The 144,179-nt window shown below is 43.4% G+C and overlaps 2 protein-coding genes across 12 annotated transcripts; one reads left to right on the plus strand and one right to left on the minus strand.

Annotated features, from left to right (window-relative positions):
• Window positions 1-30,287: 30,287 nt before the first annotated feature.
• On the plus strand, window positions 30,288-110,902 carry SHISAL1 (shisa like 1). Of its 11 annotated transcripts, none has more exons than XM_053387636.1 (9): window positions 30,288-30,468; window positions 34,221-34,389; window positions 37,117-37,197; window positions 61,125-61,216; window positions 68,779-68,881; window positions 74,431-74,644; window positions 84,122-84,421; window positions 92,635-92,664; window positions 96,047-96,615. In XM_053387636.1, the coding sequence occupies exons 5-9, from the start codon at window positions 68,815-68,817 to the stop codon at window positions 96,060-96,062; spliced, it is 627 nt and encodes a 208-aa protein (XP_053243611.1). In that variant the 5' UTR covers window positions 30,288-30,468; window positions 34,221-34,389; window positions 37,117-37,197; window positions 61,125-61,216; window positions 68,779-68,814; the 3' UTR covers window positions 96,063-96,615. The 11 variants fall into 11 exon arrangements, with proteins under 11 accessions (XP_053243611.1, XP_053243609.1, XP_053243610.1 ...); XM_053387634.1 differs by having other exon boundaries at window positions 68,782-68,881; window positions 96,047-96,612; XM_053387635.1 differs by lacking the exon at window positions 37,117-37,197.
• A 16,347-nt stretch (window positions 110,903-127,249) lies between these two features.
• Window positions 127,250-129,260, minus strand: LOC128413549 (calcium-regulated heat-stable protein 1-like). Its single transcript, XM_053387641.1, has one exon. It carries the CDS (start codon window positions 129,228-129,230, stop codon window positions 128,787-128,789), a length of 444 nt encoding a protein of 147 aa, XP_053243616.1. The 5' UTR covers window positions 129,231-129,260; the 3' UTR covers window positions 127,250-128,786.
• Between the last annotated feature and the right edge of the window lie 14,919 nt (window positions 129,261-144,179).

Consider the following 144,179-nt stretch of genomic DNA (forward strand, 5'->3'; position numbering starts at 1 on the left):
TTGTTGTCGTTAGACGGTTTTCTACAGCAATTGGAGATGTGAAAAGTACTCCTGTGGCACTTTCCTGATTTTGATGAGATCTCATTTACAGTCTCAGGCTTCATGATAGGCAACATCTGCAAAACATTTCAATTCTGTTGTTCCTCTCCTCTGGTTGAATCTGTGGATCTTGGTGGTCACTCGCTCCGTTCACAGAGAAAGACACCACAGGACAAGTGACATTTGCCTTGTGCCTCAGGCTCATGCCTCAGGCAGACATGGAGCTTCTGTTACCTGAGGGAGGCAAGGCATACACCGCCTTCAGGAACAGCCTCAATTAACCCTTCTCCACCCTCCCTCGTTCAGCTCTGTGCTGGCTATGCCTAAGCAGGACTCTACAATTTTGCCTTACAGTTCACTTGGTGTGGAATCAGGTTGTGCTATAGTCTGAGAACTTCCCTGGGTGAGGGTCTCTTCTGATATTACTTCCTCGTCTGAGAAGAGACACTGCAACATAGCAAGTGAGCCATAAGTAGTGTCTGCAGAAGTCCTTCATGTCAGTTTCACCCAACTATGCAGAAAATCTGGTGCCCTTTCATAGATCTGCCCAATGAGGTTGGATGGGCATCTGTCATGGATGCTTCAGCTAAGATTTGTACATTGCAGGAAGTTGGACTAGATGACTTTGGGGGTCCTTTTTAACTCTACAATTCTATTCTATAATGACACTGCTGTCAAGTTTTTACACCCAACACCACTTGGGTAGGGCCTTACTACACAGTTGTCTGTGTCAGGAGTGGTGCAGCAACTGGATAGCAGGCACTCATGTGATGAACCCATGAAAAAGCAAATTTGGTGCAGCTGCTGTTATGTCTACAACACAGCCTCAACTTGAAGCTAAAGCCAGGAAAAATCTGACTCTTTCCCCTCAAACAGAGAAACTCCTAAACTCCAATACCAAAAATACATTTATGGAGTGGCCCTGCATTCACTGTTTGTGAGCAGGAACTGAAACAGATGCAAGCAAAGTCGTCAGATGTAGTGATCTACGAGCTGTTACTTTGAAGGAAATTCACAATATGTGAAGTAAGGATCTGATGTAGTATCGTGGCTAGCAGACAAAGGTGTGTATTAGCAAGTCCTCCACTGGAATCTCCCTTTCTCCATGACCTTGCCATAACTACAGTATGGGGAATAATAAACATTGTCTGCATTAAAAGGCTGCTGAAAGGATCACATCATTCAGAGATACAGACATTCGCAAATGTCGTTATAAATACTACATATTAAGCAGTCCTCATCATACCAAAGGAAATGAAATTGTTCCAAATGAAATTCTGTCTTGTGACACAAAGCAGCGACTTAACAAAAAACGCATCAAGGCACACATAATAATCTACATGAAGGAAACCCTTCTATGCAGGAAATAAAACCCACAAAGATTTATCAGACCATTCTAGAATGTAAATACTGTTTGGAAACTGAAACTCTTTCCCTTCACCCTTTTGTTCATCTGCACTAGAAAGTAGAAATATGTATTCTGAGTGCATAATATGGAGTGTGATGCTGTCTGAGAGATTCCCACATCGTCCACCCACTCATTTTCTCACCAAGGGGCAGCGAAAGATGGAAATAACTCTCACGCCCACATACACAATATACGTGTGCTCCTGCTCAATTTATTTATGATTAATAATATTTTATATGTAAAAAAAACTTGTGGGAAATGGAACAGGCAAACCCAGTCCACACCCAGGTAAACTGAAGCCCATGTGGTTTATAGACCAATAATTCTACTGGAGCCCAATAAAAGTGAATCAACATACACAAAAAGACACTTCAACTTAAGGGAGCTGTGGAAAGATACAGGTACATTTGGGGAAGAAATATGAGATCAGAATTAGTTTCTGAGTTAGAGAGAGATTCTGTGTCCAGGCAATCCAAATTCTGTCCCAGGAAAAGCAGGATTTTGTTACCTGTATAAAAGGATGAAAATAGAGCAAATTTGCATAGTTTTCCCCAGCAATTTCTGTTCTGCTGCTGCTCATAGGTGGTACACTAAGGAACCCACAGCTTCTTTTTAACCAATGAAAATCTTACTTGGTCACCTATTTGGCTTCAGCAACTGCTCCCCCAAGCCTGGTGGGATACAAAGGGCACCACCTACCACAGCTGATGGCAGCTGCCCTTTAAAAAACAAATGTTTACATATCTTTTTTTATAGACTGAGACTGTGAAAAGAATTGCTGAGCCATGCAGCTGTAGCTTTCACAGTTTCCATTACCTGTGGGCCCTACCCCAAATGTGGATAATGAAGATGGTGGCAGCTGCCTCACCTGGTACTTCCTCAGTCCAGGCGGTAAAGAGAAGTGCCAGGTCATTGGAGCTGCACTGGTTTCTGTGTTTGCTCCTTTCCCTCTATTGCCCATTGCTGCCCATCACCTCTGCCCTCTGGGCTAACCAGGGAAGCACTAGGGGGTCCAATGACAGATTGCTGAGGGCCTACTCAAATCTGGTACTCAAATCTGGTAGGGTGGTCACTCACACATCACCCAAAAAGCGAAAATGGAGCACCAAAAAGAAGATAAGGGAGGTTGGCATAACATTTGCACATGCTGGTTTATATGTGCAAATGATAGGTGGAATTAAGTAGGTATACACACAGAGAACTAGGTGCACAACTGGACTTTTTCCTCCTTTCTGCTCCCCTAAACCTGTTCTGGGGGTTACTCCAACCTTACAAAGCAAGTTCAGAGCATGCAGTGGGAGGAGAGGGAAGCCCTGTCACATAAGTGGACCCTGCTCCATGCTTGCAACAACCTAGTTGAATCCTGCCCTTAGAAATCATTAAAAAGGTAAAGGTAAAGGACCCCTGACAGTTAAGTACAGTCACAGACAACTCTGGGGTTATGGCGCTCATCTCGCTTTACAGGCTGAGAGAGCTGGCATTTGTCCGCAGACTGTTTTTCTGGGTCATGTGGCCAGCATGATTAAGCCACTTCTGGTGCAACGGAACATCGAAACCAGAGCAGCACATGGAAACGCTGTCTACCTTTCCGCTGGAGTGGTACCTATTTATCTACTTGCACTGGTGTGCTTTTGAACTGCTAGGTTGGCAGGAGCTGGGACCAAGCAACAGGAGCTCACCCCGTCACGGAGATTTGAACCACCAACCTTCTGATCAGCAAGTCCAAGAGACTCAGTGGTTTAGACCACAGCGCCACCCGCATCCCATTAGAAATCATTACAATAATTTAAATAGAAATACAATACTGTGAATTTGGTGTCCTGTGCGCTCGGGTCTGATCTCCAGACGGTAACTGTTGGTGGACAGCTTCAGGTATGGTTTCCATATGTCCGGGGGAAACTGGAAATGTTCTCTTTTGGGGGGCCAACATGCCCATCCAGGAGGATTTTTACGTTTAAAAGGAAATGCCTGGGTTTGTCAAGCTTGTCAAGCTTGGGCTACACGCTGTGACTGCTGCCAGTCTGAGCTGGGGAAAGAGGCTTGTATGCCAGCTTCACCATTTCCTTCATTTGGTGCAGGTATTTTATATCCAGTATAAACAGGATACCATTTTTTGTACCTACCTACACACACACAAATCTTCGTACAAAGATTACCATAATAAAGGACAAAAGTGGTAAGGACCTAACAGAAGCAGAAGACATCAAGAAGAGGTGGCAAGAATACACAGAGGAATTATACCAGAAAGATATGGATGTCTCGTACACCCCAGGTAGTGTGGTTGCTGACCTTGAGCCAGACATCCTGGAGAGTGAAGTCAAATGGGCCTTAGAAAGCACTGCTAATAACAAGGCCAGTGGAAGTGATGGTATTCCAGCTGAACTATTTAAAATTTTAAAAGATGATGCTGTTAAGGTGCTACACTCAATATGCCAGCAAGTTTGGAAAACTCAGCAGTGGCCAGAGGGATTGGAAAAGATCAGTCTACATCCCAATCCCAAAGAAGGGCAGTGCCAAAGAATGCTCCAACTACTGCACAATTGCACTCATTTCACCCGCCAGCAAGGTTATGCTTAAAATTCTACAAGGCAGGCTCAAGCAGTATGTGGACTGAGAACTCCCAGAAGTGCAAGCTGGATTTCGAAGGGGCAGAGGAACCAGAGACCAAATTGCAAACATGCGCTGGATTATGGAGAAAGCTAGAGTTCCAGAAAGACATCTACTTCTGCTTCATTGACTATGCAAACGCCTTTGACTGTGTCGACCACTGGAAGGACAGATCGTGAAGCTGAGGCTTTGGCCACCTCATGAGAAGAGAAGACTCCCTGGAAAAGACCCTGATGTTGGGAAAGATGGAGGGCACAAGGAGAAGGGGACAACAGAGGACGAGATGGTTGGATGGTGTTGTCGAAGCTACCAGCATGAGTCTGACCAAACTGCGGGAGGCAGTGGAAGACAGGAGTGCCTGGCGTCCAGGGGGTCACGAAGAGGCGGACATGACTAAATGACTAAACGACTAAACAACAACAACAAAACACACACACACATAGCAAGGGCTCCTGTTTCCGAAAAGGACAGGGGGCATATGAACTCTCCACTACTTTTAATTGTTCTCCAAGACCTGAAGGAGAGGAAAAAGGGGGAAAAGGACATTCTGGAATCAGAAAGTGGGGTGGCATTAACACCCCTAACTTCTTCCATAGCCACAGCACCCTTGAACTTAACGAGACTCCAACCATTGATCTCAAACTTTGCTCTCTGAGCTTCTCTCCAGCCTGCTGTTTGCTATCTCCACTGCATAATGCTCACCATACTTTTCTGTGTATAAGACTATGTTTTTTTCTTTAAAAATCATGCTAAGAAGTGGGGGTCGTCTTAGACATGGGTAGTGCATAGGGTAGACATTTGATTGGTTGCTGCCAAGGCTGTCAGTGGCTATTGTGCGTGTTATTGGTTGCTGTGTCAATGGGTGGTGTTGATTGGCTGACACTCTGGCAGTTGGGTGGGTGATTGGCAGCTTCTGCCGGCAATGGGACAGACAGGAGGTGGATTTAGCGACGAAGCTCAACAAATCTGTGCCATCTCCCCCGTTTTCTTAAATTTGAGTCCCCCAAAATAGGGGTCATCTTATACATGGGGGCATCTTATGGACGGAAAAGTATGGTAACTTCACTCCTAAATTACCCTAAAATACTGGCATTGTCTTTTAAACTGTCAGTAGATGGAGGGAGACCACTCATTTGCAAACGAAAATTTCCCTTGATCCATTATGTTGTCTTAATGGTTCATCCCCAGGCCATCACCTCAAAAGGAAATTAGCTTTTAACGCTTCTTGATTACCTAGGATTAAAGGGTTGTCTGACACACAGCCTAATATACACGGATCTTGATTAAACTCATGGGAATCTGACACACCGTTTTAACACATGAGCCTTAACATGAAGCCTGATCCAGAATTTAAGGTGTCTTGTACCCACCAACTCATAACAATACATTGAAGGTGCCTGCTTGATTTCATTGGGTGGGGAGATGTGCTTTTTAATCTTTCAAGACAAAAGCTGAACATCTGAGAAAGGGACCTTGCATTTGAGGCTGAGTCAGAGCCTTGCCCCATCTTGCCCAGCCTTGCGCACAGTGGCTCAAATATCTGAAATCCTTTCCTGAGAAGAAGCGCAAAGGATCTGTGATGAAGGGCCCTTCTGTGACTGGGGCCTCACAAAACCTGGCTGACCTGCACCATATTTGTGGCCTTCATTCGGTGTTCAAAAATCAGAATGGGTTATGCTAAAAAGTTAATCTGAAATGTAAAGAATGAATCAAGGTTCTTTCTATGGCTTGTGAAAGCAAACAAGTGTGCGATTTAAGGGTTATTACCATTTTAATCTTGCAAGCCTTTGAAATAGTAAAGGACATTAGCATCTCTGAATCCAAGTTCTCCCATCGTGCTATATTACGCAAAGATTTAGGGCTCTTGCTTTCTTGCTTGCTTTTATGGTTGCTGTGTGGCAAAATGCTGTGAATAAAATGAGCATAGAAGCATTTTCTCCCCCTTCTTGTTAAAAACAAACAACCCTGCAGTCTTAGCAAAAGGGAGAGGAACTTCATGAATAATTCAGCTGCTCATGTTTACGCAAAACTTTAAGAAATGCGAATCAGAACTCAGAATGTAGCCCAACGTTTCCAAGATTGCTTCCACCTACACATTCTGCGCAGAAAGAAGCCTGTAGGTCAAAAACTGCAGGCAGCCCATAGGGAGACGAGCAATGCAAACCTGCGTTTTTCTTTCTGACTGCTAGCCTGGAAACTTAGAAGGTGAACTTAGAATGAGACTGGAACCAAATGTGGAATTCTGATTAAAGGTTTTCAGCAGGGCTGGCATTTGACCTATCAAAGAAGGGGGAATGCGTAATGCAAAACTCATGCTTGATCGGTTGTCCAGTGAATAATAGCTTGGTGTTTAAAGCTTAACCAGATTAATATAGTAACCAAGAAAACAGAGAATTATGTGTAACTTGTGAACCTGTTTTGGCTTCAGAAAAAAGATTCAGAATGTACTTCCCCTTGCAAATTAATTTGGCTCCCTCTGAAGCTGCACCATAATTCAAACAAGATTTGGAACTGTCAGAGGCAGGCCATTTAAATGTGATCAAGTTTGACCCAAAGGATAGCATTATTCGTATCTCTGTAAATCCTACCAGGTGGTTGGCAGAATAAATTTACTTTTTGGCAATGCATAATTATGGGGTTGGGTAGAGTTTGGATTGAAATGCTTGCCAATTGTCAGCTATTATCAACTGAACACCTTTTGTTTGAACACCATCCAATAAGGACAAATGCACCATATCTTCCAGAATTCCATGTATCTAGAGTGGCCTGCCTTGTTCCCCAGACCTGCTAGAGTCAAGGTTACTGGTGTGTTCATCACCTGCTTCGCAACTCATGTTCTGCCCTTTCCAAGTGCTGTAACAACAGACATTTCTCAACAGGAACAAGGGTATCGGGTTCAGGAGGAAGCAGTGCAGGCTCTAGCAGTTCTAGCGGCACAAGTCAATGGAGTCCCACCAAGCCCATTAAATGTGCAGCAGGGAGGAAGGGGCCTCTCAAGGGATGTGGCACAGGGCTGTGGAAAAGTTCTGGGAGGAACTCAAGCCTATTGCCAAAACTGAGGTGCCAACCCTTCGACCAGCTACCATAGCTATGCAATGAATTTTTTTTTTAAAGTGTGCATTTACTTGCTTAGAGTAGATACTAAGATGATAGAAAACTACAACAAAACACAGTACTGTTCAACTGAATTATAGCACAATTTTAACCACCTTAAACCAAACGCATGATATCCAAAAATTAGGATGATTAAATAACATTGTTGACAAATAATTGACTGATTGACTAATTAATCAATAGTATAGGTCTTTTGAGTGTTCAAAGGGTTCGTACATACTGTACATAATACTTAATCCTTGCCACAACCCTGTAAAGTAGGTTATTATTATTACCCCATAGGTAGGGTCAGGTAAAGGGTAAAGGGGACCCCTGACCATTAGGTCCAGTCGTGGCTGACTCTGGGGTTGCGGCGCTCATCTCGCTATATTGGCCGAGGGAGCCGGCGTACAGCTTCCGGGTCATGTGGCCAGCAGGACTATGCCGCTTCTGGTGAACCAGAGCAGCGCACGGAAACACCGTTTACCTTCCCGCTGGAGCGGTACCTATTTATCTACTTGCCCTTTGACGTGCTTTCGAACTGCTAGGTTGGCAGGAGAGGTAGGGTCAGACCAACCCTCAAACAAGGTGAGGCAACAGCGTCAAGTGGCAGGATCCACAGGGGCAGCAGATCTGGTCTCCAAATAATGCCTTGCCCGCTGCTGCTGCTGCCATGTCGTGCTTAGAGGCCAGTTCTGAAGAAGAAGAAGAGTTTGGATTTGATATCCCGCTTTATCACTCCCCTTCAGGAGTCTCCAAGCGGCTAACAATCTCCTTTCCCTTCCTCCCCCACAACAAACACTCTGTGAGGTGAGTGGGGCTGAGAGACTTCAGGGAAGTGTGACTGGCCCAAGGTCACCCAGCAGCTGCATGTGGAGGAGCGGAGACGCGAACCCGGTTCCCCAGATTACGAGATACCGCTCTTAACCACTACACCACACTGGCTCTCTGCTAGTTCTGCTACCTACTTGTCTGTTCCTCACCCTCTGGCATCTCTGCAATGATCTCTTGGCAAATAGGAGGCACTGCTGGCATGGGTGTAGGCAGGGGGCAGCTGCCCTCCCCCAAAATCAAGCAAATGAACAAAAATACCTAACTAAAAGTAGAAATTGTTGACAGATTTTGAGCACCTGAGGTCAAAAGTCAGTAATTAAAAACAACGGTTTTCGAGACATTTCATTCTGAATCTGCTAGCCAGAGCCAGATAGAGGATTATGACAGGTGGGTGTGCTGCCCCCTCCCAACATGAATCCTGGCTCTGGCCATGACTGCTGGTCTCTTCCTACCTCAAGGAATGAATCACATTGAGGGCCCCACCACCTTTGATTCCCACTTCAGCTGTTGGGTAATATTGATTTGATTCCCCTCCTTGTTTCCAATGTAGATCTTCATGACTCCCTTCTTCCTTGGTGGGGCGGAGCAACATTTTGTAGTTCACCTCCGTGCCAAAATGTCTGAGGCCAACGCTGTCCATAGGAGAAGGAGGGCTAAGCCAGACAGAGAAATAGTTTGCCTTAAGGCCACCTCATAGGTTCATGGCAAAAGGGAGTTTCAATTTGGGATCGTCTGTTTATAAAGACTTAAACAGTTACCTCTAAATAAAGACGGAGAGTACCAAAACCTCAGCTGCAGGTGCTTTCTTGAGAGAGTGAGAACTCTTAAGATATTTTACAATTTAATTAATTTAATTAATTTAATTAATCATTGTTTGATGGAAAGACCATATTTAATATAAAAAGGTAAAGGTACCCCTGACTGTTAGGTCCACTCTGGGGTTGCACGCTCATCTCGCTCTATAGGCCAAGGGAGCTGGCGTTTGTCTGCAGACAGCTTCCGGGTCATGTGGCCAGCATGACTAAGCTGCTTCTGGTGAACCAGAGCAGCAGACGGAAATGCCGTTTACCTTCCCACTGGAGCGGTACCTATTTATCTACTTGCACTTTTGGGCATGCTTTTGAACTGCTAGGTGGGCAGGAGCTGGGACGGAGCTCACCCCGTTGCGGGGATTCAAACCACCAACCTTCTGATCGGCAAGTCCAAGAGGCTCAGTGGTTTAGACCACAGTGCTACCCGCTTCCCATATTTTAATCAGTATATATTTAATATAGCCAGAACCAAAATAGACTAAAAACAAAAACAAAAAACAAAGACCAAAATAGTGCTAAGGTTACTAGACGTCCCTGTTTCCCAGGGAGAGTCCCCGGATTTACAAATCAGTCCCCATACAAAATCCATTGAAGTTGAAAAGTGTCCCCGGATTCACTGAAAAAAATCTAGTAACCTTAAAATAGTCTTAATTTGGGTGTGGGTGTGGTTGTGTCAATGGTTAAAGTTTGCGCTCACTGATTAAAATTGGTCCACACTGAAGAATTGCTTAAAGCTTTAATCTGGTGATTAAAGTTTGCAAATCCATTACTGTTTCTTTGTCTTGCTTGAGGGAGTAGGTTACATTCTGTGAGGACTATGGAAGGGTTAATACTAAAAATCAGCTCCCAGAGGTTGCTAAGCAACCGTGAACTGCCCTCTGGATCACTTACCAGCCAATGGCGATTTGTTCCGCTGATGTCATTTTGCTACCTTCATATCTATGCAGAAGAACTGTGTGGGTGGAGTTCTGTGAAAATCTACCTGAACTGCTTTTAATTAGTATCATCTAATAAAATTAATTCCTTTTCCTCCTCCAATTTAGCTCCAAAGCTTGATAACTTCGATGGAAGACTTAACAAAGCAAACTGTTGATAGTCATTCAAAATTATTTGTCCCTTCACAATATTTGGATCCTGCACTCAGATTGAACAGTTATTATATATATATATATGCACATAAGATTTATATCCAGACTGTCTTCTGGAACAAGAATCCTTTGGGAATAAATACCCATTTCAGCCTGGAAACATTAGAGTTATAATAGTGGCTGACAGCCTTATTCCCATGAAACTCTCACAGGGTTAAGGATCTTTACAAGTAAAGTTGATTCTGGTGAAACAGCATTAACTTGGAGCATAACGTCATTTATCTGAAAGCCTTGGGGAAAGGCGTAATGTTTTTGAAAAAGGTTCCTTTTCACACAGGGATACATGGAGCAGCTTGAATTACCGAGTGAAGGGCTGAATCTATTTTTTGTAGGGTTCAGGTTTTTCTGCAAACATTTGGGATTGAGAGAGGGGGGGCTCATGGAGGGGGGAAATCCCCCATTTTTTCATACCATTTTTGGTTCCTCTACACAGCAATTGTTCCCATCTGTAAATGTCCCCTTTGCCACACACCCCGCACCCCTGGTTGTTATTTAATTGAATGGACCTCTTCTCAGCCAGGCAGGGATCACGAAGTGAACATGAAGGTATCAATAAGCTATATAGTCAATCAAACCCACAGTTTATTTATTTATTTGGCTTTTATATGGATCTTACCAGAAGAGTTCAGAGGAATGCTCAACACTGGCATACAGAAAAACCACCTGGAACCAATAGTTGCTCTAGCCATGCAAAAATTAAACATCAAACACTCACACACGCACATATAAATGTCTATCATTTTAGAATGTAATAATTAATACATCAAAAGAATCAGAGGCTAGAAATGTTCTAAAGGTGCGCGTTCTCACTTTAATATTCTCTTTCTTAGCTTTTCAGGTGTAAAAGGAAATGAAGAATGGCAACTTTGCACCTGTCCATTGACCTGATGTGAATCACTGCTTAGATTTTCAGCAGACAATGGGACAATACGACAATCTTGAACGTAGCTTGATGATGCACATAAGAGACAGGTATTTGCCCTCTGCATAATATACCATTCCATTTGCATATACTGCTTTTTTTTTACATAGGTAGATAAATGCAATGTAATGTGGTATATAGTGTTTGGGAAACAACAAGTATCAATGTTGTCCTTCTGCAAGGTAAAAGGTAAAGGTACCCCTGCCCGTACGGGCCAGTCTTGACAGACTCTAGGGTTGTGCGCTCATCTCACTCTATAGGCCGGGAGCCAGCGCTGTCCGCAGACACTTCCGGGTCACGTAGCCAGCGTGACGAAGCTACCCTGGCGAGGCAGAGCCGCACACGGAAACGCCGTTTACCTTCCCGCTAGTAAGCGGTCCCTATTTATCTACTTGCACCCGGGGGTGCTTTCGAACTGCTAGGTTGGCAGGTGCTGGGACCGAGCAACGGGAGCGCACCCCGCAGCGGGGATTCGAACCACCGACCATGCGATCGGCAAGTCCTAGGAGCTGAGGTTTTACCCACAGCGCCACCCGCGTCCTTCTGCAAACCCCTGCCTAAAAAACCAAAGAATTGTAGAGTTGGAAGGCACACCAAAGGTCATCTATTCCAACCCCCTGCAATGCAGGAATCTCAACTATAGCATCCGTGACAGATGGCCATCCAACCTCTGCTTTAAAACCTCCAAGGAAGGAGAGTCCACCACCTTCCGAGGGAGACTGTTCCACTGTCAAACAGCTCTTACCACCGCCAGAAAGTTCTTCCTGATGTTTAGTTGGAATCCCTTTTATTGTAGCTTGAATCCATTGGTTTGGGTCTTATGCCCAGGAGCAGGAGAAAACAAGCTTGCTGCATGTGATAGCCCTTGAGATATTTGAAAACGGCTATCATATGTTCTCTTTTACAGGTTAAATATACCCAACACCCTCAACCTTTGCATACGTTCCAGCTTATCAACATCTTTCTTAAACTGTGGCGCTCAGAATTGGACACAGTATTCCAGGTGTGCTCTGACCAAGGCAGAACAGAGCGGGACTAGGACGTCCCTTCAACTGGACACTGTAAGCCCTCCCTCCCTCTCTCTCATAGAGAGGAGCAAAGGGCACTTGTATGACCAGTGCTTTTTTTCTTAAAAAATGTTTAGGGGTACTCTCATTTTCCTACTCATATTGAAATACTGCCCCTCAATGAGGCCAAACTTAGATTCACAAAATGTTTAGGGGTGTGCGTACCCCTGCGTACCCCCAGGAAAAAAGCACTGTGTATGATGCCGCTAAATGACAGTGGGGTAACAGATAATAATAATAATAATAATAATAATAATAATAATAATAATAATGCCCCGCCTATCTGCCTGGGTTTCCCAAGCCACTCTGGGCGGCTTCCAGTATATCTAAAAACATAATAAAATGTCAAACACTAAAAACTACCCGATACAGGGCTGCCTTCAGATGTCTTCTAAAAGCCTTACCTTGGTGTCTCATGCAAAGACACACTGTTCTGCTATCCCTGTTTTGGAAAGCTTTAAAAGACAGAAGGTTCATTCTTATACGAGCAAAAATAATAATAATCTATGATTATTCTGTATTATGTAATTATTGTCTCAAGGGTATCATTAGGTGACTAATGGAAGGTTTTGATCACTTGTTTTATACTGTATCAATAGAAATAGTGAAAATTGCTATTTCTCCTCAAAATATTGTAAAACTGGTTGTCAATCCAAGGGTGTGATAGTCCACAGACATTGTACTGTTTCCCCAGATGCTGGATTCCCCATTCTCTAAGATTTGACTACATGAATGGAACTTTGTTCTTTCCCAGTTTACACATCCTTGTTGTAGCTCAGGCATGTCCAACAGGTAGATCACGATCTACTGGTAGATCTTGGGGTGTTCCTGGGAGATTCTAGTAGATCTCTGGCCCCTCAGTGATCTTGTTTCATAGAAAGAAAAAGCTCAAAAACTTTAACTTCCTAAAAAAAGCTCAAAAACTTTGGCTATCCAAAAAAAAGGCTATCCAAAAACAATTGGTCCATCCAACGACAATGGATAGATCACTGCCAGTCTTTTTATACTGTGAGTAGAACGCAGTCTATAGGGAGTTGGTCGTCCCTGTTGTAGCTTATACAAATATCTAATCACAGTCTTGCCGGGAGCTTTCTGGTCCAAGGAAAGCCCTCCATACAGACACAGGATTCTCCTCGGCTCCATTGGGCCGGAATCTGTGAATGTCTCCTGAGCCAGATGGTTAAGTATAGACTTGTTCATTTCCTGTTTTCTAAAAGGGCATTTGGAGCTGATGGCTTGTGCTGAGACTCAAAGGAACAAGCCCTTGCTCTTTACAGGAGTTGTTTTACAACCCTCTCTTTTAAAACCAATGACCTGTTACTGGAGGAGATGGGGCTATTAGCCATGAGAAACTCACTATGACCTCCATATTCAGAGAAAGAATGTGCCCGAGTTTCAAATGCTGGAATTAAACCACAGATAACTTTCCTAGGACCATCCAATTGGATACTAGGGCTGGGCAATATATATATATCATCCAAATATATATCATCCAAAACTGGTTTGAAGCCCATATCATGGTCTTGGTTTCATAATTTTTGACCTGGCAATATAGCACAAATTATGATGTGTGTGAGGCCTGAGTGATGCCTGGCTTTTAACATTGTGATATATCACCAGGTAAACACTGTGATATACTGATATATCACGATGTCTGAAATAAGGATGTAACTATGTAGAGGTGAACAGGGCAATGTCCTGGTGTGACTTAGGGGGTCTAAAATGTATACATTTTTACTTACCTTCACATATTGCTACAACTGTTGTTTTATAGTTCAGAGCAACGGAGCAGAAGGAATCCTGAGAGAAACGATGACTGGCTTCACAGTTTTTCCCACATTGCGAGTTTTTACATAGAACACACACACACATCACGATTCACGATATATCACAGAAAATATAGCATTTGGGAGAGAGGGGTGCGCTGAATCCTTCCCTCTGAGATGCTAGTTTTCCATCCACATGGTGTGCGTTTTGATTTCAGGAGAATAATCCAAATGTCCAAGACAGGAGAAGCTGTACCACTTCATTCTTCTGCTTGTAGATGGTGTTTTTAGTTGTAAGCAAAATATCTTATTTTTTTGACTGAAACTCCAGTGCCGTTCTGTTGTTTTAATGCTTTCAGAGCAACAGCTATTACAGGATTCCTTCTACACTCTGCTGAGTCATTGTTTTAATACATATTCTGATATGAAATTTCAGACACCTATTGAATCACAAACACCAGTTTTTGCAACAGTTATGAAGCAACTTCGGCTGACTTTTGTTCAGTTGTAAGCAAATTTCTGTGTTGCGTTTTTGCTCTTGCTTCATGCCTAGATTTGAAAGAATTTATTAAAAAGGAAAAGGAATAAAAAAAGGATTAGACCAGTGGTAGCCAAACGTTTTTGCAATATTGTCTCAAGTGACTCATGCCAGGGTGTGGAACGATGCCACTATATTGTATACTATGTGGATATGGTGATGAAGAAGTTATTGCACGGTGAGGGGAGATTCAAATATTCTATTGTAAATATGAGGGGGTGGAATTGGTAAAGGATTAATTGTGTGAAGTTCATATTGACAAGCTGGAAGGTGTGCAGAGGAAGGCAACCAAGATGATCAAGGGTCTGGAAACCATGCCTTATGAGGAATGTCACGGATGCTTTAGCTGAGAGTCCTGAATTGCAGGGGTTGGACTAAATGACCCTTGGGGTCCCTTCCAACTCTACAATCCTATGATTCTGTGCTGAGAAGACAATGCTTAGCAGCAGATTAAGGGCTGTTGGCATCTCCTTTGCTCTATGCTCTATCATGCCACATTGCTTAAATATTTCCAGGCCAAATTAATTAGAATTTGTTGCATAGCATACCTAACATGGTTTGAATCTGTCACAAGCAACAAATTCCTTCCCTTTATTTCATCAGTAGCCCTGACTTTTTCTCCTTACTCATTGCTGTGAATTTTGTCCAAGATTTTCTAAGTGCAGTCCTTGTTTAGCACTCAGTGTTTTAAACTGCAGTAGTGTGCTCATTAACTAACGAAACATGTAAAAGTACCCCAGCCTTTCAGCTGTGCTCAGACATGAACTAAGCCAACAGCAAAATTAACAAATAATAGGGATGCACAAAGCCTGTCCCTTTATTTTTATACTGTTTCTGCTTTTCATTGTCTTGGATAGCATTGCTTTCAGAAACCACACAGCTGTAAATACAATGTACTTCAGCATGTGCATTTAATGTGTGTGCTGCCAATTGCTTTCATTATGAGACACATTCCTATGCACATTTCCACTTTACAGACTGTCTTCAAATTGTTATTTTTGCTTTTGGTGGGCATAAATTGGGTGCCTACCAGAATGCAGAGAAGTCAGGAAGTACCTGTGGATATAAATAACTTTACAGTAAGGCTGGATCTAGACGCATCAAAGAAGCGTTTTCAGTTTAAAGCGTTGTAAATTTAAACAAGGAAAACAGGTAGAGAAAAATGGGACTCCACATCTCTGTCTGGTGGCACAATGTTATATTGCACATACAACACATATAAATCACTTTTTCTTTACCAGTCTAGCTGAGTCCCAGGTCTGCAACTTACACAGGGGTTACATTCATTCCAGAAATCGTGCCTTTGTCCAAACTGCATATATTCAAAACACATTGAGTGCAATTGGGTGGCATTGCCCAAGTCGTTCCCTCTGGATGCCCGCCTCCCATATACAGTATTAGGACTGAGGCACCAAGTTAGGGAAATGGATAACGGCACATGAAATCCTAGATAGCACAAAAATTGTTGGCGTACCATCTCAGACAAAAGTCACTGGCGTAATTCCACAAATGAGCATTTGAAGCTGAAAGTGCCAACCAGTGCTGTCCTAATTTGACATCCTGTTAGAGCAAAGACTACATGATTTTTTAAACTCAAGTAAAGCTAAACACATATCTGTGTATGAAATGTTGGACAAGCTTTCCATTCTACTAATTCAGCCAAGACTGGAAAGACATTTCCTGTCTGTTATCCACACGGCAGATCTTGCCCATTGCTTGAACTTATGAGTCTTGAGAGCCTGCCGTAAATCACAATAGTTGCTGCCAAGAAAATCAATATGTGTTTTAGCAGCAGCTTTCTGAAATCTGTTTGTACTCTTGGCCATGGTGGAGCAACACAAGGAAGCAATGCTTTGCGAGGAGGACCCCCTACTGCTCTGCAGAAGATGAAGTTAGCAAATAAACACTACTCCCCAGAGCATCACTTTTGAGTATCTCTTAAGGTTTTTTCTTTTCTTAACTTGGCTTGCCAAGAAGGCAGGGAAGCACACAGAAGGAAGAACTATGAGTTTCAGCTGCAGCACTTAAAACCAGCCAACCACATTTCCAAATGTAGGCCTGCAGATAAGTATCACACACGCTCTTACATAAATAGAATCTCGTGGAAAGGATGCTAGCAAGCACCACTCTTCCTAGAGAATAATACTGCCCAAACAGCAACTAATTAAACAGTCTTTTCTTGCTTATTAATAGTAAATAAAATCAGAGAGCCCTTGTGGTGTAGTGGGGCAGAGTGGACTTGGAGAAGCTTGGCTAGCACCTACACTCGGCGGAGTCAGGTAACTGGTGAGGCCTGCAAAGAGAGTCCATTGTCGCTCTGTTCATGCGTTGTGTTGTCTGGGTAGAGTGTCCTCCTAAACAAGGGCAGCTGCTACCATAATGAAAGGAAGCAGTGGGGGGGGGAGGCAAAATTCTGTGTTTGTTTCATTTCAGGAAGGGGTGCCACCATTATTGAAATCAGGCAGCACAAAACTTCAGCTGCAGGAAACTCTTATTTCAAATTGCACCCACTTACACTGAGGGATTAAGACTTCCTTACGCAATAGATTTTCACAAAAACAGCAAGCCCTTTTCTGTTCCACTGAATTTTTAGATGCACCCAAAAAGTATATTTGGGGGCCAAAACAAACAAGATAGGTAAGGGGGAAATACTAGACAGAAATGTCTAATATTTTTCTTGATTTTTGTGCTCCATGCCTAATTTATACAATTGGGCCAAATGGTCTAGATTTTATTAGCACTTAGAAAAGCCACATTACCTGCCATCCATATCAGTTGGAAATCTGTTCACTGCAAATTGCTTAGGTAAAGAGAAATTCATATTCCACACACAAAATCCAACCTTCAAAACAAATTCTCCTTGAACTTCCTACACAAAGAATCCCCACCCACTTATCTATGCTGCTTCTGAGTATTTCACTGGGTTTGGGGTGTCGCCTGTGACACAACATGCCTCCAGATTGTCTTGTGGGGACTCTGATTGAGGGATTCATGCTCCTAGCAGTATTTTAAGTTTGTGCAATTCAAGCATGACAAATGCAATAAATACATGAATAAGAATTGTTGAGATTTGGAAAGTGAAGGGGAAATGCATTGAAAAGTGTGGGGTAAACGAATGATTAATGGAAAGATGTGTAAACACCCTGCAAGCAAATCAAAAGGAATGTTCATTGTTGTATAAGTGCCCCACAAAAAAAGGAACAAATGTTCAATAAATACTGGCCATAGGCTAACCACTGTTTCAGTTTTATGCAAGCAAATCAGAATGAATGCTCAATAAACAGGACATTTAGAGGAGCCCAGAGATAGTCTAAATTCTTGCTACTCTCATTAAAAAAATAAGTTTTATTGGAAGCCATGTCAAGCCTTGAAGAAACGGTGTATCCATTTTTTAAATGACTAACTAAAATAAATATTCTGCACACATACAGGATTGGTTATGGAACCAAAACATCCAAATAAATCACCCTGTACTCTTTGGATACAAAAGTGATAGGTAAGGCAGTATAAATCAAAACAGAAAATACTTTTTAATTTAAAATAATTTTTAATAAAAACAAGATTACTTGACTTCCTGAACACATGGCACACAGTAAGTATCTTTTTCACAAATGTGGTATGTTTTTATTATTCAGTTGGATATTTCCGTGACTTCATTGCCCACATAATCATGCTGAAAGGATGTAAATCTTTACTGTCCAACCCACAAATTACACTGGAATACTTGGGGTTCGATCCGGTTTGGTGGCTTCTGGATGAACATCTTCCACTCCATCTGCTGCATCCATAATGAGCAGGCAGGGGGAGAACAGAAGACCCTTCTCAGAGAAAGGAGTGGAGGTGCTCTTCTCTTCTGGCTCTTTTTAGAGCACCATTGAGCCACTGGCTCATCTTTACAGGCCAGTTGATCTTTAAAACAAGGAGGCAGCTGGACCAACTCTCTCGCCTTTGCTTTCTTAAGATATACATATCCACTGTTTGGCTATTCTTTAACTTTAAAGTTCTGCTTGATACCAGTGAGACCTATGTGCAACCACATGTGTTGCATCAAAGGGGATGAGAGCCCAGTGCACCAGCTCTGTAGGTACGCAAATTATGAGGCGAATCAGGGTGATTCTGAGAAGGTCCTCACCTTTCTGAGTTGGACCACACCATTAGAGAGGCATCTCAAGGCAGGACAGGGACTCCCTAAGCCACTAGCAGCCATTGAGATGGCCTTGGTGGAAGACCACTGCTCCAATCTGAAGCTCCCACCGCCATGCACTGCTCCAGGCCAAGCTCCTTGCACATCCTCTCTCCCTCTTGGTAACCACCAGGGACCCATTGTGTTGGAAAGCCAGGAGAGCAATGGTGGTCAAAGCCACACTACCTCAGAGCTTTTATTGACAACAAACCCCCAAATTTGGCATCCCCTCTAAACTGGTGCCAAAGTTTTTCACTCATTTTGTGCCATTTTGTACCTCAAACCCCACATTTTGGGGTTTTTTAAATGATTTCTTAAATGATTTTATTTTAATTTTGCATTTTCAATTTTACAATATAAAAACAGAATAAAAAATAAATAAATATAAAATCCCCTTTGACTTTCCTCCCCCACCCCCTTTGTGGATCTTCATCTAATGATTTCCCCCTCTGCATTTCTTCTGTAGCTTTTTTTTTCTATATAAATCCTTTATCACTCCATAGTTCAAATTTTTGCTACAAGTTCTATGTCAATGCTACCAATGTGTGTGTTTACAGTATTTTTTAAAATAAATTATAAACTTTCTCCATTCGTTAAAGTCGGTCTCTTCCTGGTTTCTAATTCTTCCTGTAAGTTTTGACATCCCTGCATAGTTCATCAGTTTTATCTGCCACTCTTCCTTGGTCAGAGTTGTGCCATCTTTCCATCTAAGCAACGGCTAAGGGAGCTGGGCATGTTTAGCTTGGAGAAGAGGAGGTTAAGGGGTGATATGATAGCCATGTTCAAATATATAAAAGGATGTCACATAGAGGAGGGAGAAAGGTTGTTTTCTGCTGCTCCAGAGAAGTGGACACGGAGCAATGGATCCAAACTACAAGAAAGAAGATTCCACCTAAACATTAGGAAGAACTTCCTGACAGTAAGAGCTGTTCGACAGTGGAATTTGCTGCCAAGGAGTGTGGTGGAGTCTCCTTCTTTGGAGGTCTTTAAGCAGAGGCTTGACAACCGTATGTCAGGAGTGCTCTGATGGTGTTTCCTGCTTGGCAGGGGGTTGGACTCGATGGCCCTTGTGGTCTCTTCCAACTCTATGATTCTATGATTCTATGATCTCTCAGCTAACAGCATCCGTGCAGCCGTGGTTGCGTATGTGAATAACTTTGTCTGATCCTTCGGGATCTCTGGACCTAAAATACTTAAAAGAAAAGCTTCTGGTTTCAGCATTTTTTAAAATTCATTATATTTCGTTGTACCTCAAACCCCATGTTTTATACCACTCCCCAAACTGAATAATTGATACATCAAACTGGTGTTTGTAGCTAACACCCAAATATCAAACATTGTCTTATTCACTCCAAACTGCTGCCAAACTTTTGGAATAGTTTTGCATGGTTTTGTACCACAAACCCTGTGTTTTGTACTGCCCCCCTCAAACTGAGTAACTGATACTCAAACCTGTAAGAAAAATACTTCATTAAGGAAATTCTCCCCCCTACCCAGGAGGCTTCCCCACTGGTGAATTAGGAAGCCACAGCATTGTATCCAAGTTTTAATTTCTCATGAATGCACAAGGGATTTTTATCAGTCACTGCCATAAGCAGTTAAAAGGATTTGGTTTACGTGAAGCCCCAACACAAGGATAAATCTGTCCGGCTGAAAAACATTGTGGGAAAGAGATCTGTTTACATCAGGGCTGTTGTTTTTTGTCATTTGTTTTTGGTCTACTTTGTGCTGATGGGATCCATGGAGACTAAATAAACATAAGCAACTGCAGAACTTGCTTCAAACTCTGGGTTCAAAAACCGCTTGACCCAGCTTCGCAAAGTTTATTGCTCTACAGTGGAGAAATCCCTTGGTGACACAAGATTTTCTTACTCAGCATGTTTCTTCTACAAAAAGCACTGTCCTCTTATTGTCATTTAGGAATCAAATGCAAGGAATCCTTTCAATTAATTTTTAAAGGGGAAAGAAACTCTAGTCTTTATTATCATGCAGTCACCTACAGAGGAAAACATCGTGGCATGGATTAGTATTTTGGCTTTGCTCAACCTCTCTCTCCCTGCCCTGCCTCTTTCTGCATACCCCCAACCCTCCTCCATAAAAGGGATTAATGTGAAGCCCCAACCAAGAGATTATTTGAATGAATTACACTTCAGATTAAGGGAAATCTTGTTTATTTATAGCAGCATCAAAATAAAACCTTCACTGATTACAGACGGAAAGTCCATTCCTCTTCCCTGAAAATAAAGAATCAAATTCTTGGTTTCGCATGAGCCAAGCTCCACACAGCTGCAACCAAAGGACTTCATGAGGCTTCATCATGCCATGTTTGCTCTCAACCCCCATCCTAAATCAGTGGACTGACATGTCTGTCAGTCTCCCTAGTAGAGAGACAAGAAGCATCACAGGCAGAAAGTGTGTGATTGTTCCCCTCCCCCGAGAAGTGGTGTGATCATTTTCTGTAGTATGCACACAAGCATTTTATGCTATTAAATTGCACCCTACATTTCACAGATGAAATGTGGACCCTTGTTCTTATTTGCGACACTCCCACTCAGAGAAAACCCATAAAGACAGAGAGAATGTTTTTATGTGGTTTGTAGCACGGTCCCCATCTTAAAGGATTTCAGGTAACAGAGCTGAGAAATCAGAGGAGAGAATATTAGGCTACATGAATCAGTGGCCTTTCCCTCCATAAGACAGCCTCTTATGTTCAGAATAGCCATATTTTCACATCAGGAATTACTGCCCAAGCAGACGCCCTGACTAATACTGTCACATATTACCGAAAAGAAGAGCCAGTGTGGTGTAGTGGTTAAGAGCGGTAGACTAGTAATCTGGTGAACAAGGTTTGCTCCTCCGCTCCTCCACATGCAGCTGCTGGGTGACCTTGGGCCAGTCACACTTCTCTGAAGTCTCTCAGCCCCACACACCTCACAGAGTGTTTGTTGTGAGAGAGGAAGGGAAAGGAGAATGTTAGCCACTTTGCGTAGTGATAAAGCGGGATATCAAATCCAAACTCCTCCTCCAAAACTCCTTGGTTCTTGAATGCCTTGGTACTTGTACATTTTGACTCCCGGATGCCGAAAACCCAGAAGTAAGTGTTCCAGTTTTTGAATGTTTTTTGGAAGCCGAATGTCCAATATGGCTTCCGCTTGAGTGGAGGAAGCTCCTGCAGCCAATCAGAAGCCACACCTTGGTTTCTGAAAGGTTTCGGGAGTCGAACGGACTTCCGGAACGGATTATGTTTAAGAACCAAGGTACAACTGTAGTGTAAATAAATTCAACTAACCCAGTATGCTTGGCAAACCACCACAAGGTCTCCCACTAGCACAATGAGGATTTCACCCTTCCTTGCACCCCCAATTCCAACCTGGCAGGTCAGAGGAAGCCCCAGAAAAGTGAGGGGAGAGGGGAGGCACCATGCCATCTATCAAGCAGAAATGTTTGTGCTGGTGGAACAATCAGGAGAGTGAGATGTTTAATTGCTCCCAATTTAATTTTTCTAAGAAATTAGGGATGTTTAACTTTTGCACGCCACCCCAATCTCTGAGTGATGTGAGATTCCATGGTTTCCAGGCACTTACTCAGGCTCCATGTTTCCTTTTGGAATGAGACACAGCGGAGACTGTGGTGTCTTTAGGATACGTGGTTTATCTACGAATATTTGCAGCCTGAGCCTGAGGTGGAGCCTCTTTCCTTTTCCCCTCTTAATCACCCAGGTTACGACTTTATTCCAAAAATTAGATCCAGAGATTAGAGGGGGCACACAGTTTCCCACCCCAGACTCACAATATTATGCTTTATCTCACAGTTGACTTGGTTGTCTTTATTATAGAATTGCTTCACTATTTCTATACCTATTCTAACAAAATTTTGGGTGAGCTATGATTTCCAAAACATACACCATCTGCTTTGCACTATTTCTGACAGTGGTATAAAGCCATGGTATATATCAACCTGGGAAGGCTGCCAATCTAGGAGATGGAAAACTCTGATCCCAAACCTCTGTTGCCTTGTGTGATATCTTCAGGAGAAAAAAAGGCTAAGGAGTAAACATTTCACAAATCTGGAGTGGAATCCCGAAGGTGGCTGGATGGCGTTCTATATGCCTGCAGCCAAGCTGGTGCCAAATGTCTTGCTCTGCTTTCCTTTGGACCACATCAACAAAGCGGAGAAAGGAGCCATACACCCTGCCCAAGCTTGTGCCCCAGGAGGTCACTTTGGTGCTGCTGGAGGTACACTCCATTGTCTCTTGAGACAGACAGATGCTAAGAACCAGTAGCTGGAAGTCAGCCAATGTGTTATGGATTCATTACCACCTGTGATTCTCAGAGCTACAGGGCCCTCGGCAGCATTCCTCCCCCTGTCAATAAATGACCTGTAGTTGGAGAAGGGAGTAAAGATACGCCCAGATTTCATGGAAGCTCCAGGTCTGACTGTATACTACCAGCTGTAAAATTCACACTGTGGTTGGCAAATGATGACATCCTTACTTTTTACCATGTGTGTTGCCTGCAAAGAGGCAGTTATAGAAATGAAGCTCGATTACAGGTTGTTGTTTTGCACATCCACAAAGCGCTACCTCTTTTCTCCACTTATTTTTCACCATGCCAAAAACATAAATTACTTCCGTCATCACCCTCTCCAGCAAAGACCCACCACTTGCCTTGGGCAGATAATCTCTTGCAGAAGTCGCAGCTGCCCTCAAAGGCTGCAGCCGTGAACTGAGCCAAATGTGCTGGGCTGTGGCCATCTTTTAGATGTCCGCCTAGAGAGAACTGCTGTTTCTCCTTGAAACTGATATGTGTAGTCTGGCTTTCAGCTACAAGGCTTGGCCTCCGAGTCATTTCCTTGACTTTTTTATTATTGGAATGCCTTTGTTGGCATTCCTTCAAGGCCCTGTGGTGGGCGCCCTGTCCAAACCACCTGAGTTTGGGCTTCTCTTCATTCACAGTCAGCAGTTTGGCCCTTAATTCACTGCAGACAGTGGTGCTTCTGAACTGGTTGCGTCTTTTATACACCTTGCCTGTGTGCAGTTTACATGGTGGAAACCCCCTCTCTCAAAGAATGGCTGGCACTGGTTAGCTGGGTTATTTACCTGTCACAAACATTCTGGAATTCAGGAGTTCCACTGACAGATCAGTTGTGACCCCTGATAAGGACAGGACAAGCAGAAGGAAAGCAGGAATGGAAGCAGGGGCTTCCAAAAAGGAACAGGCAAGAGTAGGCTTTGCAATTATAGAATATCTGCTATCACCTGGAACTATATTTTTTATATACATATAGTAATTCATGAGCCTGGGGTATGGATTAAAGTTCTTTTGAGTGACTCTTCAGATGGACTGTTTCTAAAGTTTGCTGTGCAAAGCTCTTGTACATGGATGGCAAGAGCAATGCATTTCAAACTCAATGGTTTTGTCCCCATTTGGGGACAAAATAAACTGAACACTCACTTCCTATTAGAATTGCAAGGAGATTCCTCCTGTTTTCCATTCTCAGTGTCCTGCTAATTGATGACGATGTGGAGCTCTTATCTCCAGGTCCCTTCCAGCTCTACAATGCTATGATTCTGTATGAGGATGACACCTTCAGCACATCAGAAGGAAAGAGGTCTTAATAGGATTTACTCTTTTTCTTTGACAATATGTAAAAGGTAAAGGGACCCCTGACCAGTCGTGGCCGACTCTGGGGTTGTGGCGCTCATCTCGCTTTATTGGCCGAGGGAGCCAGTGTACAGCTTCCGGGTCATGTGGCCAGCATGACTAAGCCGCTTCTGGCGAACCAGAGCAGCGCACAGAAACGCTCTATTAGCTCTATTTGCACCACAAAACAATGAAGTGCAGGCATGCTATCATAGTGTTTTAAACTCATAAAAATGAAAGATGGAGCTGCTTGTTCAAAGTTGATGGTACATATTCATTTTATACATCCAGTGTACAGAGTTGTTCATATTCTGCAAAAAAACCACAATTCTGTGTTTCTTAGCACTGAATTCTCTAATGTAGCACAATGTCTACAGTTCTGACAGTCATACCTTTTCAGTGCTTCTACACTTTCCAAGAGAGAGAGAAAAATCTAGTCGTCATAAAATACTACAAAATATGTCTCTTCAGGGCTGGCTAGCTGATATGAGGATAACTTGAGCATACAGTATTTTACATTATGGTAGCTAAGATTTGTTAATTTTGGAGGCTGCAATGCTAGACACATTTGTGAAAGCATAAAAGGAAAAGGTAAAGGTACCCTTGACTCTTAGGTCCAGTTGCAGACGACTCTGGGGCTGCACTCTCATCTCACTTTATTGGCCAAGGGAGCCAGCGTACAGCTTCCGGGTCATGTGGCCAGCATGACTAAGCCACTTCTGGCAAACCAGAGCAGCGCACGGAAACGCCATTTACCTTCCCGCCAGAGCGGTACCTATTTATCTACTTGCACTTGATGTGCTTTTGAACTGCTAGGTTGGCAGGAGTTGGGAACAATGGGAGCTCATCCCGTCACAGGGATTTGAACTGCCGACCTTCTGAATGGCAAGCCCTAGGCTCTGTGGTTTACACCACAGCGCCACCCTTGTGAAAGCATAAGTGTTATTAATTTCAGGGACACTTACTGCTGAGTGAACATGCTTAGGATCACAGCTGCACATGTGGTTTTTTGAATGAGAGAAAGAAAGAGATAACAATGTGTAAACGGCCTGCTAATAGCTTGAAAACCAGCAGGAGGCTGGTAAAAGCTTCTTAGAGGGATTTCTGTTAATTGACATTTGCTGTGAATTAGTAGTACTGAATAACAGTTCATTTGGAATTTATATTCCTTTATTGGTTCACAAGTGTTGAGCAGTAAAAGCCCATGGGGTGGGTCATCTATCTGTAAGCAGTGGGAATTAGTAGTTACACAGAACACTTTTCTGGATTCTCTGCTCTGAAATAAGCAGACTTACTATTGCTCTGCTTTCAGCAGCTGGCCATTGCAAAGCAGAGGGAGAACTAATGGTTTGCAGGGCTGGCTTTATGCTTTTGAATACAGCAGATTACATTATTAAGCAGAGCCAGCCTCATTTAGATGTAGCACCATTCCCCACCAGGGTAATAGAATGAATCATCATATGTTCACCCAAAGTGCCTACAGAGATTCCCCATGTTTGGAGAAGGATAAACAGAACATGCATTTCTCGATAAATGCTTATTGGTCACTTTCTGACCCAGCAAACACGTAACCCCAAGCCAAGGCTTCGCACAAAAAGAGCAAACTTGTGGGTTCCTAGAGAGAAAATCCTGGCTGTTCTTCCTCCTTTCTGGCTGCTGCCATGCAGTGGTGTTGTGCGAGCTGCTGACACCCAGGGTGGGGCAAGTGTTGCATCCCGTTCCCCCCCCCCGTGAACTGAGCAGTTGGAGTGGAGGCACATGCTGGGGGGGGGCATATCCCCCTCGGGGTGCTTTCCCACCGTCCTCTTCCTCTCTCCTCAGTGGGCGGTGATGGCACCCTCCCCCCCTCGGCCGGGCTGGGCTGTACATGGGTGGCAATGGTGAGCCACCAGGGTGGCAGGCACCCGCGCTGGGAGAGCTGGGGGCTGCCCTTGCACACCCCGCTGTTGCCTGCCGGCCATGGCCCCCTGCCGTTGGCAGAGCCAGTGCCAGGAGCGCCAAGTGGCGGCGCCACTGCTCCGCCCACAGCAATCCCAGCTCGGCTTCCTCCGCAGCCTCCTCCTCCCTGACCCGGGTCTCAGCCACCGCTCCCATGCTGAGTAAGAGATTCCTGCACTGCACAGATGATCCTTGTGGTCCCGTCCAACTCTACAGTTCTGTGATTCTGAAAGCCAAAACAAATACTGAAAATAAGTAACTAAAAATGAAAAAAGGTGGGCAAGTGTTTTTAGCCATGTATTGCAGATGATTACACCCTAAACGTAAAGGGTCATTTCTAGCCACCATGAAAAAGCAGTGGCACAGACACTCTCCTGGGGCAGAGCGCCCCAATCGCCTTTTTCTAAGGAAGGACCCCCTTTCACACAGCAAGGCAGAGAGGAGGGGGAGACAGTGTGTCCAAACGAAACTCTTGAAAGGAGAAGAGGAAGAGCAGTGGATCCGGTCACCTCAGGTAGCATCCTGTCTTGTGCCATCTGTGATGTAAGGGTAAAAAATTAGACACAGCTTCTCAGAGCATCCTAGCACCTACCTGGAGTGAGAGCAGTTGTGAGGAAGAAAGCAGGATCCATTCTGAGCTCATGCCTTTCTGCATTTTTGTCTTCATTCATGTTACATTGCAACAAGAAGGTATCCGGTAACAAGAATCTTGATTATACAAAAAAATCATTTCCCATTTTTCAGTGTCCTTTCTAATTGTCTATTTCCAGGTCTTGCATGAAATAGGCATTTAAACTGAGATCTTTAAATATTCCTAAGGTTGCCAACTTTTTTTACTGGGCCCTGCACCTGTGTAGATATTGGCAGGTGAAAACGTTTATCACCAGCGCTTTACCTCTTGACTTCCATAGTTCAAGCTGCTGTTAAGCACAGAGCAGTTCAGGTTCTTTTTTTCTGATTAACTGGCCACTTAAATGCCCTTGTGGCATTTACCTCTCACATGATGCTCTCCTGGATCTTTTATTAAACAGGACTGATATTTATTCCCATCTGCCCTAGTGTTTCTGTTTGCAGTAACAATGTTTGGGCTTAGGTGGATAAAACTACAAATTAACTGGTAACATTTATACCCCACCCTAGCCTATGGACTCAGAGTAGCTTGCTGCAATTTCGTTTCGTTTTATATTAACCTGCCCCTAAGCAAAGGCTGCTGGCTCCCAGCGTTGACACCAGAAACTGCTGCCTGCGTCATTCTGCTCCTAGGAGATGCTATTCAGAGGACGCGCCTTTGCCGTATCCTCAGAACAAATGCTTTTCACATTTGCTAGGTTCGCTTCAGGCACTAATTGAGGCCTGTTTGGTCATATGGTGCCACAGACAAAAATCCGGGCTCTCCTCCTCTACCATAGTAACGTAGCCTTGATTAGCAATTTGTTTTCTCTCAGCCAGGTTGATACAGGCAAGAACGTGGCTCGTCCTGCAACAGGTATTACTTCCCTTAGAAACATGGCTTTTATGTTTTAGGGGAAACCCTGAAGTTCCTCAGAAGCTTGCATAAGGGTTAAATGAGAAAACTAATAATGCTAGGAAAGCTTTTCAAAAAAACGGATTATTCAGCACACTTACACTCCCTGTCCTGCCTTATGGGGATACAGGGGTTTGGGGTTCCTTCCTGGGCACATTCTCAGTTTATACAGGACAATGGTGATACCCTGAGCCCCACGTGATCTGAATTTGATAGAGTCCCAGGGTAAGAACCTGGGGGTTCCACAGCAGATGACACGACTCGCGTTTTCTGAAGACTGCATGTTTGAAAAGCACTCCTAGAGTGTACCATCTTCTGCTCTGATCCCCCTTAAAGGTAAAGATACCCCTGCCTGTACGGGCCAGTCTTGCCAGACTCTAGGGTTGTGCGCTCATCTCACTCTATAGGCCGGGAGCCAGCGCTGTCCGCAGACACTTCCGGGTCACTTGGCCAGCGTGACAAGCTGCATCTGGCGAGTCAGCGCAGCACACGGAACGCCGTTTACCTTCCCGCTGGTAAGCGGTCCCTATTTATCTACTTGCACCCGAGGGTGCTTTCGAACTGCTAGGTTGGCAGGCGCTGGGACCGAACGACGGGATCCCCCTTACACCTTTTTAAATTTTGCCTTCACATCTGGCCTGAAGCAATTTTCTAACGAACGAAAAAGCTTACAGGCTACTTTGTGACATTTCATTGGTCCTAAAAAGAAAACAAAAGAAAAAGCTACCACTTTTTCTGCATTAACTTTTAATGGGGGATCAGAGTTTGTAAGGAGTTCTGTGCAAACTACAGTATTACTACAACTTATTTGATTGCCATCCCACTTTTCAACAAGAATCATCTAAGCAGCTGACAACATTTTTTTTAAAAAAAGAATCAAATAGATTCACCAAAACAAATGACACCAGCCACATGGAAGCGGAAGATAGTCCTGTAACCTGGTAAGGTAAGGTGGTAAAGGGAGAACAATTAAGCTCAGAGTAGGGGCAGCCTCAGATGCCTTCTTTGTCTGCCTCCCTGAATCTCCTGCTCCTTCTGACAGGGTGCTTGTGATTTGAGAAGGGCGTGGGCTTCTCCCTGTCCTTCCTTAATTTGAACACCTAGGCCATGACATACAAAGCCATATAAGGATGCCAATATAATACCATCCATATGCAAAATCAAAGCCAAACTTAGAGTGCAAGGACAGGGAGGTGCCAACTTCAGGTACCCACTCAGCCATGAAACTCAGTCACTCTTTGTCAGGCAAACCTTGTTCAGAAGACTGTTGCAAGAATATAATGGGAGATTGCACACTAAATGCCAGTGGTGGCCCTCCAGGTGTTGCTCAATTTCAACTCCCATCAGCGCCAGCCAGCCTGGCCAGGGGACAAAGAGGAAGATGAAGAGAGTTGTAGTTCAACCATCTTGAGGGTCACAGGTTCTCCCCCCCCCCACTATATATGCTGCCTTGAGCTCCTTGGAGGAAATGGGGGGGGGGGGATACAGCAAGGGAAACAGGTCTTGAAAACAAGAGTTCTATGCTGTAAATGTAAGGCTTCTAAAATGGGATTTATCCTGCTGATTTAGTAAAAATTTTAAAAACATTCTTTTAAAAGGAATGACTTCATCTGAAATATTTATCATTAACCTTTTTAAAACAACAACAACAGGGTAATATTAGGGGGAGGGGAAGAGAATGACATCCCATGTCAAGGCTTGCTATGACACTGTAAAGTGTCTGGAACCATTGCTGTTGTAATTAAGTGAACGAAGAGCTTATCATTTTTTCAAAACCCACATGGAAACTCACCTCCTGTCTTCCTGTTTCAGTTGGCCTCCATATTGTTTCTTTGGCAAGTACAATTATAATTAACTTTGCAAACCAGGCCATAAAACAGGCAGTATAATTTATGTATATCTGTCTGTCTATCCATCCATCCATCTGAAGTGTGACATCATGTCTTATGAGAACTGTTTTCAAGGAAGTAATCAGATGTAGTCTAATTCTAAGGGACACAAGGAAAGCAAATGCTACCCAATGGCCATTGGAATGCACTGGTTCCCTCAGAATTTTACTAAGTTCTTTAACACAAACCATCTGCTCTGGCTCCATTGCTTTCAAATTTTCAAGTGAAGATGCCCAGAACTTCAGCCAATGCAATGGAATCCCTCTGTGCTGCCCCGGGCAGAGGTAGCCCACGCTACGCCACTTGGTGCTTTGACTGTAGCCTTTCTCTCTCTCTCCAGTGCTCTTTTGCCTAGGAGAGGATTCTATGAAACAGCAAATTTCGACGCACACCTGCTTGGGAATAAGTCTGCGACTGCAGGGCTTTTGCAACAGCCCAGAAAACCAGAGGCCACCGGAAAGCCCAACATGAGTTCGGTGGGACTTACTACCTAGAAGAAGCAATGCTTGCTAGTAGACGGCGCGTCCCATTGGAGGCAGTGGGGCTTGCTTGCGAGTAAACAGGCTGGGAGCGCAGCGAGAGTCGCAGCCCGATCCTGCCGGCGCTTCCTCAGCAACGGATCCCGCGGAGTTCCGCCAGGCGGATCCCCCCCCCCCCCGCTGCTTGGCGCCCCGTGGAGTTCAGCTCCTTCCGACCTCGCCCCGCCGACCCCTGCCGGGGAGGAGCTGCTCCTGCCTCGCCAGCCCTGCGCGGCTGCGCCCCCTCCGCCGCTTCTTAAGCGCGCCGGCGGGGTCGACCTGCGAGCAGGCGCCAGCCCGCCCGCCCGCCCGCCTGCCTGCTCTTCACCGCCGCCCTCCTCCCTCTCGCCCTCCCCGGAGCCCGAGCCCAGCCCGGCGGAGAAGCGGGCAAGAAGCGCAGCCTTCGCCCGGCGAGGATGTGGGGCGCTCCCTGATCCCCAGGAAGGCGGCCAGCCAGGAAGGAGGGCGCCCGGCGCTGCCCCGGGCGATGGCGCTCTCGCCTCCAGCCCTTTCCCCGCGGGGACCCGCTCGCCTGGCAGGTGAGTGAGGCGCCCCGTCGCGCCCCCGGCTCCCTCTTCCCTTCCTCCCCGTCCCCGAGGCGCCGGGAAGCTGCTCTCCGGAGCTCGCTTCCGAGGGAAAGCAGCCGATCGAGTCGCTTCTGCAAAGGGGGCTCCGCTCTCCGGAGCCTCGGCGCTGCCCAGCCGCGCGGCCAACTTCGGGCGCTGCCGTCCCACCCTCGGGCGCGGAGGCGAGGGCGCAGAGGGTGCCGCGCGGTGACCGAGCTGCTCCGGGCGCCGGGGGTTCCGATACCCGCTCTTCCCAGGCAGCCCTCTTCCTCCGAAGCTAGCGATCGTGGACATACCTTTTACTTCTTGGTGCACCTGGGCGGGTTTACTCGGATGTAAAGTCTGGCTTGAGACCCGAATGGACTCGCTCCGGGGCAAGCGCGCAGAGCGGTGCCGACTCCTCCGAGGAAGCCCATTGACCTCGATGGGACTCGCTTCCAAGGAAGGATCAGGCTGGAAACAAGTCAGTTATCCCGGTAACGCCAGCAGCGCGCGCGCGGGGGGGTCCTTCTAAGCGTCACCTGTTCAGGTGCGCGGTAATCCAATGCAAACGTTCGCCAAACGGGCGCCCACGGCGCGATTCTCGTTTTGCGTGGCTCTGCGTCCCTTGACCACGCTCCGGTTCCCGGTGAGTTTGCTGCTTTGATTGGCAAACGGAAGCGACTGAATCCAACTTAGCTCCGCGCAAGGAAGGCTTGCCTCTTTCTGGCCTCCGGTTCTGGATCGCTCGCGCGTCTCTTTTTTAAAACAACAAGAACCCACCAAGCAAGCGCGCCCCGGGCGCAGGGAGATCCTCGGCGCAGCTCCCGTGCGCTCTTCTTATGCGTGCGCCAGCCCTGGCGGGGGAGACGGGGCTTCGGGATTCCGAGGGCGGGAAGCGAGCGCCCCAGGCTCCACCCGAGAGGAGAGCGGGATCCCCCTCGAGACCAGGCCGGCTCCGCTTCCCCCGTCCAGGATCGGGGAGGTTCCGTGGGCCGCTTAGCGCTTGCGCGGCTTCGCTTCGATGCTGTTCGACGCGAGGGCGAAGTTTCGCTGGCCAGAAGGCGGCCCACTCGGGGGGCACAAGTCGGAGGACGGAGAGGGCGCACAGCTGAACTAGCGGGCGAAAAGGGAGGCAGCCTCTTTGGAAACTGGGCTGCCCCTAAGGCAGGGCCGGCCTGCCCATTAGGTAAGGTGGAACAACTGCTTCAGGAGGCAGGATCCACAGGGCCAGAGGATCACCATGTAGATCTTGATTTTATGCTTGTTCCTGATGTAGATCTTCAGTCACCCCTTCTTCCCTGGCAGGGAGGGTGGTGCTGTTTTGGGTTCCACCTCGGGTACCAAAATATCTTGGGACACCCCTGTCCTTAGTCAGATATTTTGTTTGGGCAGGCAGTTTGTGGGGCAGGGTACAACAGCCTGAACCCAGACACAAGCAGCAGTCATCCTCCCCCGTGGCCTCCCAGATGGCTTGCCCTACAACTCCCATCAGCGCCAGCCAGCTGGGGCCACAGGGGGAGGAAAGCTGGGCATTGGGTGTTGAAGTTATTTGAATTGTGCGAAACATCTGTGCATCTTGAATGCGCTTCAAAGTAAAGATTGGAAATAAATGTCCCCAGTGCACTGAGGAAGGGAGGAGGATTTGGGGATCATGGCTGCAAATGGCAAGGTTTGCCTTTGTGCTCATTGGTTCACCTCTTAGCTGGGCAGTTGGATAACGCCCTGCCTGCCTGCCTGCCTGCCTTTCCTTTGAAGTAAAAAGGCTAGGAAGGACCCTGGGAGCTCGGGCACTGTGGCTTCTGCCAGGGTAATATCAGGTAAATCAGGCTTTGTCAGCCTGGTACCCTGCAGGTGTTTCAGACCTCACAAATGTGGGAGCTGAGACTGGTAGAAGCTGTAGTCCAAATTATGCCAGGGTTGGTGAAGGCTGGAGGAAATGATGTTTTTACAGTGAGGTGGTGCTGTGATGTTTTGGAAGCCAGATCAACCTCTTGGTTTTCCTGATCACTAGTTGACATCAATATAACTCTATTATATATACGCACTGGCTTCTCTCCATTTATAAAATAATACAACACTTCTGAGAGAGATGGCTGGGGTGTTTTCTTTGTTGTTTAATCCCAGTCAAACAATTTCCCCTGGTTTGTTGAGTAGAAAGATCCTGGAACATTTTATTTTAATCATTTCATGTACAGTATTTCTTTTCTCTAAGAGAGCACCTCTGGCTTCCGGGGGAAGTGGTGGTGGAGAGGTGGAAGAGAAACAGTATATAAGAGATGGGAAAAGGAGCTCAAAAAGTAGACGAGATGGGGGAGATCCAGATTCAGCACGCTTAAATCCCTTAAATATTCCCTTCCATGGCTAATAGGGTTTTTTGTGGGGGGGGGGACTTCGATGGGGGGACGACTTGGATCAGGGCAGTGTTGTATAGGGGAGGGTGTACCCCTTTCCTATGCACTGCAGCTCTGACACAAATGGTCCTGACCTCACAGGACTCCCCCCCCCCCAGCCAAGGAAAAAGATTCTTCTAAGGTGCCACATCACATCTAATTGGATTCACAGCTGTATAGGGAGGTGAGTCATATATGAGAACAGGAAGATGGGTAACTTTCACTCTCAGTGGAGAAGGTTAGGCTGAAATATCATGGCTACCCAGGCTGCCTTCCAAAATACGATGATCATGAAGTAAGCCACATTGAGCATAGTGAGACTTGAGTCAGATTAAACCTGCCTAGGATTGTACTTCTGTTCATGCTTCCGACTCAGCGGGTTTTTGAAGATTCCAAGTCCAGGACTCTCTCTACCTGATGCTTGCCATGCTGTGGTCCCCTAGCCAGCTTTCTTAACTGGGATATTGCTACCAGATACCAGTCTCTTCCTCCCTCCTGGAGGACTCTGTGGAATATACCTCACTTAACCTTGCAGACTGCAGTGCATTCAAAACTGAGACAGCAAATTTGCTGGCTCATTGTTGGAGGTAAAATTCCTTGGTGGCTTCACCTGATGGCCAGTTTCAAGAAGACTTGGATTTGAAAATGCTTTGATTTCAGTGTTTATGGAACCAGATCTGTCTTTGTTGTCGCCTCTGATTAGATTTGGTGCAGGTTTTTGTTTGTGAGTTGTGAGGGCTACACTATTTGATTAGAGTAGGGATACGGAGAGTTCAACCCTTGTTTCCATGCCTTGACCGCAATCTACCTTCAAGCTCCTGTTAACTCTGCTGCATAAAACAGCGTGTTTTATACTGTGAGGCTAATAGTAACTTCAGTGGGATGATTGAAAAGTGTGGCAGAAGAATTGAACATCTGATAAAATATAGTTTTTCTCCACCTGTTTTCTTCCTCCAGGCCATTGCTTCCAGATCTGCCTATTAAGCGTTTATTCTGATATGTTTGCAGCAAGGTTATACGGTGTTGTATCAAACAATTGCTATACCACACTTTCCAGAAGATTTCCCTTTGCTTTCCTTACTGCAAAAAATTCCTGTCCCTTTTTAGAAGTAGGTTTGTTGTGCAAGAGTGAACAAATCTACTTTAATTACACAACCTGAATATGATTGCATCCCACTTGCAAACTGGCAACAATCTGGAAGTGGCCTAAGTTTAAAACAGGGAAGAAAATGTCAAGGAGAACAGAGTATGTATTTCGCCACATTTTGCCTGTTTTGGTCCTAAAACAGATTTTGGCAGCGTTGCCACAATCAGAAATAGACAAGGAGTGTCTCTTTTCTCTTCTTCTGTTAGAAAGAACCACTGACTAGAAAACAAGGCACTAGAGAAGATTTGTTCTGTATTTCTGGACATCGGTTTTTCAGCGGTCCTAGGAAACTTCTGGTGTCAGCTTACCTGCCTCATTCTTGGGTGTGAGGAGAGCATGCAGCTGAAGAAACCAAAAAAGAAGGAAGTGAGCCAGGTATGTCGCTGTATTATTATTATTATTATTAATTATTATTATTATTCTAGGGGAAAGGTTAGCATGCTTGTTTGCAATGTTTAAAACATTTTTTTTGACTGCTCCTTGTACATTTGTGTTATGAGTCAATGTTTGCCGTTTTTAATCACTGGTTTCTTGGAGAGCTCATTAGTGGAAACTTGTTTCCATGACAATGTGACCCCTAAGATTGTTCTGGTTATCATTCTGGCTAGGCTCAGTATTCAGAGTTGCACAGAAGAATGGGTGACCATTATTATCCTGCTTAAAAGCAAATGTCCCTTCCTGTCCCTCTGAAACACCTCCTGTGTAGCTTTTTTCCTTCCATCTGTGTAGAGAGAAGAAAGGTGAGGGTGAACTTGCCAGCACTGTGCATACATTTCAATCTGTGTGGGTGATATGAAGATGTGTTTGGCTGTTTAGTGATCTGGCACAAAGTTGAGAAGAGAGATTAAAAAACTTCTTGTCTGTTTGCCATTTGCTCTGGTGTGCACCTTGGAGTAGGGATGGTGAAAGTGAAGGGGTAGACTAGGACACCTGTGAATTTGCACCTGTGTCTACCTGGAGGGCACTGTGGGGCACTATTTGGGCTAGGCAGGGTGGGGAAGGGTCTTCTCCAGCACTAGCAGAAAGGAGATAATTGGGCAAAACATCGCTTGTAGATTGTGGCAATGCAGGTTAACTGAATTGGGCGCGGGGAGACCCAAAACTCTATTAAAGCACTTAAATGGACACCTTTGATTTTTGCCCAACTTTGCAGTGTGTATCTGTGCAAGCACACGAAAGCTCATACCAATAACAAACTTAGTTGGTCTCTAAGGTGCTACTGGAAGGATTTTTTTTTATTTTGCAGTTGAATGACAGAGTGAATTTGTGAGTTGAGCAACAGAGTGGATGTGTGCAACCAAGGAAAAGAACGCATTTGCTTGTATCTCTCTATTCCTGGTGGGAATTCAGACAAGCATCTTCTCTCAGTGTCCATTCTGACATGGAAGGCCTAGTTAGAATAGGCTCTAGATTCTCAGCAGAAAAACTTATTTGTTTTGTTTCTATTTCCCTTTCCTCCAAAGCAGCCCAAGTGGCACACATGGTTTCTCTCCCACCCTGCTTCCCCATTTCACCCTCACACCAAGACTGTGAGGTAAGTTAGGCTGAGAGAAGGCGACTGACCCAAGATTACCCATTGAACTTTGTGGCTGAGTAGGTCCCATGGTCTTCCAGGTCCTAGTCTGACATCCTTCCACTACACCACACTGGCTTAAGAATAGCCTCCTGGATCAGCCAAGATTAATCTTTCCAGCAGAGGTCAGCCACTTGCCTCTGGAAGGCCACCAGCAGCTCATGAAGAGGGATGGCCATTGCCCGCAGTTGGCTTTTAGGCTTAAAATGAAATGGGGTTCTGTTTAGTTTTCATGACTGGCAGCTTATCTTCAGTGATCCTTCCTTCGGTGTTCTGTATAACACCTAGGGTATCACTGACAGCTAAATGTATAATGAGGTAGAAATTAGGGTTGCCTTTTCCTTTCCTGGTGTTGCTGCTGTGGCTTTATCATAGAAGCTTGACGCACATGCATTCTGTGGGTGTGTTTCCTCTACAAAACTCTCTGCCAGGAAAAGCTTTACACATTTGATTTTGATATCACGCTGATGTTAAACACAGAGGAGGAGGAGGAGGAGGAGGAGGAAAATGTAGTAACCCAATGTACTTAAGTGTAAAAACCATTTATGCCCAGTCCATTTCTACAAGAGGGTGGGACTAAGTCTGCTCCATCCCATTTCCATGTGGATCCAGTGTTTACATGGAGGCAGCTGTGTTTTTGCTGTACAGTTTCCTCTGACAGTTGCAGAACATCGCCAAGTCCCATTGCTTCTGGGGTGACTTGCTCCTCTGCTCTGTTCAAAACACATGGCTTCAAGAAACCACCTGGGTAGCTAGAAGACTTCCCTGGAGATTTTAAAAAGGAAATTTAGAAGCAAAAGTGCAGCCCTGAGACTCCATCATAAGGAAATCCACTTGACTGTGGATTCAGAATTCCTATCCGATCCTGGTCATGATCTGCCCAGATAGGATCAGTTGGGTCTACATTAAAGTTTGCGGTATTCCTTCCTCATCCCTATTAATAAATGAGAGCAGTGTGCCTTGGGTTTGAAAATTACTCTTCCAGTAAACTCAAGTTCATGCAAACATGCAGTGAAGGCAATACTTCAGTTCCTGGGGTGAACTGTGAGGCTTGAATTCTGCAACGTGGCTTACCAAACCACAGTGGAGAGTTCACAATGGGACTGAGTGGATACATAGTGAACTGAGATTGGTGTACTTGGCAACTCATTTCTAGCACTTTCACGTGCAATTCTCTTTTGGACAACTTGAGTCTGTGACTATAGTTGCAATAATTGGAGGACTGATGCAAGTTAAACCAAACATCCACCTAAGTTCAAGAAAGTTCCTTGCTGCTGAACAGATTTCATAGCTTGCCTGCCCACACACCTTTGTTGTTGATGGTGTATTGTGGCTCTGAAGACCCCCCCCCATCCCACCCATTTCTCTTCTGGTAAATGGCCTGATTCAGATATAACATTTTACCATGGTTTTCTTTTGTTTATTTAAAAAAATCTTCATTCATAAATGATTTAGAAGTATATGCAGACCTGGCCCAGCATCTTTCTTGGAAAAAACACCATGGTTTGTTGTTGTCTTTCTGATCTTAGCCATGCTGTAGTTTCATGTGTGAACCTGGACTCTGAAAGTTTCATTGCCTTATTGCGGGAAGGGATTATGGCATGACATAGGTGAGTCTCATGCAAACTCTACCTTGGCTTGTATTTAAAATCATTTTTAAAAAGTACTCCCTTCTGCTTTTGGTCATGCATGTTCATAGAACATTCATACATTTGCAAGTGATCTGTGAAAATGCTCTTAGACAACCACTTTGCATGAATATAAAATGTTTGTGGTTTGTCCGGCAGTCAACCTCTTTCCACTCCAAAACAGTCTAAGTCACGGGTGTCAAACACAAGGCCCGCAGGCCGAATCCGGCCCGCCAGACCTCGTCATGTGGCCCATGTAGCCCGTAGAGAGAGAGAGGAAAAACCCCGCACAGCGGCGCTACCCAATCAGTTCTCTACACAGAAGGTCGGTAGGTGGGGATTTAAGCATGACGGGGCTCGCAGGCGCACGGCGCTGTCTTGCCAGCGAGACCCAAAGCAAGATCGGTCCCTGCTGCCACCAGGGGCATTCTGGGAAGGTCCTCCAGCTCCCCAGCAGGGGAGGGCTGAAAGCGAGCAGGCGTGAGGCGCATGCGCAGATGCTATGACTATTTCTCTCAAAAAAAAGAGCAGGCGCAAATGGGAGCATTACGTAATCCCGAATTAGAGATTTTGTTGAATCGTTTGGGGAAGTGGGCGCTAGTCAGAGAGAGAGAGAGAGAGAGAGAGAGATTTATGGACTAGCAGCAGAGTTCTTGCTCCGTCATGCTGTTGCCTGCGCAGGTGACTTTATTTTTTAAAAGTTGCATTGTAGGCTGCTGATGCACGTGGAGGCCTCTTGAAGGATTTGACAGTCCTCCCCTCCCACCCTGCTCAACAACAACAACAACATATCTGGTTTGGGCTCTGTGGCAGTTGTGGCCGTTAACCGTGAGAAACGGGCTCACGCGAGACAGTTCACGTGACCGAGACACGTCACGGCATCACCTCACACGCGTCCATTCGGAAACAAGCCCCCCTGAGGGGGATGGCTCACCCCCAGATTGTTGTGGGATTCCAGCTGCCATCAGCCCCTAGCATAGGAGCAAACTCCTAGGAGCCGAGGTCCTACAGATAGTCCTACAGATACAACCAGCCCTTTGAGGGTGACCAAACGGCTGATGCGGCCCCCGATGAATTTGAGTTTGACACCCCTGGTCTAAGTTTATTGTCCTTGAGTGGCTTGAGAGTTGCAGGCTTTAGTGAAGCTTAAAGTAATGGCACTGAAGAAAATATATCTTTTGGATTTCTAAATGGAACAAATTTGCTAATGAAATCATTAGACAAGTGAGCATAAAGGCTTGTTGTTTGCACAGAATTACTTTTCAGAACATAATTGCATTCCGATATAAAAGCAATTAAAATGTTAATTTACATTACAAAAGATATTTGGCTTTCAGGTAGGAGCAAAAGAAAAATCTTCCTTCTTGCAAAGCCTGGAAGAAAAATGCTTTCAATCCTGCTAGTGTGGTGTGTCTGTGTGTGTTTAGCGGGGGAGGGGGTTGTTGGTTGGCCATGCCACCTCATTCATTTGCACACCTTTCTGTTATGTGATGTCCCCACCTTAAGCCCCAGGTGTGCTTTGGTCAGCGGGCAGGAAAGTTTCATTAGCTAATTAAGTAGTGAGTGAAGCCCTGGGCATGGCCAGGGGCCAGAGGGATGGGTAATAAATTAACACCTGGAGCCTGTGAACATCTCAGCTGGCTTTTCCTGGGAAACTGTATGCTAATTGAGGAAAGATTTGATGTGGAATTTAGGCATAGCATCTCTTTTTCTAGCTCTTTCTGTGTTTTCGCAGCAGCGTGCAAGAGAGAAGGCACGATGTACACAACTGACAAAAAGTGTTGTCCTCCAAAGTACTCTAGGAATCTGGAGTTAATTAGGACCCAAAGACTCTTCTTCATCAGGAGCACTACTCTTGTACAAATGTCCACTTGAATAATTTTAGGGATAAAAGAAACCCATGTTATGTAACAAATGTAATCTTAAAATGATTGACAAATGACACAAACACAGAGCAAGGCTGCAGTCCTAACCCCACTTACGCAAGAGTAAGTGCCATTGAATTCTGCCTTCTAAGTAGACATGTTTAGGATTGCCCTGTACATTCTAGTTTAGGTTGCAATAGTATGCACATTTACCTGGGAGTAAACACTACTGCAAATAGAAGGGCCAACTTCTGGATGTAAATGCTTTGAATGTTCTTGTTAATACTATTTTTTTTCTTCGAAGTTTGTTCCACTCTATAGGTTTCTTGCTGTTTAGAATCACAATGATTTGAGGTGTGTAGGTTGTTGTTGCTTTTTAAAGTTCTTTCACTGAAATTATTCAGATGCATATATAGAATTTCATTTTTCATAGTGCTCCATTCTTCCCTAAAAAGATGCTGGGCCAAATAAAACACACATTTCATGTGCACCTGGCTTAGAAGCTGCTTCTTTCAATATTTCCTTAATAGCACCCTTGGCATATAGACATTTTTAGGTGAATATTATAGGGACACGGGTAGCGCTGTGGTCTAAACCACTGAGCCTTGGGCTTGCCGATCAAAAGATCGGCAGTTTGAATCCCTGCGACTGGGTGAGCTCCCGTTGTTCAGTCCCAGCTCCTGCCAACCTAGCAGTTCGAAAGCAAGCAGTGCAAGTAGATAAATAGGTACCGCTCCAGCGGGAAGCTAAATGGCGTTTCCATGCGCTGCTCTGGTTTCGCCAGAAGCGGCTTAGTCCTGCTGGCCACATGACCTGGAAAAACTGTCTGTGGAGCAGACAAACGCCATCTCCCTTGGCCAGTAAAGCGAGATGAGCACCACAACCCCAGAGTCGTTTGCGACTGGACTTAACTGTCAGGGGTTCCTTTACCTTTCCCATTATGTGTCACATCAGGAGCTTTTGCTGGTTTTGTATAAGTCTTCTGCAAAGAATAGGAAGGGGCCAGTAAAACAGGAGCCACAATGCAAACACAGTCTCTAAGGCAGACTTTCCAAACTGTGTTCCATTCAGATTTTCTGCAGTGAGCCTCTCATTTATGGCAGGAGATAGCATATCTAAATATTTCTGTTTCCAGTGTGGTGTAAATCTTCTTTAAAAAACTTATGTTATAAACTAGCTTTGGAAAATGACCATATTCTGTGCAGCAAGTATTCGGCACTGGCACCTGCAGCACTCTTGAGAAGCAGAGTAGTGCCCGCCCCTCGCCTATCTCTCCCCACTAAATCTTTTTCATTTCCTTTCTTTTTTTGCTGGTGTTGCAAGAGGAAAGACCCATTTGTCCAACTGAACTAGAACTGTCAATACCACAAACATAATGTATTACTTCAAGAATGCCTTGGGGGCATTCTGTAATCTTCCCTCAAAGCTCATTCATCCTCTCAAATGAGATCCAAAACGCAATGAATCCGTACAGGATTATGCAAGTTTCTAATAAAGTGCTGATCTTTGCTAGCATCTTGCATTGGCCCATTTCAAATTAACAGGAAACTATGGCTTACCTCCGTATATATGAACCACAGGCTCAAACACTCTGACTCTGGCCACATCAAAGGAGGAGATTGAAAGCTTCCACTTTAAAAAACTCACCATGGTTCACCATGACATCTGAACTCTGGGCCCTATCACCCGTTTCAACTAAAGTTAGTGAGAACAAGCCAGAATCAAACCATGGCTTCAGATCCTGGCTTGTTCTCAAACCATAGTTTAAACATGCCAGAAGTCAACAGGATCAGAATTTGGTTTGAAATCTAAAACGATTGCCTTCAGCCTTCTCTGGCCCAGGAAAGAGAAGGAACATGCAAGTGGTACAAAACCTGCTTCTTATGGAGAAGGTCCCAAGTTTAGTCCCTGGCATCGCCAGATAGGGCAGGTAGGACCCTTGCCAGAAATCTGCCAGTTAAGATCTGCTGCCAGTTAATGTAGTCAGTGCCGGGCTAGATGGACTAATGGCTTGGCGCGATATAGAGCTAGATCTAGGATCCCTGACCTTTAGCATGAAGGTTGGGTCGGTTGAGAGGGAGCGCCCAACCATCTCTGGAGGGTGTCCAATTGGGTATCCCTGCCTTCCTGCATTTGCTTTCTTTCCACCCCCTTTTGGAGGAAGAATAAATGTCTCCCCCCAAAAAAATTTGCAGTAGGGGAGGGGAAGCCAAATGTTCAAGTGATGATTGGTGAGGTTTTTCTGCTCACAGAGATCATCCTTGGACACCCTCCTTCAGAAGGCACTCCAGGAAGGCTCACCACGTGAAGGAAGACCTGTTCTCAGGCCTTCTAACTCTTAATTTTATCTCTGCTATGTTACATTGCTTTTAGCTGTTAGGTGTCTTTATGTTAAAAAATAGTTACGCTTGCTGTGCATTTTATTCTATAATTTATTGATTTATTTGTAAAGCACCCAGAAATATTTTATTATTGAAGGGTGGCATATAAATAAACAATGCTTTCCAAACTTTTTTTTATATTAAAAAAAAATATTTAAAACAGGTTCAATACATTTCAATCAAGGTGGTGGGTGCATGAAATAAACTATAATTTAAAAGGGAGGGGGAAAATCCTGATTATTCATCAAATCCCCTGCCTTATCGCAAGCAAAGCCCACTCGAACAATTCTTTTTCATCAGCATTCTCCAATTTAACGGTTGATAAAAGAACTATGCAAAGAGTAAACAAAATATGTTTATTTATAAGAGCGCACACTCATAATTGTCCTAATGAATTCACTGGAAAGGGCTCTCAAGTTGGCCTGCAAAGATGGCCAACGCTGCTGGAAGTTCTGGTTCTGCCACTTCCTGGGTGTCATAGCTGTGCCAGTGTGGGGTGTGGTTAGAGTTTCAGGCTGGGATGCTCATATTGCTGCTCAGCTATTTTTAAAAATATTATTTATTAAATTTATATACAGCCCTTCATCCAAGAATCACAAAACAGTTGCAATATTGAATAGGAAAAATACACACCATAGTACAGTGGTACCTTGGCTTACAGACGCTTCAGGTTACAGACGCTTCAGGTTACAGACTCTGCTAACCTGGAAGTAGTACCTCAGGTTAAGAACTTTACCTCAGGATGAGAACAGAAATTGTGCGGCAGCGGGAGGCCCCATTAGCTAAAGTGGTGCTTCAGGTTAAGAACAGTTTCAGGTTAAGAACGGACCTCCGGAACGAATTAAGTTCTTAACCCGAGGTACCACTGTAAAGCACAAAGACAACCCCCCCCCCAGTTTAAATGGCCATAGATTGTTTAATTAGCCAAGGCCAGGAAGAAAAGGTGCCAGGTGAGCCTTCCACAAGTGGGGAGCCAGCACAGAAAAGGCCCGTTCTCATGCTGCCACACTCCAGACCTCTCATGGAGGGGGCACATGAAGATCAGATGATGATCACAGGGGCTGGTTAGGTTGATATGGCATGAGAGCTATGAAAGTCCTTGAGTGACCTTGGGCCTGTCCATCTCGCAGCCTAGCCTACCTCACAGGGCTGCTGTGAGGATGAAATGGGGAGGAAGAGAACCATGTTCCCCACCTTGAGCTCTTTGGAGAAAAGGTGGGATAGCAATGGAATAAATGAAGTACAAATCATCAGACCCAGGTGGAGTTGAGTTTCCTGGTATAGCTGAGGTTCTCCCAGGGCTCTTTCAGGTGGCCTTGCTCTTATCAACACAGCAAGACTGTAGGTCATGCTTCAAACTATTATATATCATTAAAACAGAGGTATAGGAGTCTGTTGAATTGCCATCTGCAGACTTTTCATAAAAAAAATAAAAACTCCAAATCTCTTTCTCTCTCGTGCACACCTCCATAGTTGTACAAACCTGTTACAGTACGAGACGGAGCAGTTGCTATTATTTAGTCTTTCTGCTTTTCTGATGAGTGATAAATAGGGTCGTCTTGACTGAACGTATCAGAGTCTGGCTCCACATTACTCTCCTCTCATCCAAAATAGCCGTGTGCAAGCCAGACTCCACTGAGAATTCTGAAAGCTTTTCCAGAGGCAGTCAGAGTTGTTTATTCCCACTTATCTTCCCTCTCCTTTAACACCTAATTTTCCCTACTCCTCCCCCTACAAGCCCCTGGAGAAAATTAGCTGCTAAAGGGGATGGAAGATGAGCAGAAATAAACAGCTCCACTTGTTCTAGGAGAACAGAATTCTTTATTAGTCCAAAGCTTGCTTGCCTGTGTGGCAAGGTTCTTAAATCACTTGCTTATTCGCTTTGGGCTGCTTCATAAGTTAGCTCCTTAAAATGTTGTTGTATGCCTAAAATGTGAAAACACCTGTTTGGAAATGTGCATGATATAAAATTTTGGGTCTCCAGATGTTGGACTACAACTCTCATCACCCCGACCACTGGTCCTGCTAGTTAGGGATGATGGGAATCTATGACATTGAATTTTTAATAATGGCTCATCTAATATTGCCAGCTGCTTTGTTGCCCCCCCCCCGCCAACAATATCAGGGGACCCAAGGTTGAGAAAGGACAGTTTAGAGGTTAGATTAGCAACTGCCCCCGGGCTGCTCTCCAGTGCAACATGTGAGATGGCTCTTTAAGGCAAATGTAACATCATTACTGACGCGGGTGGCGCTGTGGGTAAAAGCCTCAGCGCCTAGGGCTTGCCGATCGAAAGGTTGGCGGTTCGAATCCCTGCAGCGGGGTGCGCTCCCGTCGTTCGGTCCCAGCGCCTGCCAATCTAGCAGTTCGAAAGCACCCCCGGGTGCAAGTAGATAAATGGCGGGAAGGTAAACGGTGTTCCGTGTGCTGCGCTGGCTCGCCAGAGCAGTGATGTCACGCTGGCCACGTGACCCGGAAGTGTCTCCGGACAGCGCTGGCCCCCGGCCTATAGAATGAGATGGGCGCACAACCCTAGAGTCTGTCAAGACTGGCCCGTACGGGCAGGGGTACCTTTACCTTTTTAACATCATTACTGCAATGTAGAAATGTTTTTCTAGTCATTTTTCAGCAATTAGTCTCTTCATTTCCAATGCTTTCCAAAATATTCAGGAAGGTATTAAATCTGAACTTCCTACTGCCTCTCATCTTTCTTTGCTAACTTCCACTTCTAAAAAACCAAAAAAACAACCCTACCCTTTTGTCTTTCAAATTCCTCTGGCAATTTGCTGAAGCCTTAGGCAAAATCAAGAACAAATTCTAGTGCTGAATTGCAAATTGCATGCAGTTGCATGTAATTTCCCACAAACTTTTATTAAAATAAAGAACCGCTGTGGGAGGCTACCACTTCACTCTGTAATGTTGTGTAACAAATTTTCTGTGATCTTTACGTAGAAGATTACACACTTCTGATTAAATTTTAAAGATGAAAGTATTTCCAAATTGCCTTGCTGTGACTCTGTCCAACAAGTTCTATCTTGTGTTGGAAACACTGAGTCAGTGTTGGTTTTTAAATCTGTATGAAAGCCAGAGACAGGTTAGATGCTGCCTAAATTAAATTGCCTGGTTATTAGAAACAAAGCAAATGCAATCAAGAAAGCCATCTGTTGTATCTGATTTGCTATAATCCCTTTTTACAGTGTAAATGTTATTGATGTTTTTAATCTAAATGTGATATCGCTATTGGCAACAACAACAGGGACACCATACAGCCACAGAATTATGTGGCCCCTCGCTCCCTTCTGCACAGTGTGTTCAGCATTTGTGTTGGAAATACAAGGAACTACAGATGCTCACCCCCCAAAAAAAAACCCCTGTATTAGGATATCCAGTCCAATCCAGCTAAGGCCATACCTGTGTAAAAGCAGAATTCTGCATCCCTCTCCATACCTCAATCAGGCATTGGGTGTGCAAACAGGTGCTCTGTATGGTTGTTATCCGAGCTGGATCATCACCCTCAGTGCTTTTCGGCTCATTTTGCTGCCAGTCATATGAATGCATGTCTAGTTCAACAAAAGTGCCACTGGATAGGTGGTTTTTGTAGTGAACAAAAACCTCCTGAACCTTTCCTATGAAGCCAGCAGTGAGTATTTTTGTAGGGATGGGGTCTTCTGCTCAAACCCCAAACAATTCTACTGCATTCAAGAATCTGGGGTAAGGTGTTACCAAATACGCTGATGACACTCAACTCTATTTTTTGCTATCATCTAAGCCAGATGAGACTCCACTGATGCTGAAATCAGTGTCTAGACTCACTGATGGACTGCCTACAGTCAACAATGGACTGCCTAAGAGCTTATTAACTGAAGCTGAATACTTGAAGGTGGAAGTAGTCGGTTTCTGGGTCTATGAAATTGAAATTCCTCCTACTCTGTTCTCCCAAAAGAGCAGCTATACATTTTCAGGGTACTCCTATCATTACACAGTTTCCAACTTTCCATTAATGTGGGAAAAGACCATGGAGAGGATAACTTTGGTCAGAAAGCAGATTTGTCTGTGATGTCCCTGCCTTCTTTGGAGTTCCAGCAATAGATGCCCGTGCTTCTCCAGCCTGAAGAGTTCACATTGGCTTTCTCAGACTCCCTCTCAGAATTCACAGCTAAACGCTGGTCTCTCCCACATGGGCAAAGTCAGCTGCACCTAAAACAGGCGGGGTCTCTTTCAGGGTAGAGGATCCACTTGTTAGGGATGGAGCTAGTGGCTCAGAGGAATCGCACCTGGAGGTCTACATGCAGCTCAGTGCTTGTGGGTAATATTCTTCTGTCTTCTCTGACTGGCAGGTCACTTAGAGCTATCCAGGGCACTGTTTTGCCCAACTTTGCTTGTCTGGGTCTTTTGACCTTTTCTTTGCTTGGTTGACCTCAGTAGGATCTGATCTTGGCTTTGTCTGACCATACTCACTGGAGTTCAGCCTTGGCTTGTTTGACCTTACTCTGCTGAAACCTGATCTCAGCTTGATTGACTTTGCTACAAGATACTGAAGCAGGATTAGTGGTTTGTGACCCTTTCTGGATTCTGTGGTTGGCACATGTTGCCATTTTTGTTAGAACCAAGCCCTTGCATTCTGCCTAGGAGAGAACAATTCCTTGATCCAGCAATGTCATTTGAGACCCAAATAATCTTAGTGGCCTGGAGTGCCTTTAGCCAGGTGTGACTGTTCCTACACTGATGCATGCTCTGGTTAACCTCTCTCAGTTGGATTACTGTAATGTGTTTTTTGTGGGGCTGCTCCAGTGGTTGGAAAGTTCAGCTGCTATAATTTTGATGGGTATAGCTTGACTTGATAGTATACCTCTTTTGAAAGATCTGTTTTGTCTGCCTGTTTGATTCTGAGCACAGCTTTAGGTGCCGGTGCTTGACAATTAAAGCTCTAGATGGCTTGGGGCCCAAATACCCGAGGGAAGTGTGTCTTCTCATACCAGCCTGTCTTGTGTCTTAAGAGCTTCTGCAGAAGCCCTGCTCCAAGCACCCTCTTAATAGCAGGCCTTTTCTGTGTTGCTGCCCTGAACTTTCGAAACTTGCTCCTCCATGGAGGCACGTCTGGAGTTGACCAAGGCATTTTGGATTTTAGCTGCTTTTTGAAACTTTGTCCCGCCAGATCAGGCCAAAGGCTCAGGTAGTCCAGTATCCTGCTTTCACAGTGCTCAGCCGGATGCCTACCTGAGTATAGCAGCACTCTTACACTTCTAATTCCCAGCAAATGGTATTTTAAAGCAAACTTCCTCTCACTCTGCAGTTGGAACATAGTCCTTGTGGCTAGCAGCCATTGACAGCATTATCATCATCATCATCATCATCATCATCATATCATCATTATTAGCCAACATGAATGTGCCTAAACCTCTTCTAAAGCCATCCAAATTGGTGCCCATCAGTGCTTCCTGTAAGAGTAAATTTCATAGTTTAACATCTTGTCTTATCCCATGACTACTAAGTTTAAGATTTTTTAAAATACAGAATTATTTTATCAAAAGTTTTTTGGAAGTTGGAAGTTCATGTTGTCTGTCTTATATGCTTGTTGACATTCTCAAAGAACTCTAAAAGCTTTGTGAGAAGCCATGCCTATTCTGTCCCCCCCCCCCCCCGCGCGCAGTTTGGGGCTTTTTATTTGTATCTTGTGTGTTTGTTGGTTGGTTTTAAGTTCAATTTATATGTTAAGCGGATTAGTTTGTTTTGTACACCACCCTGAAATCTTTTGATGAACACCTGGAATGCCTTTGGTGCAAGAGATCTTTTTTTAAAAAATGTTTCTCCTCATTTCCACAAGGGTAGTGGATGTATTAGGATGGATTACCTCTGCAGGTTGATTGATCTACATGCTGGGCCTTCGAGGATTGTTTGGGGGGGGGAGTTTCGGGAGGGGGAATAAAAGTAGCAGTTTCTGAGGCAGTTTTTAGATAGGGATTAGGATAGGGTTTAGTTTGGGAGATAGGGCTTGATTTGAGATGAGAGATAGGGATTAGGATAGGGTTTGTCTGAGGGAGAATTGGTTCTGATTTGAGTTGAACATCTGCTCTGAGGAGACTATAGAAAGAGGAAAGAGCTTTGCAGCTTAGATAGGAAGACCAAGCTGAGTGTCTAGGGAAGGTGGACAGACCAGAGTTACCTGGAGGGCTGAGTCTGAGCCAGGAGAGGGAGACCCTGTGGGAAGACAGACTCCCTGGCTCTGTTATACTGATTCGAATACCTCAGGAGTGGGGTTGTTAAGAGAGTGGGCAACTGATGGAAAGCGCCCCTCACTCATGAACCAAAGTATTAAGCTGCGAAGGAAGCTGTGCTGTGTCCAAAGTATTTAACTGTCACACCTGACACAACTAAGTAAAGGAATGAGAGTGAAGTAACAGAAACCAAGTTAAGCATTTTACCACCTATTCTGGAAACCTGGACATCTACCTGAAGCATACTGGCTGATTTTTTAGCAAGTGAAGTTTAAGAAAAGCTTTGACATCTTTATATTTAGTTTACTTTATATTTAGTTTACTTTAGTTAACTTCTACTGAAAGAACACATCTCCTGACCCAACTTTGTTTCACCAACCTCTTTTTGTAAATAAAAGTTTTCTTGTTTGCTCAACTCCTGCCTGACACTCCCGAATTGGACTTCCGGGTTAGCACCATCGGCAATGGCGAAATTCCTCTGACTCAGAGGAACCCGCTCCGTGAAAATCGGGTCTTGCCGCTGCGGCGAAGGCGGAGACCCCTTAAAAAATCCCAGGTGGAGGAAGCCTGGGAACGTGGGATTCAGCTGACACCAGGAGCGCCTCCCCTACTCACAGGGAAACCCCTTTTTCGGGGATCCGAAGCGACGTGGGGTGAGCAGCGCGGTGTCTTGAATCGACCGCTATTTTTACGGAGTGAAGCCGCACAGCCGTTGCCGGAGAGCGCTGACTTTTTCCTGTGGACAATTGGACTCTAAACAAGTACCCGTGAGTAGAACGAAAAATTGGATTAAGAAACACTTTAATTTGGCATAAACAGGAAGTCCGCCTTCCGCTTTTTGTATATAGACTGAAGGAAAAATTGTGCAAGCCAAAGTCTGGAAAGTTGTATATAAAAACCTAAATTTCCTTCATTTTTAACCATCAAAACCCCTCTTGGAAGCAGGGGAAATGAGGGGGAATTTTGATTGTTTAAGCTTGCGGAGAGAGAGTAAAGAAAGATAAATTTCCACCGTCTCAAACCTGGGAACGGGGTGTCAGAGACAGAAACTTTTGGGGAAGCCCATCAACTGTGAATGGAATGTTCTTTGACAGATAGTTAAAGAAGAGAAACAAATTGATTCCAAAGTTACCTTTTGCATTTAAAAGAAACAAAAATTTGAAAAATGAAAGTAACTTTCTTTTGCTGGACTTGCCTTTAAAAGATGGATACAAATGGAAATTGTTCCCTCTAGAGGGAGCTTGTTAAATTGTTGCTGGAGTCGATCTGGGAATTTCACAGCTGTGGAAATTAGGATCGTGAGACCAGACTCTGACCTTGAACAAAAATGGATATAGAAGAAGCTTTGGCGCTTGCTTTTTGCAAGACAAATGCTTTGCTGGAGCAGATGCATGAGAAGATGAATTTGATGACTGTTGCAGTTCAAAATTTTGGACAAACAGTGAATACTTATATAGAAACCACTCAGGACCCAACCCAGGAACCTGTTTTGACACGGCAAGTGCAAATGCAGAAGACAATGGAGGAAGTTGCTGCTGAACCTCAAGCAACACAAATGGATAGAACCGAGGCCCTGCAGGAGCATAAGCCGCTGTTTTTGAAGATTGAACCTGGAGTGGGCCAGGGGGGGTCTGGAGTTGTGGGGGTCCTTAATTTTGGAGGGACTTTGAAACATGCATTTAAATATTTTCTGGACTACCCGGTTGACTGTGGGGAATGGGACTGTGGGGAATGGGCTGATCTGTTGAGGGGAGATGGAGATATTTTTGGGTTGGAGTTTCCCCGAGACCTACTCCTTAATGAGAAAGGAAAGAAATTAAGAAAGAGACCAACAAAAGACAAGGCAAAGTGCAGGTATAAACAAGAAGAAGAACCGCAGAAGGGACATGGAAAAGACTTAAGAGCCTCGGACATAAGACTACCAGGTTGATGGACTAGATGGAAAGGACAGTAAGGCCTGACATAACCTGAGACCAGGAAGAAGGGACGTTGGATGAAGATTGGAAGAAAGCTTCAAAATTTTATTTTGGGAATTAGGGTAAAATTTATTTTGGGAATTAGGAAAAATGGTGGAATGAAATCATTTGGCTTTAGTAGAAATGATATTAGGAGCTATGTATAAATAAGTATTAAGTTCTAGGATTTAAGGTATTTTATCGTAAGATAAGGTTAAAATAAATTAAGGTAAATTGAATGACAGAATATTGTGAAAGATGAAAAAGATTTGCTGAGTTAATTGATAGGTTAGACTGTTAAGATAAATTATCCAATAAAAATTGAGAAAGATGGAAAGAATTTGCTGAAACAAATAACTAAACTAGAATACAAAAAGGGAGGTGTGAGGAGGTCGATGAAACAAGTAAATGAAAGACAAAGAGATGGAATATTGGATGTGTGTTTTATTTTTTATTTTTTTCTTGTTATTGCTGTATTTTTCTTTCTATTTTTTTTTCTTTTTTCTATCTATTTTTTATATATTGTAATGTATATGTTGTTAATTTTTTGTTGTTTGCTTTCTTTTTCTCTTTTCTGTAATCTCTAAACTCTTAATAAATATCATTTAAAAAAAAAAAAGACACTCCCGAATTGAAGTTTCCCTCACACAAGACCCCCGCAAGATAGCTTGGGGTAAATTGTAGAAATTCATTTTATTGGCAGTGGGTCTGCTATATTCAATTGGGGGCGATTAGTGGGCTGAGTCTCTACAGAAGACAATTTGGGTGTAGACACAGAAGCTCCTGAGTACCTTTTGCGGCCGAGTGAAAATTCCTTCTCGGTATGTTAGGCTTGGCTGGTAAGGCAGGTCTGGGAACGAGGGCCAGAGGGCAAGTGGGGGAAGCCCTATAATGAATTTGACCAAACATGACACAGAGTGTGATTGAAGGCCTATGTCAGTGGTGGCAGAGATTATTCCTCTGCATCATCATCGTAGCCATGCAGGCTTTTCCTTCAGCAGAGCTCTCTGAGTGGTGAAATAACTGCTTTAGCCTTATCCTCATAGTTTTGGGTTTTTGACTCCCCTGCCCCCAAATTGGAAAAATACTGTGGCCATTTTAGGAAGTGCTTTGTAGGTAAAATTCCTTACAACCATACTGATTTGGGGTGCTAAATTGGGATACCAAATCCTCAGTGGTCCAGACCCTCTTAATCTTGCTAAATCCGATGAACTTCAGCTTATTGACACTAGAAGAGGCAGACAAATGTGCTTGGGATTGTTCATCCTCAATCTGCCCAATCGTTATTTATCATGACTGATGAAGCTTTGCCCGGGGAGTTTATTGAGTGGACTACTGCTAGTTATCTGTGAATTTGAGAAGGAGGGAGGGAGAGCAATACCAAAACTGGTATGAGACCACCTTTGAAAGAACCCCACGTTGATCCTTTGTGCTGTTATGTATAAGAGCAAGGAAAGGCCACTGCACAAAACAAGTTGAAATAGGTCTAAACTGCTTGGTTCGTTCTATGCTCTGACCCAGTGTATAAGGAAGGGTACATGTATTATGATATCATTTCTGTTCTTGCAACAAACTTCTGGTCATCTGAGAAATGATGACTTTCTTTCAGTCTGCCTTACATGTCATTACTAATGAGAGAGCGCTGAAGAATGACTGAAAGTAATCAGCTGTAACCTTTCTCCTGCAGCCTAAATTTGAAAAATAATCTTTCTTTATACTAATGCAGTCATTCAGCTTGAATTAAGCCTCGATGTGTGTGTTTTGCATTAAGGCTTTTATTGCACTTGATTTCATTATTTGTTCCCTTTTCATGGCTGAAACATATTAATCAACAGCTTGGCTGTTTCTGTTCCTTTTCTTGTTAACTTTCTACCTCTGTGTTTCAATCAATTGATGTTATTTACGCTACAAACCACCATGAGAACGTCAGATCAAGGGTGGTATGATTAATAAATAATAATGACATTCCCCCCTCATTTGTAGTTTGCCACAATATTTAACCTTCCTACAATTATAAAAATCACTTGACTAATCTAATATTAAGGCCAAATGGGCTACAGTTATGTCACATGTGTGTAAATGAGGAGTAGTTGATGCTGACGCTAATGTAGTATAGAAATATGATACTGTGTTAAGGCTGTTTGCAGCCTAAGTAGCACAGCAGGATCTTGTGCCTCAAGGACCTGCAGTATAGCAACCTCATCAAGGCTCAACATATATTTTATTATATAAAAATAATAATACATGTGACTCAGGATCTCAGTACCTGAAGGAGCACCGCTTCTGACATGAACCAGCCCTGTTCCTGCCGTCTTCATCAAAGGACCTTCTCTGTGTGCCAGGGGAGTGGTGGAGGTCTGCTGCATAAGAATGAGCTTTTCAGTGGTAGCTCCCTGTCTGTGAAACACACCTTGTGCCACCGTTGTCAGGTTTTAGGTGCCAGGCTGAGCCATTTTTATTTACCCAGGCTTTTGGTGTTGAAGCCAGTCTCCACTGTAGCGCGAACCTTTAAGAGGGTGGGGGATAACTTTTCCTCAGTGTTGAATAGCTGGGTGAACATTTTTAGGAATCTTCACATGATTACTTGGTGGTGACCATAACCAGGAAGGCTTCCATTCATGGTCTGAATGCAATTGCAGGGTCTTGTGCTACTTTGTGTGTGCCCTGAGTCTAAGAAATTGAAATGAGAGCTGCTGCTATAGAGATCTAATTGTTGCCTTCTAACACTCTTGTGGGTGGCAGGTGTGGCGCTGTGGGTAAAACCTCAGTGCCTAGGACTTGCTGATCGCATGGTCGGCGGTTCGAATCCCCGCGGCGGGGTGAGCTCCCATCGTTCGGTCCCAGCTCCTGCCCACCTAGCAGTTCGAAAGCACCCCCAAGTGCAAGTAGATAAATAGGTACGGCTTTATAGCGGGAAGGTAACAGCATTTCTGTGTGCGGCGCTGGTGCTGGCTCGCCAGAGCAGCTTCGTCACGCTGTCCACGTGACCCGGAAGTGTCTTCGGACGGCGCCGGCTCCGGCCTCTTAAGCGAGATGAGCACGCAACCCTAGAGTCGGACACGACTAGCCTGTATGGGCAGGGGTACCTTTACCTTTAACACTCTTGCACTGTGTTCCTTTGCTGTTCTTGGTGAAATGTAGTATCTCTTGCTCCACGCCCCCCTTTTTAAAGTCAGGTTGTGCTGCTACCATGTGGTGTTAACCAAACAATTTGGTGTCCTAGAATGAGATTTTGCAATCTAGCATAGCAATTAACCTTAGAGTGGTACCTCGGGTTACAGTCGCTTCAGGTTACAGACTCCGATAACCCAGAAATAATACCTCAGGTTAAGAACTTTGCTTCAGGATGAGAATAGAAATCACGTGCCGGTGGTGCGGCGGCAGCGGGAGGCCCCATTAGCTAAAGTGGTGCTTCAGGTTAAGAACAGTTTCAGGTTAAGAACAGACCTCCAGAACAAATTAAGTTCTTAACCCCAGGTACCACTGTATTAAGAACTGCTAGTAGACACTCTCAGCTCTTCAGGAGTTCCCTGGAAGTTCCACCCTTTTGTTCCCTGAGGCAGGAATTTCCCTCACCACCACAACAATTTATTACTTATAACCCACCCATCAGACTCTGGGTGGCTCCCAACAGAATATAAAAAACACAGTGAAACGTCAAACACTAAAAGTAGTAAACATATGCTGATTCATAGGAGCCCAGTTGAGATTGAGTCCGAATTACATTTTCAGACATCTAGCATATTGATCCACTTTTGAGAATATTCCCAAAGCAGAGGCACCAGGATTTGCTTGTCCCTCCTTTTAGACCTCCAAATCAGCAGTCTTGTGCTTGGTACATTTCTTGTCGTAGTGCTGCTGAGCTACGTGTGTGTGTGTGTGTGTGTTTTAAAAAAACACCAACCCAAGTTTTCATTAACGCTCTTATTCTCTTTTGTAAAGAAAGTCATTCTCTAGAGGTTAGAATTTATTGCGCTTTTCACATGTGTGCTGACATTTTTGCAATGGCTTTGCAGTATGTTTATATTGTGGTGTGGTTTATGAAAGAGAGAAAGCCAATATTGTGTTTGATATTGAAGAGCAGCATGGTAAATTCACATCACAAATTACGGTATATGTAGGGTTTTTGTTCAGAAGCACCACTATATGTAATGCTGCTGGCTGTAACCGTATCAAAATGTAAGCTATGCAGTATCAAGAAATACATTCCCCTTAATTTTGCACATTCTGTACCTGATGAGAAACTTATTTCACGTTGGGAGCAAAATGTTTAATTCAAATGGCCCAATAGGCATGTGTCTCCACTTCAGACAATGCCCAAATCCAGAATCTAAGTGGGCTGCTTCAGAATGATTTGGAGTCTGTCCAATGCAAAGCAGGGCTTCCCTGAAACCAGGCTGCTCCAAAAGTTTCTGCTCTTCAGAAGACTTAGAACATTCAGAGAGCTGGTTTCAGTCTGTTTAGAAATAGTTAACATTTCACCTCCAAGCTCTTCATTAAAAAACAAAAAAACAACAGTGGAAAAGGAAGACTATGGAGGTTGTCTTGTGACTGACAGCTCTAGCTTCCAGCCAGGAAATAACCAGGGCTGTATCTTTTTTTGCTTCCAAACAGTGCTTTTGGCAGACCCTTCTGAATACCTTGCTTGTATAACCGACTGTTGGGGAAAGTGGCCGGGGGTTGCAAGTTCTTCTTGATGTTCATTTAGTATTGAAATATTGAGAGAAAACATCCTGTTCTGCATAATTCAGCAAATGTAGCTGGGAAATGGGCTTAATGGTGAATGTCTACAAATGTGTCACCAACATGAAAAGCTTGGAAAGTTCTGCCCTATAGTAAGAAACTTGTCTTAGAGAATGGTTCAAGAGTTCATGACTTTTAAAGCTGAGCAGGTCAAGGCCCAGGTGGGTGATAGCTTGAGAGCTGCATGTAAGCTGCTATAATGATCTGGCTATAAGTGCAATGCATAAAATTGGCAAGATATAACATATTATTAAAACATTAAAAATGTTACACTTTCTCCTGAATATCCTATGGTGTTGGTAGTACCATAAATGTGTTTTGCTACAGGCACTGTCTTGATCACCTTGCATTAGAAATATTCACTGTCTTTCAGTCATATACCCTGAATTTTAGAAACTACATAATTTGGCAGTCAAGAAGAAAGGAAGGTTAAAATTATGTTTCACATATTGGTTGGCATGACCTTCCTGTCACTTGAGTTTCCACATTGATATTGACTATTTTTAGGAATAATAATATCCCATGTTGGCTAATTCACAGATGACTACATATTCAGAGCTTAGTCAGTCTGCTTGAGCTAGAGGCTCTGGCTGTTTTCATGAGCAATGAGCACTGCCTGGATTTCTGAATGACCCTGTTTCATTCATGCAGTGAGCAGCAAATATCCAGTAAGGGAAATCTTTTTTGTGCATCAGTAGTTCTTGCCTGTATGTTCTCAGCTGTTTTGTTCTTTGGGGAGCATGAATTGTTGTGTTCTATAATTGTCAAGAGGATGTGGCAAGGGGGAAAAAGAAAATTGCAGATGTTCCAGTTTGGATTACTTCTTGACTTCCTTGTAAAGGAGTTTATTACCTCTCCAAAAGTCATTCAGCCTGGTGTCTTTGTCGGAGCACAGTTCATAAGAGTTTTCATTTGAAGTGGTCCCTTGTAATAAGGTTTTAAGACAGAGAAGTTGATGCAGACATTCTGCCACTTTTCATAAAGGCAACAGCAATAGCAATATAAAAACCGTTAGCAGATAACAGCTTCTTTGTGACTATCCTGGGAGTCTTGGAGCTGGACCTCACTCATAACTGAAGATCTCTCCTAACGTATGATAGCTCTGTCAATTTATTTTCCTTCAAAGTCAGAACTTTAGTAGTTTACAAAAACCATTCCAAATCCTATTGTTTTTCCTCTTTCAAGCTGATACACCTTGTTCAAGTGAAACTCCTCTTTATTTATTTGCATTTATTTTATTTAAAATATTTTGGCTCCTCCATCCAAAATGGCTTAGATTCAAAACGGAAGACAAAAGAGCACAAAATTAAAAACGTTACAAAAACTTAACGTTACATTTTTTTCCTTTTTTGAAATATGATTTTGTTAAAGCTTTTTCATAATACAATAAGATAAAAGAGACTAATCTGAATAAAAACCAAAACAGAGAGAGAAAGGGAAAGGGAAAAGAGAACACAAAGGGTCTCAAAGAGTAATTCTTAACCCTTGTCCCACACAGAAAGTGGTGAGGCCTTCCATCTCTCACCTGGGAGCTTTCCTTTCTTCTACCAGCCTCTCACTCGAGATTCCAATTCTTTTCCAGAACCAGAGAGAACATGGGAGTTCCATAGCCATGGGTCCTAGAGGGTGGGCACATTAGAAGAACCTGTGGAGCACATCTTAAGGTGCAGGCAGGATGATATGTTTGACCCAAACTGTTTATAAACACTTCATTTATATTATGAGTGACATAATTCATTCATTGAATTATGAATTAATTCCAGTGAATTAATGATTCATTGGGAACTGGACAGGAACTGGGTAACATTGCTGCTTGGGCAGGCAAAAGAGTCTAAAGTCCAAAAAATGTCAGGGGGTTGTACAAGCTCATTCAACCTTCTGTCACCAGCATTCTCTTTATTCCCTCTCTGCATTTCCCCCTTTTGCCTGTCAACTTTGAGAGAGCCCATCCTCCTCACCAACTTTTCCCTTTGTATAGTTTTAGGTTCTGTTGGAAAGTTCTAATCTGTCATTACATGGAACTTCTGCCTTGTCTTGCTTGACAAAAGGATGCAGGTTTTAATTCGTAGTGTCTGCTCCCCTGGTGGCATGCAGTAATTAGTTTTTTGTTCTGGCATCGGAGGTGGGAAATTGAAGTCAAGCTAGGAGCTTATTAATTGAAGTCAAAACTAGGCCTGCCATGCATGTAAGTCAGGGTTGCCACACACAAAGCCTAGCAAGGAGGTTATCTGGCTGGTTGGGGTGTCCAACTGGAGTGCTCCTTGGCCCACATGGATTCTTGAACCATCTTCAAGGCTAGGAACAGCAAACCCTTAGGCAGAGCTGATTCGCCAGTAGCTGCTACTTCTTGCAACAGCAAAGACTGTTCCTTTTCCATTTTGAGGAGTCTTTAGGAATATGGAGCAAAGTGGGTTGCATTAGAATGGAGTGCACAGTTTGCCAGCATTTTCCTGGAAAGGGTTGGAAACGCCCTCTAGCTATCTGGTGATATTGGAGAGCAGAACTGTCCCTACATGTAAGATATTTGGAAGGTGAGCAGTGCCATTTGGGGAGAAGGTTCTCAAATATTCATAATCTCAAATTATGAATGTTTGGGGTTCTCAAATATTCATAATCTAAAGCCAAGTGCTGAAACTGGGTGGGGAGGGGCAGAGATTGGTGGTTCAGGGGAGCAGTGGAGGGATTTGGGGAGGCAAGGTAGCACCTTGGAATTTGACCTTAAGAGTATGCTAGATTTTTGCTAACTTGGTCCAACCACTTCATCTGAATCCAAGCTGGCACCTTGGACATTGGATGGCTTGGGTGACAGTTTGGCTTTCCAACGCATTTAATGTTAATGCCTAGATGTAAGCCATGCACAGTTTTCTAGATGTAGTTTTCCTTTTCTAGAAGCATTTTATAATTTTGCTATTTAATAATATTCATTTCTGTAATCATTAAGATATGTGAGACCTTTAGTGATTTTAATGTATTACCTAGCACAAAACTTTGACATCGGTTTGGAGGGGTTACCAAATTTGGAAGTTAATATTTAAACACAGCCTTGTATATAATGTGAGCTGTGGCAGGACCCCACAAAACAGTGGTACCTCTGGTCACTAACTTAATTCGTTCTGGAGGTCTGTTCTTAACCTGAAACTTAACCTGAGGTACCACTTCAGATAATGGGGCCTCCTGCTGCTGCCATACTGCCGCTGCATGATTTCTGTTCTCATCCTAAGGTAAAGTTCTTAACCCGAGGTACTATGTCTGGGTTAGCGGAGTCTGTGACCTGAGGTACCACTGTATTGGGAATGGACAGATGCATTGCATTGCTCCTGGTACAGTGGTACCTCGTGTTAAGTACTTAATTTGTTCTGGAGGTCCGTTCTTAACCTGAAACTGTTCTTAACCTGAAGCACCACTTTAGCTAATGGGGCCTCCTGCTGCGCCGACGGAGCACTATTTCTGTTCTCATCCTGAAGCAAAATTCTTAAGCTGAGGTACTATTTCTGGGTTAGCAGAGTCTGTAACCTGAAGCGTATGTAACTCGAGGTACCACTGTACTGTGGCCACATGCGTGTTTCACTACTGCTGTGATCTGTTTACATGGGCCAGTATTAATATCATGCCATTAATTCTAATCCAGTGGTGACAGTATTGAAAAACGATGACATAACAAAAGGCCAAGGGCTATAACAAACTCAGCTGCAAATGATCTGGCAAATGTGGCAGAGAATACAGCTGTGTCTGTTTTCATAGATGAAACATTTCAATTCAAGCTATGTCGTGATGAACATAACTCATACTTGATTTACAATCAAGGTTGTTGTTCATGTATGTCTTATTGTCTATTGACTGGATAAGCTGTAATATTCTCCAAAGTAGATTTTATTGGCATGTGTAGCAGATCCCACTGCTCTGGCTACCAATTGTGGCAGATTCCACCTACGTATGCTCTAAATATAGCCACCATGTGTGAGGGTAAACTTATATCCTTGAAGACTCAGGCAGGAGTTGAACCAATAAAGAAAGTTTTATTTTACAGAACGAAGTGTCAGGAGATAATGTTCTTTCAGGAAACTGTTAACTTATTAATAATTATACTTAATCTTGTGGATGATACTGGCTTCTAAACAAGGTAATAAATGCACAGCTTCTTTTAAATGTCAGCTGCTTAATTCAGTTATTACTCCTCAGTTAGATGTTACAGGTTTCTAGACTAGATGGTAAATGCTCAGTTTATTTCCACTTCTTTCACTTCAGTTCCTTAACTTAGTTGTTGTGCAGGTGTTACAGCTTAATACTTTGGTTCTTAAACACGGAGGTGGTACTTTCTGTCCATTTCCCAGCCTTTGATCAGTCATACTCCTGAGATACCTCTGGCAGTATAACAGACCCAGGAGATCCCCACGCACCCCTTTTTTCCTGGTTTGGGAGTCTTCTCTTTCTGGAAGATCTCTCCCCTCCTGACTGGAAGGAGACCCAATGAGACTGTATCCTCACAGCTTCTCCTTCTCTTGGCTCCAACTCAGCCCTCCAGTTAACTCCTGTCTGAATGCTCTCCCAAGACACTCAACACAGTCTTCCTTTCTAAGCTCAGAGAGTCCTTTCTCTAGCTGTAGATATTTGCCCAGGGTGGATGTTACACACACAGACCAGGACCAACCTTCTTTCTCTCTTAAACCATCTCCCCATCAGAATCCTCTCTCAGAAACAGCTCCTTTTATTCTCCTTCCCAAAGTGCTGGCTCCGCCCACCCATCTGTCTAGGTAGCCAATCAGAGAGAGGCTACATTCCAGCTGCGTAAAACTCAGACTTTTCTACACCCACATCTGTCTCTCCTCCACATAGTCAATCCAGAAGCCTTGTCACACTTGGAGGGTACATCCAGGCCCTACAAGAACATGGAGCAGGGCCAGGGAAGGGTGTGGCATAGGGAGAATTCTCAGGGTTGGAGGGCCACATTTGGCTCCCCATTCCTGGTTTCAGGAAATGAGCCAACTTCAGGTTGTGAAATAGAAACACTAACCAGAGTTTTCAGTTCAGACAAAACAAGTCACCAGTTAGCTGAAAAAGGAAGCGAAAAATATCCAGTCTACTCTTCACGCCTGTGGCAGCGGCAGACTGGGAGGGGGGGGCGGCAAGTTCAAGACTCACCCAGGCTCATTCCTTCAGCAATTTAGATTTATGCCTGAGCAAAGTCATTTATCTTCATTAAGGCTCAATTCTAACATTACAGGAATGGTGTGGTTTTCTCTTTTCCTCGTGGCTCCATTCTATGCTACTCCATGTAATTTAATACTATAGTATCTGGTTTTAGTTGTGCTGGTGGTTTTTTCCACTTGATCCCGCACCTCTCATGTTTTTGCTGTGTATTCTCCATCAGCTCATAAAGTGACTATGTCAGGGTGTGTGGAGAGGATTATTTTCAAACTAGACGGTACCTATTCTGAGGAATAGCCTCCTTCCTTCAGTTATTCTTCTGTAGAAGTACTGCCTAGTTTGAAAAGGATCCCTTCTACACTTTGACATATTTCGCTTCATGAGTCAATGGAGAATACACCGGGCCACCTGTCAGTCTGCATTCTGCCATCTGCCTAAGACCTTTTAGCTTACTAACTTTGAATGCAACTGCTTCTTCATCTTCTTTTGGAAACCAGTATCTGTTTTTGTTCCTGTTGTTTTTATAATGTCACCCACCTGGCAGATTGTGTGCCACTTGGACCAATTTTGTTTTAGAAAAGTGTGGCATGAATTGGCCTTAACACAGACACCATTAGGAACCAAGGCTTCCTAGCAGACCCCTATCAGGCACGTTGAGCAGTTCAAACAGTTCAGAACACTTGATACATGAATTTGCAAATAATATTCTGTTTGAGCATCACTTACATTCTATTTCCTACCTGCAAGTACATTAAAAAAAGAAAACACCAGGTGATTACCTCACAGTACACCTGGTTTGTCTCTGGTGGCGATGCCTGAAACACTTATATATACTGTACTAGTAAGCATTTCGTTAAACTAAGGAATGATATCACGGGCTATGAATATATAGACCTTATGATCATTCTGTGATCTGAAAGGAAAGATGAAGAGATATGATCTCAAGGTCACACACTCCATCTTGTGTGCATTTTCAGACTGAATCTTGCAGTCAGCAGTAAAGAGTGAATATTTTCATGTTTACCATTAAAAGTTGCCAGATAACTCACTAATTATAAAAGGTCACAGATGAATATCAATTGGATGGTAAATTTAAGAAAAAATTGCCCTAGTTTATTAATTTTGGGGAAAACAGTTTAATGAGAATCTTCAGCCATATTACTTGTTTTCTCTGCAGTAAACTTTGCTGCCAAAGCCAATAAACTCTCTTGTTGCTCTGATCATGGGGTGTCCCCCATTAAATCCATACATTAATAGATGTATCTATCTACAAAATAGCTACAAAAATTAAAATCAGAGACCAACAACTAACACAAAAATTGTCCAGTAGCACCTAAGAGACAAACTAAGTTTGGTCTTGGTATGAGCTTTTGTGTGCATGCACACTTCTTCAGATACACTGAAACAGAAGTCACCAGACCTTTAGATATAGTGAGAGGGTGCGGAGAGGTATTACTCAGAAGGGTGGTGGGAATGGGTGATTGGCTGATAGGTGTGGTAAACCTGTTGCCGACTGCATTTGGTCTTACAGGAAAAAGCAAGGGATGAGATGGCCATTAATCATTTGCTGTTGAGTTATTCGTTGTTTTCCTTTTATTTCATCTCAGGACATTTTTGGCCCAAAAATCTGCGATGTAATTTTTACTGAAGATGCCAAGATGGACTTTGAGTATATGAAGAATTCTGAGTCCTCAGTTTGGTACGTTAAAATTAAATCATCTATAAAAAGGCTGCATTTCTGTAGGAATTAACTTCTTTTCCTGCTAGACACACATTTACTCAGCTTAGATTTCAAACTATGCTCACAGAATAATATATCAGGAAGTTTTTAATGTTTGTTTTTTCATTGTGCTTTTATTAGGTTGGAAGCCACCCAGAGTGGCTGGGGCAACCCAGTCAGATGGGTGGCGTTGAAATAATATTTTTTTATTATTACTATTGTTATTATTATTACTATTATTTCACCAGTAAATTTTTTAATAGGTCTGACTGGTAAAAAATTTAAATAGGTCAACAAATGATTGTCTGTGTATACAAATTGTCTTCAGTTTGGCCTAATGTGCACTACATTCTGTAATTAATACAATTCACCAAGGGATAGATTTCTTCGTTCGTTTCAGAGTTTTCTAGAAGTCTAGTCAGAAGATTTTAAATTTAAATGGTTGCTGGCCAATTTGGAAAGTTTGTTATCTGAAGAGTAACTTGATATGAACATGGTATATGAACATGTTTATATGAATACGTTTGGGTCATATTCCAAAACTGTACATAATCAGAAATGTTTTCTTCAACAATGCTGCACATGATTTTTATATATGCTGTTGATTTTACAAGACAGATCCCTGTATCCTGGAACATGATATTGTAAATGCATGACATGACTGATGTTTTCAAAGAAAACAAAAATGGTTTTGAAAAGTAACAGTAAATACGAGAAATGGTGTCATAAGACTTTTTAAAAATAACATTTACAAACGAACCAATATAAATGATGACGAAATTCAATCATTTACCAAGAGCACGCAGGCCTTCAGGTTTACTAATAAATATCAGAATCTTCTGGCAGTTCCTTGTGCCCTCCTAAAAATTTTAAGATGCTTGGTAAACATCAAATTTGGGTGACTTTCTGCCCTATCATTTTCTGATGAATGACTTCTTTAAATTAATGTCTGAAATGTAGCAGATATGTGAAAAACCTATCCACTACTTGGAATATACCAATGAATCTTGACAATCAGGTTTAGAAAAAAAGATGGTGGTATCTTTAACACTTAACAAAGTTTAATGCAGAGAAGCTTTCATACCCCAAAACCCATTTAGCCAGATGCACCAAGTGTACACCTCAGTGCATAAATTTGTGTATATGTGTGCACATGAGCGCGCACACACCCTTTTATTTTTTATGCTCAGACTACCCTTACATGGACTTTTGTGATTCTTTCCTCAGGATGCGTCTAGGAAGGATACATTAATGCAGTGGCGAAGCTGCATGCTCCAGCACTGGGGGTGGAGAGCAGGAGGGGGTGTGGCTGGCGCACATCCCAGGGGCGTGGCACGTCACCCACGGTGGCATGGCGTGTGTCCTGGGGGCATGGCATGCCACCTGTGGGGGTGTGGCGTCCTTTCCTGGGGGCATGGTGCGCTGCCTGTGGGGGCGTGGTGCACGGTGTGGGGTGCGCTGCACGTGTCAGGGGGTGGTCGCGATGGTAGCCCCCCAATGGTGCCAGGGTGGTGCGCTCCCCCCTCCCCCTTTCCTCCGCCAGTGCATTGATGGGGGTTTCTTTTAACCCCTTTCCTTCCTGCTGTTTTCCTCCCAAAAAAATCAGTCCAGAGAAAATGGGCAAATCAGATTTTAGTGACAATAAATTCCTGGCCATGCAGTTTCTAGTTCCTGAGTAAACACAGAGTTCAATGCGTACCAAAGCACGTTGGAATATCTGCAGAGGGATGCAGGCAGAGCTAACTGTGCAAAGCACATGCCTCCCTCCCCTTCAATACAGGTGTTTAGTCGGAAAGCCAAGTATAGATTGTACATACCGTAGATCCTAATGCACCTATAATGAATGATGGAAGGAAAAAGGGGGTGAGCATTGACCCACACGCTAGTCATTTTCTCACCATAACATGAATAAATGGCCTTCCATTTTGTTCTTTAGGAACTGGACTAAAAGTTTGCCTCTTGTTCATTCCGTTCCCTGGTGTATTCATGCTGTCTTTTAATCATGGCTGCTTGTTCATAGATGTAGCTAACAAGGAGGCCAAACTTATGTAACTAGAATTGTACCAGTGCTTCCACAGACAGCTAACACAAACTAGCTAATAGGGATTTTTTATCCCAGTGTTCTTCAGCCTCAACAGCGGAAACCGATGACTGATTGACTGATTGAACTATTTGTTCTAATAGCCATCACATTCTGCGTGGCTTAAAGCCTAGTTCTATAATACTGAAACACAACAAAGTTGTGTAACACTGAAACTTCAAGTGGAAACCAACTGTGTGGTGCTATATACTTTCATACCCTTCCCACAAAAAATAATATGGATTTATATTGATCAAATCTTGTACTTTGTTGTTCCAATAAAGAACAAACAGAATCCATTTTTCAGAAACGTATTATTTTGCTGCCTACCTCTTCTTACCCTGGTAATAGTTACCAATTTCATCAAAGAAGCCATATCCCAACTGCTGATCAACTATAAATCAGTAGAAAGTGAAAGAGCATTTTCTCAGTTTTGGTATATTGCCATTTTAGCTTCAGCCTGTACATGAACTATCAGTTCAAAATCATCATTTAATGCTGTACCCTTAAGATGGCAAATCTACGTTGCAACAGGATCTCTGGGGAGATCTTGACCCATAATATTTTATTTCTGTCAGTGCAGTTTCTCAAAATGTCTTAATCTATAGACAAGCCCATATAATATGAAATGTATTTGTTCCAGGTGCCTTGCATCTCCAGCACTGACCACTAAGCCTTGGACAGAACTTGTTTAATCTGGCTGGTATCAAATACCACCTATCTAATATTGTAGAAATGTTTCTTTGAGATTCCCAAACCATGTGCATTTATCCAGTGATACATATCAAATTCCTGTTTTACTTAATAGTTTCCAGATGGTCCTAAATTTGCTATTATTTTATAAACCAGGCGTTATGCGCTATGCAGTTGGTTAGCAGTTGAAATTAATATTTCAAAACTTGTGTGATTCCTTAATGAAACGTGAAGCCTTAGTAATCTATTTGTAATATGCTCATTTGGAAATATTGAAGAAAGAGAAGCTGCTCTTGACCCAGGATCCCATTGCACCTGATAAAAGTTCTTTACCAATCCTTCCTTTATTATTATCCTAATTTCAGCATTCCATGTCTCTCCTTAAAGCTTCAAGTCACCCAATAAGACTTTCTTATCACATTCAGCATTGTAGTAAATTGTAGTAAGTGGTGATAAACCCAGGCTTTTGCCAGTAGCAGAAAAAAAATCTGCTGATAGATCATTTTGCTCTGTATTTGGTAAAAAGAGTTTTTAACCCATATTTTAGGTGCCCAAGCATGGCCGTGTTGTAATATTGTTTGATATTCAGGAATGCCAACCACCTATTTTTAATTGCTGATGAAGTATGTTAGATATAATTCTGGATTAATCAATTAATCATTCAGTCTAAGGAGACTTTTAAAAATAGAAACGAAATACTATGCTTATTTTAATAACTGTTTTTCTTCCTTTATGAGAAACTGTTGAATTTTCCAGACTGGACAGATCCTCTTTTACCCTTTGTCTCCTTTCATCAGGTTAGAGTCATTAAACTCCTGAGTTATCCAAATCCCAACGTATCTAGCTGAGATTTTCTTCCATGGAATTAGATGTCTTTGGCAATGTCATACTTAAGATTCTTCTGCATATGATACCCCAACCATTCTGATGTTTGGAAATGAATTTTGTACCCAGAGATCTGGCCAAATTCATCTGAGAGTTCCACGACCTTTGCAAATGATCCCTCTGGCAATATTATAAGTTACACAATCTGCATATTAACAGATTTTAAAGTGATTTACATCCTACCCACAACCCAGTTATATATATATATAGATATATATTAGTTCTTAATGGCTGTAATGAAATCTCCAGTAATAATGGCAATGACAGGCGTTCCTGCTAGGAGCCTAGAGTCATAGCTTCAAAGATTCATATTTTACTCATAAAGATTGTCGGATTGGTGTAAATCATTTTAATAGGCAAGAGAATGACTTGGGGTTATTGAAAGCACCTGAGAGAGCTGGAGCAATTAGAAGTGTGCAGCCCCACTACCTTGAATGAGTTCAGAAATAGGCTGAGCTGTTTCCCTCCAAGATGTGGTTATTTCTAACTCAGTTCAAATTTGGCCTGCCCCCTAATCTGCAACGCCTACTTTTTTCTTCACACCCAAATGTCCACAGAGGGAGCAGCATTTCCCTCCTGTCCCCACTTCCCCACCTGTCCTGGCATGCCACAATGCAGAGCTCTTTGCCACCACAAGCTTCCCACTATTCTCTGAAGGGTTTGGATGGTGTCGCCACATGTATACCCCATCTTTTCCTCCAAGGAGCTTTAAGGCATCAAACATGGCTTTCTCTTCCCTGCTTTACTCGTGCAGCAGCCCTGAAAGGCTGAGAGTCAATAAAAGGTAAAGTTACAATATATTAAGATAAAATATCAAGATAAAAGCAAAAATGGTAAGGACTTGCTGAAACAACTGTTGAACTAGAATACAAAAAAGGGAGGTGTGAGGAGGTCAGGGAAACAAGCAAATGAAAGACAAGACATGGAAAGATTGATTTGTTTTTAATTGCTTTTATTTTTTCTGTATTTTGTATTTTGTATTTCTTTTTTTCTTCTTTTCACTTTTGTAACTTCTTTGAAACTTTAATAAACATTACTTTTTTAAAAAAAAAAAGAGTCAGTGGCTGGTCCAAGGTTGGCCCATGAGTTTCGTGGATGGCTGTAAGTGTCCACTCCTAATCTGGCTCTTGATCACCTAGTCCAAGAATGCCCAAGTGGTCAATTGGGATCAACTGGTCGATCCCCAAGACGTTTTGGTAGATCACGGTTGATCGCTGGCTCCTTTTCCTTTGCAAATGAGCATCCAGCCCCAGCCCTTGCCCGGTCCCCCATTTGCGCATGAACGCTAGGACAGAAGACGGAGTTTTTGTTGTGATTCTGACTGTTTCCTTAAGCAATCTTTCTGTGAACGAGTTCTCCTCTGTAATAAAGTTCAACATTTTTGTATCCCCTCCCCCTCCCCCCAAAAAAGCTCAACAGTTTTTCATTCTATGAGTAGATCACAGTCTCTTGGGAGTTGGATGTCCCTGACCTAGTCCATTGGTATTCCTGGGGGTAATGTGGGGTTAGAACTGGGAGCAGCGCCAGAATTTGGGTGGTGTGGGTGGTTCCCCCCCCCACAGGGTGCTGAGTCAAGGGGGTGCATATTACAGTGGTGCCCCGCAAGACGAATGCCTCGCAAGACGAAAAACCCGCTAGACGAAAGGGTTTTCCGTTTTTCGATGCGCTTCGCAAGACGAAAACGTCTTGCGAGTCTTGCGATTTTTTTCGCTTTCCCCCCCCCTTTTTCTAAGCCGCTAAGCCGCTAATAGCCTTTTAGCCGCTAAGCCGCTAAGCCTTTAATAGCCGCTAAGCCGCTAAACCGCTAATAGCGCTAATCCGCTAAGCCGCTAATAGGGTTGCTTCGCAAGACGAAAAAACCGCTAGACGAAGAGACTCGCGGAACGGATTATTTTCGTCTTGCGAGGCACCACTGTATTATTATACAGGTACCTACTGAGAAGATTCCTAACAAAGCAGCTGCACCAAAAGGAATTATTGTGAAAATAAGAAACATTTAGGAGGGGGTGCCAAATTTTGTCCTTACTCAGGCTGCCATATTACCAAAGTCTGCTCCTGCTGGGAGGTCCAGGTTTCAAATCTGGCCTTGGCTGCAAACTGAGTAGGTAGCTAAGCCAGCTGCTATCTTCTCCATTATAACCACACCCACCCCACCCCCCAATATGTACTAACCTACATACCTTGCAAAACATTTGTGGGAATTACTGAACTAACAGCCATTTACTTGAAATGCATTATATAAATATTTAGTTTTATTATAATAATAAATTCAATATTGTTAATGCATAGGCTGCTGTACAGCAGGAGCAAAAAACAAAAGGTCCACTAAGGTTATAATCCAAAGTTTCAATATGTGCTGGGTTCAGGGAGATAGAAAGGATGTTTGGGATTTAATTTTTGTTATTAAGGGAGGAACAAGAGAACAAAGGCAGCTTCCCCCACCCCCTTCATTTTCAGAGTACTAAATGTCCAATTTTATGTTTTGGTGTATACATTTAATTTCATTATATGTCATGGTGAGGGATGGAAACAGTTTGAATCTCAAGGAGCCAGTCCAACGTCTTTTGGAGCCTGTGAGGAGCAAAATGTTTGGACTTGCTCTGGTGTGAAGAAAGAGACAGGGACAGAGAGGGAGGTGGAAGTTCTGTGAAAATTAAAAATCTGGAAAAGAGAAGGCTGGGAAGTACTAAGATAAGAGAATGGAATGGGAAAAGAAGAAGCTCAAATGAAACAGAGAAATGGGGAGAAGGTTGTAGCTCAGTTGTAAAGTATCTGCTCTAAAGGCAGAAAGTTCCCAGAATGTTGAGTCCCTAGAATCTTCAGGTACAGCTTAGAGCTGTTGCCAGTCAGGGTAAACAACACTGAATTAGCAGGACCCAATGGTCTGACTCTGCATAAGGAAGCTTCCTATATAGTGTTAACATAGCCCAGTTGTCCAAGTCTGGGCAGCCTTATTTGCATAGTATGCAAATCAAGATGATCTCTTTGCTGCGTTGCCCAGTTGATGTGTGCCTTCTTCCTGGCAACTAGCACCACCGATTGGCCAGGAATCAAAGGAAACACATTTTTACCTGACCACTTGTAGCCTGAAATGCCTAGGTTGGTTCCCAACACTATGAGATAACTGGGACCATGAAGTTGTCTGCACCAACAATTGGGAATTATCTGAACGCACTACTGCAGACCACAGTGCAGATAGAATATATTAGGTCAGACCATAGCCTCCTCGAACTGGGATCATTGCCAACAGCATGATGATGATAATGATAATAATAAATATTTATTATATTTATACCTTGCCAATCTGGTTGGGTTTCCCCAGCCACTCTGGGTGGCTCACAGCATATATCAAAACACACTAAAACATCAAACATTAATAACTTCCCAATACAGGGCTTTCTTCAGATGTCTTCTAAAAGTCAGATAGTTGTTTTTTCCCTTGACATCTGATGGGAGAATATTCCACAGGGCAGGTGCCACTACTGAGAAGGCCCTCTGCCTGGTTCCCTGTAGCCTCACTTCTCGCAGTGAGGGAACTGCCAGAAGACCCTCGGAGCTCAACCTCAGTGTCCAGGCTGAATGATGGGGGTGGAGATGCTCCTTTAGGTATACTGGGCCGTGGATATACTTCTGTTCCACCTTGCTGTTCCTGAATGTGCTCTTTAAAGATTCCCTATCAAATTTATATATAGCAGCTGAGCATGTTCAGTAGCATTTAAGTGTGCAAACCTTACATGTGTGAAAGTTGTTGCAGAATTGTGCCTTGGGGTCTCATCATGCATTACAGTTTGAAGAAAGCATTAAAAACATATATTTTTAGTTAAATGAATGCACGCATGCAAATCACTGATGCCACTTAACTCTGAAATATCATTTTGTTAAGCAGGTAATTCTCAAACGGATTGATGAAAACAAAACGATGACAAGTTGTGGTCTACAATCCTTAAATACGCTGATGGTTGTTTTCTCCTTGCTTTTGCCAGCAGGTAAGCCTTGTATTTTATTTGGCTTGGGTTTCTTTTTAAATTCTAGAAGAATGCTTCCATTTAGTTTTCTGCAGCAGAAACACCTTAATGAATCAGTCCAAGAGTTTTGCAGAGATAAGGATATCTGCTAAATATTGGGTAGTGTTCAGTGGTATTCAACTCAGAGTAGACCCACTGAAGTTAATGGATACGACTTACTTACATTCATTAATTTCAGTGGTTTATTGAGCAGGATTCAGAAGAACTAAAATTCAGTTAAATATAGCCTGCTATTTTTGTACACCAGTCAAGCTATACTATAGTCAGACTTATTTCACTTGGTCATGAATGCAAATGGAAAAGTGTCATTAAGTTTAGTCTCATCCAGATAAGCACCAGATGTGCTGGGGAATCTAATTTGTGTCCAGATGTGTATTGGCACAGAATATACCCGCAGATCTTCCTTCCTCAATCTAAAATGGAGTTTTGTTTTGCATGCATTTTACGTTTAGTATTTTGACATAGCCCAAAACTGAGAAGCCAAGTGGTCTGTGAAACTATGCAATTCTAGCAATGAACTCATTATAGCATTTCCAACATAGAAACCTAGGTAAGTCAGCCAGTTAATTTCATCAACTGCCTATCTCTTCTTCCTTAAGTTCTTCCCTTTCCCATTTGACATCATAGTTCTATATAACCTGATGGCACTTAATGCAAATATGGTCTCTATCCTGTTGGCTGTGGTGTCATTTGCAGAGTACGGTCCTTGAGTGGTCATGGGAAGAATAAAGATGACAGGTAGAACTTCTTTTCCAACCCCATCACTCCATGAGAAGTTGTAGCAGTGGTTCTGAGGAAATCTGGAGCAGGTTGAGATTGACAGGGGTCAAACCCAGGTCTACTAATATTCCTTTCTGGGAGAGTTTTAAAAAGACATATTTATAATGAAGACTTCTGATGTTAAATCCAACTTCTTAGAATATCTGAGCTGCAAATTAACCAAGTAACTAATTAATTTGGACCCAACTGACAACAGGCACCAACTGCACAAGCATGTAACCCTACCCTCTCGTGTATCAGTAGCACAACAAGCAAAGCCATCTCTGGAGCTCAGAAACTGCTGCCCACTTCTACTGCCCTGTCTTCCAGGGCTGCTGAGACTGTTCAGAGCAGTTACAGCCGTTCTCAGTGAAATAGTAGGACAACATAGGCCTACAGCTCCTCAGCTGGGGTGCTGACTACTCCACCATCTACAGCAGCAGTGCTGACCATTGTGTAGTCGTGTTCTCTCCCATCCACTTAATATTAATCCAGATACTGTATCTGTAGAATCACAGCAGTAGAAAATGATTGTTCTTTTGATAGAGATATAAAAGACTGGAATTACTTTTCCAAAAATGTTCTACTTCTTTCTTTTCAGAAGAAGACTAACTGCCAAATGAAATCTGCCTGAGCTAAGGGGGGCAGGGGGAATGCCATTGGATGTTCATATTTTTTTATTTTGCAAATCTTATATGAGATCTGGAAAATAGTGATACTTTGCATCTGTCCTTTTTCTAATAGTTTGGAAACTGTTTTATAGGAATCTAATGATGCCATCTGTTATATGAGCACAGCAAATATTTGGCCCTGGTTAGCCATTAGTCTTTACTTTTGCAATGAAATCTGCATTCTCCTCCCCTCGTGTTCTCTTCGTAGCAAAGTAAAATTGTATGTTGTGTTGCCCAAGGTTTTTACCAATTTAGGATGCAGTCCTAACACCTGGCCAGCACCAGCAGGACTTGATGGAGTGGCATAGCCAGTGCAGCATCTACAACCCCAGTGCTCACACCAACTAGGGCAGAAACTGGGGCAGTAGGGAGAGGAGAAATGCCCCTTCACTGCATCAACTCCCAGGCTGGTACAGTGGGGAGACCCAGATCGGACCTGTTGCTGTTAGATGATGGCAGCAGGGTCATCCCCATCTCTCTTCCTCCCTTCAAATGCCTTGTTGGAAAGTGAGAGTTTCCAAGGCATGCTCTGGTTCATGGAGAGCTGGACATGACTAAGACAACTAAACAACAACAACTGCAAGGGGGGTATAGTTTCACCCACAGTCTGGGCAGGCACATTGGGGCACTCCTCACTGTCAGAGCTCCCCTGTTGATGGCAGACCTTCCCTGCCGGTGGAAGCTGCTGTAGCCAGGCATGGCTAGAAAGAAGGGCAGGCTCCCTCCATTCAAATCCCCTCCAGCATGTCAGGTTGGGGGCTGAATTGCTTTGTGTGTTTTTAAAGCACCGCTAGCAGTATCCTGTTCTTATTTCATATATCTTTTTTCTTGTTGTATGCAGTAGTCTTATTTCCTGTTTCTTTCTTTGTTTTATTTTTAATTGTTACCACGTGTAAAGCTATTTAGAGCTTGCTTTGAGCTATATTTCAAACTAGAGTACAAGAAGTGCTGGAGTTTAATAGCAAAATATGTATAGAATCAGCCTCTCTGAAAAGCTCATTCCTGTTTCCATGGCTGGGCTTTGCCATACCATGCAGAGAGGTGCAGAGCCTGGTCCTTTCCAAATTTTCATTTTCTGAATATGTTGCGGAGAAACCCTCCCATCCAAGTGTGAGTGTTCCATTCTCAACTGATTGTATGGTGTGCATCTTTTGCCAGGATCGTTTGACTTTTGTACCCAAGGTCAAAAACTACATTGTGAATCAGCAGTAATTTCCATCTATAAATAGTTAGGTCTTGTGAGGTCAAAACATGTGCATTCTGTCTTTGATGTATACCTGAAATGAGGTGGCCAGGTGAAAAAAAGGACAGGTTCCCTGGACCTTCAATAGTGGAGTTTTATCTTAGACAAGTAACCTGCTTCACCCTAAAAAAATTGGCCTTTTTGTTAAATGGAAAGTGGTAGAGAAATACACTGGAAGGTGTGGGGTGACAATTCATAGAATCATAGAATCATAGAATCATAGAATCATAGAATCATAGAGTTGGAAGAGACCACAAGGGCCATCGAGTCCAACCCCCTGCCAAGCAGGAAACACCATCAGAGCACTCCTGACATATGGTTGTCAAGCCTTTGCTTAAAGACCTCCAAAGAAGGAGACTCCACCACACTCCTTGGCAGCAAATTCCACTGTCGAACAGCTCTTACTGTCAGGAAGTTCTTCCTAATGTTTAGGTGGAATCTTCTTTCTTGTAGTTTGGATCCATTGCTCCGTGTCCGCTTCTCTGGAGCAGCAGAAAACAACCTTTCTCCCACCTCTATGTGACATCCTTTTATATATTTGAACATGGCTATCATATCACCCCTTAACCTCCTCTTCTCCAGGCTAAACATGCCCAGCTCCCTTAGCCGTTCCTCATAAGGCATCGTTTCCAGGCCTTTGACCATTTTGGTTGCCCTCCTCTGGACACGTTCCAGTTTGTCAATGTCCTTCTTGAACTGTGGTGCCCAGAACTGGACACAGTACTCCAGGTGAGGTCTGACCAGAGCAGAATACAGTGGCACTATTACTTCCCTTGATCTAGATGCTATACTCCTATTGATGCAGCCCAGAATTGCATTGGCTTTTTTAGCTGCCGCGTCACACTGTTGGCTCATGTCAAGTTTGTGGTCAACCAAGACTCCTAGATCCTTTTCACATGTAGTGCTCTCAAGCCAGGTGTCACCCATCTTGTATTTGTGCCTCTCATTTTTTTTGCCCAAGTGCAATACTTTACATTTCTCCCTGTTAAAATTCATCTTATTTGTTTTGGCCCAGTTCTCTAATCTGTCAAGGTCGTTTTGAAGTGTGATCCTGTCCTCTGGGGTGTTAGCCACCCCTCCCAGTTTGGTGTCATCTGCAAATTTGATCAGGATGCCCTTGAGTCCATCATCCAAGTCGTTGATAAAGATGTTGAATAAGACCGGGCCCAAGACAGAACCCTGTGGCACCCCACTAGTCACTCTTCTCCAGGATGAAGAGGAACCATTGATGAGCACCCTTTGGGTTCGGTCAGTCAGCCAGTTACAAATCCACTGAGTGGTAGCATAGTCAAGACCGCATTTTACCAGCTTCTTTACAAGAATATCATGGGGCACCTTGTCAAATGCCTTGCTGAAATCAAGGTAGGCTACATCCACTGCGTTCCCTTCATCTACCAGGCTTGTAATTCTGTCAAAAAACGAGATCAGGTTAGTCTGACATGACTTATTTTTCAGAAATCCATGCTGACTATTGGTGATCACAGCATTCCTTTCCAGGTGCTCACAGACTGTTTGCTTAATGATCTGCTCCAGAATCTTCCCTGGTATTGATGTCAGACTGACTGGGCGGTAATTATTTGGGTCCTCTCTTTTCCCCTTTTTAAAAATAGGGACAACATTTGCCCTCCTCCAGTCTGCCGGGACTTCGCCTGTTCTCCAGGAATTCTCAAAGATGACTGCCAGTGGTTCTGAAATCACATCTGCCAGTTCTTTTAATACTCTTGGATGCAGTTCATCTGGCCCTGGAGACTTGAATACATCTAGACTAGCCAAGTATTCTTGTACTATCTCCTTAGTTATTCTGGGCTGTGTTTCCTCTGCTGAATCATTTGCTCCAAATTCTTCAGGTCGGGCATTGTTTTCTTTATCGGAGAAGACTGAGGCAAAGAAGGCATTGAGGAGTTCAGCCCTTTCTGTGTCCCCTGTTTGCATTTCACCATCTTCTCCTCTGAGTGACCCCACTGTTTCTTTGTTCTTCCTTTTGCTACGAACATACCCATAAAAGCCTTTTTTGTTGCTTTTAACCTCTCTAGCAAGCCTGAGTTCATTCTGTGCTTTAGCTTTTCTGACTTTGTGTCTACACGTGCTGGCTATTTGTTTGAATTCCTCTTTGGTGGTTTCCCCCCTTTTCCATTTTTTGTACACATCCTTTTTTAATCTTAGCTCAGTTAAAAGTTCTTTAGATAGCCACCCTGGCTTCTTTAGGCACCTTCCATGTTTCCGTCTCATTGGTATTGTTTGACACAACATCATACAACTTCCCCACAAACATGGTGCAAAGAAACCAGGATAAATGTTCCATAAACAGGTCATCTGGAAGCTACCTTGGTATGCTTTGATTTTAAAAAGCAATTTCTAACTGCAGGGACTAATCCTGGGGTTCCAAGTAAATTAAGGATTGTTTTGATTTCTGGAATATCACTGACGTACATTTTGCTTTTTACGTAAGACCATTAGCCGTAAACAATGTGGGGTATCCAACTAAATCATAAAGTAAACATATGGAAATCAATGGACTGGAGTTATTTAAGGGTATGATTCCACCAGAGTTAATCACTTTGTCCCATGGATTTCAAAGGGAAAATAAAGTATATGGCTATATCTCTCACATGAAAAATCAATGGCATGTCAAAGAGTTTAACCTTTGTTTGGATTCTATCCTAACTATGGAAGTTCAGCTTTCAACTTATTCATTCCTTAACATTTAACTAATTTGTGACTTTGTAAAAAGCATACATCAAGCTTCTGCTGAATTGGTGAATACTTTTTATATTGCAGAATCTATTGTTTTTCTTTTGCAATTTGAGTTAGAAAGAAACTTGCTATTTGCCTTACAGCTCTGTCCACACATTTTCGAGTCTGTGAGCCATATACAGACTACAAAGGCCGCTCCCATTTTGGATTCCACTGTCCACGTCTTTCTGACAATAAATCGTACATCTTTTGCTGTCACCATAACAACACCGTGTTTAAATACTGCTGTAATGAGACGGAGTTTCAGACTGTTATGCAGATGAACCTAACAGGGAATGCAGATGGATATATGCACAAGTAAGTAAATAAGCTGGGGTGCTTTCCCTCTTCCCCCTCTCCCCCAAATGTATCCTGGTGTAATCAAAATTGTACTGCATCTGCAGAAAACAGAAATGTGTTTCCATAGCTCAAAAAAAAGTTGACAAAGATGAGAAGAACGCTGGAGAGGGAAATGGCCTTTCTGCACAGCACAAATGTTTCACAGGACTAGTTGTTGTTTTAAATTTGTGCATGATTTGCATATTAATTACTTGCAGTCACTTGCAATTAAACAGCAAGGTGCATTTGATTGTGTGTCTGTGGAGTGTCATCTGCCTCAGAATCCCTTTTTATATCTTAATTGCAACTCTGTGGCCTGTTTTATTGCCTCAATCCCATAACTCTCTTTATTTTTGAAAAATGCCTTTCTAAGAATACTTTTTGAAGAAGTATCAAGATCAAAAAGAAATATTAGACAAATTTTGAAAGCAAGTTTGCATTTGAGCCAGAACTCCCCAGGACTTAGTTAGCCCCAAATCTTCTTTTTAGTGCCAAGGGCAGGATGAAGTAGTAATAGTGGCCTGGACTGGAAATCGCACTTTGCATACGAGGGCTGGCTCGCTCTGTCTCCCCTCTGCTTCTCCTGCACGGCAATGATGAGGAGCTTGGAAGTGTCTGCTTCTATTTTTAACTAACCACAGATTGTCATTTCATCCAAACTGTTTTGCCCCCTCCCCTTTCTTCCTCTGGCACAGCTGCAAGAAAAAAGATTGGGAGAATCCACTTCCATTTTCAACTTGGCTTCTTTCAACAAGCCATAGTTAAATTAAAGCAGAATTTGTCCCAGTTCAGGCAAATGATGATCTGTGTGGTCGGTTTAAAGTGGAAGTGAAGGCTGTGCCAGAGGAGGAAAAGGGAAGGAGGCACTGAGACCGAAGTCTTGTTCATATAACACATGTTGTATTCAAACTCAGGTCCTGGTGCCACTGAGCATGTACAAATTGTTTTCCCCTACCACTAAATAACTGGAAGCAGCCCGAATGCTCTCCACTTCACCTCACTTGAAAAGCAGGACCAGCATTAGAACTGTGTTAGGTTGTGGGCAAACATATCAGACGACACAGCGATTCTTCAAACAGCTCTTCTTTATTCTGAGGCCAGAACTGAACTGAGCCGAAGGGCTCAGCCAGCCTGCTTAGATAGAGCTCCAGTACCTTATTACTGTAACAACTTTCTAAAACTATCCAATCACTGAATGTCACTTTCGATCCTTCATTTGCATAACTGTCTACAGTATCCCCCTGCTAGCCCAGGGTGAGAACTTCAGTACATAACAAACTGGACCAGGAGCTGTCTGGCAAAACCAGTTGAAAAGTCCTCTTAACTGGCAAGTGATAGATGTCTGAAGGCTGTATGAATCAGCTGAAGGCTTCAATCTGCTTGACCTCTTGTGCTCGTGTGATCATTGTATTTCAAGTGCAGTGAGACACGGTGCTTACTTTGATGACAAGAGGTTCTCTGTTCAAATCCCAGAAAAGCATGTGTCACTGGAGGAAACATGGTGTGCCTTTTTTTAAAAAAAAGAAAGACGAGGCACAGCTCAGGTTTTCTTGGGTAGCAAGACTGGGAAAGGCCGCTACTACTCAGAGTTGCTGGTGTTGACAGTGTTTTTTAGTAGGAAAAGAGGTGGGCGTTTTCACCAGGAAGCTTTTGTTGACAATCGCCCTTTCAGCCTCAGCTGCGTCTCCAGTTTACAATACCAGCAGTGGGCTACACTGCAGGGTTGTCTTTAAGCCATTTGTATTTAGCTCCCTAATTTGCAGCTCAGTTGTGATAACTGAACTATGTATTGCATTAGGATGTCAATTTTTAATGCTTAAAAACTTGTTGCTTTAAAAAAAACAAAAAACATTTTCTATGAAGCAGGACCTGAGTTAGAAACAACATGAACTCCTCCTTTTTCTGGGGAGGGGAGGTCAGTGTGGAGACACTGTTTCCCAATCACAACCATGCTGAAATCCTGAATTCCTCTCCGTTGTTGTTTTCCTAATGGCAGCTGCTGCTTGGCCCCCCAGGAGAGGGGGGTGGGAGGGGGGAATGGCATCAAAAGCCCCGCCTCTAGATGATGGAATCATCACTCTGCTTTTAAAATATAATGTCTATATTGGTGAGAGCTTTCCTTGCCTGCCTGCCTGCCTGCCTGCCTGCCTGCCTGCCTGCCTGCCTGCCTAGAGAATGTGACTGTCACCAAGGGTGTGGTTATGCCCCTTTCCCTCCCCATTAAAAAAAACAACAACTTGAGTGCACTGCAAAGGGCAGCGCTGGTGAGATCTCAGTCACCCCCATCTTAATTTGAGAGGGAAAGAGGGGACCCTTTGTTTAATGGCTGAGGTTACCTTTGGACAGGAAGCAGGATCTAGATCTGGTGGGCAGGGCCACGTCCTTATCTACACCACCCTCTAGATACCAAATTTGACAGGTGGGAAAGTCAATCTGTCAATCACCTGACAACCCAATGTTTCATGCATGCAGTTTGAAATCTAAACCTGTGGACAAAGACATGGTCTTTCTGTTAGCCCTGCTGACCAGCTTGTTGGCTGTGCTTGCATTTTTTCCCTCTCCACACCTGGAATCATATAGGACATCCAGTGTGGGGAAGGTGGGTGTGGCTTGGCCATAATTAAGTCCACAGGCCAGAGATTCCCCAACTCTTCTCAAAAAACCTTTATGGCGCCAATGCACAAGTTTCCCTTGGCAGAACAATGGATGTGGGATAGCTTCTCTGGAAAGTCTTGCTCTTTAAGCATTCAACCTCTGTCTTGTTGTCCGTGTGACTGAGAGAATGTGAAGTGCTGAAGCAGAGGTAGCCAACATGTCGTTCAAAACATCTGGAGGGAGCCAACTCCCAACTTCATGGGCAAATGGGAGTTGTAGCTCACAACATCTGCAGGGCATCACATAGGCTGTCTCTGTGTGTTGTATATGCTAGGGCTGAGCTGAAATGAAATGAGGCTGCGTGTGTGTTAATTTTACATTGCATATTTGTATATTTTTGTTAGAAATAGTACTTTTGTGCAGAAGGAGGGCAGGGACAATTTGGTTTCAAGGTATTGTCTTGTGGCTAAATCTGATTGGCTGCATGCTGCCATGACATCACCCAACTGGGTTCATGACTCCTCATTGTTTGTATCACAGTCTTTTAATTCATTTTAAAATGCACTAAATCTGCAAGGAGGTGGGGTAGGAAAGCAGGAGCAAAATGGTGTGAAAATGCAAAGTTTTTGGAGAGAGTTTCGAAGAACATGTTATCAGCTGCACCAAAAAGTTTTGGCTCTGCAAATGCTGCTCAGTCTTACTCCAATAATACATTCTAACTTTTTTTAATTATTGCAGGCATGATGTGCATTATCACTGCTAGCTTATTTTCCAACTGTAATTAACTTCATTCTAAACTGAACTGAAGGAAGAGGTCCTTTTGCTGTTAGATCAAACTGTCTGTGCTTCATTAAGCATAATTTATACCTCAGGTGTTCCAGCTAAACATCCACAGTAATTGCTATGCCCTAGGCAACTAGGCTTGTCCTTCTTGTCATGCGGGAGGAGAAGGCTTTAAAGCAGGCAGTGGAGCTAGTGGTAATTTTAGACCCTGGACTTAACAGTCCTGGAGTGGCTTTGGATGAGAAGAACCCATTTGTGTCTTCCACTGCAATTCCATGCACTGCAACTGCTTCAACATCCCTGATACGTTAGAGCTAAGAACAAAGAAAAAACTAGTTACAGAAAGGTAGCCGTGTTGGTCTGCCATAGTCAAAACAAAAAAATTTTTTCCTTCCAGTAGCACCTTAAAGACCAATTAAGTTAGTTCTTGGTATGAGCTTTCGTGTGCATGCACACTTCTTCAGATAGTCAAAACAAAAATTTTTTTTCCTTCCAGTAGCACCTTAAAGACCAACTAAGTTAGTTCTTGGTATGAGCTTTCGTGTGCATGCACACTTCTTCAGATAGTCAAAACAAAAATTTTTTTTCCTTCCAGTAGCACCTTAAAGACCAACTAAGTTAGTTCTTGGTATGAGCTTTCGTGTGCATGCACACTTCTTCAGATAGTCAAAACAAAAAAATTTTTCCTTCCAGTAGCACCTTAAAGACCAACTAAGTTAGTTCTTGGTATGAGCTTTCGTGTGCATGCACACTTCTTCAGATAGTCAAAACAAAAAAATTTTTCCTTCCAGTAGCACCTTAAAGACCAACTAAGTTAGTTCTTGGTATGAGCTTTCGTGTGCATGCACACTTCTTCAGATAGTCAAAACAAAAAAAAAAAATTTCCTTCCAGTAGCACCTTAAAGTGTATCTGAAGAAGTGTGCATGCACACGAAAGCTCATACCAAGAACTAACTTAGTTGGTCTTTAAGGTGCTACTGGAAGGGAAAAAAAATTTTGTAAAGAAAAAACTGTTTTCCAACCTTGGCTTTGTTTTTTAAGGAACAGTTGCTCTGAGCACGTGCAGTTTAAGAACTTACTTAAATCATAGCACCATCCTGACTACAGTTATAAAGCAAGTTTTCTTCTGCTGTCCCGATGCTAAAGATATTTACTAGGGAATAAGCACCATTTTATTGTAGGAAAGGTTAAGGAAATGGTGATATCACCTGATTTCCTCATACATTGCTGGAAACACTGCTGGAAAAAGAAGGGAGGCATGTGCCTCGTAATCTCAGGGCTGTGGATACGAGCCCCTTGTTGGGCAAAAGATTCCTGAATTGCACGGGGTTGGACTAGATGACCCTCATGGTCCCAACTGTGCAATTCTATGATTCTATCAGTGGCACTTTCCAGAGAAGGCTTGATTAAGAGACACTTCAGTGCCATATACCCCAAAAGGATTTATTTTAGTGTGTGAAAGGATAAGCATTTATTTCCATTGGAGGAATCAAGACTGCGTTTCTGAGTTGCTGTTCTGAATTTGCCTCCTGAGTAGAAAGCAGCCAGCCCAAGTAGGTTGTGCTGGTAACATGGAGCAATTACCATAACTACTAGTATAAAGTCTCCTGCCATTTATTGGGTGCTGCAGGGCCTCCCTATCACAGACACAAATGCTTAATTCTCTTTTAAGTGTGGCTTAAAGGCACTTTAACTTTGACATGGACACACCCTGGTGGTTTGGTCACATGAATCTAGCCAGAGAAGTTATTGCAGGTGAATTCCCTTAGCTAATGGATGACATCCTGCTTTGATTGTATTGCACTAGATCTTTCCTACCTTTTAAATATGAGAATAAGCCTTTCCCTAGTTCATAAGTTTCATGCGGTGATAAATTCATTACTACATGCACATTCTTAGAATCTAATGTGAGTAGTGACCATCAAAGCACCTTAGCAGCAAATTGAATTCATTCCACTTCCTGCCTTTTTAAACATTTTATTTTGCTTTAAAGTTCTTTTAGGAATTAATGCTATAAAACTTTGATGAATTATTCATCTGAATTCCTTGCGAGCTTTGCACTTCAGCATATTGTGACTTTTTCTCTCTCGTTCAGCTGTGCCATTTAAAATATTAACCTGCCTGAGCCCTGTCTTACTCCCTCATTGGAAACAAGGCATCACTTTTTATTTTCTTGTTTTAATAAACAGCATCTTCAGTATTACTGGGACTGAGGTGTACCCCTATACATGGTGTGTAATGAATTTGCAACAGCACTGAGAGGGAGTATATTTCCCCTATCCGTGCATTTTGTGAAGCAGTTGAGGCAGAGGTCAAGTCCCTCCACAGCCACTGGGAACTTCAGGATAAGGTCAGGGATGGAAGCCTTTTTATTGCAGTCAGAAATCAGTGGGAGCTATGGAAGATGAAAACTAAGTGGCGTTAGCACAGGGGGCCCAATAAGTCCACAGAGACCCATTTCCTAACTCGCCAAACCCCTTTTCACCCTGGGCAGCCTTTACAGGCCCCAGTGCTCAGAAGAATTTCACTTTAGTGCTGTGATAGTACAATAAAGTGGTGTCTGATGATCACTCCATTACTTGACCTGCCAGATCGTACTAAAAGACAGTGCTTAATGGAATAAGGAACAAGTATATCCACTTTGCCTTAGGATTTAAACAAAACATTTTGCGGGGGGGGGGCACGGTTATGTCTGGCTTTTCATTTTTAACTTGTTGGAAGCAGATGTTATTTTAAAGGAACAGATGGAGATCCCACATACGGCCAATTTAATAAGCTGCCATTTTAAAACACTATTCATTTTTCACTAAATGATTTTTAATGAACAAAAATGAGTGCCTTAAAAAGTATGTGTATGGGTAAACAGATGATGCTGATCTAAAGAGGTGCTAATATTTGTGCCATTGAGTTCTTGTTAGGCTGTCAAGTGCCATGACTTTTAGCAAGGTAAGGAAGAAATAAAACCTCTTGTCTGAGAGGGGTCCTGCCTGTCCTTCTTCCTGAACACTTGGGACCACATTGGTTCCCTGTGTAGAAGTTTCGTGAGTGGCTTGCCCTTGATAGCACTCTTGTGTTTTCCCTTTTTTTTCTGAGTAGCAATGGCTCATGAGTCAAAAAAAAGAGCGATTTCATCAGCATCGCTATCAGTTCAGTCATTTTTCTTCCATCACTAATAGCTTTTTCTTAATTTCTTTTGCTCTTTTTAGCAGTGTAAGCATGTAACTGTTCCCAGTGAAAAGCAACATTATTTTGGTGGTTGCATTTAGCACAGTGTCTGTGAACTACTGGCCTAACCTTTTTAGAGGGGTAGCTATGTTTGTGCCGTTATAAGCCTGTTGGTCTTTGAAATCCCACCAGATATGTTCTCTCCACACACACCCCTTTTTTGAGAGCCATGTGGTGTAGTGGTTAAGAGCTCCTCCACCTGCAGCTGCTGGGTGACCTTGGGCCAGTCACACTTCTCTGAAGTCTCTCAGCCCCACTCACCTCACACAGTGTTTGTTGTGGGGGAGGAAGGGAAAGGAGAAAGTTAGTCACTTTGAGGCTCCTTCAGGTAGTGATAAAGCTGGATATCAAATCCAAACTACTCCTCCTCCTCCTCCTCTTCTTCTTGCTTTTTTCTTGTTCAAAATTTTATAATTTATAGCAAACTTATTCTATGGCTGACAAATCACATATTCCAATATTCACTAAAATTACGGTTTATATCATCATCCACTAAAATAGTAGCTTTAATGTAATGCAGTGCAAATATAAAATACAGTGCTAGAAACCTATATCATATATTTAGAAGTTCTATGTTGCAAATTAATTAGTCGGTTAAGACAGCAGTGAAAAAGCCTTAATTAGTTCTAATTAATGTTCTATTTTCATGTGCTTAATAAGAATGAACCATAAATTTCCAGGTTTTTTCATTTTTTTGTCCATCTGCCCCACCATCAATTTTGTCATGGTGCCAAAAACCCAAATTTGATTAAACCATACCTATTCTGTTGGACTTACAGAAGCATACCATTTAGGTTCTATCAATATTTTGGTAGCAGTTAACAAAACTCCAACTAAATTTGGATATTTTGGTTTCACATCTTCTTTAAGATATGAACTAGAGTTCATTTGAATGAAGTATCCAATTATTTCTTGTATATCTGCAAAATAACTATTGAAAACCTCACAATCTTTTCACACCTCCACCAAAACATAATTTGCGAATTTCTCCCCACGTTTTCAGCATGTTCCATTAACATCTGGATGTATCTTTGCTGAATGTTGTGGGATTTGATGCCAGCTCTGTGACATCTTATGGAAGTTTTCTATTACAAGAAGTGATAAAGTTACCATGGTGATAAATATTTATTTCCACAACTTGTCAAAGACATTTCCCCCCCCTAATCTTTGTCTTAACCTCTTCCTTGTTCTAATCCAGCTAAGTATTTCTCCAGCAGGCAGCTTAAAATGCTGTAACACTCATGTCCCACACCAGTGCCCAGAGCATTAACTGGTACTTCTGTCTCCTGACTCATCAGTTGTGAAGCTGGACATGCCCTGCTTAACCATCAGTTTCTGGCCCAACAGACCCTGGGGGTTTCTCCAATTCCTTTCTCTTTTCTATATAATCAAAGAGTAGACTTTGACAAGCAAGTATCAGCTGAAATGTATTATTTGCAGTGTAAAGCATGCATAATAAACCACTTCAGGCTAAAACCTACTTTATGTTGACATGGCCTCATTCTGTTCTGAAACAGCACCAGTGCTATGCAGCTTGCTAGGTGAGAATTGAACCATTGTATTTGAAAGAGATGAAATCATTTAAAGGTCTGGTTAAAGTAGAAAATTTGCTCAAAGAGGTTTTTCTTGTCCTTTAATTTCCCTACTTACCGGAGTAATAAAATTTACATATAAAATGCTTTCCTCTCCCTGTCGTTTAATTCCAATGGTAATTTGTGGCACCCAAATGTAATTTGTGTGACATCCTGAACAGCAAAGGATCTTGGGCAGCATAGAAATGAACCAGGCTGGGAGCAGAATGGCATAATGCAATGAGTTGGGTGGAGGTATTTGACCAACGCAGAACTATGGAATAAAAATACTCAGTTTCCAGAAAAGTATACTGGCTCCGGCCCCAACCAGACCCACAACACACTTTATATCCTTTTCATTAACACCCACTGAAGGACACTTTCAACATTGGGTTTTGGAAGCAATCCCTTAAGTTAGTGCTTCTGGAGGCCTCTGCAACCTGAAAGCAAGACCAGAAGGAGTAATTCAGTGCTATCTGTGTTATTCTTAGAACTGAACCACACAATCAGCAGAATCATGTGTTGTAGTTCTTACAGAACTGAGCAGTTGCATGCTTGAATGTCTCAAAAATAATAAAAACAACCAAAATTTAAAAAAACAAACCAGTGCAAATTAGGTGTCAAGGAAAAAGTTTTCCCTGCCACCCTTGTTTTCTGTAGTCTTCAATGGAAATGGCTGTTTTTAAGTGGCGGGCAGCATTTCAACACACAACTTCCCAACCTGCAGACTGAAGTTGGTTACAGTTCAGCAAAAACCTGTTGAGTTTATAATTTGACTTTTAGAAGCAACCGTGTATTGGATTTTGAGCCACAATCTGGTACAGTAATACCTTGGTTTGCAAACAGCCTGGTTTGCATATGTTTTGGATTACAAACATGTCAAACCCGGAAGTGCGTGTCCTGGTTTGCAAACTTTTTTGGGATTACAACCCATTTTTTATTTATTTTTTAGATTACGAACAATTTTTTTTGGGAGGCCCCTTGGCGAAAGCGCGCCTTGGGTTACAATCTGTTTTGGTTTACAAACGGACCTCCGGAACGGATTATGGTTGTAAACCAAGGTACCACTGTACTTAGACTATGTAAAGAAAATAGGTAGCACTGTGTGAACATTGGGAGTCCCCATGTAAGCAGCTTTGAGCTTTTTAAAGGGAGAGAGAGGTATAACCATACATTCTGGCAGACAGAAAATACCTGTATGCATTTTAAAATATTAAGTGGCTGACTGGAGTGGCCAATAGTCATGGCTCATTATTAACCTTTGCTTTGTCTCTTTTTGCAGTAATTACAGTGCATTGTTAGGCGTCTGGATCTATGGGTTTTTTGTTGTGGTTTTGCTGGTACTGGACCTTTTGTATTACTCCTCAATGAACTACGATATTTGCAAACTGTACCTGGCAAGATGGGGAATCGAGGGGAAATGGATGAAACCGGAAGCAAGCCGGTGGATTAAACCTGCTCAGGACCCAAGACAAGTACAGGCTCCGACTCAGCCTACGCCTCAAACACTGCAGGCAGCACATGCATTAAAAGCAGAAGCTTTAAATCCGCCACTGATGTCTTTTCCCAGTTCAACTGCCTGGTAAGTTTTGAAGGCTATGGTGCCTATTTTTTTAACCCTCTTTTTGTACTGTGATGTTTTCAGTCGGCAGCTATCAAGGAAAGTGTATCATTCATGACAAGGAGAGCAGGGTGATTTTGTTAATACTTTCGATGCCTGTATAATATAGAGAATATCTGCCCATCATCATCACCTGAACTAAGCCAGATCTGTGGACGCATCAGGAACAGGCAGTAGAGTCCTGGGATGGAGGTGACTGTACCATTTCAGATGAGAAATACTATTATTGAATGATTCCCCATTCTGTGCTGGCTTGTGAGCTGTAAGTGTCCACACGGATACATGAAGAATCTGTAAAAACTGGAGGGCAAAGCTGGGCACATAGCTTCCTATTCTGTTCCACATTATCTGTTTGCTGTGGAAACAGCCACATGCAGTCATGGAATACCCATCATTTATTTTGCATGCATAGGTCCCTTTTCATACACATGGCAGGAGACTGAGTTCAAGCTTGCACCTCACCTCACGGCTAAGGGAGCTGGGCATGTTTAGCCTGGAGAAAAGGAGGTTAAGGGGTGATATGATAGCCATGTTCAAATATATAAAAGGATGTCACATAGAGGAGGGAGAAAGGTTGTTTTCTGCTGCTCCAGAGAAGCGGACACGGAGCAATGGATCCAAACTACAAGAAAGAAGATTCCACCTAAACATTAGGAAGAACTTCCTGACAGTAAGAGCTGTTCGACAGTGGAATTTGCTGCCAAGGAGTGTGGTGGAGTCTCCTTCTTTGGAGGTCTTTAAGCAGAGGCTTGACAACCATATGTCAGGAGTGCTCTGATGGTGTTTCCTCCTTGGCAGGGGGTTGGACTCGATGGCCCTTGTGGTCTCTTCCAACTCTATGATTCTATGATTCTATGACCTTATGGGCCGTGGATGCACCAGGGCTGTGACTTGAGCCATCCCATGGTGAAAGAACATGGAGGAAGCTGGCTGGGTCATGTGAGACCCATGCTGGCAGTATTCCTTATTGGTGATAAAAGGGAGATATGGCTGTCATCCTGAAACCTTGGTCTTGCCAGCAACGTTTGCACAACAAGGTAGAGCTCTGCTGCGTGAGCTTATCAAACCCAGTAACTTTTAATATATGAACTGCCATCTTAACATATGAATTGCATTCCAACTATGGTAAAGATTCACCAAATATTCTGTGTCTCTATCAAAGGGTCAGTGATATATTTCTAGAAAAGGAGGTGCTGGAACTCACCATGAACACCTCCCTCGTTCTATCAGAATGGCAATGGTGCCCACCTGAGAGGGGCCGGAACTAAGTTCCTGTGAGTTCCCTCTGAAAAAAAGCCCTGCAAAGGGTTATAATGGCAACCCAGTTCTGCCACTTCTGGGCTCAGCCTGCAAGAAAAAATAGTTCTTTCAGTGCTTTGCAAAATCCAAGATAAGTGGGATATTCTGTCTAATTGACTTGGACGTGTTAAAGGCTAAGAGAACCACTCTCGGGAAATCCTATCCATATATTCCAAAATAGTATAAAGTCTTTAGTAGCTGGAGCTTCTTCCTATAGTATGATTGTCATTTCATACCTTTTAAATGATTATCTAGCTTGTAATAAATGTTGATAGTTTCCCCACTGTCATATGTTTTGTCTGAGATGTTAATGTGATGTGATGTGCATCACATGTGATGCATTTTTCTATGAAACTTTGTGCACTTGGTCTGGGGTTCCCTCTTTTGCTGATTGTACCAGAATTAGTTAATAGAAGTGGTTTTTGTAGTGAGTAGCAAGGAAGAACCAGCTTTTGTATATTTTCAGTTGCTAAACCCTGCATTTCTACTTTGTGAGTAGAGATTTCCAGCTTCAAAAGCTCATCATAGTCATACAAGTTGAAATGTGATGTTCCACACTAGAGAGAGGCCATGGGTCATTCCTATAAAAGAGGTCTGGTTAAATTTGTGACTTCCCCAATTAAAGGGTTTATGATTGCACTGTTTTAATGAGAAGTGCATGAGTGAGAGCTACTAAATACACCAGCCCATGACAATAAGTAATATTTTAAGTGGCCTTGTGGTTTTCAAGTGTTGGAAAGGAATGAGGAATGTAATTATATGAGGCGCTGCTTTCCAGGATGGCTATGCAGAAATCTGCTTCCAGGCTTTTTATTTTCTGTTTCCCCGCCCCCACCATCTCGTAATGAAGGCAACCCATTCTATCACAGTTTGGCAGAGTTCTCATTCCTTGCCAGCTAATGAGCCTAAGTTCATTATTCCTCATCCTAAAGGTACCCCTGCCCGTACGGGCCAGTCTTGACAGACTCTGGGGTTGTGCGCCCATCTCACTCAAGAGGCCAGGGGCCAGCGCTGTCCGGAGACACTTCCGGGTCACGTGGCCAGTGTGACATCGCTGCTCTGGCGAGCCAGAGCCGCACACGGAAACGCCGTTTACCTTCCCGCTAGTAAGCGGTCCCTATTTATCTACTTGCACCCGGAGGTGCTTTCGAACTGCTAGGTTGGCAGGCGCTGGGACCGAGCAACGGGAGCGCACCCCGCCACGGGGATTCGAACCGCCGACCTTTCGATCGGCAAGCCCTAGGCGCTGAGGCTTTTACCCACAGCGCCACCCGCGTCCCCCATTCCTCATCCTACTCATTATCAAAGTGGAGAAGGAAACTTGCAAAGTTTGTTCTCTGCAGAAATTAGACAAGGTAGTAAGGGGACCCCTAGTGGTGAAGTATAGCTCACCCCCCCCCCCCATTTCTTTACATATAGTTTTCTGCTTTCTCCTGCAAACTGCAGCATGACAACAATTATTCTAATAAAAATATACTATAGAGTATAAGTTACAGGGTACAAGAAAATGCAGATATGCATTATTTCTGCTCCCAGTGTGAAAGATGTGTATTTGCTATGGATAGGTATGTCTAACACACAGCAATCCTTAGTACATATGCTGCATGTGTGAATAATTCTGCCTGACATATGGTTATTTCCAGAAAAGTATGTTGATCTGAACTGTGAATTGCTATAGTGTTCGAAACAATGAAAGGAATAAGAGTCATGGAGACAACAGAGGGAGTCTGCTCCAAGCGTAGGCTGCATAGACCACGTTTCAGTTGGATTTACGAGTGGCTTCAGTCACCCATGAGATATGCAGAAATGAGCCACTTGATATCAAAAGAATTCTCCAGAGTTTGAACTTGGAGCACAAGGAAAGAATTCACAGGAAATGGTGGTGTGGAAGATGCAAATTAAGGTTATTCTGTGCAGCCTTTGCATGGACTATTGAGGGAAATGCATAGGCTTCTGGAGAAGGAGGTGCAAGAGAATAATGAAAGACAGAGAAAGAGGGAGCTTTTCCAATATTTATCCAAAATAAAAATGGGAAACCTGTACATGAAGCTTACAGTAAGGGAGTGGATACCTGATAGTGTAGCTGGGAAACCTCAGGGAGTAGAGCATGGGAATCTTAATCTCTGGCTTGTGGCTTTGAGCCCCATGATAGGCAAAAGATTCCTGCATTGCAGAGGGTGACACTTGTGGTCCCTTCCAACTCTGCAATTTTGTGATTCTATGATGTACCACAGAAATAATGAAGAACCTAAGGGGCTTATTGACCACAATACACTGGTTCTGATGGACACATAACATTAAACCATGATCTGCATAAACCTTAATTAATAAACCACAGTTTAGTGTTACATGTGAACCCATCCTAGTACTGCAACTATGGTTTATTAAGTATAGTTTGTTGGAAAAAACAAGCCATGGTTTGTTGTTGGCTTACTGATCTTGACAATGTTTGAATCTTGTTACATGTGAATCCAGATAGTCCCTAACTAAGGTTTAAGTGTAGTTTGTTTTCTTTGCCTCATCAAAGTCACCTCAGACAATGCCAGACAAATGATGAGCTGTAACCAGCTTTGTTCCTGCTTTACTGCTTGTTGTGTGTTTGGGAGAGAGAAACCACAACACGAAACTATAACTTCGCCCTGCGTAGCATGAGAGCAGCATGGCCAAGTGCTGCAGTTGCAGTCTTCACTCCAGGAACCTGCCTGCTTGCTCCAAGCTGAATTCCCTGCTCCCACTCCTGCTACACTGGCATGGCCCAGTCAGTTGAGTTTATAGGGAGAAGGGGACTGGATGGTTCTGGCCTGGGTAAGCGAAAGAGTGATGGGCGACGTTAGATGTTGGAACAGATCATAAAATGCATTGCATTATTTCTGCTTTGGGGGAGAGGAGCTTGGCATGTTTTCCAAGCTGTTCCAGTGCATGCCTGGGGGAAATCACCCCTTTCTAATTTCATGCAATCTCAATAAGCTTATTTTCATTTTCATTTTGATTAGAGGAGAATCTAAATAGGACCCTTTGTTCTGCTCTGTTGTGTTTGCTCTAAACCAGAGCCAATCTGAAATAGATCAATAGCTCTCGTTCTTACAGTGGCCTAAATGGAAACCCCAGATCCAAACTGCCCTAACTTTGTAAATGTTCAGAATCTATATCTAGGGACATGTGAGTCTGGTCTAGGACCATAATAAATTCAATTCAATATATCTAGGGACTAGAGCTGCCTATCTGGAAAACAAAGAGGGCAATTTGAATCTTGCTGTTGAACTGAAAAATGTTAGATTAATGAAGTGTGACCCAACCTGTGTAAGAACTTTTCAGTCCACACATCTGAAATCTGCCTCTGTTTTCCTCATTATGCGTCATTACAGTTTCCACAAGATGTGGCTGTGTGCTTCACATGAAGTTCTGAAGCACGATGTACTTGTTTATGGTTTAATTGACTTCTCTTTCTGTTTGAGGACTGAGCTTCTCAAGATAACTTCTGCAGAAAGCGGGGCGTGTGCATGTGGACACATGAAGCGGCTGTATACTGAGCCACGCCATTGGCTCTTCTAGTCCAGTGCAGTCTGTTTTGACTGCCAGTATCTCTCTGTGGCCTCAGGCAAAGTTCTTTCTAAGCTCTGCTTCTGGAAATCCCTTTAATGACAAAGTGTTGAGCCCATCACGCGCTCTGCCACTGAGTAATGGGCCCTCAACCCTAGGAGCAGCTGCTGGGTCTTTGGGATATTTTGTTTGGTGAAATGGATGAGTTCCACTCCATCAGGCTACTTTTTAAAGTTCTTCCTCTCTGTAATGTGTGAATTAGCCAACAGTGTGTCATCAAGTCACCACATAGTGCCAAGAAACAGAACTTCAGCTGGGGATGTGCAGTGAGAGACCAGCTTGGTTTTTTTAGTCATATGGGGCAAAATAAGTGAGATGCAATCTGGAATAGAGGTGAGGAGATACATGAATGTGGTCTTCAAATACCTGAAGAACTGTGGTGCATAGGATGCAGCAAACTAGTTTGCTTTTGTTCCAAGCAACAGGACTATAACCTATGAGTGCCAGCTGTAAGGAAGCTGATTTTGCAAAAATATGAAGAAGCATTTAAATAATAAGAGTTTTTAGGCATTGGTACAGTCCGATTGAGAATGCAGTCTCCTTTATGTTCTATCACTTTATGCTGTTTGTTGTTGTTGTTTAATTTGATTTTACAACACTTTTGGATGTCCTTGAAGGTCAAAAACCGGCATATGAATTTTAAAGCAAATGAATAAATCTATGCAACATTTTGTTTTGTACTAGACCTAAACTTATTTTATCACTTTGAGAACACAAAATGCATTGGCTTGCATTCGTCCCAATTGAAATCAATGGGAGTTAATTAGACATAACTAACTCTTCACATCGATTTCACTGGGGCCTAAGTGTGACTAATAGTTTGATTCTCAGTGCCTGGAACCACCAGAGGCCAGCAGAGAAAATGTGATTTTCCTGAAAAATTGAAAAGCTGCCCATCCGTCCTGGGGGCGGGAGCCCTGACTCTGCTCCCTCTAGCCCTCACTGACTGAGTTTCTTCAGGGAACTGCACAAAGATGCTCAGCAGCCTTTGTAATGTGCAAGCCCTCCCTACACTCACCCGCTTGTGGTGGGGAAGAAACACCTGCTGTCTTGATTTGAACCGGAGCAAACCATAGTTTTAGTTTTCCGTTGCAACTTAGCTATTTTGTGCCAATGCTGGAAGGTTTAAAAATTAAGCATGTGTTCCGAATGCTGCAACCTGTCCACATCTTGAATACTGAAGGTGACTCCCAGAGAGAGAGAGAGCTTGCTTTTTTGTTGCAATTTCACTTGAGGCAAATGTTTGTTATTGCCAGTCCTTTTTTTCTTTAAAAAATGTTTAGGGGTACTCTCATTTTCCTACTCCTATTGAAATCCTGCCACTCAATGAGGCCAGATTTAGATTCACAAAATGTTTAGTGGTATGCGTCCCCCTGCGTCGCTCCATAAAAAAGCACTGGTTATTTCTTTTGAAATGGTTTCTATTCAGATACAGCTTGGGCAGGGCAGGGGTAGGGAACCCTTTTCAGCCCAAGGGCTGCATTTGCTTATGGGGAACTTTCCACTTGCTTGTGCCCATGGTGGGCAAGGCCAGAGACCAAAGTGGACGGGGGAATAAATATGACTCTCATCTTTCGGATAGTAAGGCTGTATTGCAGCCACATGGAAGCCAGAGGTTTCCACACACACACATCTCACCATCCAGGCAAGCAAGAGGCATTATTACCCCGGTTCAAGGATACATTCCTGCCAGGCAGAAGCACCGAAGCAGGGTGTGTGCTTGGGCTCTCTGCCCAGCACATGGCTAATAAATGAAGTAAATGTATTCAATGCCTTTCAATGGATGATGTCCAAAAGTATTGTGGTGGTGGGTGTTCCAACGTAAAGAATTCAATAGCAACCAGCAAACAAACAAACAGAACAGTATGTCTAGACTGAATCAACTGTTCTGAAGGTGAATCTTCATCAGCTGATGATGAAATTAAATACGTTACATACAATGAATGACAAAAAAAAAAAAATACTGAGCAGCCTGCATGTAAATAATGAATAAATAATAAATGAGGAATACATACCAAATAATTATTGTTGTCATTCATTGTGTGTTGTTGTTTAGTTGTTTAGTCGTGTCCGACTCTTCGTGACCCCATGGACCAGAGCACGCCAGGCACTCCTGCCTTAACTGCCTCCCGCGGTTTGGTCAAACTCATGCTGGTAGCTTCGAGAACACTGTCCAACCATCTCGTCCTCTGTCGTCCCCTTCTTCTTGTGCCCTCCATCTTTCCCAACATCAGGGTCTTTTCCAGGGAGTCTTCTCTTCTCATGAGGTGGCCAAAGTATTGGAGCCTCTGCTTCAGGATCTGTCCTTCCAGTGAGCACTCAGGGCTGATTTCCTTCAGAATGGATGCGTTTGATCTTCTTGCGGTCCATGGGACTCTCAAGAGTCTCCTCCAGCACCATAATTCAAAAGCATCCATTCTTCGGCGATCATTGTATGTAGCATATTTAATTTCATCATCAGCTGACAAAGATTCACCTTCGAAACAGTTGATTCAATTTGGACATCCTGCCTGTGACGTGGTGTTCCCTCCCAGCAATTCATTACGCTGACTAGCTGACTACTTCTTGGTTATGGACTGTGATATATATACCGTATTTTTCGCTCTATAACACGCACTCAACCATAACACGCACGTAGTTTTTAGAGGAGGAAAATCCGTAGGCATGCCACCCGTAGGCATTCCCTCCATAACACGCACAGACATTTCCCCTTACTTTTTAGGAGGAAAAAAGTGAGTGTTATGGTGCAAAAAATACGATATATATATATATATATATATATATATATATATATATATATATATGTTATTTTGAAGTTGATGACTTGTAAATTTTGGATGACATTCTAACCACGAACAATAATACATTTACTAAATTTATTAGCCATGTGTTGCGGCTGTATTTGAGCAGATTATTCTGTATTGGAACACAGGAGTTTGACTTTTGCCCTTGACCAACCCAGGTTTTGCTCTGGCCTTGCTCATCACTGCCCCAGCCTCCAAAAGGTTGCCCACAAGGGACTGCAGTCCTTAGACACAACCCCCCCCCTTGCTCCATACCAAGTCAAGGCAAAATAGGCTCTCAATTATTCCCATCATAGTAGTTGAGAGTGCAGGGCGGCAGCGGCAGGGAGGGAGGGGGTTATTTTCAAACCTTTGTCTCAAGCGTGATGTTTTCTTATTAGTCTTTAAGAGAACATTTGTATAAGTAGAAGTGCATGCTGTGACATTGTTAACCATCATTCTTCTGTTTTTGTTCTTATTTGCCTTCTGAAGCATTAAACGGGGATCCTATGTTAGGATCAGGTGAGTGTATCCCACACAGTTGAAACAGTTGTAATCACAACTGTGATGGGACAACACCCCACCCCCCAAACCTGGCTTGCCCCATGTTTCCTTTCCCAGCTCTTCCCTTTTCCCTCTAAAAATCTCTGGCAGTTGACATTGACATTGTCTTCATGTGATCCTCTTGTTCTCCCCTCCTAGTAGCGCTGCAGTCCTAACCCCACTTACCAGGAACTAAGCCCCATTGAATTCATTAGGACTCCCTTCAGAGAAGACACTGTTTAATTTGTGCTGTTAGACATGGCAAGTTTCAGTAAGCTTTAAAAAATAAAAACCAGGCACAGAGTTTCTGTTCACCCCATTGATGCCATTGCTCAGGTTCTCGTTGACTTTAGTAGAGTAAAAATGTCTCACAGACGCAAGAGTTTTCTTTTCTTTTTTCCTTGAACATGTCGCAAGGCATGATCGAGGCATGGTTAAGCACTTTTTACTTATAATTATTTCAGTGGCAGATATTTAAACACATGGTTCATTTTCCCATTGAAACCAACATGACTGCAAAGTGCTGGGCTGGATTTTGACCCTAGTTAAAGACAATAATGGCATTTCCTGCATTGCTCCTGAACCAAAGGACCAGGGAAGAGGAAAGCAGCCGTGAGCTCCTCTCCAGAGGCTCAGAGGCTCATGCAGTCTTGCTAAGCTAAAGTCTGGTAAAGGGTGTTGTGTGACAAATTATTTAAAGAGGAGATGCTACTTCTATGTTGAAAAATCAGTACTTCTGTATTATACTTGTCAGCTTATACAGTGGTACCTCAAGTTACAAACTCCTCAGGTTACAAACGCTTCAGGTTACAAACTCCACTAACCTGGAAGCGTTACCTCGAGTTGAGAACTTTGCCCCAGGATGAGAACGGAAAACGTGTGCCGGCGGCGCAGCGGCAGCAAGAGGCCCCATTAGCGAAAGCCCACCTCTCGTTAGGAACAGTTTCAGGTTAAGAACGGGCCTCCGGAACGAATTAAGTTCATAACTAGATTTGGGGAAGAACTGAATTCATACTTAACCAGTGGCAGGCACTGATTGCAAAATATTCTGTGGAATCTGGACCATGCCAGGTCACAAACCCATGACCAACTTATTGTATAAACAAATCATTCTCCATGCTCAACCATTTCAAAGGTCAGTGCTTTTAGTTTTTTCAGTCTTACTACTTTACATAGTCTCTGATTATGGATCTGCTCTGGTTAGTCTCAACAGCAATAAAACCTTCTCTGTGCAAATATTAAAAACAGCTCATTCATCACTGACTACAGTTTTCAGGGCATGGCACCGCAGCAGTTCTTTCCATACTGGGATTAAAAGAACATACAGATTTCCTCGAAATCATTGCTGGAATTGTAAAAGCATGCTAAATCTCCATGAGTACCGTAATGGGGGTTTTACAGTAATGGGATTTTATTTTCCTTTGAGCTGCCGGCTTCCTTGCCATGGCACAAAAGGTTTTTGAGACCCCCCCTAAGAGGCTGTTCTTATAAGATGCCTGCAGTGCTGGGGTGACACGGAAAGCCCTAGACGATGTGAGAGATTTGCCTCTTCCCCACAGCAGATTCAGTCCATGAGGAAATGGGTGTTGGCAGACCAGGCTGTGTGTACCACATGACCTACTCTTCACCTCCCAAGACGCCAACTGCCCTCAGATGCAACGAAGGGTGCTGTCTGGTGCTGAAGTAAGAGTCAACTGCTGGTCCAGTCAGCTTTTGTGCATGGAATAGGAATGCGCGCCAAATGTCCTTTGCCCCAGGCAGCAACGTCTCTTGGGCCAGTCCAGGTTATTCCAAAAGTATGGCAAGAAGCAGCTCCCATGCTGTCAGCAGAATGTGAGAGCTTAAATTTCCATTTCAAGAGCAGGTGGCCATGCTATTTCCCACCACCACCAGGCTGGCACATCCACAGAAAATGAGTCAAAGGGGACCTTTTCCATCCCTTTCTCAGAGTGTGTGCCACCTGTGGAACTTTAGTAATGGGCAGAGCAATCCAAACCTCCAGTCCACTGGAGTGGGTGGCATTGAATGGAGCAGAGGAGGTCCTCCACCCAGCACTGCCAGTCTCCACCAGACTCTGCCATCTTGTAGCTCCACCATCAGGGAAGCCCAATGATGAGGAGCACACCATGTACCCACCAAAAGGGCAGGTGGGTGGAAGCTACCATTGGTGTCTTCCCCACCAGCAGTAGTCAGAGGATGCCCTCCGAAGAGGGCAGGTGACAACACTGGGCCTGATCTGGGCCTCTGCTGCACCAGTTTGGGAGCTGGTGTGGTGTAGGATCATTTCTTTCCTGCCTCCACCTTCCACACTGGCCAGCATGTGGCAAGGCTGTGGGTGTGGTGATGGCTGTGCCACTCCATCAATTCCCATCACTGCTGGCCAGGGTTAGGATTGCACCCTAAGTCCTAGACTACACATTGCCCTGTGTGTGAGCATCAGTCTCTCTCTCTCTCTCTCTCTCTCTCTCTCTCTCTCTCTCTCTCTCACACACACACACACACACACACACACACACACACACACAATGTGGGATTTACCAGATTAATCAGGCCAACAGCACATAATCTCCCCCTCCATCTCATTGGTAGCTCATGTCAGGTGAATAGGGCAATTCGTTACATGATGACTCTGCTTAGCTGATGCCCCTGATGAATGTAACCAGTTGCCCAAATGTCAGATTAGGTCAGAAACGGTTGGAATCATTCTAGTAAAATAATTTCCTACACGCATGCTGTTGTGACTTAATTTGCACAGCCTCATTTCTTTCTTGTGTCAGGCCATATCCTTGAAAGTCTAACAGCATTTTCACACATGAAAGCACCTCTGAGCCTCTCTTGTCCTATTTATTTTAATATCTGATTGCTGTAAATGTGGAAGGCAGGCATTTGTAACGTGAATGATTCTCTGGTGATGTGGATTCTATTCACATTACAACTCAATTGAAGCAAGAGGCACTTTAAGTCTCAGTTATGGAAACACCTGGTTAGTCTTCCATTCCATCCTCTGTAAATATGAAATAGTTGCTTTAAAGGCATTGACAAGCTTCTCTTACTTTTCCTCTCCTAAAGCAATATATGGAAAAGCAAAGGTGTTTGAAATTGTTGGAGCTTTTTGGTTGTGGCAGCCCACTTTAGTTATTTGTTTGCAGAAAAGATGTCTATGTATAGTCAAAATATTATTACAGCCAGAGGAGTCTGGGATCTGTCATACATTCTTGGCTGCTCTCTGGCAGACCGAGTTTTATGGAAGAAGAGGGAAGGCTAATTAAGTTCAGCAACCATAACTTTGACTTTGATGCAGCACCATGATTCTAGCAGTAAGTAAATTCACTCACTAATTACAGAATTTCTTTCTCTTTAGTCTGGAAACCATCTGAGTGTTGTGTGATCTGAATCGAGATTCTGTTAGATATGCATCCACAATATTCACAAAACGCCGTCACACTTGGCACCCGTGTGGGATCCATGACTGAATAAGAGGCAGCTCTTTTGCTCTGCTCCATGGTGGTTTCCCGGGTCATCGGCAAGATCAGGAGCTCAACAAATCTTACCAGCTGTTGAAATCTAAGGGGAGATTATTTATTGAAGAGATTGAGCCAGAAATGTACCCATTTGGGAGACTCTAATTGGCTAGCATTTTAACTGAAAAGTCTACAGGCACCTCCAACAGGTGTTTCATTGTAGATGTTTACTGCCACATTTTCTTAACACAATAATAGAGCGTTGGTGGTAGATTTATCTTGTTATACTTTTCTGTGGTGAATCCCCAATGCTACTATGTTATTGCAGTCCTGAGTGGCTGTGGTAGAACAAAAGAGGACAAAAATTAAACCAGAACATTTGTGGTATAAAAGTTGTGCAGTTTCTGCAGAAAGTTATGGGACTGAAAATGAAGCAGCGTGACTACTAGGGAGGTGCAATAAATCGCCATACCTTTGAATACCAGTATTGAAATAACATTGTGATAAGTGTTTCAACAAGGCAATATACCGTTGAACAAAAGGAGGTGGGGGCTTAACAGCTTCCCTGGGGGTAGCTCAGAATACTTTACAGGTACTTTGCAAATAATTTGCAGGCACTGGTGTCTCCAGCTTTGCTTCCTCTCTCCCTTCTCCCTCCTAACCAATAAGAAATGATGATAAGCCCTCACACAAACCAGCAAACTCTTTCAGCTTCATCATCACCATCTAATTATGCAAATCCTAACAATCCATGGCTAGACAATCAAGATCCAGCCAAAATGAAGAAAGAAGTAAAAAAAGAACTGGAAAGCTCTTCTAAGCTCTTCTTTCTTTCCTCACCCCGCTGGTGAAAAAAAGAGGGGGGAGAGTTTTTATTTTTATTTTCTGGTGGTGTTTATGTTGTTGAATCCCCCTAAACAGCTTTCCTCCATATCAGAAAGGTTTTTTAAAAAACTATTTAAAGGAGACTACCTTTTTGCTTGCTTGCCCTCCCTCCTTCCTTCCCTTTGATAAAAAGGAAGAGTTTGGTGGGATGAGGGCTTGGGGGGGCTTCTGTGGGGGGGGGAGATGGAGGAGACAAGATTTAGCTGTCTGCCTTATGGCTGAAATGGGAGGTTGGGTACTGTGCGAGAATGACAGGGAGGATGCTTTTCAGTAAGCAGTGCAAGCAAATGCATATCTGCTCACAAGCAAGCCCTACTGAATTCAATGAGGTTCACTCCCAGGAAAGGAGAAGTAAGTTTTGTTGAACACAGTGGTGCTTGTGCATGCACATATTCCATTTAGACCTCTTGAGTGGGGAAGCAGATGCAACCTGACTAGTAAATCACTTAAACTACTCTTAAATTAGTTGAAAATATTTTAAATGTATTATATGGAAGTTTATTTAATATTTTTATTAAATCTACTACTTCGTTACATTTTAAGGCCCTCCAGGGCCATGGGGAGGCAAGGTCCTCTGCCGCCATAGCTATCGTGATGTGACATCGTGATACTTAAGGTAAAGGTAAAGGTACCCCTGCCCGTACGGGCCAGTCGTGACCGACTCTAGGGTTGCGCGCTCATCTCGCTTAAAAGGCCGGGAGCCGGTGCCGTCCGAAGACACTTCCGGGTCACGTGGCCAGCGTGACGAAGCTGCAGCTGGCGAGCCAGCACCAGCGCCGCACATGGAAACGCCGTTTACCTTCCCGCTATAAAGCGGTACCTATTTATATACTTGCACTTAGGGGTGCTTTCGAACTGCTAGGTGGGCAGGAGCTGGGACCGAACGACGGGACCTCACCCCGCCGCGGGGATTCGAACCGCCGACCTTACGATCAGCAAGTCCTAGGCTCTGAGGTTTTACCCACAGCGCCACCCGCGTCCCGCCTATCGTGATACTTAGCTGGTGTGATGCTGAAAATCAGATATCAGCCAGCCCTAGTGACTACCCCTTTAACTTTTGCAGTTGCAAAAATATTGAAACCAGGATCACGTGAGACTGCCCTGGAGAGCACAATGAGCACAACATCATTATGAATGTGCCATAAAAAGGATGCCTGGAGGGGTCTTGAGTACAACTTTCTATTTACAGGGCCTTGTTTGCTGCTCTGCTTTCCCCAGGAGCTTTCAGGATAAAGCAAATGCTGACAGAGCAAATTAGGGATTGCAAATGGGGGCGAGAGGCTGCTAAATGCCCAGCATATGTGTGTCCTGGCAGATTCCTCTTGACGAGTTGTGCTTTCGGTAGGATGGAGAAGGAGGAGGAAGCTGGCCAGTTCACAAAGTCTGCTATTTCAAGAAATATTTCGCACATTTTACTTTTTGTTGGGGAGGAGCAAACAATCTGGCCCCACACCGATAAAAATAGAGAGAATTCTGTAATACCCATATGCTCATTTTACCCATTTACATTGCACATAAATAAATTTGAAATGTTCTTTTTGTTTTCTTACTTTGTGTTCGTTTGCTCCGTGGAGAAGAACAGCAGCAGTTCCTTCTGCTAAGATGGCTCATTAATCTTATAAAAGTGTTGAGTTAGATAAGATAAACATTAAAAGATTATCAAATGCCACCTTACTCCTTTCAACCTGTTGTTCCAGAATACCCATAAATTGGGCTACATGTCTCTCTTCATCTGCATTGGGGGGGGGATTCGTGCTATGAATATCATCAGTTCTTTTTATCATTTGTGCCCCTGTGAATTGTTTCCTCTTCTTTTTCTTTAAAAATGCTATCAATGTGCATTTGGTTTTGGTTTACGTCAGGCATGGCCAAACTTGGCCCTCCAGCTGCTTTGGGACTACAATTCCCATCATCCCTGACCACTGGACCAGTTAGCTGGGGATGATGGGAGTTGTAGTCCCAAAACAGCTGGAGGGCCGAGTTTGCCTATGCCTGGTTTAAGTTCTTTGTCATCAGTATTCACAAGAGCCACCATGCATGTGATCAGAGTATGACCCACGCAGTAAGAACTTCATTGTGGCCATAAGAGGCACAATCGCAATTTCTTGCATGCCAGAATGAGCCCACCTAACACCTCAGGCAGAAATACAACCTCTTTGACTATCAGCTGAGACAGAATATTTTTCAGTGGAGTCAGTGTATGTGCAAAGGCTCAGGTGAATCCGAATTAAGGATGGGCAGGCAGAAGGCTGCTCACTCAAAAAGTGAATGGGACCCCTCATTGAGTAGCCCAATCTAACACTGAAACCTCTCAAGGCAGAAGTTCCAGAGAATACTTGGAGTGCCCAGTCCTTCCTTCCCCAGGGGAAAAAGCTTTCCTTGGGCGCCTGGCAGGGCAGCAGCACACGGTTCCTCTTCTTAAGCTACCATTTCACTTACAACCTGGTACCGTGGAGGTTCAACTACATCCCCAGCGGGAAAATGCCAGTGTCGTTTTCCACCAGGGATTTATGGAAGTTTACGACTCTTGATCCCAGTTGGGAGAAGACACTGCAGTATTGATACATTAAAGGTAAAGGTAAAGGTACCCCTGCCCGTACGGGCCAGTCGTGTCCGACTCTAGGGTTGTGCGCCCATCTCACTTAAGAGGCCGGGGGCCAGCGCTGTCCGGACACACTTCCGGGTCACGTGGCCAGCGTGACGAAGCTGCTCTGGCGAGCCAGCACCAGCGCAGCACACGGAAACGCCGTTTACCTTCCCTCTATAAAGCGGTACCTATTTATCTACTTGCACTTAGGGGTGCTTTCGAACTGCTAGGTGGGCAGGAGCTGGGACTGAAAGACGGGAGCTCACCCCGCCGCGGGGATTCGAACCGCCGCCCATGCGATCAGCAAGCCCTAGGCGCTGAGGTTTTACCCACAGCGCCACCCGCGTCCCTGATACATTAGCAGCATTTTATTCAGTTTGGGGTGAAAAAATGTGAGGGGAGGGAAGAGTCCAACTGGGACCCACCACCAGCTCACCCTTCCTGGCCTCTAAGAAACTTTTACCCCTTGGAGAGAAGGACAGACTGAGGAGAGGGACTTCAGGAGAATCTGGTAGGCAGACTTCCTGAGTTGGCCGTGTCACCTGCCTCAGTTCCTCTCACAGAAGGCAGCCTAATCCGAGTCTTGCCTGGCAGGGTCCATTGCTCAAGTGGGAGAGAACATGTTTTGCATGCAAAAGATCTTGGGTCCAATCCCTGGCATTTTCAGTTTAACAGGATCTCTGGTAACAGGTCTGGAAACAGCATATATTTCAAGCTGGAGGCTTCAGTGAGCTGCCGGCCAGCAAACTTGAAAGTACAAAGCTTAGACATCCTGAAGATTTGACTTAAAAGGAGACAGCATTGTAGGTTTTGCAAGGTGATACATAGGGAGAAAGCAATACTGTCTCCATTAAATACATAAGCAATATATAGCCAGTCAAAATATCCTGAAAGGGGGTGTAAACGGTGCTCTAGAGCTCCAAGCCAGTAGCCCCTTTGCCTGGATACATGATTATTATTACTTTTTTTTTATCGCTGTCATCAGTCCTGATCTCAGCTTGTGTCAATCATACATAATTCTGGCAACTTGGATTTGGGTGTTCACAACAGAGACTGAAGAGCACATCAGAGGTTTATAGTTTTGCAGAAATCCTATTATTAACCTGAGGCTAATCACTTCTCTGATTATGATTACAAATTGGTTCCCATCTTCTGAGGTGACAGTTTAATTTATTTTTACTCTCAGTCTGCTGTGTGTTCATTTGCATGGGTGACATTACCCCAAAGCACTCTGGATGGCTTAATTAAAAATGATTTTTGTGAAAGAAAGAAAGGCATATGGATCAGATTTCCAGGTTATATTGAAGGAGATGGGAATAGAAACCTGTTTTGCAATCACTGTCTAATAGCAAGTGTCAGAAAAATCGGTGCAAATCTTTTGAATCTTTCTGATTCAAAAGCACTTTGGGCATATACAGAAGCAACTATGAAATGGAAAGGCCTACAGATGATTCTACATTAATCTTGTGAGGCCACTGAATGGAATGTTGATCTTGAACCTATGAAAGATCTGTTTTCAAATCTCAACTCAATCCAGAGTTGTTTGATGATGACTTTGGACAAACCATTGTTTTGGCTCCCAGGTCCCCATCTGTGAAATGGGAATAATAATTCACATGCTTGATAATACAATTGTGCGGCCCTTTAGGATACCAAAAGCACTAGAAAGTGGGCAATAATCCAATGCACTTTCAACATAAAGAGTTCTCCTGGTTTCCACAGACCATATTGCAGCCACAGGCACATTACCTTCCTGTACTTTAGGGTTCCTTTCTTGCAGTGATACCACCAGCAAAAGAAATTGCCTCTCCCCAAAAGCATCCCAACATCCCCCTTGCATTCTGTCCAACTGACTATCAATCCCATACCACTTTCCCCGAAGTAAGCCGCACTGAACTCAGCTGACTTACTTGAGTAGTGACATGGATAGGATTGCACTGTTAGCTAAGTGATAGCAATTGGGGGGGGGGAGGGGAATAATTCTTCTCAGGAGAGGCCTCCCTGGCTCCATCGCTGGAGGATGGGGCAAAAGAGGAGATTTTGTTTCACAAAGGACTCATTTATGAAGGCGGCTCGTTAAGAACATTGCTTTCAATATGAGTCTGTGCTGCTACCGTCGTTTTATTTATTTTTACAGGCAATTCCCCATTTATTCAGGGGGTACGTTCTGAGGCACTGCACATTTAAGTGAAATTGTGTATATTGGGAACACCGTTGAAAAAGCTGGCTCTCTAAGCCTCTGGAAACCCTTGGAAAGCCCTTTAAAAAACCCCAAAATTCACCAAACTCCACCAGAACCGCTCTCTCCAAACTCTCCACAGGCCTCAAAGACTCAATAGGCTCCTGGGATTGTTTTTGCACCATTTTTGCTGTTTTCACGCTTTTTTAGGGCCATTTTTGCTGCTTTTCATGCCACTTCTGCATTTGTGGCGATGCGCACGTGCATTCAATATGCATAAATGGGGAGTTGCCTGTATTTTGCTTTTACTTCTTTGACCATGATTTGTGTTCTAATTGATGTTTTATATAGTATTGTATACTGTTTTGTTTTTAACTGTAAACCATCTTGCATACCTGGTAGAAAACTGGGCTAGAAATTTGGGGCATGAATTAAAAAAGTGATGCTTGTGATCAGCTGTGTGGCATTTCTTGCACAAGGAACTGGATCTTATGGTGTATTTAGCGGGACTCTCATCCCCAGCACCTCCACCACCCCAACCAACAGCCCCTTACATGGGAGCATTGTGGGTTCAAGCCCCACATTGGGCGGAAAGATTTCTTTCCATCCCTACAAACACATCTGATCAGAAAGATCCACTCTGAGCATAACCATCTGAAAACACAGACTGGGGCTTATATAAATTATGGCCTCTATTTAGGGTTCTGTGGAAACAGAAGTTCTTTGTCAAGAGAACCTGAATACTGTAGCTTGTAATATATTTCACAAATGAAACACAGTTGTATGAATCTTCTTTTGAATAATTGACCCTGGAAATGTTACTATTTTAAGTATTTCTTTCTGAATCTGCTAAGTCCTTGGGAATTGCATTGAAGCCCTCCTTGCCAACCACCATCCCTTTCCAAGTCTCTAGCTGTTGAGGATACGTTTTCAGTCGTATCTTTACCACAAAGCCTTGAAAGTTGCGTTTTTTTCTCATTGAAAGCTGACGCATTCTGAAAACTAAATTCTGTATTTTCTCTGTCCTCTTCTGGAATGATGGCACCCAACCACACAGCCCTGTCAGTAGACAAGAATGATCTGTCTGTTATTTTCCCCATGCAAGTGTAATTATCCAGTCAATTGCAGCCCTAAATTCAATTGCTCAAACGATGGCAGATGCATGTTAGCCAATTACAGGTTCTCTTTTCACATTTATAAGAGCTCATGTACTCAGACTATGCAAGGCTAATATTCAGATCCTGAACTTTATTTGAAAGGAAGTTGCCCTCTCAGGTAAGCAGCAGACATACCGGCCTTGGGAGGGCAGTTGCCACTCAACCACCACCACCCCCTTGTTGTGTGGGCAGGGCCCCAAAGAGTGCCTTTGCCACTGTGGCTAGAAATTATTGTTTAAATAAAATGTTTCAGGTTACTTTATAAACTTAAAACTTTTCAACTATTTTTAAAGACTTTCTAGCTGCTGTGGCAAAACAACAACAGCACAGACCCCCAGGGCGCCTCACCCAGAATGCTTCACTCTTAGGAAGCCGCCCCCTCCCCTTCCTCAGAGCAAGGGCTGGGGATGGAGTGAGCATTTTGGAGAGCCCCACAAGAGCTGCTGGGTTTGATGGGCCAGCAAGGCAAGCAAGCTGCCCCACCACCAGGCAGTCATCCCAATTTGCCCAATGCGGTAGTTTTCAAACTTTTTTCCTCTGGGCCACATTTGCAGAATAGAAATTTGCTCATGCCAAACCAAATATTTTATTGCGAAGAAATACATTGGAAAACACAACTAGGATTGTCTTCGGTATTAATTGATGTTCTTGCTCTCCTTTTGAAAAGATATCTATCCATATTTTGTAAATAAATAAAATTATTTTGATAGTATACTACACTGAATAGCCAGCCAGCAGCACTATTAGAAGTGTGAGCCGGGCACCCAGCGAGTTCGGAGGGGAGAAAGACTCAGAGAGTGGGAAAGAATTGCAGGAGGAGGAAAAGGGAGTGGGGAGCAAAGAGAGAGAGGGAGGGAGGGAGGGAGGGAGGCAGGTGGGTGGGTGGGTGGACCAACGGAGGAGTGGAGAGGCGGTGCATGCAGACCCAACCCTGATGGCCATGGAGGAACTCACTGGTGGCATGTGAAAGGCGACGATAAGCAAACTTTTTCACATGGTCTCTCCCAGCTTCAGAGGCACCGATACAGTTCCTTGCCAAGGGCGAAAAAGCGCCTAGGTACACCTCTGTTCTCCTTCATTTCATTTAAACTAAAAGCAGCTGCACAGGGAAGGAATGGTGAAATTCTTTTCCTCTGTATCATTTTCATACTGAAAACACCCAATGTAGCTGTTTCCCCCCCCCCTCCTAAAGCTGCTATTAGTGGGGTGGGGGGACTGGAGGGAGGCAATTTTCAGTGGAAAAACGGCACAGGGGAAAGGGTTAAACCCTCCTACCTGCCCCAGTCAAAATCCACAGGGTGTGGGTGGAAGATTCTGTTTATGAGAGTGAGCAAGACAGAGACAGAAGCACAGAGAGGCAGAGAGCAATGGAAAGAAAGGGAATCCAATTCATGGAATTCAAAGACACATCTTATCCCCAGGTGTATTTTGACCTGTGTCTATCCACCTCCCTCACATTTTCTGATGCACCTGAACATCTGATGTTCTGCTACAATAAATCTGGCAACCCTTTAAAAGCAGTTGCCTTGTGTTTTGTTTGGTTGTTTTAATTTGATAGTAAATCTGGAAATCAGCCCAGCAATCTTCTAAAGCAGGCTGCAACAACAGAATTTCAAAAGGGAAACATTAGTCATGCTGTACTTTGCTCTCAAAAGGCTCTTCAAAGATGACTAGATTGGTTAATTTCAGCTTCACGTTGCATTTGAAAAGGTGAAGCAGAAGCTGATGGTCGCTCAATTTAAATTTGTAAATGCAAGTGAAACAGACAGGCAGCCTCCTCATCTTGTGAAGACTCTGCTTCTGAAGAGTGTGGTTGCGCTGCTCCCCTCAGCCAGCCGGCCCCATCATCCCTAACCTTTGGCTATGCTGGCAGCTGTGTGAGTTCCCCTTAAGATTTGGAAAAGACCTGAACACTAATGGCTTTATATATGCATTTGAAAATATTGTTTTCATTTCTTCCCCTTCATTTGTGCTGAAAGTCTAAAGGCAGAAACCCGTCTGGGTTCCCCCCCCCTTAGATTATTTTACAAAGCATCATGTACATTGATGATGCTGTAAATATCATTGATAATTGCTCCTCTCCAGCTTCAGCTTTTTCCTACCTTCAGCCTTATTCACACAGCCAACAAAAGTTGGTTAAATCACTGTGAATAATATACAGTGAAAGCCTCAGTTCTACTTGCATATTGTCATGCTTGTGTTGATTGGAACACAATACCTTGGAATAGAAGTAGAGGTGTTTTGGCCATGATTCTGATGGAATAAGTTTGGCTGAGGGTTTTTATTACTATTTTATTATTTTTATTATAATTTTATTATAATTATAATAAAATTATAATTTTATTATAATTTCTGTGGCTCTTTTTTCAGGATTATTTAACCCACAATTGTCATGGAGGTGCTGCATCCATTATATAAACAAAGTCCCTCAGTTTGGGCCAGTTCTCCAACCTGAGAACTGTTCAGTTACGCAGTTTGTTGCAAAATTCAGAGTTAGAAAACATTTGTAAATAACATTATGATAAAAAAAAAGTTGTAGTCCAAGGACATCTGGGGACCCAAGGTTGAAGAACACTGAAGCTGGACTATTACACCTTTGCTCCTTTGCAGCTTCCCAGCCCCTCTATTTCATCCCTCCCCCCTGCCCCTTCAGTTTTCCATGCCCACTGAGCATTCAGTTTAGAGGCTGTTTTTTGGGGGGGGTGGGGGGAGAATTATATTTCTTCAAACTGGCAGGCCACCAAGGCACCTCCTACTGTCTTGTGTGTGGTTGGTACTGATTTGGCTACATAAGACACTCAGAGATTGAGTTTGCTGTCGGTGTATACAATTTCACACAGCGCATTTGAAGGAATTGTAGGTTTGATATAGAAGCAGTGTCAAGTGAAACCGCTGGGGTAGCTGGCGGTAGTTTTCCTTGACTAACATTTAAGCCTGGTTTTGATACCTGCCTGCCTTAATGAGCATACCAGGTAAGAGTCCAAAAGAAGGCTTTTTTGCACACCCCTGCTTGACAGCATGCTCTCTTAAAGCCTCTAGTATTTTGTGAGCACACTCTGTTCTGGTTTAATTGGTTGCTCAGTGCGAACTCAAAATCTGGCATAAAAGCACTCCAAAAATGCTAAAAGAACACCTGTTTTAACAGGTTCTTTTTGATGAACACATTTTGAAAATCTGTAATAATCCTCATTGCTAAGCAGGACCAGTGGATAATTATTTGTTCTAGTTTAATAACATCCCAAGGTCTCCTGTGACAGAAAACCCTATTTACTAAACGCGATGCCAACACATTATTTGCCTCAAGAGCTGACATCCTGTCACATCAAAGACTTATGCCTCACTTAGATTAGAAATCTTTCTGGGCTGCACCACCTTCCACTGCATGTTCACATCAATGAATGCCCCTCCGTACTAATAATAATAATAAATTCTCCTTATAAAAGCTAGACATTGGGGTCAAGGGTTCTAGTCTAGGCCTCTCTTTGACATGTTCATTATCAACATGTAAGGTTTGTGGGGGTTAATACAGTCAAGTGAGCACATACCTGTAATTTGATGTGACACAATCCAGGCACAAGTTTATACAGAGTCAAACCATTGGGCCATCCAGCTGAGGGTTGGCCACACTCACTGGCAGCAGCCTTCCAGAGATTCAGGCAGAACACATTCGCAGCCCAATCTGAAGATGCTGGGTATTGAATCTCATTCCTTCTGCACACAAAGCTGATGATCTACGGTGAGCTGCATCCTTTTCCCACTTCGAATTGTGGTTGTGTGATCCCTTGGTCTTCTGGATTTGCACATAGGCCACCAGAGAAAGCAACATGGGCCCATAATAATTTGGTAAAGGGACCCCTGACCGTTAGGTCCAGTCGAGGACGACTCTGGGGTTGCGCGCTCATCTCGCTTTACTGGCCGAGCCCAAAACAAGCTCTGCTTTCTCTTGGGATGAACCAAGGGTCAAAAATGAATGCAAATGATAGGTTGATTACATTGATCAGCTTTTAAGCATGTTGCAATTTGTGAAATGCTCAGAAACTTCCTGGAGGCACTTCCCCTTGCGGTTGTGATAACAGGAGGAGTCACTGCAGTCATCTTGCTGACTCAACATTATTTCTATCATTAGAACAGTTCAAGCCATTATTTGCGCCAAAATTCATTGCTGTAAAAGGATTGTGAACAACAAGCTTGCAAAATTTCCCACTAGCAGAATTTGCCATTGAGGACAGAACTAAATATTGAGTGTCCCTTTCCTCTCTCATCCTCATGCTGTGCACACCAAGTAAAGCAGTGTGTGATGTCACCATGCTTTGCATCTCTCTGTCCCTGGCAGCCAGTGATATGGGGGAAACACAGCACATTAAACCACATCACACATGCTGTGGGATTCATTATGAGTGAAATATGGAAAAGCAACACAGAACGTCCAGTTCCTTTCATCAAGCTAACATGTTGGCCACTGTGTTCCCAGTGTGTATATCTGTCTTATTGAAGAGTCAAGCGTAATCAGTGTTCAAGAAAGCTCTTAGCATAAGTATATGGGCTCCAGTTCAGCTGAAGTTAGTCATGACAATTGTTGCATTCCTAAGCATAGTTAGTAGGCACTAGTAAGCTCTACAGAATGCAATGGTTCTTGCTCTTGAGGAAGCATGTTGGGGATTGCACCATGTATCTCATTAAAGCCAATGACAGCCCCGTTAGTTGTGACTAATCTGTTCCACTGGTTTACACAGGACTCTTTGGTGCCTAACATTAGCTAGGTTTCAACCATTGTCAGGATGATACATCAGGAATATATGGTGAATATTCCAGATCAGAACCCCATTCTTCATGGTTAGCAAGGCCAGGGAAACATGCTTTGAAGGCCAGTCTAGAAAACCATTTGTTGACTTTTTTCACCGCCACAGAGCTGCAAATGTAGTGAGTCAGAGGGGTAAGAGGAGCTATGCTAGATGAGTATAAAACTATGCATGTGTAGAGAAAGTGGATAGATATAGCGCTAGAACTCAGGGACATCCAGTGAAGCTGAAATTTTAGGACATCCAGAAGAATGTACTTCTGCACACATCACATAGTTAAAACTGTGGAATTTGCTCCGACAAGAGGCAGTGATGCCCACCACCTTGGAAGGCCTTAAAAGAGGAGAGTGCAGCTGTGCTTGGGTCCTGCTTTGGTCTTGCCATAGGCATCCGCGAGAATAGGATGCTGGTCATTACTCTGATCCATCTGGCTCTTCTTAGATTGACCACGGTATCAAATTCCCTGTGGTTAACAATTGCAGTAGCAGGAGAACACACACACACACACACCCTCAAATTAGGCTGCTGAGTTGAAGACATATTGGATTAGCCAGTGAGTGCATGAGAGCATTGTGGGCTCAGCTTCATTCTGGTACTAAGAAAAGAAACTGTGATGTTCAGATTATGGTCAGAGTCACCCTGCTTTTTAATTGCCTTTTGCCCCTGGCTCTGGTTGGTAGGTCTTTTGGTTCCAGTAAAAAAACAAAGTAGATCCGACAAGTAGATCACCCCCATCGTAAACTCTGCCTGCTTCTTCAGGATGCTGAGCCCCTGCCTGATCCTCACTCCCAAAAGCCAATCATTTTGATGGGACCTGAATAATTTATCCCACATTGAGGGGACGTGATTGATAGGTCCTATAAAATCATTTATATTTCTACAGAAAAACACCTTCCCTGTCAACAGAATGCTAAACTCATTGCCGGCCTATACTGTCTAAGAAATTGGGGGGCGGCCAGCTCTTATTTCCAAACTGTAATGACTTCAGACAAATGATAAGCTTCCTGGATTTACTAGTTCTCCTGGTATTCATTTCCCATTTCATTTCCCTTCAATCTTGCTACACTTTCATATTTTCAATCTGTAGCAGACGTTTGTCCTCTGGTTTTGTATTTCAGGTGAAGAAAACAATTATTTTGCTCCCTATCTCACCTTCTAAAATGTCATTATGTTAGAACAGGAGCTGGCAACCTTTATGCCCATGAGCTGTTTGGAAGGCTGGGAGGGGTGCAGTTTACAAGACAGGACACATAGTTATTCCCTTGATTTTATCCTTGCTACAAGGTAGATTAGGTTGAGAGATAGTGACTGCCCAGGCTCACCCAGTGATATTCATGGTCGAGTGGCAATTGGAACCCTAACTGGCACAGCACAATGGCTCTCCTCCCCCTTAACAATCTCTAGTCAGAGGTCATCTTTAGCTGGACAGACCTGAAGAGCCATGGAGCTGTCCACGATATGGTGCTGAAAGCTGGCCACTGGGACTTGGGATTTCACACAACATCAATTACTGTACAGTACAATGGCGCTGTGGGTTAAACCACAGAGCCTAGGACTTGCTGATCAGAAGGTCTGTGGTTCGAATCCCCGCAACAGGGTGAGCTCCCGTTGCTCGGTCCCTGCTCCTGCCAACCTAGCAGTTCGAAAGCACAACAGTGCAAGTAGATAAATAGGTACCACTCCAGCGGGAAGGTAAACAGTGTTTCCGTGCGCTGCTCTGGTTTGCTGGCCACATGGTCATGCTGGCCACATGACCCGGAAGCTGTACGCTGGTACCCTCGGCCAAAAAAGCAAGATGAGTGCCGCAACCCAAGAGTTGGTCACGACTAGACCTAATGGTCAGGGGTCCCTTTACCTTTACCTTTACAATGCATACTGTATGAGAACACAAACTGGGTAGTTGCTTCAGTTCTGTCTCATACTAAATTTGAATTTTGGGAGAACCGTCTGTTATGGTTTTTTTTCCAATTTGTTTTATTGTGTTTGCTTTTTGCAATAAATATTCACTTAGTTTTGCAATATGAATTAAGCTGAATGTGTTATTGTCGTTTTGCTACATCCATAGCACCTTTTGCCTTGCTGAGTTTATTGCTACTTAAACATTTTACTTGGGTGGGGTGTTGCGAGAACAAGTAGAACAGGGGAGGTAAATGCCCCATGCTAAGGCTCTTGTCTTCTGCAGCCCAATCCTCTGTGTATTTATGCAGAAGTAATACCTGCTGAGTTTAATGTGCTTTGTTTCCATGTAAATATGGATAGAACTGCACCTTCAGAGGATGTAGCACCATTTATTTGTCCTCAGATTTTCAGCACTGGGAAGTGCTGAAATAATTCAACAAATGTTTCCTCACCGAGAGGATAATATAAACAGCTGTTAATGTTACCAAAATGTCATAAAGTGTCACATTCAGGTGACAACAGTTGTGACTTGCAGATCTTGTTATGCACCAAGCTGAACAAAATCCAAGAGCCGTGTGCTGCCCACCAATTTTGCATTCCCAGCAGGCAGCAAGCATAAGTTTATTAAGATCACGGTGATCTGTGCCTGTACAGCTGTACAAACAGTAGAGTTCTGGTGTAATTAACGTTATTGCTGAGTGCATGTCAGTATATCAACTACAATTTGCACAGGAAGGAGCACAATAGGTGTGCTGACATTCATTCAGTAATGGGAACTGTAGTTCCAGAATTCAATTTTGTTAGTGTGTCTAGGCACATGGAAAACATACATTTTGAAATATGCTTTGAAAAAATCTGAGTTTTGGGTTTTGTTCTGTTTTTTCTCTTAAGCATTTTGGATGTAAATTATGCTGGCAATGATGTGTTTGCTATATATGTATATATTTTCCAGAAAAATATTTTGATGTGCCTCAAGATGGGAGAGGTAAGATTACAGTCCAAGAAGAGCAGCAACTTCAGTCCCAGAAGGGGAAAGAAATCTGAGTGAATGATGAAGGGAAATGGCCCAACCAAGAGATGTCTACCTGCCTGGAGAGAACCATCACTGTGTCAAGTGGGTGATAAGGAGAAATGGCTGTGAGAAAATGGCATGCAAGCAATACCTGTGGAGAACTTTGCTTATTGGGGAGAGACAAAGCTATTGCGGGGGATGCTTATTGAAGTGAAAAACAAGTTGCTCTAGTGGAAATCCAAGCTGAGAATAGGCATAGACTACAGTATGAACCTTTGGTAGATATGCTTTATTTGCCTCCCCCATCCATTAAATTGGTGTTTGAGCGTCAAAATAATGAATGCGGCTTTTTTCCAAAGTTCTCTAGTGAGTGTTGTCACAATATGGTAGATATAGTTCAGTTTGAATTATTTTCTCTTATCCCCCCCCCCACACACGTGAGCCCTTTTTCAGAGCCAGAAGGAAGGACAGCAGTCGTTTTAGATTATGTAATCTTACCATTTTTCTCCATGACAAGATGCCAAGCATCAATGTCATGTTCCTGAGCACACCAACTGGCCTCTATTGCCTGTTCAGATGAGGAATTAAGGAGAAGGCACAACCTCTTCCTTTTGACCCCAAGTGGGGGGAAGAGAATCTAAGACAAATAGCACCACTTGTAATAATTTAAAGCAATAAAATAGTTGTTGCCCTCTGATAAATGAGGTTCATAGTCCAATATTCCTTTGTTTTTAAGGTACTATTTGCCCTTTAACTGGCCTTAGGAATTACCCCCCCCCTCAGAAGCTTGATGACAGCCTTCCAGGACAGCCGAGATGCTCTTGCTAAGGAGTGTGGCAATGGTCAGATATTGTGCATGCTGAAGCATCTTGCGTGTTTAATGGAAGGGGATATAATGTGAAGCTATGGCAATGTTTTATAGGTCATTCTTACAAAACTCCATTAGGCACCATGACTTAACGTACAGCAAAGCACACACTGTTGCTAGTTGACAATTCAGTATCAGGAAAACACTCTCTGTTTGCTCATTTATTATTATTAGGTCTTCTCTAGAGATGCCTTTTCAAAAGGAAAGCATTTCACTTTGTGCTTTTACATTTGGGAGGGAAATATTGGTTGTTTCCCTGCAGAAATATAGTGGACAGAAGGAGGAGGTTGCATAACCAGCGATCGCGCACACAACTGGAAAAGTCCATAAACATTATCTTTGTAATATTGAGTTACAGATAGGTAGCCGTGTTGGTCTGCCATAGTCAAAACAAAAAAATGTCTTTCTTTCTTTCTTTCTTTAAAGACCAGTAGCACCTTAAAGACCAACTAAGTTAGTTCTTAGTTCTTAGTAGCACCTTAAAGACCAACTAAGTTAGTTCTTGGTATGAGATTTCGTGTGCATGCACACTTCTTCAGATACACATGTATCTGAAGAAGTGTGCATGCACACGAAAGCTCATACCAAGAACTAACTTAGTTGGTCTTTAAGGTGCTACTGGAAAGAAAAAAAATTTTTTGTTTTGACTTTGTAATATTGGTTAGTCCAGGATACAATATTTAGAAAACTGCCTTATGCTTCATCAGAATAGTGGTCTATCTAGTACGGCATATCAAGCTCCATGCAAGAGTATATCCAGCTTAGCTACCCAACAGCCTTTAACTGGAGACCAGAGGCTAGCAGCCCAAGATTTGGCTGATTATTTCCAGTCAATTTCTGATTCCTCACCTCTGCCGCTCCTAGCCACGTTGACTGTTCTTCTCTGCCTCTTTCCGCTCGTAAGCACCTCCTTCTGGCATTCCCCTAGACCACTCCCTCTCCAAGTCCCCATCCTTAATTCCCACTTCCCCATAGCTATGGCCCATACTACATCTGTTCCACATTTCCAATGCCTTTCTGCCAACCTAGTATTCAGGCAGCTCAGCCAATCGCTGCAGTACAGGGATTGAACCCAGAACCTTATACATGCAGTGTATGCTGTCAATTGCTCAACAAGCGCCATGGGGGCCTCTTCCAAAATACAGCAAGAACATCAAAGAGTGAGCTGGTTCCTGTTTTTCTCTTGACAGGACGTCTCCTAGGGAAGCATATGATATGACAAGAGAGCACAGTTCCTCCAGCTTTCCTAGGGGCACCACGCCTGCTGTTGCCCTAGACATGTAGCAGCTCAGACATGAGCCATGATCCCCTCACAGTCAGCCAACTCTTAAGGGGGCCTGAGTCAGCAGGTCCTTGGTATAGCCTTTCAGGCTGGGTGTTTTATTTCCACAGCCATCGATGTAGCGCTCTGATGGATAGAGTTGACAAAGGTTTTCAAATCACCACTGCCTCTGAGCTGTTTTCTAGAAATGGTTTCCCCCAATACATCTGAAGGTGTGGGATAAGAATGGAAAACACTCTCTCAAAAAGGCATTCATATTTTAAGCATTAGGATATGCAGCATTGTGTAGTCAAGAGCAGAATATACTTGGGGGGAATTCTGTGCCCAGGTTTGCCTTGATATTCTGTTATCTTCTTTGCTGTGAAGATGATATACCTCTGGTTTTGGAGCAAACCTACTCCTTCCACTTCGCATCCCATCAGAAATCCTGTCTACTCACTATAATCCTGTGCAGAGGAGAATAAACATGTATACCTTTAACTGATGGGTAGAAGAGGGGATTTTGTCATGCAGAAGTGACAGCTGATGGGAGTTGTGTCCAAAACACCCAGAGGGCCGAAGGTTGGCAAAGGGTGTGTTAGAAGGTCAGATACCCTGCTGTTCTTTGCCCTCGGATTCTGAGGGAAGGAGCAGGTCTGCATTCTTAGCCTTTCAATGGATCTGTCACAACATTCACAGTATTAACACAGCATAGCATCTCATTGCTATACAGAAGGGCAGCCCTGAGCTACACGCAATCTACCATGACAAATTCAGCCATGTATTATCAATAATTCCCTCTTGACCCCACATTTGTAGACCCAGACACCAAAACATAGGGTCTATCAAGCCTCTGGTGGGATACAATACAGTGGTACCTCGGGATGTGAACGGGATCTGTTCCGGAGCCCCGTTCGCATCCCGAATGGAACGCAAGACGCGTGTGCGCGGGTCGCATTTCGCCGCTTCCGCGCATGCACGTGATGTCATTTTGACCGTCTGCGCATGCACGAGAGGCGAAACCCAGAAGTAACATGCTCCATTACTTCCAGGTTGCCGTGGAGCGCAACCCGAAAGCGCTCAACCTGAAGCGTATTTATCCCAAGGTATGACTGTACAGTGTTGTCAGGATGCAAATTCTGTTGGCATTGATGGGCACAAAGTTACCATTTGTCAGTTAATGCTTCTTCAGAATTCAGGCTTAATTTAAGTTAGAACACATTCTCTTTTTGAATTGATTTAGGTGTTGCCCACTCCAAAGCAGTCTTCTTGTATTCATTCTCCTGGAACACGTCAACCTGAGCAAAGTAGTTGGCTGTACTTTGCTCTAGCAGGCTGTGTAGCTGCAGTTGCCGGCAACTGGTCCCACATGAGCACAGTAGCCTTAGATGCAGATGTGCATCCTCTTTCACATCCAAGGACACGTTCAGCCAGTTCTTAATAAGGCTGCAGTGAGCTACCACAGTGAAGGTGCACTGCTGACTTAAACTGGGTCTCTGAACTATCCTTGTTAAGCAACATATTTTCTCCAATAAACTCCCAAGTCACCACTTTTCATTTGGAGCAGCATTAGAATGGAACCACTAAGAGAGTAAAACACAGAAAATGCCACTCCAAGGTTCTATACGCTGGGTTAAAACCATTCTCCACTGGGATTGTCCCCCTGTGCCAAATTTTCACAAGCCGCCTACCTCCCCAGCCATGTTGTGCTGCGTGGATCAGGCACTTCATGTAGTGCATTTCCTTGCCCCCACTGCACATCGTTGGCAACTGTGGTCGGGGCCGAGGACACTTATGGCTGAGAAGAGATGCTTCAAAACACATGGGTTATAACTGCTGAAATCTCAAAAGCCGGAGGATTGGCTGAATAAGACTGTTTGAGGTGGTGGCCTTCAGGACTCTGCCAAGGTTATTACCACATCCCAGGTCTAGGAAAACCATAACCCAGTATGTGAAATGGAATAAATGATATAAAGTATTCAGGAGATTGTATAATTTGTGCAGGTCACAGAATTGGAATTGCCTGGGTGCATATTTCACACAGATATAAGAATGAAGCCTAATCAGACTATAAAGAGAGAAAAAGATTAAGATTCCATTCACCAGGCAATATTACATTTCAATTTAAGCAGTGTTTTCAGCAAATATAATTTACCTGACAGATTTACATTGAGCCAAGTTTCTTTCTGTACATATTCATTCATCTGGATTTCTTCCAAACTAATCCTAAACTGTACATGGAGTTTTGTTTTGTTTTTTATAAAAAATATCTACTTTCATTGTGATGTTGAAATTGTCACAGAGATCTTTGTAAAAAGCTTGTGTTTCTGAAGGAATTTGTATTAGATAATGGTTTGTGTGACTCACTGTATTTTGTAAAGGGTTTATTTCCCTTTGGGAATTGTGTGTTTCTAATGAGCAGTTTTATGCTTCTAGTTTGTGAACGTTGTAAATGAAATGTGTTTTCTGACCCTCCATAAGGAATAGATTGATATTTGATAGATACTAACTGGTTGAGATTTTCATATTGCCTAAAATATTTGCATATGTTGATAAAAACCATATTGTAATAGAACAGTTTGCCAATGTTCAGTGATAATAAAACAAAAAAGCTCTTTATTTTAGCTGAATGTTGGATCTGACTGAGACTAACAGTTAACCTGGCCTTAAATTCAGTGTTGTATTTCCATAAGTGGATCATCATCCCACATCATTTGCTGTTTGTAATGTTTCAGAGTAACCATCAATAAAAAAAAAATATCAAAAGCTCCAATGTAACATGGGACTCGAAATCCAAATTTCATAGGACAGCTACAATAGATCCACTTCCTGGCACGTGTTTGTGGTTCACATTTCAGTAGATCTACTCCATGGAGATACCTAGTTAGTTAGAATCCTCTTGTTATTCCATGTTTAAAAATTCAAAGCTGTAATTGTTGATTTATTCACTGACTCTAACTCACCGATTCCAAGGGAAGTGTTTTGAAAACTGAACAGCTGAAGTGTAGATTGTAAACTAATTGCCTCCCTCCCTCCCTCTAATATGTAAAAAAAAAGAAAAGCCAGAAAGATCTGATCAAGTTTAATGATAGGCAAGAGAATAAAAAACTTCTTGCATAATCAACATCAATACTATACACCATACAAAGACTGGTGCTTTGAATAAAGGGGACTTAGGTGCACTTCTAAGTGCTAATTCTCACATGGTGGAGATATAAATTCCATTGGCATCCATGAGATGTCATACAAACAAATGAGGAAGTAAAACTGGCCTCCAGCGCTTATGTTGAAGGATTGTTTTTCCATATCTAGTATTTAAACTCCTGCGCAGAGAAAACTATGCAGAGAAGAGATTTCACCTTGTCTTCTGCTTAATAGCCTAGTTTCCTGGGTTCAGAGAGGTTTGCTTCTTTCCCACAGGGAGGCAATTCCACCATGTGAGCCCCTCACAGGTGCTCTGAAATAAACCCTTCAGTTTAAAAATAATGTAACTAAAGGGGGGGAGAGAACTCTAAATCAAAAGTTATTCTTAATCAGATTTTTTTAAAAAAATTAAATGCATCATCGCCGCCTTAAATAACTGCATTGGTTTGAACCAATGAGTCAACAGCTAAGCGCTAAGATCTAGCAAACATCTCATGGTGTTACTGAAAAGCAGCAGCAAGCAGTCTCTGAGGAGTTCTTGAGTGGAGGAAAAATCATCCTGGTTTTCATCCCTAGAGCAAAACATAGCAACTAGAGACAGCAACCTCTTCAGAAATAAAAGTTTTTTAAATCTCTGAAGAGACCAAACGCCAGGGGGATTCTTGCAGACATCAAATGGTTACTTGATTTGAATAGAGATATCCTTGTTTAAAAGGTCTAAGATTTTGCTGTTTGGTTGGATCAGAAGAAACCTCAGAAAGGTCACAGCTTGGTGGTACAGCATCTGCTTTGCATGAAGAGGGTCCCAGGTTTAATCCTGCCATCTCCAGCTTTGGTTGGAAAGACACCTGCCCGCCTTCTATGCTGCCTTTTATGTTCCTACCCAACCAAGTCCCGCACTCTGTTCCAAACAGCAACCAGCCAGATGCTTCTGGGTGCTCACAAGCCTCGATTGATGGAGATGACTGTCCTCTGATGTTTGTCCCAAACATCTGGTGCTCATTCACAGATCATTCAGTGTCTTTGTCCATAGCCATGGGAGTAAAAGCATAGCAAACCTATCCTCCATGAACTTCCCAAAGCCATACAAGTGTCAGGGACTGTACTGAAGAGGAATGGTGTGGATCGCCTCCCCCCTTTCTGAACCTTCCCAGGAAGAGGAGAACAGTATAGATTTAGAACAGTGGTTTGCAGAAGGTCATAGTTCAGAAGCTGCAGAGGGGAGAAGCTGGAAAATATTGGGGGAGCAGCAGGAAGAAGCAGCACCAGGGGAGAGACAGCTGACACTCAGTGTCTTTGGAAAGCATTCCTCACCCCCCCCCCTTTTCCCAGGACCCAGTGTGCATTAAGAGTAATAGAACAGAAAGCTCAGAGGCAGAAAGCACAGATCAGTCGGTGCAGGAGTGATGTAGAATGGAGATTGGGGGGGGGGGTTACTTGGAGCAATTATCTGAGAGTATCATGTTTGCTTGCTTGCTTGCCACCCATCTGACTCAGTTTACCCCAGCCACTCTGCGAGGCTTCCAACAAATTAAACACAGTAACACATCAAACATTAAAAACCTACCTATACAGGGCTGCCTTCAGATGTCTTGTAAAAGTTGGATAATTCTTTATCTCCGTGACATCTGATAGGAGGTTGTTCTACAGGGAGGGTGTCACTACTGAGAAGACCCTCTGCCTGGTTCCCTGTAATCTCACTTCTCGCAGTGAGGGAACCACCAGAAGGCCCTCAGAGAAGGACCTCAGTGTCTGGACTGACCAATGGGGGTGGAGACGCTCCTTCAGGTATACTGGACCGAGGCCGTTTAGGGCTTTAAAGGTCAGCACCAACACATTGAATTATGCGCAGAAACAGACTGGGAGCCAATGTAGATGTTTCAGGACCAGTGTTATACATACATGCCAATTTTAGTTTGGACATCATGCATCAGATGAGGTGACCATGGCCATAATAACTATGTTCGTTTTTGGTAAAGACTGGTCATTAAAGAATTTAGCATAACAAACTTATGGGTTTCAAACATTAGAAATGCAGGGGAAGTAAAAATATTTTTTTACCTAGTATCACATATTAAGATTAAGAATAGGGTATTGATATTTAATCAGCAACAATTAACCCTCACTGGAGAAATGGCTCTTGTGACAAAGCATCTATAGCTGAACAGAAGTAGTGAAACTCCTGCAAGAGAGCGTCAGGAACTCAAATCAAGCAAAAAACGAATCACATGGCTGAAGAAAGCCCTTACTTCCTACAGTGTTTAACATCAATCACAGCCCAACTTAATATTCCCTGCATATGGTGGAGCACAGAGCTAACACAGTGACATCAGAGAAGGGCTTAACTTTGACCAGTTTCTGGCCTTTTGTCCACTTGACAATCTTTCCTAAGAACTAAGCACAACACGGGAGAGTGTTCCAAGGGCTCAAAATCAAAGATCTTGAAGAATGTGGATGTGTCTCAACCTTTTGAAATGATCAAAGGTAACTAGAGAGCTGTGAAACAGATTGATCCATGGGGAAGATTGTCTTACATGCCATCATTTTCAACGCAATACAGTGTTTCTAGTCTTCAAAATCTCTCAAGAAAATGAGTTTCACTAATCCATGGCAATTATAATTTTAATAACAAAAAGGGAAATAAGGCCAGAAAAAGTTCCAGGCCCAGTTCAGTTTATCACAGATATGTGTGTGAGCCATTTGTAATTCCCCAGAACATAAGGGTCTGGATGGAGCACCAAATAAATGAGCCCATCTAAACCAGCGCCCTGTTCTCACAATGGCCAGCCTGCAAGCAGGACTCGAACACAACAGCACTCAAACTGTTTAATGAAAATAAATTTCAACTTGTAGACATTTCCTTGCCTATTCAAAGATATGATTCTTGCTGACCCTTGGAGTGGCTATAGTCATGCCTGGAGTCATAGTTCAGAACCAGTGGGAAGACATGACTATTTCAGATTAAGGAGCCAGTGAGCCACTGAACAAGCAGGACTGTACCACTTCACACTGCGGGTATGGTATGGTATGTGTTAATGCTCCACGTATGACTCCCCCCTCCAAAAAAATCCATATAAATAGAAAACTCGCATGTCAGGGAGAAGACTAGACCAGAATTACGGTATTTCTATCTCCTAACTTTCTATGTGGAGGAAATTATGCTGAAGCGTCCAGCTGTCTGACCCCTCACCTGCAATACAGTCCAGGAACAATTTCACCCTATGTTCCAAGTTCATATAAACCCAACCTCATGCAGCCATATTCCACAGAGAGAAAGCAGTTGGTACTCTGAGCAACAACATATAGAGTGCAATAACCCAACCCCTGGAGTTGTGCGGATGGAATTTGTAGTGGTAAACTGATGCCAAAGATGGACTATTACAAAGTCCAGGAGTAGAAAAGAAGGTGGTTTTGCTCCCTGCTTTGATTTCAGTCCTTTAATTACAAGGGCACCTGTTGATGTGCAGTGGGAGAAGAAAGAGCTGCAGGAGGCAGGATGAAAGGTGAGGTGGAGGTGGCCTTGTGCTCTTCTGCAGATTTCAAGTGCTGGGGAAGCAGGCCGGGAGGTGCCAGAAACAAAGGCAGACTGACTATGAAGAGGAAAATATTTTCAAACTTCGGATAGGAGAAAGAGGAGGAGAGAGAAAACCTTCTTAGAAATGGGGGGGGGGGAGCCACATGGAAGATGCAGTGGATATGATTTCTTTTTCTGACAAGCTGAGTGAGACACAGCTGAACAAAGACAAACCCATTTCTCTGGAATAAAAAATACCAGCAGGGGGTTGCTGAACAGAACCATTTTACCTTGGGTGGATTGTATAGAGAGATGCTACATGTATTGTGATCTAGACACAAACTGCTCCCTAGAGCTTGAGGGATTTATTTTACCATCACAAAATAGCGAATTATGCTAGCAAAGAACAATGTGAAGGGGAAGAGGAAATTTGGCTTCTTGTGCTATCTTGCTATAGTTTTGAGAAAAGTGACTATTGCTGCATCATTTTGCTTAATCTAAGAGAGCTGATGTGCAGAAACATTGCACACCCGCCTTTTCCCCAAACAGGGAGAAGTTCCAGGGATGGTGCTGATTCAGGGATCATGTCTTTCAGAAGGAGAGATCTCTGGAGACTTACAACATTTTCAGATATTTTCTTTACCATTATATAACCATCAGAAGAGGCAAACAGCTTAAGCCTTTCCAATCAGGAATCCCCTCGTTATCAGATCCCCTGAGAGAGACAGCCAGCAGCCAAATAGGTTCATGAAGGTTTCTCTCTCCTCAAAACACCAGCTTTGTTTTCATTCCTTCTCACGCACACATGGCAACTTTACATTCTTCCTTGGGGGGGGGAGAGCTTGCTTTTTCCAAAATGGGTCACAGGAGAGTGCCCAACTTTTTCCTAACCCGTCTCAGTATTTGGAAGGAAAGGGCAAGGAGAGAGGGAGAGAGAGAGAGAGAGAGAGAGAGAGAGGGAGGGAGGGAGGGAGGGAGGGAAGCAGAGAGCAAGTTATACCCTTGCTTCTTTTCAGTCAGTCAGAGAACCAGGTAAAAAAATGCAATGGTTCTCCTAAATAGAGACAGAATGAGAAGTCTTTTGTGAGCTGCAAGAGGTGGTGGAATGTGGGCACCCAAAGTATCTCTATCTCAGACTGCACTTCTTCTCTGAATCTCCAACCTACAGATATTACATTAAATTAATTATGAAAGTAATATCCATAAGTGTAAAGAATTTCTTCACTAGTACATTGTAAATGAATTAATTTCTAAGTACAGTGAGAAACCCAAAGTTCATAATATTAATGGAACTGATACTTTTGGCATATATGAAAGCAATAATCAGAGGAAATTTCCTTGACTTGTAGTTTTTACAACCTGTAGTGTACTTTCAGCCCATCAAGAGTAAGTTCCTCAACCCCTGTGGCAGTTACTGCAGAAGGAATATGTATTTCACTTGTGCGTCTGATTATTTGACACAGCCTTCACAATGTCTCAGTTGGAAATACTATGAGTTACAAGTAAAACACACACACAAGAGGTTCCCAAATGAAGAAAGCTGCAGATGAATTCAGAAGAATGAACACATAGTTTCTTTTCTTTAGCAAATCTGGAAATGCTGAATCAGTCACCAGTTTAAACTTGTACAAATTGTGACACACCAAAACTTGCCAACTACATATTTTGCCTGTGTTTTTGAGGTTCCCAGCAGGCTGCAAAAATAGAAAATCTATCAGTCCCCTGGTGGGCTGCTATAAATGGCTGGTGCACTGCATTCAGTTTGGGAGGGGGCAATCCGAAATCTGGGCAGGCCTGAAAGTGGGCAAGAAAAACCAATTGATGATGTATTTCCACTTATAACTGCCTAGAGCCAGTATGGAGCCCACTTGCATGTCATTCTGTTGCTCCAAATTTGACAAAAGTCAGCAATGAACTCATTTCACTCCCAGAGGCTAAAATTCTTAGATAAGGATGCAAACTAACAAAAAACAAAAATCCATGGGAAAGCTAGAAATTACAGGGCCCCCTAATGATAGTTACGGGAAAACTAGTGGAAAGCATAATTAAAGACAGTTAATTAAGCATTAACCACTTGCCCTCCAGATATTTGTGGGACTACAACTCCCATCATCCTCCCATGTGGTAATGGGAGTTGGAGTCTAACAATATCTTGAAGGCACTATATTGCCCACCAGGATCTGAACGAAAAAGCCATTCTGGGAGCCAGAGCACCCATCCTTTGAGGAAGAATCAGCATGGCTTCTGCAAAGCCTTGCCAGTTTGGGGGAGTTTTTGAGAGAGTCAGCTACCACGTAGATAGAAGTGATCCAGTAGACACTGTGTACGCAGACTCCCAAAAAGCTTTTGCAAAGTCTCTCAAGAGGGGGTCCTAAGTCTCTTATGTCATGGCATATGAGGGCAGGTAGCTGGTTAAAGAGCAGCAAACAGGAATAAATGCACAGTTCTATCAGCGAAAGCAACAGGGTGCACCAAAGATCTGTAGCGGAGCTGATACTTTTAAACTTTACTCATAAATCATGTAGAGTCAAGGATAAGCAAGGAGGTGACAGAGTTTGGAAGTGACAAAATTATTTAGAGTTTGTTGTTTTTTTACTGTTTCGTCACTTGTTGTTTGCTGCCCTAGGTTCCCATGGAAGGGCAGGATATGAATTAAACGAAGAAATAATAAAATTATGCATAAAATTACTGATGAAATTATGTTGAGAAAGTGTTAAGAATATACAATGCATGTGATGCCTGTGACTATGGGCTTATCCACACCTTCCTCTTGTCCCTCTGCACTCCCCGCCCCCCAAGGAAAACCACACTTTAGCTCTCAATTGGAGCAAACTGCAATTCAAGTTTTCTCCAGATTGACAATCGCTCCAATTTAGCTCCAATTTTGCATTAGCGCCAATTTAGCACTAAAGAGTGGGTTTTCCATGGGAAACAAGCAGGGCAAGGGGGAAATGGCTCTGACGCCTGCCTACAAAGTGCAGATCAAGAGGAAAGGATCCATGCTTTCTAGGCTCAGAACAATTGGAAATGTGGATTAGCCCTATGTCTATGTACAAAGACCCAATTTGTGTGACCTGGCCTCTCCTATCCTAGTATGGAAGAACCAGAGCCGTCTTTTCCATCGGGCTTACTGGTGTGTTGCGCCAGGGCGCTGGCCTCTCAGTGGCTCCCCAGCAAGTGGGGGAGCTGCGCAGCTTTGCCGGCGGCCTCCCCTTTCCCTGCACGCCCGCCAGCTGTGCCCCATCAACCATATGGCTGGCGGGTCCGTGGGAGGAGAGCAATCCCCGCAGAGGCTTGGGGAAAGGTCGACAACTATGGGAAATGGGAGGGGGGTGCTGGAGGGATCTTTGTACCACGGCACCAGATATGCTTAAGACGGCCCTGGGAAGAACTATATGAATCTGGCATAAATATGTGCAGTTATGTGTAGATCTATTTGTATACACAGCACTGGCACCACATGTTACAGAGCATGGGTGCGTGTGCACATACCCAAATCGCTATGCTTGAACCAGCCTCCATGACATCTTTTCATGAAAAGCAAAGGCTAGCAGAACTATTTTCCTTATCTCTGTAGACATGTGTGTCCCAGATTTAAGTCTTTTTATCTCTCTCTTCATGTTGCTCTTAGCTTTCAGAGACTCACATTTTCCCCCTAGAAATCATCACCACCACACCGGCTCACATTCCTTTGCCTTTCAAGAAGGGGCAAAGATCACCCAAAATGTTGAGCTCATTGTTCCAACATGCCATGAGTGGGACTTACTGTCCACTTCACTAATCTTTTTTATGGGACGAACCTGGATTGCTCGCAAGACACAGTGTTGTTTAGCAAAGGAAAGAGAGATATGGATTTAACTGTCCAGGGGTTATTTACCTTACACAAACTCAGCACAATCAAGCCAAAAGGGAAACATTTTAGATCCATGTGATTAAAAGAGCTGAAACAAATTCAAAATTTGGCAAATGTTCCACTACTGCAATTTAGCTTGTGAAAATTGACAACAGAATACACAGTCTCTCCCAGATTTTTCAGTTGAAGAAAAGCAGGACTGCGCCCAAAGTCTATAGTCCAGGGAACCTGTGGTCCTCCAAATGCTGAGAATTATAGGTCCCATCAACCCTGACCGTTGGTCCTGGAGGCTGCGACTGATGACAACTGGGGTCCAGCAACATTTAGGGAGCCATAGGTTCCCCTTGCCTGCTATACTCATGTGTAAAGTTTTGTTAAACATTTTCCAAATGCCACTGAAAATGAGCTGCAAGCGTATCTGCTTACAATATACTTCCCCCAAGTATAATAATAAATATTACGCCAAACAGCCTACTTTGTTGACTACTCACTTGTTTGGTTTTATGATCCTGCTGGCATTGTAAACAGGACCATAAGTGGGGAAAGTGGGGTGAAGTTTATCAGTTCTTTTCTGCCCACTGCTTGGAAGGTTTTTCTTCACAGATCCAGACTGATAATACTTGGCAAAAGTTCACCCAAATCAACTGAAAAGCAGGCAAGTGGTTGGTTTTCTCCAGGAATATAAATTCACATCAGAAAAAGCCCTTTGATTCCAACACCACGCTACATTCAGAAAATCCAATTTATCTTTCCAGATGGTGGGTGTTTTCCCCAATATCTTTCTGGACCTGAGTGGGTGAGCTTTCGCTTTATTACCCTGCAGAGACCTGGAATTCTGCATATCAGTAATCAGTAAAAGAAGCAAAAATGGCTTTAAAAAATGTTTTTTTTGGGGGGGAAAGGCAACAGATCACAGAAAATCTACAGAAAGAGCCACCTCAGGAAGGCAGAAGGGCAAGGCTAAATACTCCTGCACATTAATTAGCACTATCACAACATTTGATAATTAGTTGTACTTTCTCCATGATAAATGTTACTGAGACTGAAAACTCAGTTCAAAGAGGATTACTAGTATCTCCTAAGATGCCACATCTCAGTTGCGTCTGACCAACTAAGGCTCCAAAGCACAACTCAACATTTACTAAAAAAATAAGTTTTCAATGGGACTTGCTCCATGTTAGGTGTGCATAAAAGTGGAGCCTCAGGGATAATTAGCAAATGCAAATTTTAATATTTTAAGGGAATGTTTGCATATTTATTGAGGCCACAGAGCATCTCCTGTGCTCCTGTCCTAAGAGTATGAACAGCAAAGCAGCAAACAAGTCTTTCCTAACATCTATCAGAATTTATTTAAACTAGAGTTTATCAGTTAATCTGACTCTATTCTTACCTTAATCAAGACCATGAATTTCTTTCCCACTACTGGTAATGCAAAAGTGAGGAAAGTTGTATCAGATCACCCATTATAAATGCTGAGCATAGTCGTACCTGGTATACATTTGAGCCTTGCCTGGAAATATCCCAAGCCCACTTCTGCCCTCACCTTCCAGGCGTTTTGTTCGTTTTTGCCCATATTGCTTACAATATGCCTACTTTTGTTAAATTTGCAATTATGTAAATATTTTCATGTTGTAGCCTCACTGAGCATAGTTTTGGCTGTGGAAAGGCAGCATACAAATTAATTGATGATATGTACGTGACAACCCAGGACACGTCTTCATGCATCTCGATGAAGAAGAATCTAGACCTCAAAAGTGTGTGCCACAATAAATCTGCTAGCGTTTGTGTTGCCTCTTTGTTGTTTCATCTAACGGTGAGGAAAACTAAGCTGTTGTTTATTAAGTGACCTTACATGTCCTTCAATAACTCATAAAGGCAGTGAAACTACAACTAATACAAAGCAGCAGTTAGACTGGTGACTGGGAACAGCTGCCGGGATCATATAACCCCAGTCCTAAAGGATATTCACTGGCTCCCAGTACATTTCTGAACACTGTTCAAAGTGTTGGTGCTGACCTTTAAAGCCCTAAATGGCCTCGGTCCAGTACACCTGAAGGAGCGTCTTCACCCCCATCATCCAGCCTGGACACTGAGGTCCAGCACCAAGCATCTTCTGGCAGTTCCCTCACTGCAATAAGTGAGGTTGCAGGGAACCAGGCAGAGGGCCTTCTCGGTTGTGGTGTCCTCCCTGTGGAACGCCCTCCCATCAAATGTCAAGGAGGTAAAGAATTACACAAATTTTAGAAGACATCTGAAGGCAGCCCTGTATTGGGAAGTTTTTAATGTTTATATTTTACTGTGTAAGCTGCCCAGAGTGACTGGGGAAACCCAGCCAGATGGATGGGGTATAAATAATAAAGTTGTTGTTGTTGTTGTTGTTGTTGTTGTCGTCGTCAGGCTGAGGGTGGGAGGAGGTGCTAGGGTGCTCTAATGTGCCCATGGGCACACAGTAAAAAATTTGGGGGGGCTGTATACAAGGCAGATGCTCTACCTAAGCTCCATTTAGGTTCTGGGAGTAGCACATTTATTTCAGTTTAAACAATGAGAATGATGGAAGATGGTTATTCAACTGTAAATTATTTGTCCTGGCTTTTCATATTGTTTTTTATGTCTTCAGGCTGTTCCAAACATTATATATATATATATATGGTTTGATACATAAACTGAAAATATATGCACGATGCGTCTGCTGTGTGTGATGAAGTGTGAGTCCCACACAAGCAGCAGACTTACAGTATCTAAGTCAATGTACACTCATTGGCTCACTCATAGAAGTGTCTTGGCAGGACTGGAGCCCAGGAAAGAAAAGCCTCCAGCAAATGGAGACGGAAGTGCAGGAGACAGAGAAGGATGGAGACCAGAGGCTCATCCAAGGCAGCCTCTGAATTTAGGTGTCACTCACTTGGGCCAGTATTTCCATTTTATGTTTCAATAATGCTTTGATGCCAACATAACACTGGAGACGGCCATGAAAGAAACATCCTGTTCTTAAAGGTTAAATCCTGAGAGGGCAAAAGATAAGCATTAGTGAGACTCAACAGTGTTCCCACAAGGAATCACGAGGCCAGCTTAACAGATATGTGATGCAGATGGCATCCGATTCATGCCAGGCAAATGCCAGATTCACCATCCAAGAGAATCACTAAATTCTGATCCCCAGACAAATTTCCAAGGCATCCAACTTAATTAAGTTCACTAACTCAAGCAATCTTTGCTTTATGGTGCCATTAAGGGCCTCAGATCTGTTCATTCCACTCACATAACACAACCCGGGAAGGATAACAAAGAAAGATCAAACAGGAAAATAAGCAAGAACAGGAAAAAATGCAGTATGAAGCATCGGCGGCAAACATTTGCAGCCATTCACGATCAAAGGAATAAAGAATAAAGACAGTTCCCTTCATCTGAAAGAGAGCATTTTCAACATACAACCATGTCCTATATCCTGTTGTGTTTAGGCAGGACAGAAAAGACTGCATGGAAGATGGCACAGTGGAGCTTGGGAGTCACCTATTTCATTTTATCTGAATGCCATAGGCAAACGCTTCTTCCAGGCTCAGTGCACCCGGCCACCCACTTGGAATGCAATGTAAGGAGAGAGAGAAACAACTCCAGGAGCTAGTCTTGTCCAGGGAAGATCAGCAAGCAAAGATTTACAAGTGCAAGAATCCCCAAGCTTTAGGAATTCTGCTTCAGCCTTTTGAAAACCATGGTTCTGAAGAATTGGCCTTGGAGAGAACGTCCCTTGGAGGCTCCTCTCCTTGTCTCTTCCTCTCAGAGCAGCAAACAATGTTGAGTTAGCAGGACATGATGTTGGGCTCACCCAGACTTCCTTTGTGTGCCACATTTCCCAGGCACAGATCTGCACTTTAAAGCTCTGTGTCCGAGTGCCGCTGTTCATGTCCTGGCGCTTTCCCACATTTATTTTTTTTCCAGAAGAGGAGATTCACTCCAACCTTTTTATTTATTTATTTTCCCCAAAGATTTCCAGCTGTTAGGGAGTTTGAGAAGGGAACACAACACACATATGTACTGTTCAGAACATTTTCTACTAGAAAAACAACAACTAGATGGCATTGAAATAAAATATGGTTGAAATATGGTTTAGCTACAAACCTAGTTGGAGTCAGGAATTAGCTAGCTGTGCATTAAACACACACACATCACTAACTAAAAATAATATACTTTGCCAGCTGAAGAAATGCACCAGAAGGGTTCAAATATCAAACCAGTTCACATGACATACAGTGGCTTGTTTTCCTCCGACTAAGCCATGGTTTACTAAAACTGTTGTTTACCTGATCATCTGGACCCTGCTCAGTGGATTACCTATGGCTTCTTTACTGCCAACAAACCACAAGCTGAAGCTATGGTTTGTCACTGACTCACAACCCTTGGTTTGTTTTAATTGTGGCTTGGTGTCACAAAGAAAGCCAGCACCGTCCCCAAAGCAAGGTTTGGTTAGTCAACCCACCACAAACACTTGCCAAGCTACCAGAAAAGACCAGCTGGAAAACAAACCACATTTTAGAGAAACAAGCAATGGGTTTGTTTTATCGTCCATGGGACAAATCTGTAGTTTGTTAAGCAAACCATGGTTTGGTGTGAGTTGTGCAAACGGGGCCAAGGAGGACATAAAAATCAAGAGCTGGTTTTTTAAAAAGAAAAAATCCTGAAAGTTTTCATCACCCAAATTACAAGCTAACCACGGCAGACACTACTCTCGCGTCTCAGATGTTTATATATGAAATGTTGAGGCGGGCTGTGCTTTTCTGCCAGGGGCCAGAGCATTGGCTTTTGTAAAAATCTCAGCACAAAATCAAAAGAAGGGAAAGGTGTTTGTTGCTAGGGCTTTCCCCAGGTGCTCCATTGAGGGGGCTTCCTTGGACCTAGAAACCCAGAGGGCACACCAGGAGAATTCCTATGTTTCTAGGAAAGGGGATCTCACCAGCAGATGACTTCTACAATGACAGGCAAATTTCACAGTGCTGTTGCGCATTAGACTGGTGAGGCCCTGCGGTGTCAAGCAAAAAAGTTCTCCATGGGGTGATCTACCCAGGCAATGCTGGTATCCCTTGCCATGCAGAGTCCCCACCAAAACAGAAAATTTACAGGCTCCAAGTCATGCTCCCCATCATCTGGAGAGATGGCACCTGTGCCATTTTGTTATATTTTGGTTAAGTCTTTCTAAGGCCTTTGGGTATCTACACGTGCTGGTAAAAAAAAAAAAAAAGCAAAGCCGTAACTAAATCCCGTCTTCTTGGTCAACTTTAAGTGTTGTGCCGTTTGCGTTTTTTTAATTATTTTTTTATAAAAGTGGGGGCGTTACTCTGGCCACCTTTGGACCCCCATTACAATGGTGTTTCCACCTCACTCAATACGCAGAAAACTTGTCTGTCAAGTCTCAAGTCAGTATCAGTTGTTGAACAATACCGAAAGTCCAGCATTTCCTCCGTCAGGGCGGGTTTGGCGTCAGGGCGGCCTAGGAGTTGATCACGTTTCCTGACCACGCCTCGTGCTTTATCCCCGGAGCGAGGTGAGTGATGACCACCTCCACAGCCTGGAGCTTCTCTTTTTTCGGAGGAATGGTGCACACCTTGTAGGTGACTTCATCCCCGGTCACCGGGACATATTCTCCTTCAATGTCAGAAATGTGCACAAAGATGTCTGGACTGCCATCGACAGGCGTGATGAAGCCATGGCCCTTGGAGCGGCAGAAACATTTACACACACCCTTGTAGGTAGGCCCTTCAGAGGCTCTCGTCGTCGCTGAAAATGTGCGTGTCCTCCGCGTCGGAAGCGGGCTTGGGATGAGGTAGCCTCTCATCAGAGACGGGGAACGCTCTCTCGTCCTCCGCCCTTCTGGGAGTCGGAGGCTGCGTGGAGACGGAGGCTGCTCGTGAGAGGAAGCAGATTCTGAAGACATTTCAAAGACCTTACAATTCTCGTTGTGTCCTTTGGTGGGATTGTCCGGGGGGGGGGGGAACCTGCAGCAAATTTTCCGGGTGTTGGAGGGTGGGAGCGGCAAAGAGGAGTAAAGCACCGACGCCACTTCCTCCACCTCCCCAAAACGAGAAGAGTAGCGCTTACACATTTCGCCCCATATCTCAGGTTCCACAAATGCTAGAAACTTGCTCTTTTCAAACAAATGGAAGCTGGGGATCTGGAGATTATATTCGGGGGCGAAGTTGGGGTCTCTGCCCCCATCTTGCCCCCCTGCAGACCCCCGGGGCTGTTGCCTCCCCCTTTTCTCTTTGTTGCAAACTTCAATAGATCCACCCTTACTCTCAACTCCCCACATACTCGACCCCCACGGCTTGCAAGTTTCACTCCATCCTCCAAGCGCCCAGCTAAGGCTACGACCACGACCCCGGGCACCGCTTTCCCACATTTTACTGCTGATTCGGAGCAAATCGTGATCTGCAGAAAACCTGTTTGCTCCAATTCATCAGTAAAGTGCAGGATTTTCCAGGGGAAGCACTGGGACAAAAAACAAAACACCACTTGAACATGGAGTTCTAAAGCCCAGACCTGTGCATAGAAACACGACACAGAAGGAAGTCTGGGGGCTTCGCCACACTTACCTTTAGCCTCACTCTTTGCAGGCATGGTCTGTGTTTAAAAGCTCTGTGTCCAAGCATTTTGTGTGCGTGTGTGTCTTTGCCCTGGCACTTTCCCCATGAAAAGCCCCACTTTGGTGCCCAATCAGAGCAAACATCCATTTGAGTTTTCTGTGGATTGCCATTTGCTCCAATACAACTTTAAAGAACAGGTTTTCATGGGGAAAGCTCCAGAGCAAAAACAGGGGTGCTCCGACACAGAGCTTTAAAGCACAGACCATGCCTGGAAAAAGTTGAAGAAGGGGAAGTGTGGATGAGCTCTGGATGAGCCAATTGTTACATCACATGTTTCCTTTGCTACATGTTGCAGAAGAGAAAGGAAAGACAGTGGTGGCAGCTGTTCCTCTGGTCCTCTCTTACAGTGCATGGAGAAAGTGCTCTATAAGGTAAAAGGCTAACCCCAGACACCACCTTTTGCTGTAAAGCAGGTGGACATGACTTGAGGTCACTTTACCTGTCCCCCCCGGCTGCTTTCCCCCTCCAACACCTCCCCTAACCCAACCAAGGAACCCAGAACTATTTGCTCCATTGAGTATGGAAAAGTAGTTGAGAGGAGTGCAAGGGAAAGTGGCAGGTGGGAAGAGGGTTAAGCACAGCTATCCCATTGGCTGATGGTCAGTCAAGACCTATAAAGCCCTATACATAAAGCCCCTTGTACACCAAGGAAGGATTAAACTGAGAGCACATGCACTGTTATTGCTATCTAAACCTGAAACACATTGACGGGCCATGGGGATTAAAGGAATGTAAAAAAAGAAAGACAGAAATTAGACCTCACAAGCTGAACGTCAGCCTGCCGGACAGCATGGATCTGTGCCCTAATGAAAGCCACGATCTGACCACATAAGTCAGCAAAACCTGCTTCAAATTTTTATTCTCAGGGTTGATTATTTTCATATTACAGCCTCCTTTTTTCTTTAAAAAAAAATCTTTTAAGTGGACCACCCTTGGGTTAAAGAAATGGATGCAATATGAGAAAGGGAGAATGATTCCTCTGAGAATAACCTGTCCTTCTCCTCACCTGCAACCTCTCCAATAAAAGCCCACGAAACAGTCAATAAATAAATGTCAGCGTCACCTTTTCAAACAAAGGCTTGCCAAGAAAAAAACCAAGACCATTCTGCTTTTGAATGAGCACAGATCATCAATCCCACCTGCAATGAAGCCTCTTTCCCAATGTGTCACTGAGGGAATCAAGATAAATATCATTAAATACCACCATCCTTTTTCCTCAAGGCAAGCCCCAGAGACATAAGAGACATAAGATTCAGAGTTAATCTGCTGTGTGGAGTAAGAAGCAGCAGGAGCTTTGAGAAAGGAGATTCAATAGCAACGCCAGGGATGGGCGATACCTGGCTGCCTCAAGCACAGTCAGGACAAGGAGATGAAAAGGGTACCCAAGGCCCTTCAAATCCAGCATCTTGTTTGCAAAACTGGGCAACCAAATGCCTTCAAGGAGTCCAAGGCAAGGCATGAAGGCAACACACACACAATCCTCTCCTGCTGCTTGTCTGCCCCGCGCAGCGTCCGGAGGGGATCAAGCCTCTGACTAGGAAGCTTCCATTTAGCTGTCCAGGGTCGTGGCTGTAGGCGGACCAGGTGTTTGTTTCACCTCTCTTTAAAAAGGCATCTAAGCCAGCGGCCGTGCTGGGGAAGTGAATTCCAGGAATTCATTATCCTTGGTATGAATGAGCCTTTCCTTTTGCCCAGTCTGAGCATATCATTCATCCATTTCATTTGATGAGCCCAAGCACTAGTATTAAAGAGCATGTAATATACACCCATAAGGACCGTAAAATATTGTTTTATTCTGCAGTGCTGTTCAACCCCTCTTTCTCCCTCTGAAATAATTAAGCATGTTTTCAAAAGGATACATTAAAATGTCAGCAATCTGCTTGCTCAGAGGCTTACAAGGCAACCCTAACCATGTCTGCCCCAAAGTCCTATTGAATTCAGTGGGACTTAACTCTCAGGCAAGTAGGGTTACGATGGCAGCCTTGGTGGGGCAGTAGATTAGGCACAATAACCCCATTACAATTACAATTCCTCGTTGCACATATATGCCAACAACCTACGAATGGATGGATCTGTCCATTTCAGTTTCTTTTAGCAAGCAGCTCAAACCTCTTTACACACCAAGCTTCTCAGGTAGACTGAGGGAGAGCAAAGGCTTGGTTTCCTGGTCTTTCCTAAGGTGAGCTAAACCTGGCATATTAATATGCATATTAAGCATACTTAAGCATGTTGCTTCTATGAGGTTGGCTACCCCACATTTACATGATTAAAATGAGCCACAGAGGCTGGATTAGAAGGAACAAATATTGCTTACCAGTGTGCTGTTCCCAGTATATACAAAACTGAAACTAGTTAATTCTTCTTAGCTTCCATTCCCCCTCCCCAGTACAAGCATTTCTCAATGACTTTGGTTCCTGCTCACAATGCTATCCTTGTACTGGCTGCATTCAACTGGTGGGCTTCTTTTGTTACTCTAGCGCAGGGGGGGTGGGGAGCCTGAGGCGTTCCAGACATAGCTGGACTCCAACTTCTATCATCGCCACCCAGCATGGCCAGTGTTCAGGGCAATGGATTCCTCCCCCTTGCTTTAGTTGTGCAAAAGCTGCCCCAGAGATGCTCCTTCCTGTGCTTTGTGCCTTCCCAAGTTTCTAGAGGCCTGAGGCCTAGGTTTCTAGACCCTTGAATGGGACACATGGCAGCCAGGTGCAAAAAAAAAGGGCAGAGCTCCTGCAGCAATTTTAAAAGTTATATAAATGGTGGGATTCCAGCATGAACTTGGAAGATGTCAAGAGTTATAGGCTGTAGGAGGAGATCTGGGAGACCAAATGGGAAGGTGGGACAGAACACCTGCATGGGTTATGTAGAAGTGGGAAGTTCAGCAAAAGATGCTAAATTTCTCACTCTCCACGTTGACCTCCATGCATTATGTAAGGCGACAAGATGAAAACGGGAGAGAACTATTTGGGTAGAAGTTGAAATGTTGACAGTTTGCTGTGTGGGGGTGAGAACAGCTTCACCTGATGAAATTCCCTTTTCTGCCCAACTAGTAAGGAAGGAGACTTGCCCCCTTCATTACATGCCAAGCTGCCACAATAACTTCTTTTACGCAGCTGTTAAAAGGTATGGGAATCCCGAGGTCCTTTTTATCAGCTCACACCTAACAAATCTCCTATGCATCAAGTCAGCCTTTCCTCCTTTTACCATGCACATTAAGTTTTTTTAAAAATAATAATATTTTATTAAGTTTAACAGTAAAAAAGTAGAACAATAAACACAAAAAAAATATAAAACACAACAATACAAACTTTCACGATACATAAAATACAAACGTTTAACAAGAAAACAAAAAAAGACAATCAACACTCAAAAAGTAGAATAAGAAAAACACAAATCACTCTTTTCCAATTATTCATCTTCAATTAACTTATTTTCCTGACTTCCTCACGCCTCCCTTTTTTATATCCCTTTTTAACAATTAGTTCAGCAAATTCGTATCCTACTACTTTATCCTTATTTATTTTACCTCCCAAATTTCAAATTTTTATCTCTTATTACTAGAACCCCTTCATTTTAATTCAATGTCATCAGCATTCATACATTTTACAATACTTCTGTAAATAAGTTTTAAATTTCCTCCAATCTTCTTCCACCAACTCTTCTCCCTGGTCTCGGATTCTGCCAGTCATTTCTGCCAATTCCATATAGTCCATCACCTTCATCTGCCATTCTTCCAAGGTGGGTAATTCTTGTGTCTTCCAATACTTTGCAATGAGTATTCTTGCTGCTGCTGTAGCGTACATAAAAAAAGTTCTATCCTTCTTTGGCACCAATTGGCCGACTATGCCCAGGAGAAAGGCCTCTGGTTTCTTCACGAAAGTATACTTAAATACCTTTTTCATTTCATTATAAATCATCTCCCAGAAAGCCTTAATCCTCGGGCACGTCCACCAAAGGTGAAAGAATGTACCTTCAATCTCCTTACATTTCCAACATTTATTATCGGGCAAATGGTATATTTTTGCAAGCTTGACTGGGGTCATGTACCACCTATACATCATTTTCATAATATTCTCTCTTAAGGCATTACATGCCATAAATTTAATCCCAGTGGTCCACAACTGCTCCCAGTCGGCAAACAAAATATTATGACCAATATCTTGTGCCCATTTAATCATAGCAGATTTCACCGTTTCTTCTTCAGTACTCCAATCCATTCCATGGATTACCATGCACATTAAGGTCCACCACCTCTCACTTTAGACATGCAAGTCCCTTTAAAATAATAGGAAATAAAATTATTATTAGATAACAGAATGAAGTACCTTGGCATCACAACTGCAGCCTGTCCCCAGATTCAGAAAGCAGAGGCTTCTTTCCAGGGCAGGGAGCTTTCCCCACCCCATCAATTCTCACTGTTTGCAATAAAATGAACTTTTATTGTTTAACCCTTCACAGTTTATTGCTTCTGGTGGAACCACCTGGTGCCAATAGTGGCATAGCAGCTAACGACAAATGACAAACTAATTTTGCTTGGTGGTTAAGAGACTACAGATAGGTGTGAACTCAAAGGTATCTTTCATTTAATGCACCAAGACCATCCACAGGCAGTAGTGATGGGCTGATACTTTTCAGGATTGCAACAGGGAAAATTAACCCTTTCCTCTACCATTGAGGAACACCCCTCCTCTGTCACTGCTCTTTGAGATGGAAGAAATTTTCTCAGTGGCACCAGACCAGACCCACTTGCCTTTGCTCCCTCCGTAGCTTCCCGAAGACTCCCCCCATCACTTTATTTGCATAGCAGTAAAAAGTGCCACCTGTCATTGTGTATCAAGTTTCCATTTAAAGTTATGCTAGACCACCACCCCCTCCGAAAAAATATCCTCCCTCCCATTTTCACAAGAAAATTCATCTCTATCAAAAAGGGGATGAGGAATTCATTGGGGGTGAGGAGTTTGCCATTAAGACAAGGCAGCAGAGTGTTTGGAGTTATTTTCTCTCCTCCCCCCCCCCCCCAGCCTTGATACCTGGCAGCGTGGCACAAAGCAGCTTGCAGGTGTCCTTCAGTCCTATAAAATGCAATGCTATGTTCATGGTGGACGTCTTATTGTTCCCAATGAGGCATTTTATATGACTGAAGAATGCTGCTGATTTGAATGGGGAGACAAGGAACTTTACAGCTAAGGTGGCCTGGTATGAGAGAGAACAGAAGCTCTCTTCCTTTAATGGCTGTGTAGAAGTGCAGATTTCAGCAGGTCTGCCCTGCCATACAAAATGCACCTGATGAAATTCCTTCTCCTCCTCACCTGTTTAAGGTGCAGGAACATAGTCCTCTTTTTCACTCCCCCACCCTATTTTTAACCTTTCTCTGCCTTGTCTTGATGGCAAATCCCTTATTGGAAATGATGCTGATTTTGTAATCGGCCCGGAAGCACTGCCCTCGTTTTGCCCTTTCCAACTTGGAGCAGGGAGATCTGAGTTTGTGTCCCAGTGGCCTTGGGCCAGTGGTTCCATCTCAGCCTAACAAACCTCACAGAACAGTTGTGAGGCTTAAGCAGAATCAGGTGCGTGGCCTCAAGTTCCTTGGAGGAAAGCTGTGAGAAAACAAACAAACACAGCTGACAACTTGCATATTCAATACCCATTTCCCTCATTTGTATTCATGCCTCTCATCATCCTATTTGGGAGGTGAAAATTCACTTTGAGAGGTGTTGGATTGTTTTACTGAATATTCACAGCAATTTATTTGCAGAAGAGTAAGTTCCCTCTGGCTTTTACCTTATTCAGGGTTGATCAACGGCAACTGCAGTTCCTCCAAGGTCATGCCATTCAGAAGTTTGCTATTCCACTGTTGTCTGCACAACATGCACTCCAACAGGCAATGAAAAGGGGCTGTGCCATTCATCTCCTAGGAGCTGAGGCTACTGTTTTCAATCTATAGCCATTGAGGCAGTTGCCAGTCTTGTATTTTGTTTTGAGAGAAACGGAGGGGAGGGGAGACAAGGCAATAATTGCTTCAAGTCATGGACAGCAGGTCAGACAACTAAGCACAGGTGAGGCCTGGCTCCTGCTGTAGGTGACAAAGTTGCCCATCAACCAGATAAAAATACTCAGGCTGCTCCTGTGCCTTCAGCACCACCCTCATATTCAGGAATTCTTCAGTGATTTTTTGATATTATAAAAATAATCTGATGGTCTGCAGATCAGGTTGCTGAAATGGAGCATGAGCTGGTAAAAAGGTGGCAATCTTCTTAGGCAAATCCCAAGGAATTTGAAGGCTGCAACCCAAGCATCTCAGCTTTACATTTAACAAGGCACATCCACCAGGATAGGTTGCCATCTTACGCCTGCATCTTGCCAAGTCCCATCCATTGGTAGGCAGAGGGGGGCTGGTTGAAATCCAGCTTGATTCAGCATCTGGGGAAGAGAAATGGGTCAAAAATATTGGTAACTGCATATCATTTATTTATTTATTTATTTATTTATTTATTTATTTATTGCTGGCCCTTCACCCTAAGGTCCCAATAAAACATAATACTAAAAACAATTTAAAACAACAAAGCTATTGTGGCTTCTGCAATGAACACCATCAAATACCCGCCAAAATAAAACAAGGAAATAAAAAAGAACAAGGAAATAAAAAAGAAAATTGAGGGGTGGGGGAACACGTGGAATTTCATCATGTGTGCTCCTCAAACCCCTACTCCTGCCATTTTTGAGCCCATCCCTCAAACAAACTTTGAAATGATAATAACAATAATTCCATTTTGCTTCCAGGCTAATCTGCACATACAGTTGTCTTGCCAAGCTTATTTCTGCAAGCTGTGTACAGCTGAAGGACGATGGCTACAGGAGCCAGCTGCAACGGAGGGGAGGTCTCTTGACAGCCTCTTTAACAGTTATAATAGAGGTTTGCTTTCAGCAGCAAGCAACAGGTGTTGAAATCCCCTCTCCTACACCACCATTAAAAGTGCCAAAGCCCTGTGTGTCCTCTATTGCAGCTGGCCACCTTAACTGGCAACACTGGCCTGTCATTAAGAGCAGGAAGAACTCACAGGTGCTTGTAGACTGCAGAATAAGATAGGGCTACTGAGACAAGAGTCATGGGGTTCCCTTTTGCTTTGGAATACAATATTTCTCCTTGTTCAACTGATGGCAAACTTGGGAGTTTGGGCTTTCTAATCCAAAGAAAACAAAGGTCCTTTCGGGGTAGGGCAGCCCATTTTGCCACCTGAGGTGAAACAGGAAGATGCTGCCCCGTGGTTGCCACGCCAATGCCAATGTCTTCCTTGTCTGGGTTGCCTGGAAGCACTGGTGAAGCAGTCACAGCAATGGCAGGTTCCGGCAAGATCTCGTGAGATCTCCATGGGCTCTTTCCAGATCTTGTCAGCAGCTGCCACTGCTGCCACTTCTCCACCAGCTGCAGGGGCAGCAACGTGCGCAGGGCACCTCCTTGGGCACTGCCTCTTGGGGTTTGCCAACCCCATAGCCTGCCTCAGGGATGTGTTGGCCCTGGGTCCTATTCATGCATTTATGTGCTACTCTCATGTGCAGGGCCATATTTCTGTCCCCAATGTTATGCCACCTCTTTAATTGCTGGGGTATCTGAGAAAAGAATAATTCACCGAAAGGGTTTCAATGGGGATGCATCACTGGGAGGAATTGCAAAAAGTGTGGGACTGTCCCACTTCTACATGAGTTTATGGATAAACTCAAGAATGGGGCAAAATGTCAAACCTTTCTTTTTGTTTGGCTCTGGGGGGGAATTAGGCTATATTATGTGTTGTACACCTCACTGTAAGATGCTCAAACTCAGGACGAAAGGGAGAAGCATGATCAACTGCTGCCCGGAAACCTATGTCCCCACTGTGGAAGAACTTGTGGATCCAGAGTTGGCCTCTACAGTCACTGTTAAGACCATGTTCATGGAAGACAATCTTACTTGGCTACAAGTGATCACCAAAGAAGTAAGAAGATGATACCTTGCTCAGAGCTGAATGGAATATATTTTCCATGTGTGGAGTTTTGTTTTTGTTTTGTTGGGTTGTGGCTACACCAGTTATGATTGACATGTGCAAAGGAGCCCAATGTGGTATTAAAGGGGAAAAGCTTTGTATATGGCCAAGAAAATCTGATTGGCTTTGAAAGCAACCCTTTAAGGCAGAGTCATTTTACAGTAGCAAATGAATTATGAGCATGACATGCCAGTGAACTGGGCGCAGCGACAGCAAGTCACCCAGGTGAGAGGACTTTGTGCCCCAGGATCAAAAAATAGAAGGCGGGGAGAAGGGGAAAGCACTATTATAGATGCTGGCAAGCCAAGGAATGTGGCTTTAGAGAGAAAACAGCAGCCTTGGAAGCCACGAGGCGCTGGCCGCATTTGGGAAGTGGTGCATTATTTTGCTAGGAAAACTCAAATGCCAATGGTCTTGAAAGAAAGAAAGAAAGAAATCACTGCCTGATTTACAAAATTACCATCTTAATATAAAGCGCAACATATCCCCAGAAGAGGCTAAGAGATTTCAAGTAGCGGGAGGGGGTGGGGTGAAGACCACTTGCTTTGATGGAGGAAGAAATGTAGAATTATTGTCACTTCTTCTCTTTCTGCTTGTTCCAGATCAGGGGTCAGCAACCTTTTTCAGCCGTGGGCCAGTCCACCGTCCCTCAGACCATGTGGTGGGCTGGACTATATTTAGAAAAAAAATATGAAGGAATTATTATGCCCCACAAATAACCTAGCTACCTTTTTCCACAAGGTGTTGAAATGTCAGACATTATTGTTAATGGATTTTTGTAAATCACATATAGAGTTGTTTAGTTTGTGATTTCTCTCTCTGTATTCCTTGGGCATGCTATTTCACCTAGAGAGCAACAATGGAACTGGAACCCTGGGGGGTGAGGGAAATCTGTGGCTGGGAAGACCCCTCTCTACAGCTTCTCCACCCACTTTGAAAAGTGCCACCCCTGGTAATTTCCAGCTGTTCATCTGTGACACAAGTCTCCAGACACAGGCCTCTGCTCTACATCCAGGTCCCAGCCTGCATGGCCAGATGAGAATCTATCAGAGAAAGGAGGGCACATTAATGCAACATATAAAATATACACATTTCAAATACCCACATTTGACATAGAATGACGCACGTGAATGAACCACGTTCCAAATCAGTCAGGTGGCCCTAGGAATCAGTCCATGAAAACTATTTTCCAAGCTATTCGTCTCCCATGACAGCCCAGTCTTCCATGTTTTACTTCACTTGACCTTGAGCCACTATACAAGAAAATGTAAGTGAACCAAGTCATTACACTGCAGCCTCAGCCTGGGGACTGAGAGCTAAAATCCCCAAGAGGAAGATGCCACAAAACTCTAATGAATAGTTTATCCCCTCATTACACTTGGAAAAACCAAAGGATTATAAAGCCGCAAAGCTGAGGAACCAGCATTCACGTTTTACAAGTATCTGGGTAAATCTCCTTTGTAACTAGATCTGCATATTATCCTATTAACAGAAGTAACTGGAATTTAATAATTTAATGGAAATTGTAAACGTAACGCAAAGGCACAATGTATAGAATGACAGTGTCATTGAGTCTCCTGCTGCAAGATTCACCATGAGACAAAATTTGATATACTAAAGTTTCCTCCACAAAACTGAAGCCCTCACTGCAAAACAATTGCAGAGATGGTAATACTCTTACAAGGGTGTAGGAAAGAAAGTGTCAATCATGCATTTGCTGGATATAGCCAGTATTCGGCCCTCGCAAACAGCGTCCGGGCGGAAATCACTGAAGTGTCTGAGAAAATGCCATGTTAGAAGTGTAGTTCAACAACTTGGCAACCCTACCCTAAACCTAATTACATTGTAAGTTTATCAGGTACTGTTATCATAATTTTATATTCATGGAGCATGTAACTATTATGTAACTGCCAAACACTGGCTAGATGCAGAGTGGTGGAATGTACCAGCCAGGGAACCCCCTAGGGGAAGAAGGCTGAGAGCCAGGGGATTGGAGGGAGGAGGAGTATGAGTGGTCAGAGGGAGAAGAGGGAGCAGACTGTGAGGAGGAGCTATCAGAAGCTGGAGAGGCAACAGTGAGCAGGAAGAGGCTTTGGCAGAGTGCAGTTCAGACTCTGAGGCTGAAGCAGAGAAGGGTCAAAAGGCAGAGTGGAAACAGGCTGCTGAAGAGTCCAGGGAGTCTTCCCCTCCTGCTGCGACCAGCGACACAGAGAAATGAAAAGAACAGAACAGAGATTAGTCATGCACAGACACAGTTTGTGTAGGGGACACCCAGGCGAAGAGGAACCTTAGACAGGGATGGGAAGGCAGGGACCTTCAGTCTTCAAAACTGTGCCATCAGGACAAGACCTCCTAAAAATAGTTTCTGAGACCACCAGGTCTGAGCTGTGGTTGTTTCCTGGAATAAAGATTTAACTTCACTGACCTCGGGTGATTTATTGCTTTTTGTTGCTGATCTATGCCTGACTCAAGCCCTAAGAGTGACATAACATTGCAATGTAACATAAACCAACTCCTAGGTTCTTTCTATTAATACACTATCCACTATAGGTATTGTTGATGGGTTAAATTGCTTTAGGATGTTTCATGGGCATATATATAATGCCAGCAACCATTTTGCGCATGCCCAATTGATGCGCATCTGCTGATCCACTTGGACCCAGAAGAGGGCAGAATGGGGGTGGAGCAGGGGTGGGGAATAATGAGGGATAGAATGGGGCGTAACAGTGCAGGGCGGGCTTTTGAGTGTTCCACTTGCGTGCATGCGGGAACCAAGAACAGAACCCCTGTGCAAAACGGTCACTGTCTGTATATATATTCCTATATACATAAAAATGTAAGGTGTCATTACACTCTGCAGTAGGCTTGGCCGCCAATGGGCAGCCACACCAAATGCAGCATGAGGAATGGCAGGCAGGCCCAGGAAAGCTGTTGAACAGGGTGGGGAAGGTCCTTCAAATGGTGGTTTATAGCAAGCCACTGTGTGGAGCGCGCACGCACACACACACACACACACACACACACACACACCGCCTCTGTTAAATATGCTGGCAGCAGGGTTTCATTGGAGAAAAGCAAATACATTTATTTCTCTTGAGTTTGTAATTCCTACATGTGTTACTTTAAACCACTAGAAGGCACTATTTGTGTAGGTATCTAGCCAGCATTTGTTTGTAGCTCTCTGTCTAAGTTAAATCTACCCCTAAAAGCTGAGCCATTTTGTTTCTTGTTCTCTCCCAACTCGTTGAGACAAGACATCTGCTGTTTCTCTCTCTCATCTCCACACATTGTGTAAATAGTTGCTGCATGAATAAACTCCAGAAAGTGTAAGTGATTGTTCCAATCTAATTCATCTAAGCTAACAGTTTTCACAGAGGGGAGGCTCATGTGGGAATTAGAATGCAGTTACCTTCCAAATCCAATGTGTATCAGAGAGGGTCCACCATTCCATCTATCCAAGTATTGGCTGGTTGGAGGGGAAGGGAGAGAAAGAGAGAGCACCAGGGTCCCATCCTTCTCTGGACCTTTGTACCATCAGATTACTTGCTCCCTCTAAGGAGGCCTGTCCCACAGTTTCAAAATCACTGACATATTAATATGAGTAAGCAGGCCAGTAAGCAGTCTAGTAAAAGCAATCTGTGGACTAGTAACTTTTGGTAGATATATTTGTGAAGATATGAGGGAACATCCATACACGTTCACTGCATGAAAAATGGTGAGTTAAAAACACAGTGGAGTGACATATGCCATGTTAAAAAATGAACATGTGAATCCAGCAACTGACTTGGGAAGATATAAGCAAAACCTCCTAATGGTGTTAGAATAAAGGCTTTTGCTTTGGCGACAAATAAAGGTTTTATCTGAACACAGAAAGCTTTTCTGTGATGTCACTGGAAGACAAAAGCTCTATATAATCTTCACAAAACAGATGGAAAGGTTTGCCATGGAAAACAACCCTGGGTTAAAAGGAAAGACGAAAAAGAGACAGCCATTGCCAATTTAAAGATCAGCTGATTTTTAGATGAGATTAGAAGCAGCAGAAGAGCTTAGAGCAGTGACAATTCCAGCCAGGGCAATAAGAGAAGTCTTTTCAACTTCTTTTATGTTTCAAACAAGATTGAAAAGCCAGTTATGTCTGATCTCATTATAACAAGCTGGCGAAGACAGCGGGATTGTCAGATGAAAGAGCTGCCGTCCCAGAGACGAAAGATACAATGAGATAGAGAATCTCTCTCTTTCACTGCAATGAAAAAGTATGCGCCCTTGCATGCACTTCCTATCTCACTGCATTGTGAAGAGCGCCATTGACCCGAATATCCCCCAGTGGCTGGGGAAGGGAGGAGGCAAAATAAAGGGCTAGGGACAGTGAGGTGAGGTTGTGCATGCCCACAGATGCACATGAGAGGGGGAGGAACAGCAAGTGGTGCTGCATTCCCCAGGATGGCCATGGTGAGATCAGGAGAGCTTCAGGTGGACAGCTATGTGCACACCTGCAGAATGCTGTAGCCAACCTAAAGGTCTCCTGACATTGTGTCTGCCCCTACCCTCCCTGTCAAAGAGTAAGTTGGCAGTAAATCACACCATTCAAGTTGGAGTTAACTCGTTATTACCTTCATTGGCTTCATTGACTGAGTGTCAGGTCTAATGAGCGCAACTTCCCAGGCATTTCCCTTTGACCACACATTGTTGTCCCACCAGCACTCCACGGGCTCTGAGCCTTCTTCCCTGGTTCCCCAGCTAGTTCTTCCCACCATTCCTCTGCATCCAACCAGTCCATGCCACTACCCCTTTTCCGGTGAACATGGAACCACCTGCCACTGGAGTACGCCACATCTACATGCACTGGGCCCCTGCAACAGCAGAGCAGCAGCACCACTGTGACTTGGCAGAAAGCACTTACGAAGGACAGAGGCAATGTGAGAGACTCCTTGATGTTCATCTCCCCACCCTTCTAGGCTAAGGGGGTCCAGAAAGGGCATCTTCCCAAAAGTTCCCCAAATCCTGGAGTCATCCCTGAAAGTACAGGTCATGGGGGGGCGGTGAAAGGAACACCCATGTGAGCACATGATCCTAATGTTCATATTTTCCATTTTCAGAGAAGAAGAGATCTAAAAATATGTTAACTTATGCAGGATGTTTTTTTAAAAAAACAAAAACAAACCAAGATTAAAGTCTATAAACTCCTCTCCTTGAAAATCATATTTAATTATAGATTTCTAGTTTAATATCAAGAAAATCAAATAGTAGGATGAAACAATTTACAACTTTTGTACACTATGCTCCCATTTCACTTATGTCTTACATTTAAAACAATGGAAACTCAACAAGATTATATTACAAAGTGAAGAACGATAAATAATTCAAAGATTCCAGTTGTAAACTGGTTACCACACAGGGTGCTAAGAATAGTTATTGGAAGAGTTTTTGAAGAAATAAACTGTGCTGGGGAAAAATAAAGAATAAGGGAAGAGGAGCAACTGATTCTTCGAATAAGAAAGAAGCCGAAGCTGGAAGACGCCTTGGCTCAAAGACCACAAGAGAAGCTGACTGGACAACAGCTAGCCATTAAGAGATCAAACAAGACAGCTAAATTTTATAATTTATTGAAGCAAAGGCTTCAGACTTTGGCAATAAGCCACATCAATTATTATTATCATTAAAACAAAAGAATATATTAATCCCTCCAATAGAAAATCATGCCAAGGTAGCAGAAAGCATTGTCAAAGAGTTTCTATCTCATTACAGATATTTATTTATTTACTTATTAAATCACACACTTCTGACAATCCAAATATAGGAGCAATTGAAAGGCATTTCATTATCTATGCCTAAATTTGCTCATGGGGATATTTAAAACCCTAGATGAAATAAATTAAGTTTTAAAGGAGACAAAAAATAAATAAATCTTCAGGCATACACATTAAATAATTGTAAGGTAGGACAGTATTGCCCTGATATTTCAGTTGAAGGGTTTGCCTAAGGCAAATTTGTGGAAGAGGCCACAATCCAGGGTCTGGCTTCTTTGTACCACAGCCTCAACGTTACTGTAGTGCACCAGATATTATATGTTCCAATGTTACAGAAAACTCGCGCTGCAGTGAGGGAGCTAGAGCCTTCTCTGTGGTGTCCCCTATTGTGGAACGCCCTTTCCCCACAAGTATCACTAGTGGCAATGCTGTTATCATCTATCTATCTATTATCTATCTATCTATCTATCTATCTATC

Source organism: Podarcis raffonei, chromosome 5 (genome assembly GCF_027172205.1).
Source record: "Podarcis raffonei isolate rPodRaf1 chromosome 5, rPodRaf1.pri, whole genome shotgun sequence".
Classification (NCBI taxonomy): Eukaryota; Metazoa; Chordata; class Lepidosauria; order Squamata; family Lacertidae; genus Podarcis; species Podarcis raffonei.

Coding starts and splice junctions, on each gene's coding strand:
- SHISAL1 (XM_053387636.1), top strand. CDS start 68,815: ATGACAAGTTGTGGTCTACAATCCTTAAATACGCTGATGGTTGTTTTC. Junction 68,882..74,430: donor CTCCTTGCTTTTGCCAGCAG/GTAAGCCTTGTA, acceptor TTTGCCTTACAG/CTCTGTCCACACATTTTCGA. Junction 74,645..84,121: donor GCAGATGGATATATGCACAA/GTAAGTAAATAA, acceptor CTCTTTTTGCAG/TAATTACAGTGCATTGTTAG.
- LOC128413549 (XM_053387641.1), bottom strand. CDS start 129,230: ATGTCTTCAGAATCTGCTTCCTCTCACGAGCAGCCTCCGTCTCCACGC.